This window comes from Antechinus flavipes, chromosome 1 (assembly GCF_016432865.1).
Source record: "Antechinus flavipes isolate AdamAnt ecotype Samford, QLD, Australia chromosome 1, AdamAnt_v2, whole genome shotgun sequence".
Classification (NCBI taxonomy): Eukaryota; Metazoa; Chordata; class Mammalia; order Dasyuromorphia; family Dasyuridae; genus Antechinus; species Antechinus flavipes.
In genome coordinates, this window is record NC_067398.1 from 283,429,315 (window position 1) to 283,562,618 (window position 133,304).

The window sequence follows — 133,304 nt, forward strand, 5'->3', positions numbered from 1 at the left end:
AAAACCAGAGCTGAACAGAAATTTGATCTTCATATACAGAACTCAAGAGAAGCATAAGAATGAAAAAAGGGAAGAAAAAAATGTTTTCTAAAGATTAAAATGTTTACAACCCTATATGGGAAGATAATATGGTGAAGTTTTGAAAACAGTAGCTATGTTAGAGATATATTTAAAAGGTGTAGGTATAATTTGATTTTATTGTGATAATGTAAAAAGCTTGATCAATATTATCTGCAATTTGAGCCAATCTACTTAACCCATAAGTCACATTTTCTAAACTTAATCCATGTAATTGAGCCCTAAAGAAACTAGAAGTGGAAAAGAGATTATACTGGAAGAAGAGGAAAGGGGAGGTAAAATGGGGCAAATTATATCACATGAAGAGTGAAAAGACCTATTACAATTGAGGGAAAGAAGGGAAAGGGATGAGCATTATGTAAACCTTATTTCATTGCATTTGGTTCAAAGAGAGAGTATCAGACATATTTAGTTTGATATAGAAACTTGTCTCATCCTCTAGGGAAGTAGGAGAGAAAGGAGAAAGGAAAGGAGGGAAGAAATAGAAAGGGAAAGGAATAAGAAAGGGGAAGGGATTGTAAAAGGGGAAGACAGAATGATGGAGGTAGCTGTCAAAAGAAACACTGGTTAGGAGGGAAAGGAAGAAAGGAAAGATAAAAGTATAACTTGGGGAAAATAAGATAGCAAGAAAATGGTCATGGTTATTAAAATGTGATAACTAGTGCATGACCTATTTTTAATGTTAGCTAGATGGACCCATTCTAAAATTCCTTCCTCTTAGTGAATAATCCCTGTGGCTTGATTCTCTGATTTTGATTTTTAATTTGAGCATAAGCTTCTGCCTTCACATTAGCCACGAATACTGTACTTCCTATGTCCTCACATCTTAGCATCATTTCATCTAAGCCTGCATCTTTTCTAAGCCCTATCATTGCTCTCTTACAATCATTATTGCAGCTATTTCTGAGTATGTTCTCTCATGACTATATGTATTCCTTCCACATCTCCCATGATACAGGATATAGTTTCCTGCACCCTATAACAGAAGTCCACAAATAGTTCATCATTTCTCTGTTTTAATGTGGTTAAAGAAACCTTTCCAGTTCCCTTTACTGGGATCTTTCCATAAACTGCTTCTATGCAGATAGATAATCTTTCATAAATTTCTATTGGAAAATGTATTTACTGTCCATCTGTGGCAAAATCCCCCAATCTGAATAATTGGTCATAATATTGGATCGAATTCTGGGCATTGTTAGGCTTGTGCTTAATTGCCATCTTCCTACATTCCTCAGATAACAGGCTTAGAAATGTAATGTACTATCCAGGTTTCAGGATAGCTTGAAAAACTAACTTCCAATCGTTTACAGTGAGTATAAAGGTTGCCAGATTGTTTAGGTGTAGTTTAACATAGGGTGAATTAAGGCTATATTCTGTAATTGACTTTTTCAATTCTTTAATAGCATTAAGTGATACTGAAGTATAACTACACTGTGGGGATTCCCCTATTGTGAGAAGTTTCTAAAACTGAGAAATAACCTAGCCCAATTTCTGCCAGCGTTTTGTAATCTCCATTGCTTTCTATATCCCTTATCATTCTTTGTAATGGGGACAACATTTCATTGCTCGGTGTCGCTTTCTCCCTATTCCTAGAGTCCTGGTTTATTCTGCCTATTTGTACAATCCTTTGTTCCTCATGTCCAGAAGTGGCACTCTCTCCTCACTTTTCCTGTCCTGACTTACAACCCTTTGTTTCTGATTTAGCAAACAATCCAACTCCTCTCTCCTAACTCCCTTATCTATTCCACTTGCTTCCCCTTGCTTATCTGCAGGAGTTAACCCGCTTGCTTCTCCTTTCTCCTCCTTTTTCTTCATTAGTGTCTTCCTGAAGTTTTTGCACTGCAGCTTTTCTCTCCTTAAACTTCTCAATTCCTTTTTCTGCAGACTCGTTAGCCAATAGTGCTAATTTTCTTTTGATCTTAACTATCTCTGATTCAATCTCCATTTATTTTTCTTTGGCTTTCCATTTCTCTAATTCCTTTTCTAAATTGAGGAAAAGTGTGTGTGTCTCTAACTCATCTATATTTTCCTCAGATTCCCCTATAGTTTGTATATCTTCTGGCCACTTTCTAGGCTAATTTACTACCTTCTCTTCTTCGGCCTGGAAGGCACTCTTTTTGTTGTTGTACAGAAAGAAAGTGCTGTCTCCCAGTATTCCCGGATTAGTTGATTGATATTCAATTAGTTGCTCCCCCACTAAAATCCAGGATTGTAGTGAGACTGCAGGTCTCTCTACAATCCATGGGCACACTTTCTGAATTATGTCAATAAACTCCTTAATATTTTTAATGTGCATCATTATTTCTAGATCCTTTGCTTTTGTATAGATTATTCTAGTGTAATCCTTCTGTTCTAACTTTTCTGATGAGATTTTTTTCCCCATGATAGAACTTTTTTTATCCCTCTGCTAAAGTGAATGATGCAAGGTTACTCACAGATGTTGATCTTCCTCCTGTTTCCTAGAGGTTGAAAGGTGCAGTCATCTCACTCAATTCAGCAAGGAGTCCTCTGGGGAGTTGTGAGCACGTTTCTCACTTCTGTGGCAAGCTTTACATGGGCCTCCCACATTGACCTTCACACAGGATGATTGTAGTGTCTCTCTACTAGGCATGGATTTGGGGGGGGATCCTAGCCACTTTGGGCACCAGACTGTTGGGGGCCACAACCTCAACTCCCAAGTGGAACAGGGCTTTATGTGATTAGCACTACCTGTCCACTTGAATAGCGAAGAGGGTGAGTAATGAGCGGCAAGAGCCAGGGTGGTATGAGACTCTGTTTTATTACAAAGACTGCAAGTCCTTTTATATCCTTGGTTCCTGCTTCTAGTTCCTACATCATACGTAAGCACATTTTAACCTATAGTAGATACATGATTCTCTACAGGAAGCTACATGTAGATATATTGTGTGCATTTCTTTCCTAATAGGGATATTCAAGGTACTCCAAGGTCCAGCATGCATCTTCTGGGAATTGCCACATTGCTTCTTCAGGTGGGATCCCTTCCTCTCAATGCCATCTTGTTCACCCTTACAAGGTTACCCTCAGTTTACCTGAGCCATGCCCTGTGCAATGTCCAAGGCTGGCAGGGGATTGGCAAGTCCTTTTATACTTGATTATCAATTTTATAGGACAATAATATTCCATTATCTTCATATACTACAACTTGTTCAAACATTTCCCACGTGATGGGCACTGACTCATTTTTCAACTCTTTATTACCACAAAAATAGCTACTACAAACATTTTTGCACATGTAGATCTTTTTCTCTCCTTTATGATTTCCTTGGGATATAGACCCAGTAATGACCTTTCTGAGTCAAAGGGTATGCACATTTTTATAGTTTTTTGAACATAGTTCCATATTGCTCTCCAGAATAGGTGGAACATTTTATAACTCCACCAACAATGCATCAGTATCCCATATTCCCATATCTTAGCCAATCTGAGAGGTGTGATGTGGTATCTTAGAGTTGTTTTAATTTGGATTTCTTTAATCAATAGTGATTTAGAGCATTTTTTCATATAACTATAGATGGTTTTAATTTCATCATCTGAAAATTATTTATATCCTTTGACCATTTATCAGTTGGGGAATGTTTTATATTCTTAAAAATTTGACACAATTCTTTATATATTTTAGAATGAGACCTTTATCAGAAATACTGGTTATATTTTTTTCCTCAGCTTTGTACTTTCCTTTTAATCTTGTTTCTGTTAATTTTGTTTGTGTAAAAGCTTTTTAATTTAATGTAATCAAAGTTGTCCATTTTACCTTTCACTATATTCTCTAGTTTTTCTTTGGTCATAAATTCTTCTTTTCTCCAAAGATCTGATAAGTAAATTATCTCTTATTCTCCTAATTTGTTTATGGTATCATCCTTTATGCCCATATCACGTATTCAATTTGACCTTATTTTGGTATGGGGTGTGAGAAGTAGGTCTATGCTGAGTTTCTGACAAATTATTTTCCATTTTTCCCAGCAATTTTTGTCAAATAATGAGTTCTTATTCCAGAAGCTAGAGTTTGGGGGTTTATCAAATACTAGATTGCTATAGGCCTTGATTATTGTATCATATATAACTAATCTATTTTACTGATCTGCCACTCTATTTCTTAGCCAGTACTAAATGATTTTGATGACTGATGCTTTTTAATAAAGTTTTAGTTTTGATACTGCTAAGCGATCATCCTTTGTGTCTTTTTTTCTTTAATTCCCTGACATTCTTGACTTTTTGTTTTTCTAGATGAATTTTGTTATTATTTTTTCTAGTTCTATAAAATAATGTTTTGGCAGTTTGCTTGGTATGGCACTGAACAAGTAGACCAATTTAGGCAGAATTATAATTTTTATTATATTAGCTCAGCCCAACAATGAACAATTGATATTTTCCAGGGGGGCAGGTAGACCCCCAAATATTTTATTTTGCCTATGGTAATTTTAAGTGGGTTTTCTTTTTCTAGCTCTTGTTGATGGACTTTGTCAGCAATATAAAGAAAGGCTGATGACTTGTATGGGTTTATTTTATATCTTGCAACTTTGCTAAAGCTGTGAATTGTTTCCAGTATATTTTTGGATGATTTTTCTAGGATTCTCTAAGTAGATTATCATATCATATGCAAAAAATGATAGTTTTATTTCCTCACTGCCTATTCTAATTCCTTTAATTTCTTTTTCTTTTCTTATTGCTAATGCCAATATTTCTACCACAATGTTGAATAACAGAGGGGAAAATAGGCAGCCTTGTTTCATCCCTGATCTTATTGGGAATTCCTCCAGTTTCTCTCCCTTTCAAATAAAATGCTTGCTATAGCTTTTAGATAGATACTACTTATTATTTTAAGGAAATCTCCCTTTATTCCTATATTCTCTCTATACTCTCTCATGTTTTTAATAGGAATGGATGCTATATTTTGCCAAAAGCTTTTCCTACATCTATTGAGATTATCATATAATTTCTGTTGATTTTGTAATTGATATGATCGATTACAGTAATAGTTTTCCTGATATTGAACCAGTTCTGCATTCCTGATATAAATACCACTTGATCATAGTGTATTATCCTGCTAATAAGTTGCTATAATTCTTTTGTTAATATTTTATTTAAAATTTTTGTATCAATATTCATTAGGGATATTGTTCTGTAATTTTCTTTCTCTCTTTTGGCTCTTCCTGGTTTGGTATTAATGCCATTTTTGTGTCATAAAAGGAATTTGGCAATACTCCTTCTTTACCTATTTTTCCAAATAGTTTACATATTATTGGAATTAATTGTTTTTAAATGTTTGGTAGAATTCATTTGTGAATCCATCTGTGTCTGGAGATTTTTTTCTTAAGGAGCTCATTAAAGACTTATTCAAATTTTTTTTTTCTAAAATGGGAATTAAATAGTCCTCTTCTGTTAACCTGGGCAGTTTATATTTTTGTAAATATTCATCCATTTCAGACAGATTGTTAGATTTGCTGTCATACAGTCGGATAAAATAGCTCCTAATTATTTCTTTAATTTCTTTTACATTGGTGATAATTTCACTTTTTTCATTTTTGATGCTGATGATTTGTTTTTTTCCTTTCCTTTTTTCTGATCAAATTAGCAAAAGGGTTATGCATTTTTTCCCCATGAAACCAACACTTACTTTTATTTATTAGTTCAATAGCTTTCTTAGTTTCTATTTTATTAATCTCTCCTTTGAGTTTCAGAATTTCTAATTTGGTATTTAATTGGGGGTTTTAAATTTGTTTTTTCCTAGTGTTTTATGTTTCATGCCTAATTCATTGATCTCCTCTTTCTTTATTTTATTCGTGTAGCTTTTTAGAGATATGCAATTTCCCCTAAGAATTGCTTTGGCTGCATCCCCTACAAGAAACACATTTAAAGGAGAGTGATACAAGCAGAGTAAAGGTAAAGGGCTGGGAAAGAATCTATTATGCTTCAGCTAAAGTGAAAAAATCAGGGTGGTGATCATAATCTCCAATCAAGCAAAAGCAAAAATAGATCTGATGAAAAGAGGTAAGAAAGGAAACTACATCTTGCTAAAGGATACCATAGATAATGGAGTAATATTAATACGAAACATATGCATCAAGTGGTAGAACATCCAAATACCTGGAGAAGTTAAGTGAGCTGCAAAAAGAAAAGAAATAGACAGCAAAATCATACTAGTGGAGGAATCTCAACCTCGTTCTATCAGAACTAGATAAATTAAACCACAAAATAAACAAAAAAGAAGTTAAGGTAAATAGAATTTTAGAAAAGTTAGTTATTATAGACCTTTGGAGAAAACTGAATGGGGACAGAAGAGAATATACTTTTTTTCTTGGCACTACATGGAACCTACATAAAAATTGACCATTGAGGACATAACCTCAAAATCAAATGCAGAAAGACTGAAACAGTAAATGCATCATTTTCAGATCATGATGTAATAAAAATTATGTGTAATAAAGGGCCAGGGAAAAATAGATCATACATTAATTGGATACTAAGTAATCTAATCCTAAAGAAGGAGTGGGTGAAATAACAAATCATAGAAACAATTGTTAATTTCATTCAAGAGAATAACAATAATGAAATAGCATGCTAAAATTTATTGAATGCAGTCAAAGTAGTTCTTAGGGGAAATTATATATCTCTAGATGCTTAGTTGAATAAAATAGAGAAAAAAAAAGATCAATGAATTGGGCATGCAACTAAAAAGAGCAAATTAAAAATCTCCAAATACCAAATTTGAAATTCTGAAAACAAAAGGGGAAATTAATAAAACTGAAAGTAAGAAAATGATTGAATTAATAAATAAAACTAAAAGTTGATTTCATGAAAAACCAACAAAATAGAGAAACTTTTAGTTAATTTGATTATGAGTATAATGGGAAACTGAAGATTTCCCGAGAATAGTCATTTGAAGAGAACCCCAAAACTTAAACCTCTCACTTGATAATTCCAGACCCAATTCAAGGGTCTGTTAATCATTAAGGCTCTGGTAAAGAGAACAAAAGACCTGCTCCTTTAGTAGAAATATCTGATCTCCTGGACCTTTACTTAACTTCTTAGAAGAAATTAACTAATTAATGAACTGGAGACATTCTAAGGGATCTGTAAACTGGGTAATCTGTATTTATTGAGGAAGCCTGAAATAAACCAAACCTTCTTGATTATACTAGTTTAATGTATTACTTACCTCTAAACAAATCTCTTTGTGAGGGGATTATATGGTTTCTTACTAAAATCATTAACTAAAGTAAATTGAGATTTAATTTATCTGGGGAGATGAAATTAGATAAATAGTCATAAGCAGTTGCAAAACTGACCATCATAAAATTCAGGTCAAAATTTAACAAGTTCATGTTACTTCCAAGCATTATTCTTATGGTCACAACTATATAACTCATTGCAATCTCTGTGGAAATTAACCTCTCTAGACTGGTTTGTAGTCCAGTCTGGAGATGGTTGCTTCTTGCAAGATTCTAAGAATAAATATTTCTGTTCTGCATTTGAGATATATCTGAGTATTTGTAAATTGGATTTGCTCTCCAACACAGTTTGGGGGTCATTTTTTTGGGATAAATGCCTGGTAAGGAAACAATCATTGCTTGGCTCTGGAAACCAAAAGGTGCCTAGGGACCTTTTGTCCCCAAGTCTCTGGGGTCTGGCGGTGTTCTCTTCCCTGCTAGGCAGAAGCCCAAGGCAAAGAGACTCAGTGAAGAAAAAAGAATAGAACCTGGTGTTTTGTATGAGATGTGTATGAGCTTGTGGTCTGGAAGGAATTGTATGTATAAGTCAAGGAAGGTCTTTGGGAATCTGGGGATCAATTGGCTGGGTTGGGGGAGACCTGAGAGATTAAATTAAAGTGTGTATGTTATCAGGCTGCAGGGATCCCAAGGGAAGGACTCACCAAAGCAGCTCTTGGTTGACCACTGGCAAAGAGTGATCTTTGCCAAGAGATTGGAGCAGGAGTACCGTCCTCTCCAATCATGGGGAAAGTGCAGTCAAAGTCCCCAACAGGACCAGGTAAGGAAGTACCAGTCAATAGTCCATTAGGGAATTGGTTGCAGAACTGGAAAAAATTGCCAAGGTATAGAAAGAAAAAGAAAATTATAAAGTATTATTGTTTTGTTTGGGGTGGATAAGATTTGGGTGGAGGAATAATTTGGCCAAAATACAGTTCCTGAATTATCATTGGACATGTCAACAACTAAATTTATATGCTAATGGGAAAAATCCCTTCAATCCAGAGGAATCAATATATGCAAGGTTCTGGCTTTCAAGGATAAAAGACTGGCTGTTTCTAAGCCAGGCAAAAGAAGTGGAAAAAGGGCCAGAGACAGAGGTGATCCCATCTCACTCCTGAGATCCTTTAGTTGCAGTCCCTCCATTGTATATGCCCTCTCTTCAGCAAATGGCCTCCCAAGCACCCCCAGCTGTGGAGGCGGAACCAGAAAGGCAGCCACCCTTGATTAAACTGGAGAACCAAAGGGCAGCAGGAGCCTACAGAGAACTAGTATATAGACATTTAGAAAGAGAATTAGAACAGCTGAGGAGAGAATTGTATATCTTAGCTACTCTCTTTACTTCAGAAGAAAAATCAGCTATTAGAAAGACAGCAATGGAAGAGTAGGGAGGGACATCATGCCTCTTCAGAAGGAGTGATGGCTGCAGAACAAAAATACCCATTAGTGAATCCAGAATGGGATAATAATAAAGCATGCAGGCAGAATATATATGATTTAAAGGACCTAATTATTACTGGGACTAAGAATTCCTTTCCCAAAAGACAAAATATTAACAAGGCCTTAGAGGTTAGACAGGGAAAGGATGAATCACCTTTCAGATTCCTAGAATGTCTCAAAGATGAGATTCAAAAATATTTGAGATTAAATTTAGAAGATCCAGCCATAGAAAGTGTGTTGAAGCTATATTTTGTCTTCAATTCATGGCCAGACATAAATAAGAAACTGGAAGGCTGAAATAATAAATCAGTTGGGGAATTACTGAAAGAAGCAATGAAGGTATATATAAGGAGAGAAAATGGGTAAGAAAAAAGAAAGACTCAAAGAATCAAATTGCTAATTCAGACTTTACAAGCTGCCCAAGGGAAAAGGGTGGAGTAAAATAGTGCAAGAGGGGTAAATAGTTGAACACAAAGCCCTCTGACCTGTTGGATCTGTGGGAAAACTAGGCATGTTTCTAAAATTGTCCCAGGAGAAGAAAGAAAAATTATTAGCAAGTTTGCTCTCATGGAATTAGAGAACAGAAAAGTTTAAGAGGGCTAAACTTGGTCGGGAGAATTGGTAATTGTCTGCAACATTTGATTAAGAATTTTGGGAATTTTATTTTATAGAGGTACTATAATTTTGAAATTGGAGGATACTGTTGCCTCGCATATGCTAGATTTATTCTAAGTATAAAATCTTAAAATTGTTTGAATATTGAGGCCTTTTACAACTGAAGAAAAAAAATTTTTAAAATTTGGTTGGACTTCAAATTAAAATATAGGTTATTAAACAAAATGCTGGTAGCTTACCTTAGGGGAGTTTGTGTTTATAGCTTAGGTGTTATGTTACTTCCTAGAAGTATTGGGTAATCTGTAAAAATTCTGTCAGCTCTGCTGAACATGTATATGGGTTATAGAGTTATTTAGCTATTCATTGTGCTGTGAATCTTAAAAGTTTTGGAAAAAAGAGAATGAAGGTGATTTAAGAAGGATTGATTAATAGGAGCAAATTGAAAGCTTGAATGATTTCAAAAAGGAATCAGTTGGAAAAAGAAAGAACGAACTGGTTGGGAAGAGCATCTATTTGTTAGATTTGTGTGTTTTTTGTTTATTTGTTTTTGTTGTTGTTATTCTAGATTTTGGTCAAATTATAAATTATTGAATCGCTTCTGAGACATGGATCAGCCCATCCGAAGCTTTAGTAGCAGGCAGCATCTGTTGCCTCCCTGGAGGCATCCCCTCCCTGGACTGCGCTTCTTAGCCCATCCTCAGCATGAAGCAGTTTTTGAGAGACCACCATCCCCATCCTCGTGTACTTTGAACAGATATGGGGAATTTGGGAACCCTGATTGGGTCATCTATTACCGTGTGTTTAAGATTTAGGATGGAACTATTGCTGTATATTTGACAGATTTTTAGGAAACTTACTGTACTAGTCTGTTATGTATAGGAACTTTGATTCACTCTTGGGATTTATATGTGGTATAGTTATTTGATAATTCCTTTCTGTGAGAAAAAAAAAGGAAGGAAAAGATAGGAAAATTGGGGAAACTGGTATATTTTTCTAGAAATCCTTTAAATAGTCCTTTTCATTTTTTATTCCTTGCTTAAAATTTACTGGACTATGATTTGCTGGTTATGTTTTAACTTTGAAATCCTTTATTCTGTTGGAAATTGCCCTGGCAGACTCAGTTTTAGGGATTATTTTTTTTTTAGATACAACCAGAAATCAGACACCTGTCTGGGGACTGGTAGTCTCTCTGATCTGTTTCTCCACTTCTGTTACCCCAATTCCTTAATTAGTATTTCAGCAGTTTGATATCAGGCCTCTAATAATTTGGGTTGCCTGCCTTGGTCTAACTGCATAATTTACTCAGAAATCTGGATCCTAATAGCAGCTTCTGTTCTATCGAGAGGGGACAGGTGGAGCTACTCCAGGCCCACTTTTTACCCCCTTTGAAGTCCCTGACAGACTTGGGGTGCCCCTCTTAGGATGGGCAGCAGGACTGTCTTGAGTATTGCTACTCTCTCTGTAAGCAGAGGCTGAGTTAAATGCACAAATGACCACAGACCTAACTCACAGTGAACTGTCCATCTCAAACTGAATTCTCTGGCTGAGATGCTCCCCAACTGCAGAAGACTGCTATTTCTGCAACAGGGAGGCCTGTGTGCCTCCCTAAATGAGGAATGCTGTTTTTATGCTAATAACTTGGGGTTATCAGGGAGAGACTTGTCCTTGCCATAAATCCTTGCATTTTTCTAGTTTTATTTTGGTTTATTTGTTTACATAGAGTTGGTCAAAATTATGGTGCTAAAACCTTCTAGAGGAAGATAATTCAATGATTTGAATATTCAGAAGAGAGACAGTGTGGAATGTTATGCCACAGTTCTCCTTTATTATCCTGACTCAGTTTCCCTAAATTGTCCTGCCTCATTTCCCCTAGATTGTCATCTTTATTTATTTTTGTATTTTTATGTCTGCAAAATGTCAATCTGTTCTATAATAACTGATTCCAAGACAAATGTTGGGAATTGGTGAGTGGGAAGTCCTCATATGTTAAAAAAAAAAAAAAAAAAAAAAAAAAAAAAAGTAGGGATTTGAGTATAATGGGAAACTGAGGACTTCCCAAGAATAGTCATTTGAAGAGAACCCCAAAACTTAAACCTCTCACTTGATGATTCCAGACCCAATTTAAGGGTCTGTTAATCATTAAGGCTCTAGGAAAGAGAACAGAAGACCTGCTCCTTTAGTAGAAATATCTGATTTCCTGGACCTTTACTTAATTTCTTCAAAGATTAACTAATTAATGAACTGGAGACATTCTAAGCCGCAGGGGTCCTCAAATTTTTTAAATAGGGGGCCAGTTCACTGTCCCTCAGACTGTTGGAGGGCTGAACTATAGTAAAAACAAAAACTTTGTTTTGTGGGCCTTTAAATAAAGAAACTTCATAGCCCTGGGTGAGGGGCATAAACGTCCTTAGCTGCTGCATCTGGCCTGCAGGCCATAGTTTGAGGACCCCTGTTCTAAGGGATCTGTAAACTGGGTAATCTCTATTTGTTGAGAAAGCCTGAAGTAACCCAAGCCTCTTGGTTATCCTAGTTTAATGGATTATTTACCTCTAAATAAATCTCTTTGTGAGGGGATTATATGATTTCTTATAAAATCATTAACTAAGGTAGAGTAAATAGTTGTAAGCAGTTGCAAAACTGACCATCCTAAAATTAAGGTCAATATTTAACAAAATTTAAGTTCATGTTATTTCCAAGCATTATTCTTATGATCACAACTATATAACTCATTTCAATCTCTGTGGAAATTAACCTCTCTAGACTGGTTTGGAGTCCAGTCTGGAGATGGTTGCTTCTTGCAAGATTCTAAGAATAAATATTCATTTGAAATATCTTTGAGTATTTGTAAATTGGATTTGCCATACCACACAGTTAGAAAAAGAAAGAAAATCAAATTGCTAGCACCAAAAATAAAAAGAGTAAACTTTATACCAATGAAGAGGAAATTAGAGCAATAATTAGGAGCTATTAGTAAAATAGTATGTATGCCAATAAATCTGATAATCTAAGTGAAATGGAACAATACTTACAAAAATATAGATTGCCCAAATTAAGAAGAGGAAATAAATTACTTAAATAGTTACATTTTTGAAAAAGATATTGCACAAGCTATTAATCAACTCCCTAAGAATTAATTACCAGTACCAGATGGATTTACAAGTGAATTCTACCAAACATTTAAAGAACAATTAATTGAATTACCTCTCTATTTGGAAAAATAGAGAAAGAAAGAGGCCCACCAAATTCCTTTTATGACACAGATATGGTGCTGTTATGTAAATCAGGTAGGGTCAAACCAGATAAAGAAAATTGTTGACCAATTTCCCTAGTGAATATTGATGCAAAAATCTTAAATAAAATATTAGCAAAGAGATTACAGCAAAATATCACAGGATAATATATTCATTTGACAATAATATTCATCTGAATATATATGTATATATATTCAGATGAATATATTCAAATATATAAAGAACTGTGTCAAATTTTTAAGAATATAGTCATTGTCCAATTGATAAATGGTCAAAAAGTATGAACAGGCAATTTTCAGATGAAGAAATTAAAACCATTTCTAGTCATATGAAAAGGTGCTCTAAATTACTATTGATCAAAGAAATGCAAATTAAGACAATTCTGAGGTAGCACCACACACTTGTCAGATTGGCTAAGATGACAGGAAAAGATAATGATGAATGTTGGAGGGAATGTGGGAAAATTGGGACACTAATACATTATTGGTGGAGTTGTAGACTGATCCAACCATTCTGGAGAATAATTTGGAACTATGCCCAAAGGACTATCAAATTGTGCATGCCCTTTGATCCAGCAGTGTCTCTATTGGGTCTGTATCTCAAAGAGATCATAAAGGAAGAAAAGGGACCCACACGTTCAAAAATGTTTGTGGCAGCCACTACAAAAAGTAGTGGCAACGTACTGGAAACTGAGTGGATGCCCATCAGTTGGAGAATGGCTGAATAAATTATGGTATATAAATGTTATGGAATATTATTGTTCTATAAGCAATGATAAGGAGGATGATCTTAGAAAGTCCTGGAGAGACTTATGAATTGATGCTAAGTGAAATGAACAGAAACAGGAGATTATTGTACATGACAACATCAATATTATATGACAATCAACTCTGATGAATGTGACTCTTTCCAGCAATGAGATGACTGAATGTGGATCACAACATAACATTCTCACTCTTTTTGTTGTTGTTTGCTTGCATTTTGTTTTCTTACTCATTTACTTTCTTTTTTTTGATCTGATTTCACTTGTGCAGCAAGAGAATTGTATAAATATGTTTATACCTATTGGATTTGACACATATTTTAACATGCTTAACATATATTGAATTGTTTGCGATCTAGGGGAGGGGATGGGGGAAAGGAGGAGAAAATCTGAAACACAAGGCTATGCAAAAGTCAATGTTGTCAAATTATCCATGCATATGTTTTGAAAATAAAAAGCTTTATATATGTATGAAAAAAAGAGCTTATATTCTTATGTTTAAAGACTTGTTCCATATATAGCCTGGGTTCTTTTCCAAGTTTGGGACATTTAAAAAAATTTTTTTTTTACTTAGCAGGTGTTTATTTTCTTTTCTTCCCACATTCTTTCTCACTCCCTAGATGAGAAAATAAAAGAAAAAAAAACTGTAACAAATATATAGTCAAGCAAAACAATTTCCTACAAATGTCATGTCCAAAAAAATTATTCTAATATTTAGCATATTGCCTCTCTTTCAAGAGAAGAGTAGCATTCTTCACCATCAGTCAAAAATGTGTTTGGTCATTGCACTGATCAGGGTTCTAAAGACTTTCATTTTTTTTTTTTTTTACAATATTACTGTTATTATATAGATTGTTCTCTGCTTCTGTTCACTTCACTGTGCATTAATTTTTCTCAAGTGATTCTAAAACCATCCATTTCATCATTTTTTATATCATAGTATTATATCATATTGATATATAACATAATTTGTATAGTTATTCTCCAGTTCGGGTACCTCATCAGTTTCCAATTCTTTGTCACTGAAAAAAAATCTGTTATATTTTTTAATATATTAATACTTTTTCCATTTTAATTTAATATCTTTGGGGTTTAAGGCCACTACTGGTATCTCTGGCACAAAGGAGATATAACTTGAAGATTCTGCACGAGGCCCTCCTATTTGGTGGAGAAAATGGTGGAGAAAACTAAATAGAAGGAGTTTTCTGAAAGAATCTTGATGCATTTGTAACCTCTCTTAAAGAAGAAAAGTCTTTTCTCTTTAAAGGAATTGTACTAATTCCTCCCCTTCCACAGGCAGTCTCATTGGCATTTTCTACACCATTTAGGAGAATCTGATGTAAGATATTCCAAGTTTGACTATCATTCCATTTTACATTTATTTCATCAACAAAATACTAACAAAACATGAGAGAAATTGTTTAATGAGGAGAAAATGACAATGGAAAGTTTCCTTAGCAAAAATAAAAATGAATCAAATACTTCAAATGTGCTGTGACCACCAATAAAAATGAAGTAAAGCATGACTATCTCTCTGGGAAAAAAAAAAAAAAAAGAATGACATTTTATCCAGCAAGTATTAAGCTGATTATTTAAAAACTAAATTTGTTGTCTAGCCTAAGTCAGAAAATTACTCAGCAAGACTGCAGTTGAGCTGCTTTATTAAACCAAACTCCTAAGTCAGTAAAACTTTCCTGACATGAAAAGACAAAACATTTAAAATGAGAATGTCAGTGGATCAATCTTTTAAAAATCTAAAATCTCTTTAAAATGAATTGCTGTAGAGGGCTGAAACTCAATCAGACAAGAGAGCACTTAAGGCTACCTATTTGATGTGAGACAATGGTTCTGTTAGCATATATTTGGATGATGGCTCTCCTTCACCATTGGTGCTAGGCAAGGATTGGAGGGTGGAGGGAGAGGCACTTGGAGGCAGGACAAGGAGGCTGAAGACTCCAGACTTCAGAATCCAGGATATATCTTTGGCAAGCCACTTGGCAGTTTGCCTGCCTCCTTTACTTCTCCCCCTAAAGACCAAGGATTTTGATTTATCCTAACTCTGGCTGACTCTGAGGCCCTCCAGGGAGCAGGCCCATACTTTACAAATTGCCAAAGGAATTCTTTTTTATTTTTTTTTCTTTCTTTTCTTTTCTTTTCTTTTTTTTCTTTCTTTTTTCTTTCTTTCTTTTTTTTTTTTTTTTTTTTTGCAGAGGCAATTGGGGTTAAGTGACTTATTCAGGATCACACAACTAGTAACTATTAAATGTCTCAGGCTGGATTTGAACTCAGGTCCTCCTGACTTCAGGGCCAGTTTTCTATCCACTGAGCCATTTAGCTGCCCCCAAAGAAATTCTTTTAACTAGAGTTTATTAGTTGGAAATACCACACATAAAGGCTTTGCATTTAATTATTCTCTGAATTTCTACCAGCAAGTAACCATTATGATGTTTTCATATGCTTTATATTTTATATATGACATTTTTCTAAGGGCAGAAAAATTAGGGAGAAAGAACTAAACATAAATAGATCTGGTTGTTTTTTTCATTATTCTATATTATTGCATGTAATTTTTACCTAACAGTTATGTAGCTACATTAAATATAATTTCGTAATGTGGATTTGCTTTCTTTTGATGATAAAAGAAATCAATGTCAAAAATTAAAATTAAAAAAAAATTATTCTGTTTAAGAATTAGACATGATGGATTTTCAATAGGTTCTTGCCAATTATTAATCCTATCTCAATTCTACCTTGCTCTGAGGATTTTCCCTCACTGAACCTGTCATTTTCCTAACTATGGAACAAGTTAAGTAGCAATGACTTTATTGTCACTTGTCTTTTCTCATAAACCAGCTATATGAAGTAGGATCTACTATATTCAGTGATAATTTTTGGAGAAAGAAAGACTTATTTCTAACTTTCCTCTTTCCATTCAGGATAGGAAGTTAGGGTAAATAACACTGTATATTGTAATTTCAACTGATAAAGTGGTTTATAATTCCTTGAACAATGGATATTCACTTGGGTTTTTTATGAGTGAAAGTTATATTGTTGCGCAGAACCTTCTTTCCTATACTTCTTGTCCCTCACATGAAATTCAATTTTCCATCTCTGTGTATTTGGACTGGCCATCCTGATATTTGGAACATATTTTCCCTTCACCTCTGCTTTTTAGAATTCCTAATTTCCTTCAAAACTCATCTCATATATAATATAAAGTCCTTCCCCAAATATAGTGGTGCCTTTTCTTCCAAAATTATCATGTATTTATTTTGTATGTACTTTTGTTTATATATGACACTTCTCCTAATAGAATTCAAATTCCTAAAGGCCTGAGAAGTCTTTTTTTTTTTTTTTGGTAGCCTCAATGTCCAGTCCACTGCCTGATACCTCATAGATCTTTAAAAAACTGTCAAGTTAAAATATCGTTAATTACCTACTAAATGTCATGCTCTGTGCTAAGAAATGGGAATACAAAGAGAGGCAAAACCGGTCTCTTCTTTCAAAGTGCTCACAGTCTAATGGAGGAGACATCATACAAAGATGTCTTGTGAGATTTCAGAGATCAAAATTTACATTTCTTTGGGCAGAGTACCCATAGATAAGAGCATGACACTCTATGAGGATAGAGAAAAAGGACAGGAAAGAAAGGAAAGAAAATCACTGGGTTCCCCAACTGGCCAACTCCAGTTGGGTCCTCAGTGAGGCAGCTTTTATTCCTAAAGAGAGAGGTTGTTGCTTGTCATTTTCTAAGAGGACCATGATATCAGCAAGGTGATGCCATGACTTGCAAGTAAATTGGATATTAGTTGAGGGAGGCCTGTGTAAAGTCACCATACTCATTGTCTTCTCCAAAGCCATCTGGGTCCAGAGGCAAGATTCAGATCAGAAGGACAGAAGATGACTGTACAAATAACAACATATAAACAAAACAAGATAAATTGGAGCTAGGAAGTACTAGCGTTAAGAGAAATAGGAAAGGCTTCTTGAAGAAAGTTGGATTTTTGTTGGGATTTATAAGAAGCCAGAAAAGCCAGGGGAGGCCAGAAGGCAGAGATGAAGAGGGACAGAGAAATTCAAGAATGGTGAACAGAACCACAAGACGACCAGTGTTATTATGTCGCAGAGCACCTAGAAAAGAGTAAGGAATAAAAAAGATTGGAAACACAGAAGGAAGCCAGGTTATGGAGGGATATGGTTGCCAACTAGGGGATTTTATATTTGATACTCAAAGTAATAGGGAGTCATTGGAGTTTATTGAATGGTTGGGGGAAGGAGAAGGGCATACAAGGCCTGCATATTGGGAAATTCAATTTGACAGTTGAGTGGAAGATGGTTTTGTTTGATTAACTACATTTTTTGTTCAAGGCCCTGGAATATAAGTAATATTACTTTGAAAATGACGGGATAGAGGTGTACAGTTAATAAGGCTCAAACAGCTAACAAATGACAGAGCAAGGATGTGAATTCACGTGCAAATCCAAAATTCTCATCATACCCTTCAATACACACACACACACACATACACACACACACACACGTATGTATTTTTATACACACACATATGTTAGTTGTTCATGGAAATAGTGTTCATTTCCATTTCTACACTTCCATGAGTTTTCCCTGAGGAATAGACATTACTTAAAAGATAAAAAAGTAGTTCAGGGATTTTTATTTTCTCCCACATTATCAAGCACTTAATAATCTAAAAAAAAAATTTAGTCTTCAGGGGAAAGACAATCTTTACCCATTTCCTGAATTCTGAGCTAAATACAAAACTAAAATTGTCATAAATGCTCCCAACTGATCACTTCAAATGTCTGCTAAAAGTTAAATCATAGAACAGTGCTAATGACATGTTGCTTCACAAATAACATTTTTAAAAAACACTGTCTAAAATGTTCAGTTTTGGTGAAGCAAATATGTTTAAATTGTTTATTCCGTCACATACTGGGAATGAATGGCAGACAAACAGAAGAATCATTCCAATTAGGATGCAAAATCTTCTTTCAAGAAGATGCTATCTAAATCCAGAGAAAGAATTAATAAATAGAAAATATGTATGTAATGATTTCTCTCTCTCTCTCTCTCTCACTCACACACACACACACACACACACACACATTTGTGTCTAATAATAGCCATCTAGAGTGAGGGGTGGGGTGGGCAAAGAGGAAGAAAAAAATTATATAATAACCTTATTATATATTTAAAAGGAATAGCAAGTTATAATAGATTCACAATTTCATGTACAATTAGCTTTTTTTCCCGTCCTATTTTATGTTATTTATTTTATTTCTTAAGTTCAGGATAAAATACAATTTTAAAAAGAACTATCCTCTTTAGCAGTGCATTCAAATTGGACATTTTTTGAAAAAATCATTTGTTTATATGAAACTCCTACCACCTTTACAGATGACTGTTCACAGAAGAATACTCTTCTGTGACTTAGAAGATACATTTCATACAGTTCTTGAGTTACATTCCCATCAGTGGAATGATTTCAGGAGCTCTATGAATTTGGATGGGAAAAGATTGATGAGATAGATCCTGAATAAGTAGGTGGGGTCACAGAGATAGATCCTGAATAAGTAGGTGGGGTCACAGAGAAAGACTGAAGTGTTGATAGAATTACTCCCTGAAGTAAAGCAGGGAAGGGCATTCATAGGGATCAGTTTAGCTTTATGAAGCTTTTATGTTCCACTCTTTCTGGAGGTCTTGGGCAGTCCCACCTTGCTATGTATGTCTGGTCAGAATTCTGAGTTATGTCAAATCTTTGAGGTTAAATTTCCCCTATAAATCTATCCATGGTTATAACTGCCTTGGCACTCTGCCTTGTGGAGTCTTTCTCCTCATCCCTCCCACATGATACACAATGTCTCTTTCCTAGAATCCTTGTTATACCACGCCCCTATTCTTTCTCCTTATGACTAACTTGTTTAGGATCTTAAATCCCTTTTTAGGATTTAGTCTGCCAGCTAAGAGCATACTCCAACCTCATGGGGTGTTCCTTTCTCCTAGTTAACTGAATTCTACTAGGGAACTTGTCTTTTTCATCATTAATTGTTAAAATCCTTTTTCTTGCTAACTATATGCCCTCCTAACTCTCATATTTACCATTTTTGGGTTTTTTTGAATTTCTTCTTTTTGTCTGTAACTTCTTCTCCTAAATAAACCTTCCTTTTGCCAAAGAAGATGGCTATTGTGGAATGCTTCACATGATTGAACCCCAATATTTGGTGCTGAACCTCAAACACATTATTTGGCTCCTAAATCACATAAGATGATATTTTATTTTCACTAACCTTTAGTTTTCTTTACAATTCTATGTATATTCTTTTATGCATTTTAAAAACATTATTCTCAATCCCCAGGCTTTACCAGATTGCCAAAGAAGTATATGAAAAAAAAAAAAAGTTTAAGAACTAGTTGCTGCCTGAGAACACAGAGGTTCACCATGTGTCACACCGCTAGTAAATGTCAGAAGTCAGGTTTGAACCTAAGGTTTTCTGAATCCAAGACCAGAATATATCTACTAAGCTGATCTATTTCCATATTTTGAAAAAGAAAAAAAAATCGACATTTTTCTTCAGTCTACATTTGTGAAACAATTTCTTTTCTACAATTTTTTTTTTTTTTTTTACAAATTAGATATCCAGATCAAAAAATGACTCCTTCCCTAGTTTTCTCCAGGATTCAAGATCAAAACAAATATAAGCAGTATGATGAAAGCATTTAGGTTCAGAAGCCTCATGAAAATACATTTGGTTTGATTAAAGTTCAATGCATTTCAATTCAACAAGCATTTATTCAGGAACACAATAGCTCCTGCTAAAGTGTTTACATTTAACTATATTACTCTAATTATAGGTTTCATTTGTTTAAAATTTGATTATGATAGCTTATAGTTAATAGTTAACATTTCTACAGCTCAGATCCTACTTCCTGTGCGAGGGCTCTTCCAATTCCTTTTACTGTTTGTAATTTCCCTTTGAGATTATATCCTATTTACACTATACATATCTTTTATGTATAGTAATTTACATGATGTCTCTACTGGAAGATGAGCTCTTGAGGATAGATACCATGTTTTTGCTTTTCATTGTATCCCCAGAACTTGGTGCAGATCCTGATCCATAGTTTTAACAAGTGTGTCTTGAATTGCACATGTCTAACCTATAGGAAAGGGAGGTAGAGCGAAGGGAAGGAGAAAAATTTGCAACACAAGGTTTTGCAAGAGCGAATGTTGAAAACTATCTTTGCATGTATTTTGAAAATAAAAATCTATTCAAAAAAACAAAAACAAAACACCACACAAATGACAATTTCAGTAATGTATTTTTAGAAGATTACCCTTAGTGTTAATTATACATAATACATGCATTCTAATTTATATTGTTTGGTAAAAGGTGATGTAACCCACATAGGAAAAATTAAATGTGTGAAAAAGACAGCATTCAAAACAAGCACTTCATGTGGATACTAAGTTGGCTCCAGAATTGACCAGGAGCAAGAAAGCAGGCTGGAGATGCACTTGGGAAAATATATAATACTTCCTGGCAATCTCTTCAATAAAAATCTTCTCCCAACAACTCTTCATGTTGAACTTGAATGTACCATGATTTTCAGAGTCAAAATTACAGGTAACCCAAAGTGGGTTAAAGTGAACTTCAGTGTGTTTCATGGGAAGACCTTTGTTCAAATTGTGGGAGGGAAGGTTCAATGGCAAAAGCAAATGTGAAATAGGACTTCATTCCTACTAGGTAGAGCTTCCACAGAGGATTTAGGCTAGAAAGCGAACAAGAATCACAGGATGAGAAGATAGGAGTGGCTTTTGATTTATACTATTTTTAGGGGAAATTCTACCCTTGATATGATCACAGAGCTGCTGATGGTCATTACTATACAGTTGAGACAAAATTGCTGACAGCTATTAGTTCATACTCAAATGTGGTTCTGACTTGATTTAGAAATTCCTTCCAATAGTGCAATTTAAAAAATCTATTTTTTCCAATTACAGGTAAAGAATATTTTAAATTTTTTTTTTAACAAAATTTTGAGTTCCAAATTTTTCTCCGTCTCCTCTTCCCTTCCTAAAATGCTCAAATAATTTGATGCTATTATGTGCAATCATGTAAAACATTTTCATATTGGTTATTTATTAAAGAAGAAACAGACCAAAAAGTGGAAAAAATTGATGTAAAATGAAAAAATGGATGTGGATATCATTTTTCATCATGAAATCCTTTAGAAATGTCTTGGATCATTGTTTTCCTGAGATCATTGCCCAATGTTGCTATTACTGTGAATAATGTTCTCTGGTTTTGTTTATTTCATTTGGTATCAGTTCATGTAAATTTTTCCAGATTTTTCTGAAACCAACCTGCTCATCATTTCTTATAGCACAATAGCACTGTTATATTTATACACCACAACTTGTTTGAACATTCCCCAATTAATGGACATCCCCTCAATTTCCAATTTTTTGCCACCACTAATAGAGGTGCTATAAATGTTTTTTGTATATGTAGGCCCTTTTCCCTTTATTATGATCTCTTTGGGATATAGACCTAGAAGTAACATTGGTGAATCAAAGGGTATGCACATGACTGCCTTTTGGGCATAGTTCCAAATTGTTCTACAGAATGGTTGATCAATTCACAACTCCACCAACAGAGCATTAGTGTCCCAATTTTCCCATATCCTCTCCAAATTTATCATTTTCCTTTCCTGTCATATTGTCCAATCTGATAGCTATGAGATAGTACCTTAAGAGTTTTAATTTGCATTTCTCCCATCAAATAACTTAGAGCAATTTTTTTCATATGACTAGAGATCACTTTGATCTCTTCATATGAAAACTTCATATCCATTAATCATTTATCAATTGGGAAATTATTTACATTCTTACAAATATGACTCAGATCTCTGTAGATTTGAATGAGACTTTTATCAGAGACATTTGGTATAAAAATTGTTTTCCAGCTTTTTGCTTTCCTTCTAATCTTGGTTGCATTGATTTTGTTTGTGTAAATACTTTAAAATTTACTATAACACAAACTGTCACTTCTATATCACAATGCTCTCTTATCTCTAGTTGGGTCAAAAATTCTTCCTTTCTCCAAAAATCTGACAGATTAAACTATTCCTTGATCTCCTTTTGTTTAAATCATGTGCCCATTTTGACCTTATTTTGGTATGTGGTATAAAATAATTGCCTATACCTAGCTTCTGCCATACTGTTTTCCAGTTTTCTCAGCAGTTTTTGTCAAATAAGTGAGTTCTTATCCCAGAAGCTGGAGTTTTTGGGTTTATCAAACATTAAAATACTAGGATCACTTACTATCAATCTTGTGTACTACTGATCCATCCCTCTATTTTTTATAGTTATAGTTAACAGTTTTGATGATTGCCACTTCATAATATAGTTTGAGACCTGATATGGCCAGGCAACTAGTGGTACAGGTTGTGACCCATATATATCTGCCATTTTACATGACTCTGGACCATTTTCTCTCACAAGTTCATCATGGAGAGTATAACCAATGTGCTGATGAGTTAATTACCATCTTGGCCACTTGCCTTCCCTGCCCTCCAAACATTGGAGTTTCCTACTAGGAGCTCCATTATAACTTCCCTCCCTTTCTCTTGACATCAAGAGGAAGAGGTGAGCATTTCAGGCATGAGAGATAGCCACTGCAAAGACAGTGAGAAAGGTGATGAGAGATGTCAGATTTGACAAGCATTCCAACAGAATACATACAAGGGTATAAAGTACAAGAAAGCAACTATTCTTTGTAAGGAAATTTAAGAACATAAGTTGTTTTTATAAAACTTGAAGTGACTTGACTTTAAAACTTAAAGATTACTTATTTCAATTTCCTTATTTTATAGATGAGGAGATGGAAGCCCAGAAAAATTAAGTGACTTAAATAAAATTTATAGAGATAGTTAAATGGGAAGTTGACATTTTAGCATAATTCCTCAGATGGAGGGAAGGAAGGAAGATAAGGAAAGAAGAAAGGGAGGGAGAAAGAGGACAAAGAAAAGAAGGAATGGAAGGAGGATGGAGGGAAGGAAAAGGAAAGGAGGGAGGGAAGGCCAAAGGAAGGAAGAAAAGGAGGAAAAGAAGGAAAGGAAGGGAGGAGGGAAAAGAAAATAAGAAAAAACATTCAAGGATCACATGTAAGTCAAAACTGACAGATATTTTTTTTTTTTGAGGGAGAGGGAAGAAGAGGAGGTGAAGAGGAACTGTTTAATTTATTCTTCCTCCAACTTTAAAAATTAAGCGAACACAAAACTTCATCTAATATAGAGAATTGAATATACAATTTCATTTTCTAGTCAGGAATGAGAAGAGAGTCGTAAAAAATGTTAAAGAAAGCCTTACAGAAAAGACAAAAAACTTCCTCCATTTACAAATCCTGCTCTATATAATTTAGCCATCCAATCTCTGCTCTTTTTCTAAATGCACATCTAGTTCTTGAAACCTTTATTCTATCACAAGTTCTAGTAGGTAAAATTTGGAACATGCCCCATAGTGCTGAAAAAAGCAGTTCTCATCTCATTCTCTTTTGATAATCAATAACCATATCTTTCACTTACCTAAACCTATTTCCTACAATTCCTAATGCAAAGACAGGCCTACCAGCAAAGGTTATATAGTCAATCTCTTTCTTACCCTTTCACCCCAAATCTCTAGACAATGCCTTCTAATATTATCTCACATTTGTTTAATGCCTTGGAACTTACAAAGTGCTTTCCTCACAAAGACACATTAAAATTGTACAAGTAGTATAACTTTTATTTCACAAAGGAGGAAATTGAGGTGTATTGAGATTAAGCCAGTTTCCCAGGCATACAACCAGCAAGATGAAGAGATTACAAATGATGGCTTGAGCTGCTTTGCTTCTTTAGGCATTTTTTTGGGCTTGTTTAGACTAAAGTTACAAGATGAAAACTACCTTTCTACAGAAATCAAGATGATTGTTTCAGTTTTTTATTTTAAGTGAAAATGTTAGGTAAACTTTTATTTCAAAACTCACTTTATGAACAAGATGTCATTAAATTACAGATGGAATGCAGTGGAGTATTCTAAAGCTCACAAAATTAACCATTAAATTAAGCCTGAATTACACAGGCTGAAAAGACATCATCACTGGAAAGGGTGCCTCAAAGGTAGAAACATTATCTATAAAACATGGGCAACCTATGTTGCAACACTTACTCCTTGATACTTTAGGGTTCCCTTCAAAGAAGTATGCCAAAATTTCTGGTAAGTCAGGAATCATTGTGCAAGAAAAGAGAAAAACTGCCCAGGGATAGAGATTCCCTACGTTTGTCCTCAGAGAGCTAGATTCTTTCACCAATTTAAATATCTATTTCTTTTCCAATATTTACCATATGCTTCCTGTAACTTTCTGATCTATGGAAAGCAAATGATGTAACTTTCTGGGCCAATAGGCAGTTCCAATCATTGGAAAGGGAATGGCAGGAAAGGCAAGTGGCCAGGGTGATAACTCTGAACTCATCAAAGATGTCATTGATAAATGTGTTCCTCATACCTAGGTTTCTCTGTCTCCTCTCCTGTCAAAAAAAGTTCTCTACACTACAAAGTATAGTGACTACACTGCTGTGCAAAATGAAACAGCAATTATTAATTTCCCAAAATCAAAAACTAGAAATTTCTTATTTTAAATAAGGATAGTAAACACTGTAATTTTTATGTTCTGATAGCCATGAAGAATGGGTCTTATATTTTTAAAACATTTTCCCCCCCATTTAATAAGGACTTTATATGTCCTTAAATTACTTATTTCAGCTTCTAACATAAGCCAAATGTAACACTGTAAAAATGAAGACCCATGTACATGTCATATTTATTTAATAAGTGTGACTTGTTAGTACCACCATTCTGCACCTAATATCATTGTTTGCCTTTTATTTCAAGCAACATCCTATTAGGCGAAGCAATTTCCCAGAGAAGCACTTTGCTAATCTCAATTGTACATGCAAATTATTAATGCTGTGAAATCCCCTTTCTGCTTTCCTCTTCCAAAGTGAAAGATCATTTTCACTCAGCAATTTTCATTCCTTAGTTCTTCCAAGGTGGTAAACAATATCATCCTAGCTTAAAACATCAGCCATGGTATTTTAATATAATTAAGAATAAACTGTTTCTAATGTAAAATAGTCACTAATAAATGATGGGATAGTGTTTAAAAAATGATTTTATAGTCAAGAAAATACCAACCATTAGGAAGATTAAACATCCAAATAGTTTACATGTAACCTATTTTCCCAGTGCCTAACATTGTAATGCCAGAGAAACTGAGGCAGGAGAGAGATTAGAGAGTTTTTAATATTTTATTAATGGGAGAGTAAAATGGACTGGACAGGACTCTAGTCTCAAATTATCCAGTCAGACAGAGATAAAGAGAAACTGGGATCAAGGAATCCATGTTGGTCCCAGGGCTGGAGCAGACTGTCATCTCAAAGAATCCAGCCACCAGCCTCCAGCGATGAATGGAGGAACCCCAACTTCTTAAATACCTCTTCCTCTAAACAAAGGAAGGGGTAAGAAGCGCGGGAAAACTTCTGTCAGGATAGGGGAGGCCATAAATCCTAAAAACCCAGAGATAGGATGTCTGAATACACAGAAATAAAGATATCAGTGAGGTATCTTGGAATATTTTAGAGGGATATTATAAATTCTTGAGGACAGAAAAGAGTCAAGAGGTCTACTCTCTTGTTTATCTTGCTAACAATTTATAACCTTAGAGCAAATAGTCCTCAGACAGACCAAAGGAGGAGTTTAACAGCTTAGGGGATTGAGATAAAAAAGTTAAGAAAACTGAGACAAGGGAAACTCATACAGGGAAACTGAGTCAGGACAGTTAAAGAAAACTGTGGCATAACATCATAATAGGAGCACAATAAATATTTGGTGGCTGATTTATCATTTATCATTCTATAGCACTGTATATTGTAATAAAACTCAGGATTTAGAAAAAAAAAAGATTTAGAAAACATTGGGAAGGAAACCTGGACCTATCTTTATCTCTGCCATGATATTTTTTACTATAATTGTTTGAAAAATGTTTCATTACCACGGTAGTTGATATATAAATCTATTTAACTATAGAGAATATATTTTTTAAAAGTCTTGGGATTTTGTCTTAGGACTGCATCTATGAACTACTTCAGGCAAGTCTTGGGTGAATTGACATTTTTCTTTTATTCCTCCCATGCAGTATATAATAAATTACTGGTATGACTATGAGAACTATTTTCTTCTATAAGCTGCAGTTAAAGTGGGCAATAAACTAATATCAACGTAAAAAAATACACACCAACTCCATTACATTTTTTTAGATGAAAAGTTTATTTTTAAAACTGACAACATTTAGCAAAGAAAAAAGATACACTATTTTCCATTTCTTACAGAAATACAGTAATTTATGGCTGTGCTTAGTATACTTTGCTGCTAAAACGTGTAAAACCCAAATTAAGTGGAAAAAAAAGATAGCCCATTCTATGTTTCTGCCACTCATAATCACTGAAATTGTACCATTAAGTATTGGAAGACAGTTGAATAGGAAGATTAGAACTCTAGGGCTGATTGTTAATACATATTATTCTATTATTAGAATAAAAGGAAAATAAAACATGTATACATACATAATTAACATGCAACATTATTATTTATGGAAGCAGTATAATTTAGTGTATATAATTTAAAAACAATGGTAGGGTCAATTAATCTAATCAGATATCAGAGTATCATAATATTTCACACGGCATGGAATTTCCTTTTCTTTATAAAATAAAGCTTGTCAAAATCTGGCCAGTTGCTCTAAAATGTATATGTAAAAGGATGGAACTGAAGGAAAAATGAAAAAAAATTTTAAGTTTGCCTCCATCATTGATTTCTCTCAATATTAAAAAAAAATTATCATGACTAATACACTATAAACAAAAATCATTACATTAGCCTTGGAATTTAGCCTCTGTTGTTAGGGGTTTGGGGGTTATATGAAATATAGACAACACAAACTTTTAACATTCAATTTGTTTTTATCTTATTATGATGTCTGTAATATGAGTGAATTACCATCTATATAATTTGAAATTGCTAGTTACTAAAATAACTTTTGAAATGAATAATGAAAAATAATTTGTGCAGTTTTTTTTTTTAATGGGGAAAAATCAACAATGCAATTTAAGAAAATATTAGTGCAGCAAATGAACTTAATATCATTCTTTAAGAAAAACTAGTCAAGCTTATCTTTAAGGCCCAAGATTACACCTTGTACCACAGGTATTCTATCCATTTGAACATGAGCTTTTTAATGCCATCTTAAAACAATCTCAAATTTACTGAACTTTATATACCTGGATGCTCTTCAGGCAGCATATAATCAATAAAGGTAGTAAATTCTAGTAACAGAAACATTTGTGAGGAATATTAACACTAAGAAGGTTCCAAATTCCAGGTGACTACAAACCTGAAAAGATGTATTTACTTATTTATTTTTAGTGTCTTAATTTGATTTTCTCTTTTGTTAATTTTAGGAGCAATCATTTGTCTTTCTTCCCCTCTCTCCTAAAGGAAGAATACAATTCAAGTATGCATTACAATCTAACAATTTTATAATTTTTAGTTTGTCAACTCAAGAGGATTAATCTTAAACTTGAATATTCTATTCTTTTAGATGACAGTACATACATAAATGACTTATAATGATTTTGTTGCTTAGAAAACCTGAATTAAAAAACAAAACAAAAAACAACAAAGGAAACCTGAATTATAGCCATGCTGCACAATCAACTGCCATCTTTTATATTGCTTTTGCCTATTTACTAGGAGCCTAGGAAAATTCTCTAAAAATCTTTTGAAAGGTTTGTAATTCTCAATATTATTCATAAATTTTCAGGTTCTTGGCACCTCCATCTTTATTATTTCTGAAAAGTATTCACAACCTAAAAACCATCACACAAATAGATAAATATTTATGTAATACATTAAGAAAAATATATTGGGAAGCAACAGCAATTTAGGAGGAAACAGATGGCACTTAAACTAAATAATACCTGACATCAAAATAAGATTTTAAGACTATAATAGTTCTCTCAAAAACAGTGATAAATCTAATGAAAAATTATGTGCTGGAGAATATAACCTAATTTTTTCAATTTCTATTTCCTTGACCATATTTTAAGTAAATATTATTATTTTGAATACACTTTAAAATTAAAATAACAAAGTCAAAATAATTCATCTTACTATAACTTTAAAATGTCAAAATGTAAAGTGATTTCACTAAACTCTATTCAAAGAATGGGTGACAATATTCACCTTCATTATTTAAGGTTTATTGTCAATTTAACTGACACAGTGATTTTGCCAGTAAGTATTATATTGAACATTGATTATGTGCATTTGCATTTTGCCTGCACTTGACGTTTTATTAAATGAGAACATATCTGTACCAAATGCAACATAATGAGATCTGAGGGAAATAACTGAATACTTTATAAATATGAATGTGCATAATAATGATTTAAAATTGTTCATATGTTCATTTGTCTTTTTCAAGATATGAAAAATTTTATCTGATATAAATTACTTTATATAATGTAAAAAGTAAACATTTATGCACAATACTGCATAGTATTTAGAGAAAGTGATTGCCATGCCCCACATTAAGGCTGACTCTAATGGTAGTTATGTAAAGTTCCAGAGTATCCTGGTTACCCATTCCCCTGAAAGGGAATGATGTCTAAAGCAGAATTAGAAGGCTGACACAACTTTCTGATTAATTCAGGCACATGTGAGCTGGGTCAACCTTTCATCTCAGGTTTTAAAATCAGAAAGTCTGTATGTAGCAACACTGCATGAAGAAAGGTTTTGTCAAAATTTGGGTATGAGAATGTAAAACAAAATGCTTTGGAAACCCATCAAATAAATCTAAATTCCAAGTTTCATTTCATTTTGTATTTATGTTCTATGGAGCAGAATAATCTAAATTTTACTTATGTTTATGTAGTTGGAGAAGCACAATGTTCATTTACAACCGTCTTCCTCACCCCAAGAGATAATTTGTTCTTTATAATAATGTTCTATCAAAACTCTCTTGCATAAAATATTTCTTCCAATTCTTACATATCTGAAGAACCAAATAACAGAATAACTCAATTTAATAATTTAGTTCTTCATAGTGAACTACAACATGGCATGGACAAAAAGATTGTCTAGACAATCTTATGAGACAAAACATTTATTAATTCTTTGTACCTCTAGTGTTCATTCTTGTCAAATTTTCAAACTTGTTAATTCTATAGCAACTGATAGTATAAAACAGATACATTCTCTCCTGCCTTTCCTAAAACACAGAAAAGATGGAAATATAGAAATAATTTTCATACATGATACATAGTAAAATATGCTCATAGTATGTACTATGGAGATGGGAGCAGCATTGATGTACAACAAGGCAGTCTCAAAACAGGTTACCAGCTCCTATATTAGCTAGTTATTTATATAAAATACTATCTAGTCTAAAAATGTTGAGAGCTAGTAATACTAGGCAATTATGCTTCTTCTTTTTTTTTTGCTTTTTGCCACTGACTATAAAAAGCTTACCCTAAATTTACTAAGTATCCTATACCCTGAGAAGTAATTACACACTAATAAAAGAAATGTCAGGGCTAGCATCACTGACTATACTATTTGGGAAGCATAAACTGTCTACACTTAATATTCTTGGAAGCACAGGATTCCTTGAGTAGACTATGCTACCTCATTATTGTAATTTGTGTTTCTGAGTAAAGAGTTTGGTTTCTGAGAGTGCTAAGAACAAAGTAAGCCTGAGCCTGCTTAATTAATAGTACCAAAGGTTGGTATAGGAGGCAAGCTCAAAGGACTAAATTCCCAGAATCACAATTTGTTCACTGTTTGCTTAGCCTACAAAACATATGGTATGTTGATGGCTCTAACACTTCCCTGTAAAGCACTTTTGGATTTTAGGTAAGAAAAGTGTTATTAAGCCACAAAGTATTACTTAAAATTATTTTTTCTTTTACTACTTGTACCTCTTTAACAATCACATTTAAAATTTTCCCTTTTGTATAATTTTATATTTTTTCAGTTGTTTTGTGTCAAAAGCCTGAAATTCTGAATGCACTAAGGCTTTGAATAAACCAATACAGCAAGGATTAATTTAAAATAATGCTGTTCTTTCTTTTAGAATTCAATACCACAGCTCCTTTTGTAAAAAGGTTGCATGGTAACCCTTAAAAATATAGATAGTTGTTTAAGTGGATTACCTCAAACAGGAGGAAAAAAAATTGGTTTTAAGGAAATAACTAATTCTTGGTAAAGGGCTTAGAAACCTTAATTACTACATACATAAAATATCCTCTCTGTTCAAGTCAACAACCTATAACACAAGAAATGACAATCCCTTCACTAAAAAGTCTACTGAAATCAAGAATTATTAATATCTAGCAATTTATATCTTTCCTCCTTGGATACTTTAGCTGTCAATATTCTTTAAATTGTTATTGGCTTCTGCCTCTAAAATTAGATTTAAATCATTACATTCCTGCTTCAAAAAATACAGGCATTCTGATAAACAAAATTATATGTTTTATGTTAAAAGTTATGTTTTAAATCCTAAAAAACAAAGGAGAACTGATAGGCTGTAAAGAAAGGAGCAATTTAAGAGTCAACCATTTAGTTCAAGTCTTTTATTTAAGAGATAAGAAAAATGAGGCCCAGAAGTTAAGTGACTTGCACAAGTCACACAGGTAGTAAAAAACTAGCAAAACTAATAGGGCTTTTTTTTTTTTTTTTTTTTTTTTTTACTATATCTTTCCATAGCTCTGATTATGGCTTTCTTTTTTACATCTTATATGTTGACTAAATTTTTCCACTGATTTCTATAGCTCAACTCCCTCTTCCATAAAATAGGACTCTAGAGCACATTGTACATTGGGGATGAGGCACTCTAAGGTACTAATAGGTGTAAAGTAAATTTATCTAAGAATCTCGTATGAAAATAAAAAGATGCAACTATCAAAAATTATTTTAATTCTCTTGCAAAATTTGCTTCTTGGAATTTTTTTTTTTTTAATTTAAGGACAACATGTTTAACACAGTTGATTTGAAATATCTTTTTTGGGAAAAGATCATATAAATGATTATACTTATCTTGGTAAAACTTTACCACTTTCCTCTAGAAAATAAAGAAACTGAGGCACAGGGGACAATGACTATTATCCAAAAAGTTTAGCATTAGATCACATACATTACTGGGTGGGAAAAAAAAAAGATGGGAATTAGAAATTATTTTTCTTGAGTCACAATGCATCTTAAAAATAAATCAAAAGCATGTATGTATTTGTATATATGTAAATAGTATACATATAAGTATATATGTGTGTCTATCTCTGGTCAACTGCAAGTGACCTAAACACATCACATGACCTGAACTCAAGGAACAGTACAGACATGCTACATGGGCACTTCTTTGAGAAGCACACACAAAAAGCCACTGTAGAAAAGATGCCATTTCTTATATGTTAATGAATTTTGGAATAGATCATTATGAACAAAAATTCTCATTTTATAACACTAAGGCAGCAATCCAAATCAGTTATTTTATTTTTTCTTTTTCTGATTTTAATTTCATGGAACCTTAAATTAAATTTCCAAAGCAGGAATGAGAAAAGAAGACTTTTAAAGTCTAGATTAGCTTCCCTAATGACACAGTAGTAAGTTTAAGAAATATTTGAAAAGATAGATTTTGTTGTTCACAAATTGAGAAAAAAAGCAAACGGATATATCCAATATATATCTTAACAGGTAAACCTCACAGATACAAAAATATTGCCCTCTTAAGGTCTGATTCTGAAACATTAAAATAATCAAAGGAGTGATCTCAATGTAGTAAAACTAGCTTTAGAACTTTTTAACAACTGTGCCTGGAAGAATACTTAACCAATGTTCATATCACCTTTCCCAAATGGGATGTTAAACCAGAATCTAAATAAAAACTTCCAGTTGTGATACTTTTCAAATACGTAGATTTACACACACATATATACACCTACATATATATTGCTGAAATTAATCATTTCATTATCATCTTTGAGAGGCAAAGCAGATAGAGCTGACCTCAAAACGAGTTAAACCAGAATTTATGTCTTGCCTCAGGCTTGTGATCCTTAGCAAATCACCTAAATTCTCAATGCTCTAGGCAACTATCTAAAGTTGCAAATTGAACTTGAATTGGAAGAGGGTATCTTCACTATCTCTTATACTGAGTATTTCATGAGCAAAACACACAGTATAATTTGTTAATAATGCATCTGAAAAACAGAAAACCTTCAGGGGAAAAAAAAACCCCTAAGATTTACAAGGCTAGTTTAATTTCATTTAGGGTCATTCTGAATTCCTGACTGTGGGTGCTACTTGGCTGCATTTTTTGCCATGAGGATGGGGTGGCCTTTTTATGTAGAGAATAGCCACTTTGCTTATAAACTTTCCCCCCTTTTACTTTTATAAAAAAAAAGGGCCTATTTTAATATACAACCTTCTATCACAAAGGACCTTGCTTATTCCTATTTCTCTATTACTGTTTCCTGTTAAAGAGTTATTTGTACTATACTACTAGAGTTCGTTAAGAATCAATGCCATTTACAATAAAATTTGTAGAGGGCTGAAACTCTTGAGTTGATGCACTGAGGTCAGGACAGCCAAGCACCAGGCTAACTACCGATTAGACAATACTTTATGGGCATATGCTTGGAAAATGGCCCTTCACACTATCCTGTGCTGGCTCGATGATTGGTGTATACAGAAGATTGTAGGAGGGACTAGAGGGTGGAGTAAGACTAGCCAGGGTCACTTTTTGTGATGGACAAGGAAGAAGGACGTTGGGGAGATCCTACTTCCATCCCCTTCACTCCTATCCCTAAAGACCAAGAACAAAGACTAAGGACTTTTGCTTATCCTGACTCTGGCTGATTCTAAGGTGTCCTGGGTGCTAGTGCGATCATCACAAAAATTGTTGGGGGTTTTTGGCAGGGGAACCCCTTGGGCTCACAGGTATCCTTACTTTTTTTTTAAGTGAACATAACACATGCTGATTATAGAAAAAAATTAGCACAGAAATTTCTGACCCCAAGCACTTCCTTCTCTCTATCAATAATCACTCATTGCTCTAAACTTGCTAAGAAGACAGGAGACCAATGCAGATTTAAGAATGGAATTATTTCAATTAGGGTTATGACAGAGCCTTGAAATATCTGAAGGCTATCCATACTAAAATGGAAGTTGTTCTAGAGAAGGTATAAGAAAGTTCTGAATTCATAAGAACATTGTTAAGGGTGGAAAAACTAGACCAAAAAGTTTGTTTGCTACTGAAAAATTCCAATAATTTTTCTCAAATAGAAAAATCATGAAAATGCGTTGTCTATTATTGAGGACATTCAAAATTAAACTTAGAAAATAAACTGAGATTAATACTATATGGAGTCAATAGTTGGCTATGTACACTAGCAGGATGAATTGGACCTGTTATATCTTTTCCACCTCTATGTAACCACTAAGAAAGAATCTGAAGCTATGATTAATCATAGAAGTCCAGACTCTGAGGTATTAGATTCAGGAACTTCTGCTGAAAAGGGCTTTATGTATTAGGGGGTAGGAATATACTCAAAAAGATAAGGATATACATTGAAAGGTCTGAAAAACAGCCACTATTGCCCCAAGAAAGAAGCCCAGCAGCAAGTGGTCACACATTTAAGGTCTCTAGGTCTACTAAGGCCAGGCTGGCCAATATTTCCTGGGACCTTGTTAAGGCTCACTGTCTGATTGTCACTAAACAGAGATATGATGCCAAAATAAAAAGTAAATGTCATAACCCCTGAAAAGAAATTTATCTTAATTACAAGATCACAGGCTTTACAATTGGAAAGAACCAATGATTTCATTTACAGATTAAAAAACAACAACAAAAAAAAAAAACTGAGATCTAGGAGCTAAAGTGATTTGCCCAAAGTTACCAGGTAGTAAGTAGTAGAGATGGGAACTCATGATCTGAAATTCAAAATCCAGGATTTTTTCCACTATCCTATAGTGCCTTAAAGTTAATCTGAGATTTTCATAAGAGTGAAATAACAGGAATCTATCTTTCTCCTGGATCCTTTTCTCCCCACAATGAGAAAGTGAAACTTGGAAACATAGGAGGTAGGGTAAGGTTGCATCTCTTGTTCTACTGCTCACATCCTTCCCCAAGAGCCAGGGGTTTGAAAGTATTCTCATCTTGGTCAGCAACTTCTGTCAATTTGGTACTAATAGAACTTATCTTACACGTATATCCTTCCTGGTTCTTTTTCTGTGAGACAAGAAAGAATGTGAAGGAATACAGAAAGGAAAACAACATATAAACAAAAAAGAGAGTAAAAGACAAGAAATAACAAAGGGATATGACAAGAAGGGACAAATAATGAAGAGGGAGAAAAAAATTAACTATAGATGGACACTTAAAATTAGCAAAATAAAACACAGGGAGAGTAGAATTTCTCTGTATTTTCAACCCTTGAGGTTCAAGGAAAGCAAGAAAGATATCCTTGGACTGAATCCTTGCTTTTAAAATATCTATAAATAGAGTGTTTGACAATGGATATAAGTAAATGTTTTAACTTATTTCTGAAAATGCCCCTACATTTATTTTTTCCCAGAATATTTAATATTTACCTCATTAGAATTTTCAAAAATAAAATAATGGTTTGTTGATTTGGTAAATCAATAAAGTAAATTTAAGGTTAACTTTTTACAAACAAATATCCCTGTTTATTTATTTATTTTTGCTGAGGGAATTGGGGTTAAGTGACTTTCCCAGGGTCACACAGCTAGGAAGTATTAAGTATCTGAGGCCGCATTTGAACTCAGGTCCTCCTGACTTTAAGGCTGGTGCTCTATCCATTGCGCCATCTAGCTCCCCCTAAATTTCCCTGTTTGTTTAATCTGATTTCCCGAGTCAACAAATCTATGAAGGAAGATAGTAAGAATTAAATACAACAAAAACAAAAACTTAACTTGGTACAAAAGTTTGGGTTTAAGTTGGGTGTTCATAGCCTATGCCAATTAAAAGGAAAAATAATCAGAATGAATAATAAAAAAAAAAACTTTCTACTACTACAGTAATAAAATTTTTAAAGTTAGAGTATAAAATTAATAATCCTTTGATAAATTGGTTATCTCTGAAGAGGGTCTTATGCTTAAAACCCAACTCTACTGACTTCAGTTAGTTTAGTCTACAACTAGAACATATTAGAGTCAGAATTTTATTTTCACATATCCATATTTGTTTCCCAAACCAAAAACTGTTAGTCATTAGAAACTATTATGTTTTAAAGGCCTTTCTTTAATAATTGCAAATTAATAAACTTCCCAACAAAAAAAAAGAAAGAAAAAAAATCACTACAATAGAATATGAAGTTGTCCAAAGTAGAAATGCAAAGGATATAATTTTTTTTCTCTCAAAACTTTAATCTCATTATTCACTAGGAAAATGTTTTTGGTTTTTTCCCACAAAAGAATAGCCTGTTCCTAAGAGTCTTCCAACAAACCTTAAAATTGGTCATAAAAGGTGAGGAACCAATACCAGAACCAGTATGTGCAAATGTGTAAGAAAAAAAAAAGAAAGTAAATTTTACTAAAAGTAAAACTTTGCAGGACCTTCATTTCTTTCACTGACTCAAGGTAACCAGCCATTTCCTATATGCATTAGCAAATCTGGCTTGCTCTACATTTCGGCAGGTGGATAAAATTTGTTCAATAAACCTATGTTCCATTTCTATACCAAGGAAGTCCTGAGTTGGTGTCCGTTTTAATCGCTTAGTTTCTTGGGAATAGCCTTGCTTGTTAGAGTCATTTAAGCCATCCACATCCATGGCTTGAGTCATATGAGAAACTGCTGGGCTGAGATGTAAGTCATTTAAAGTCCCACCACTGCTGTCCACAGGTGATAGTCGCATTAGGTTGTGAGGAAGCTTATTGTTTAAATGGTGCTGAAGGTAGAACACATGCCGCCTTTGTAAAAGAAGAGACCAAGGAATTGAAAAGAAAAAATAAAATATAGTCAAAGTTAGGTCTGGCAATATTGAAAAAAGCATCAAGATGGTGCATTCAAACACAGAGTCCAAGTTCAAATCAATATGCTTATTTCTTTGCAACAGATTTTTATTTGTGGGGAAGAATATGATGCCTAACAACTGTGCAAGACTGTATAGTCTTGTAGCCCTTAAATTACTTAAACCGTTACAATATTTTCTTCGTTGTGGGGGGATAGAGAAGGGGAGGTTATAAAATTATGAAACAGATGATGATAATTTAAGGTTTGTTACAAAATGAAAATCAGAATGGCATATTTAAACAAAGAAGGTTGATTTCAGCTAAAAAGTTCCATGCAGCATTAAAAAAAAAAAAATCAATCTAACCAGCATGACCAAAAATCAAGAATTCAGGAATCAGAGGAATTAAAACACCTTCCCTTTGAACTCAGATCATGAATTCTAGCAAGGTCTTCCTCTAGAAATACAACTTTGTAAGTACAATTATTGTAGTTTGCCTTATAATCCAGAAATCATATGTACATTTTCCCTGAATCTAATCACCAATTCAACCTTAAAGTTTTGTCTGCTATGATTGAGAAACACAAATTTTAAAGAAAGCTTTAAGTCCAAGATGTATATCTGTTATCTGAGTACCACCCTCATAAAGTGTAAAGAGGTTCATCACCAAAAGGTTCCCTTTCAAGTGATAGATTATTTTTGGTGACAGAAATAAATAAATTAGTAGGTTACTATGATGGGTGCTGGGAAAAACAAACAAACAAAAAAACAAGTTAAATGGATGCAGTCCCTTCCCCATCTCTTAAAGTTTATACTACAAAATACTTCATGGTCATCTCTTCTCATGTGATCACATTGAGTACCTAATACACATTATATGTTAAAAAAAAGTTCTCCTTTATCCTCCAAGCCTCCAAAACAAACCTGAAGTTATATCACTGTAATGGTTCATATAAGAATGTTATTTGCTTTAGAAAAAAATGATGGACTGGAGTATTTTTTAAAATAACAAAATAATCCAAGAGTTATTTCAAATTAAATTGAACTTCTTAAGAACGCATTTATGGCCGAAAATCACATGCCCTTCCAAAACCATCAATTTCTACTGCAATTATTCTAAGTCCTTTAGAGTTTATTTCATTTATCTTTCTAATACATCTCAAGAGTCTTAAGAGAGTTTAAGTAGAATGTATCACAACATAAACATTGTTGAAGCAACCATATCTCCATGTCAAGATAAAGCAGTGGAATAGGATTTTTTGGGAAATGTAATACATTATCTAATCTACTATGTAATATATCTTCTCATATTAAATATAAACTTTAAAGGAAAGGGAGTTTAAAGGACAAAAGGCCTGTCTATGATTTGGAAGGTTTCTGACTCCTATTTTAAAAGTATTATTTACTTTCTTTCTTCATTATAACAATTTTCCTGATAACTCAAAAGCTTAATTTTGTTTTCTCCCTTAATGTATCCTTGGTTAAGAAAAAAGTCATTATTAATGAAAGTACTGTGTGAACAGCCCCAAGGGGAGATAAATCTCCTATTAATTCTCTAACTTTATCTAACAATGGAATATCAGCAGAGGAAATATTCCAATAATATGAAAACTTACGCAAACTAGGAAAGAAAAAACTTTCAATAATTTAAAAACATATAAATAAAAATTGTTTTAATTTATTTTACTGCCTGAGGAAGTTATTCAAATAGAGTCAGCTTTGTTAATTACCATCTTTATAAGGTGCTACGGGTGAAAAAACAAAGTCTCTGCCACAGAAGCACTTCCATTCTATTGACAGGAAATCATCATGAAGACAAAGTTAACTTTGTCATCAAATCATGAAGACAAAGTTAAAACACATACAAAACAATTATGAGGGTAATGTACTCTTATTGTTTATAATGACAAAATACTGTTCCCGTTAAGAATGAGAAAATCATGTGAGATACAGAATTCTGAGGGATGTAGTTCAACCATAGTGCATAATCTACTTCAAAAGAAAATGCCCTCTTATACAAAATTTACACTAAGTCAGATTTGAAAAAAACAAAGACAAAAGAGATAATACATAAAAATGCTTTGCACACTCTTGAATGTTACATAAATATTAGCTATTATTATCTGCGATTATTATCAAGTTATTTCCTCTTCTGAAAAGTCATTAATTTAATAACTATTAAGTGCCTATTACGCTAAGTGCTAGTAATTAAAAAAAAAAAAAAGCAAACAAACTTCCAAGAAAAGCAGATAAGGTAATTTAGTTTATGGGCATAAAATCTGAGGAGCTACAGAAGATGAGAATTCTCAATGGCAAAGATTCTGTATTTTGTCTTAGTATGTGGTCTGAAGCAGAAAATTATTAATGCTTGGTGAATTGAATTGATAAAATAAATTACCCACAAATTCTATTTGGTAAAAATCATTATAGAACAAAATGACTAACATGGCTATATTTTATGTAACTGCACATGTATAATCTATATCAGACTGTTCTCAGGGAGTGGGGAAAGGAAGAAAGGAAGGAATTCAAAACTAAAACAAAAAACAATGAATGTTAAAAAATGGTTTTTGCATGTAACTCAAGAAAAATGAAAAAAAAAAACTGATACTAAATATTATAAAAACCTCTTTAAAAAACCACAGGCAAAGATTAGCAGAATCTTGTGACTACTAACAAAAGTACTAACCATCACCTGGCTACTATTGGGGCTTTTAAAATTCTTCATAGGAATGTATCTGGCAATTGTCAGTTAAGTCAAAAGCTCGATTACAACATCCACCCCAAATGCAGGTGAACTCTTTAACAGTTAATATAAGACTACTACTGGAATCAGGCTCACTCTGCTGCTCCAGAGTAGCAGCCCTGGAGCATCAGGCTTTGGAAATAGATTTCTCTTACCTATGACACCAGAGTGTTTCATGTCCTGGGTAGTTATCAATGAGATCTGTGCTGAGTTCAACTTCTTCCTCTAGAAGACGGGAAAGATCCACTACTCTGTGGTGCTCTGTTGCCGTTTCTTCTTCATCATCATCTTTTGGAAGATCTGGGATTTGCTTACTTACTAAAGGGCTCTGTTCCAATATAGCACAGTCAATCCCAGTTTGGCTTATCAAAGACTTTAACAAGAACTGGCGATAGTGAAATCCACTGTGATCTGAAACATGCATGGATGCCCAATGTTTGGTGGAAGAAAGTTCATCAAGAAGAATCTTAGGGAGTGATAAAAGGCAGAAGGGATAAAGAATAAAGAAAAACAAGTAAGAACACGTTTCTACATATTTTCTTTTTCTTCAGTTGGCTTCAGATTTATCTATGACCGATTTTCTTTTCTTTCTTTTTTTTTTAATATTATCACCAATAAGACTACCAAATTTCTCTATAAACAAAAAGTATATTAAAAAAAAAGTCCATTCAATTAATTACCTCCCAGGAGTTTAACTAATATTGTTTAAAACAGCACTCCCAAAGAAAAGACAAATTTAAAATAATGCCCAAGACTTGGCAAAACATGTATAAATATTGAGTTTTAAATAGATCTTAGAAATTTAACATAACTTAGAAATATTTAAAAATTTAACTAATTATTAAACTTTCTCTCCCAATTTTCTCAATATATAAAAACGATCACTTTAAAAAAAGGAAATACTTTACATAGTTTCACTTTTATTAAGGTAAATAAAAGCAATAATTCTAGGAGAGGTCATATGTGTATATGAGTACGTATTAAGAGAGAGAGACTACATGAGCCACAGTACAAATAATAATGAGAACTATGGCTCCCAATTATACTGAAGATGGGGGGAAAATTAGATGGGACAAAATAAAAACTTCTATAGGTTTTTCTAGCAATTTTTCAGGCATTTACCTACATATGGACATAAATTAAAAAAATCCACTGAGTATCTATACTATGAATATAAAACTGAGCTAAGAGCTGTGGGGAACGTAGTATGTATGTGTAAGACATGGATCCTGCCCTGAAAGAGATAAGACATAAACAAATGAACAGTTAACAAATGACACAAAAACATTAGTAAGGGCCAAATGACTAGTACAGAGAAAAAAAATCCCATAGGAATTCAGAGTATAGTTTTACCTGGAGAAAACATGACATAGATTTTTTAAAAAATGCTTTCTTCTACAGAGGAATTATTATCTTCATGCCACAGATGGACATTGGAAAATAAGACCATTCCTGCAATCAATCAACTTGCTGAAATTAAGTAAACAAAAGAATACTTGCTCCTAAAGAAAGTCAATTTTAAAATCATATATTTGTGGAATAACTAATTCAAAGAACAGTTTTGCTGTAACCTATTAGCTTTTGTCTGGTTTTGTCTGGTTATTTAAGTTGAATACTTTTGTGTTAAAGAAATTTATTCAATAAGAAAAATTCTTAGATAACTAATTTTCTGGAATATGTTTAAATGAGGTGGAAAAATATGAAATCTTCATTAGTATTTTCTCCTCCAAAACAACTAACAAATGAAAATAAAAAGGTTTATGACAATTTCAATTTAATAGGCTTTCTCAGACTGAAAACAGAATCACCACAAGTACAGCCAGGGATTAAAGTCCAAATCCTTTATTGTCTCTTTCCAAGTTTTGTCTGCTTTCCTGCGGCCCATTAGCTTTCTTATAGTCCAGATTCTTTATTATCTCCTTCCTAGAACTGGGCAGCTTTCTGGAGAGCCTTTCAGTCTGGCCTTGGTTCTGAGAGCTTGAGCTCCCGCCTGCCTTCTCTGGCTTCTGAATCTCCCCAACTTCCAAGGGTTTCTGCTTCAGCCTCCAGCCATAACAAAGATGGAATGCATCTGTCTCAGCCTCCAAGAGCTTCTAGTGCACTTGCCTTTCTGGCCCTGACAGCTTTTCACTTATATGCTCCACACTGAGTATACACCAATCATTATATCACTAGGAAACCATTATTTATTGTAGGATTAAATCAATGCTAAACTAGATTTAACTATTGTCTCCTCAATTCCACTTAGGACCTTGTTTTAAGTTCTGGTCCATAACATCTCCTTGTAAGATTAAATAGTCAATCATATTGAACCATGCTAAATTAGATAACTATTGTCTCTATCAATTCCACTGACTTAGTACCTTGCAAGAATCCTTTGTTTCAAGTTCAGAGTTCTGGGGCATAACACTTTCTTTTATAAAGGAAGAAAATGAAGAAAGGCAGGGGAAAAAACTGAACAGACAGGGAAAAGATGGAAAGTAAGGGTTTAAGGCACAACCTGGATAATATTTGTCTTTAAATAAGGTGAATGTTAAGAATGTATTTTGTGGGTATAAATATAGCTTCTACCAACACAGATGGCAACTCTACCACACTAATTAGTTGTTATGGCCAAAAGAATTCATCACCTCATAGCTAATCATTTTGTCATGAGTCTTCAAACTAAGCCCAGTCCCCAGACAAAAGACATATCATTAGATTCATACTTGAAATTCCAGAGTAGTTGCATTTGTCAGGGCTCACACTATACTTGAATGGTTATTATTAGGAATGGTGGGTCATTTCTACACCACAGTGAGAAGTTGGAAGAGGGCAATACTATAAACTCAATTTTTTACTTCAACATGTAAATATACTTTATCTTAATATGTATGTGTGTGTGTGTGTGTGTGTGTGTGTGTATCTCAAAAAAGTATTTTTACTAGAGATCAGCTAGTAAAATTTCTAATATATATAAAATGCTTTATTCTCCCAGAATTTTTATTTTCTAGCTTTGTAGATGTCTTCTAAAAGTATAGACAGATCATGCAGTTTATTATTAGCACCCATTTTTAGTGTGTTTTTAAAAATAAAGCTAGCCATTCTAGTAGCGGGTCAACAATATGAAGAACTATTCTGGTTTTCTGGAATGTATTCATTCAAACTTAACAGGAATGTGTCAAATGTCTACAATTTGCAAGGCACTGTGCTAAGATTGAAAGACACAAAGACAGAATTCCAACCCACCCCCTGCCCACCTCCCAAAAAAGAGGCCCTGATCTCAAAAAACTTACTTTCTACTGAAGTTACAATTGACCCCAATACAACATAGAGGAAGTATGATGTAAAGGAAAGGATGCTGCACTTGGAAGCAGCAAGACCTGGATTCAAGTCTTGCTCCAAATATTAGCTGTGTGAACTACATTTACTATGAAATATTTCTAATTTTTCTTCTATTTTTTTTCAGTCTTTTCACTTAAAAAAAATTCTTGATGTTCATGGAATCATTAGCTTGCATTTGATCAGTTCTAATTTTCATGGAGCTTTCAGTAAAATTTTGTACCTTTTTTTCCAAGTTGTCAATTTTTTTTTCATAGCTTTTTTTATTTGTCCTCTCTTCTTTTTCCATTTCCTCCCTCCCATTTTCAACCGATTTCTAAAATATTTTTTAGTTCTTTTTTTAAACTTTTGATTTAACTCTTTTAGAAATTCTTACTGAATTTGTGTAAAAACCACAAACAGCAGCATGATTTTTTTTGCTTATTTTTACAGCCTAATGCTTAATTTTACACTAGTGTGATACTCTACACACTTCAGAGGAAGGGGTGGAGTGGGAGAAGGAATATTTGATTTAATTTTTTGTCCTCATATCCTGTGGCTCTTTTCACAGCTTAGGCTAGAGCCCTGAAAGCTTCCGAATCCTTTCAAAATAAGAGTGATCCAAGTCAAAGTCTACTTATTGTTCTCCTGGTCTGAGCTCTGCAAATTTTTGACTCAGGTTTGTATCTCTTAGCTTATCCTTGCTTGCTGGTAAGTTATACAAGTTCAGAGTGAACAAAGTGCTGGATCCTCTTTGGTCTGGCACTCCTGTCCTTATTACTGCACCATAGGCCTTACACTTTGGGCTAAAGATTTGAGCTGAATTGTTGTTCTGCTCTCAAGTCAGATTCACACAGCTGTTTCTGGAGCCATGCTCATGACCATTCCTTTCCACCATGATTGTGTAACCTAAGACAGGTAGCTGACAACAGAGATGCCAGATAACACCTGTGCCTGTACAAAGTGGAGGGAATCCTTGAGATCTTTCTCAGCACTAATGCTAACGGAGGTATAATGCTCCATGCTGTTCATGCTTATGGCCAAGTCTTACACCCAATGCTGCAGACTTCTTTTCTGTCTCCCTAAGTTAGCTTTGGGCTAAAAAATGACTTTTCTTTGTTTTCTAATCAGAATTCAGTCAAATACAATTTTTCTTTCAAATAATAGTTTTTTTTATTTTTCAAAATACATGCAAAGATAGTTTTCAACATTTACCCTTGCAAAACCTTGTGTTCCATCTTTATTTTTCCCTTCCTCCCCTAGACAGCAAAGTAATCCAGTAGAGGTTAAACATTTTGTGATTCTTCTAAACATATTTCCACATTTATCTGATGCAATTTCTAGATAATTGTAGAGAAGGGACAGTGGGGAGCTAAGGTGACTGCTTCCTTTCCCTTTGCCATTTTGACTTCATCTACCCTGAACTAATCATTAATTTCTATATGCCTCAGTTTTCTCATCTGTCAAATAAGAGGGTTGTATGTGACCGGCTTTGAATCCTTTCCAATTCTAAATCTATCATCCAATGAATGATTATTAATAGCTTATGCTGTTATATGAAATTATGTAATCTAAAGTAATTGCCCTCTCACACAACTTAAATGGCTGTAGTGATATTTTTGGAAGAAGCATTATGAAAAGACTCAAATGTCTGCTCTGGTACATTTTATGCATGGGACTTTGGACTAGTCACTCCACATCTGAACTTGCTAAGGTCTCTTCTGGCTCCAAATCTGTGATCCTTAATCTACAGAACATCAAAATTGTGGGAACACAACGCTACTACATCTTAAAGTTGTGATCTATGCAAGTAATCTAGCACAGTGAGCTCTATCTCATTCACCTAAATGTGTATACTTATTTAAGTAGTGCTTCCTTTGAATTACAGCAAGGCAGGGAAAATTCAAATGGAACCGTGCTTTGATTTGGTAAGAGTTTTAGATTAATTTTGGAGAGAAAACTAACAGCTGATTCTTGGCCTCCAAAGCCTGAAAAACAGAAATTCTAAAACAAGTCTAAACTAAAAGATTCTGCTAAATTCACCTTAGTGAATTGTTATTATTTATGTATATGATGCTCAAAATAACAATCTATAGAGTCCTCTGAATTTAACAAAAAAACTATGCTTAGTATAGTTTTAATATTCAGTATATACCTTATTTTCTAATCCTATGAAATTTGATAATTCATTTATGGCATATATAACAATTATCTACTAACTACCAAGTTTCATCAACCAGAGAATATTATTTCCTAACCCTATGAGACAAGAGGAAATACACTTTATACTATGTAAACATTATTAAAATGTAATTTGAAGGCAAATCATCTCCAAAAGAATAATAGACAACAAAAGCTTCTACATACTCTAATTCAATTCTCATTCTTTTTATCTGTTGGAGTGCTCCATTGTTATCTAGATGAGGACCTGAAGAGTTTAAGAGGGAGGTAATGTGGAATAGTTGAAAGAGTAGTGGATTTTAGACAGATTTGTATTGAAACCCAAATCCAGATACTGAACTTAGCCAAGTCCCTTGGCCTTTCTTTTTCTACGTGTAAAATGCTTTCACCTTGCATTTATCTATAAAGAGTCTCTTGTGAATAAGGAACTTTTTCTAATCCATAAAATACTACATAAATGTGAGATGCATACAGACACATATGCTTAATTAGCAGAGTGCCTGGCACAGAGCAGGTGTTTAATACAATTTATTGTTTTGTCTTCATCTCCTACACCCCCAGAAAAATGAAGAACTGAGGTCTTAAAAGAAACTTAATTATAAATTACTGATCCTGATATTTCTCACAATAGCACTGAGGAGATTTGATTTACTCTGAATGTGTATACATAGAATTGGCACTAATTCACGGTCATAATCTTTATTAACGTTCAGACACCATCTTACATATATCTTTCTTGGTGGTGAGGTAGGTAAACTATGTTTATGTGACATTAAATGTTTTGCTAAACATGGCCATTACGTGGGCTCTAGTCTATGGGTCATTGGTACATAACTTTGGTGTCAAAATAAAACCATACCACTAAAAGATTACAAATAAGTAAATAAATAAATAGAAAAATAATGTTACTATGGTTTTAGTTTCTGATTAAAATAGTCAATCTTACTATTTTACTGAAAGAGACAATATTTTTGAAAAAGAACAGCTAACTAACCTCAAATGATACTTAAAAAAACAAAGAAACTCACAACATACTAATGTGAAAAAGGCAATAAAGGCAATGTAGCTTTTGATCCATGATGCTTCCAAAGTGAAATAAAGCAGAGCAAGGGCTTATTAGGACAGCAGGGGGATTGCAAATCCAACTTTTCCTTTCTCATATCAGTTTTATCTCTTTGAGTTTGGTGATGTGTTTTAAAAATATATATATACAGGTATTTTATTTTGCAACATGGCTAATATGAAAAATAGTTCTGCATAGCTTCACATGTATAATTGATATTATACTGCTTGCCTTCTCAAGGAGTAGAATTTAGAAATCAAAAAAAATTTCAAATGAATGTTAAAAATGTCTTTACATGTAATTGGAAAATATTTAATGAAATAAAAATTGACTTAAAAATAAAAAAGATATATAAGATATATAGCATCAATATGGAACTACTGGTGGAAAGAGCTTGCTCGATGTTTGTGGTATTTCCTTTCAGTTTTATTTTTATATTGCTATAATTTTTGCTGTGCTTAGGGTAGCATTCTAAAATGGGTAAAATAGTAAAAAAGTGTTCCATAGACCTCTTAGCTGACAATAAGAGGTCCCTTCTTTGAAAATAAAATTAAAGGACAACTATGATGCTAGAAATGATGAAATAATGTAGGAATTATGAATAATAGCTGGGAAAGGTCAATATTTCACTACATCAAAGAAGCTGAGACTACTTAATAGCTGAGAAAACATATCTTTCAAAAATGTCAGGAACCCACTTCCTCTTACATGCAATGTAGATACACTCTATTTCTTTTCTTATTTTGCCCCATAAATCCTAGTCATGACAGGAAAAATTTCCCAACAATTCAAAATAATTAAAAGGGCAGAATGGTTAGCTTAATCTATCCCCAAATTTCTATAATACATCTAACTAATGCTTACTGCTTATGGAGGTCACAATCTCCTTGGGTCCCTATTTCCTCTTTCCAAAGTGAGTGGGTTGGACTAGGTAGTCTTTGAGATTCTTCTAGTTTGCATAACCCAGAAACTTCCCCTCAGATCTTCATCTCCTCTTGAATTATTCACTGTACTCTTTCTGTAGGGATGTTGTCAATTCTTTTTCTTTACACAAGTGGGAAAAGTTTTCCTACTTTAGTTGCTAACTCATCATCTGGATAAATTATATATCCAGATATACAATCTCATATAGAATTTATATCAGGGAGAGGTTTAGATGAAAGAGGAAGAAAACTGGGCTTCCAAAAGAAACATCCACAGTGTTCCCCCATTCCTCACTACTCCCTTTCCTCCTGCCCCAATCTGGAGAATGAAAAAGATTATAGGGATACTTTGATCTTTGTCTTGTTGGCCCTCATTTCTGTGGATGGAGCCCCCATCTATATATATACCACCTCCTCTACTCCCATTTATAATTATGTAAGATTCCTCAAAAGAAGTATATGTTCTCTCTAACTTTATCATACAAAGCATTTTTATGTAACAGTGTCATAATGCATAGGGAATATTTTATTATAGAATTGGTAGAGGTAAACACTTAAGATGGGGTTGACAATAAGCTAAGCACACATAGAAAACGTCAAGCTATTAGAATGTTTGATTCTATAGAGATTTATAGAGGTCATTATTATTTATGGCCAAAAAGAACATGCACAGATTTCTATCTCCCACCAAAAGATCAATTAAACCTGACTTTTCTTTACCGATATATTCATCTAATAGGACAAAAACTATGTGCCAAAGAACACAGGAGAACCTTGTAAGATCACTGCTTTACTAATCCTTGGAAGAGAGCAACTCTCTCAAGGCTGCTGGACCAGTAGCTCCTTTACTGTTTGAAAGCTAGTACTAGCTAATAGTGTAAGATTTAATAATGCATAAACATTCTGGCCAAAATGAATGACATACCTTGATATCCAGCTTTGCCAAGTGTTGCAATACCCAGATGCGATGAGACCAGGCATTGTAGTTACTTGGATATCTCCCAGCAGCTTCATTACAGACCTCTATCTCCTCTTGCACTATTTGTTGTACTCTATCTGTGGGAAATGTTGCCAAGTTCTCTTTCTTCACAAAAGTGGGTAAGGAGCTTTCCTGAATTAGCTGTTGTAGTACCCATCGCCTGGATTAATAGTATATGGGAGTAAAGTTTGGAAAAAATTAAGCCAGAGGTTGGGGGTGGGACAGAGGTAGAAAATTAAAAAAAAAAAAAAACCAAAAAAACAACTTTTTGGATACTAATTTATCAAGAGAGCAGAAAGAGAAACGAAACGCTTTTTACTTCAATGCTTAAAGAACATATGATATTAACAGCAATACTGCTTTTCTGCTGAGGCTTTAATGTCTTTGTGAGTTGCTATGGGTGGAGAAAAAAAAATTCATCACCAGATGACTAACCTTTTGCTGATTAGTCTATCTGTACTTAGCAAGATTTGCACAACAAACATACAAACTCATTACTGTTTCTTCATTCAAAACCTTTTCAGATGAATAGAAATCCAACTACTGTTTGTATTACATGACGGTATGTACCTTTCAAGAATTCATAAAATGTTATTAAGCCCATAAAAACTAAATATTTTTCAGAGTGTGATTAAAAACAATTAGGAAAATGGGAGGAGAGAGATATTGAGAAGACTTTATATTTGCCTACATGTCACACACTATCCACTCTCTTTGGTTCTACTTAGAATATTCTGTTACATATTTTCAAAAGAAGAGACATCTAAGTCCATAACTGACCACATTAAACATGATGCCTAGTCTATCTTACCTTATTACATATAAATAATCAGGAAGACGAATTGAAATAATTCAAAGGATTTAAAATATTTTCTTTTGATTTTATATCCAAAGATTTTTCTTTTCTACTTAAAATTTATGTTAAGAAGTTCTTCTTGTTAAGGTTTATTCAATTAGTTGATATTTTAAATATTTACTAAAATGAACTGTTCTCTCAGGCTAAAATTTCCCATCCTTAGGTACACGAATAGAGAATTTAGCAAGGAATTACATTTTGCTGCGTTTAAACCAAGAAACTTGTCAGTATTTATCTAGCATTAAAAATATGGCCTTTTAAAACTAATAAATGGATTGTAACCTTAGTTTTAGTGGCATTATTTCATGCTTGCACTGTTATTCAAACACCATATGCTGACTGCACATACTAGATATGCATACTAGATGTATCTCTGGGTTCAGAGAATCAAATGAACTAAAGCTGGAAGGGGTCCTGAGACACCATCTAGAACAGTTACTCCTTTTACTAATGAGGAAAAAAAGAGGCCCAGAGAGGTTAAGCAACTCTTTGCTTCTAACAGGAAAGAATATAAATATCTACATGAATAAAATTTGCAAAATATATTTGCAAAGTATAATTAAAAACTGGGACAGAATAGCAACAATACAAATTAGGATAGGTCTCCTCCAAAGTATTTTCTTATGGACGCATCTTAACCAAGAGGTAAAAAGGAATAGGATATCTGAAACAAGAAAAATATGCAGATGCCCAGGATTTTAAGACCTAAGAATGTGCAGGCTCTGTGCCCTCTAGCTGCATGCCTTTATTCTGGAAATACTCCTATCTCTTCAATTATAGCATTCTCGGTCTGCCCTTTCACTCCCAAATCCATTATTTCACTTATCATTACACTGAGATGAATTTAGTCTTGACTCTCATTATCAAATTCAACATTAAAGCCTTCTTATCATATTCATATTATGGACCCCTGAAGTAGAACATTATGAAAACACATGTTCCTAAGACTCCATATGTATGACAGACTAAATAAGAAAGTGTTTGCTATGTATAAAATACTATGGCAAAACCTGGGGATACACATTAAAAGTAAAAGAGATCCTGCTTAAAGAATGTTTACATGCTATTAAGACAACACATATACAAGATTGCTTAGCATATCAGAAGGAAAAGCTCTATGGTACTTAGGGGTATAATGGCAAAGTAATTAAAAATATATCTTTTTTAATGTCATTTCCAAGGCAGAGAAAACTTTCTTTTTCAGGTTTTCAGCAGGTTGAAGGCAGGGAATGCAATGCTTTGTAGGGAAGTTGTCAGATTTTATTTCCACAGGGGCTAACACACTCTGTAGTGACTTTGATGGCTGAGTTAGATATAGAGTCAGTAGTCTGAAGGTATACCACTTTTCCCAGTATTAAGAGACTAGGAATACCTGCCCTAATGAAAAAAAAAATGAACCTGATGGCTATTTCTGAATAGGTCTCAATAACCCTAATAAAATTTTCTACTGTGGGAAAGCTGCATTTCTTTTAGTGCCCAAATCCTTGTTACATAAACTCACTTTATTTGAAATACATTTCAGCCAGATGTATTTAATAGCCTGAATTGCTAAGCCTAATAGCAGCTGAGTGTCTCTACTATTTCTCTTACACAGCAAGAATAAAAGTATTTGGATTTTAACGTGGTCAGACCTGTGAATCCATGTTTCTGGGCTCTTCGGAAATTTAGTTAAAGCCAGTTTTCCCAGATGCAAATCCTTAATTGGATTTAAAGTGCCAGATAGGATTAGTTCTTTCCTATAACAAAACAAAACAACAAAACCATTACTGCAACTCTCCAGCTGAAAAACTGTAATGGCTATAATGCAAGCTCAGAGTGAAGTAAACTACCTCATTAAAAAAAAAAAATATATATATATATTTACAATACTAGAACTCTCTCAACATCACAATGATCAAAAGAACATTCTAATGCCTTTAAAAATAGCTCACATTTAGTACAGTTTGCAAAGTTCTTTCTTCTTATCTTATTTTTCTTTTTTCCCCACCTGAAATTTTTTCTCTTCACAAAAGCCAAGGCCAAACTGTGGTGTAAAGGTAATTTAGAGTTTTCAAAGTTTATACTAGTAAGTTCTGTGAAGTCTTACTAAGTTGGAAAGACTTCAAATACCAGCCTAGTGATGGATTGTTATCCAAGAAAAAGGTTAAGTTCAAAGAGGCACATTAACAGAAGGTGAATTGACCAGCTGAAATCGTTTTTAGGGGGAGGAGAGGAGGGAGCCACAAAACTCATGAAACCAAATCCTAAGGTGAAGAAAAACTGTGGACTGTGCCAATGAAGAAGCTATCCACATTAAGGAAATAATGGATTTTTAAAAAAGTATTGAAGTTACTTTCTAGATACAGAAGATGGAATAACAATAGTAATGGAAAAATTATTCCCAGATCACAGATAAGATACATGGTTTCTATATGGATGAGCTAACATAAAGTCCAATGCTCTTTCTAATCTACCACAATGCCTTTCAAACAGACTACTGCTTATAAATAGAATATTTTCACCACAATTAAAAAAAATTTTTTTTTCCTCAGACAATTAGAGTTAAGTGACTTGCCCAGGGTCACTCAGCTCGGAAATGTTTAGTGTCTGAGACCAGATTTGAACTCAGGCTCTCCTGACTTCAGGGCTGGTACCATCTAGCTGCCCCCTCCCCCAATAAATTTATTATAAAACCTCAGTTAACTAGAATATAATGTGTGTGCATTTGATATAGCCAGTCAATTACAGATGATAGCTATGGGAGATCTCATGAGAACATTAGATAGATTTCGGATGGGACTTACTACATTTGAATATAATATAAAATACACTACATAATATAAATACAATATAAAATGCATATTTACCCCCAGGGAAACAATGAGCTGCAAACTAAAATCACCATCTAACAAGATATCTATCATTAGCCAGATGCCATACTAATGCTGTTTGAACTTCAGGGTTTACTTCTCATTGGTTCCTTTTATACTCATTATTATTCCTAGGTTTTGAGCCTGCATAAGCTTCATAGTCCTCTTACCACTTCAGATTCTTTGGGTTCTTTTTGATTTGTTCACAATGAAGGTCTGACCCCTATCTATACTGTAACTTCTCTATTACAACTTTCTGTTCTATTCTCAAGCTAAGGAGGATTCATTCAGAATCATGGTTCACTTTGATGGAGAGAGAAAGCAGGGATCTAGGGATCCCTAGGAATTTTAGTCAGTCAGGCATTCCATAGTTATCTTTATAATTTTAATAACTATTTAATAACTATTAACATTTTACTAACTATCTTTACTTTACTAATATAAAATATCTAAATACTCTCAAATACAAGCATTTTACCCTGCAAAATATATAAACATTTCTAAAATTCTACTGATAAGTGGAGAAAAACTTTCTTTTTTAGAGAAATACATTAAAGCTAAGTTCATACAAAAAAAAGTTTCATTTTTAAAAATCAGTAGCTGCCCTGCACAAAACTATTTAAAAAAACAAAAAACTATAACACTAGTGAATAGGATTCACTGGCTATTTTCCTTTCAAGAACACTTTGTTTTTACAGACTACATACATCTAGAATGACAATTCTTGCTATCTTTTCTTCTTATATAATATATCATGATCAAATTTAATGATTTACATCATATGGTAAGGAAAAAAAAGATAATAGGGATTTAAAACTACAAGGGATTTTAGAAAATCACCGAGTCCAATTTTAGAAAATCACCTAGTCCAATTTCCTGACTTTACAAGTGAAGAAAATGAGGTTCAAAAAGATGAAGTGATCTACTCAAAACTACTGATAGCATAAAAATATACATATACATACACAGATGTCTTTTAGACATCTCAATGCAAAACAGGCAATCCTATTTCAAGAATAGTTTTGCAAAATAATATAAGGTATTATACTGTAAATAAATTCTGTATGCCAGTATCCTCTGGTGCTTTGTGACTACTAAAGATAGTGGCCAGAAGGGGGAAATTTATGAAAAACACTATGGCTAACTTAGTTAGAATTTAAGAAAATAAGATAATATTGGAAAAAATCCTGGGGCTCACGTGACTTTGGAAATCTGGTCAAACTCTTGATGCAGGTGCCATACCTCACGTTCCATGCAGTAGTAAAATCTGGGTTTAGAAGTAGCAGGGTACATGTGACATCTACCAATTCTAAAAGAAAGAAGAATCCCATTAAAAATCTACAATGCTATTATCTGACTTCTCTTTATTTTAATGCCCTGTAGTTCCCTGAAAAAGGGAATGACAATAGTCAGACCTTATTAACACTTTAGAAGCTCTGTGGAGGATGAAGCAGGAAAATCTATTAGGAAGATTTTTTTTTTTTGAACAATAATTTACTTTTCCCAATTGCATGTAAAAACACTTTTAACATTCATTTGAGATTTTGAGGTTTTTAACAAATCTTTCAATATTATTTTATTTTTCCAAGTTCATATATAGTTTCTAACATTCATTTTTTAAGACTTTGTATTCCAAGTTTTTCTTCCTTTCTGCATTACTACATCTCTCCCCAAGACAAGTGATTTGATATAAGTTAATTAAATATGTGTAATTCTTTTAAAAATATTTCTATATTTGTAATGTTATACAAGAAAAAATAGACCAAAAGAGGAAAAACTATGAGAAAAAAAACAAACAAAAAAGGTTAAAATACTATGCTTCAATCCATATTCAGTTTTCATAGTTGTCTCTCTGGATGTGATTGGCATTTCCTGTCCCAAATCTAGATTGTCTTGAATCACTGAATTGTTAAGAATCAAGTCCATCACAGTTGATCATCACATGATCTTGTTGTTACTGTATCCAATGTTCTCTTGATTGTGCTCCTTCACTTGGCTTTAGTTCATCTAAGTCTACAGGCTTTTCTGAAATCAGCCTGCTCATCATTTCTTTTTGTTGTTGTTGTTGTTCTCTTTTTTCTAATTATTATTATAGCTTTTTATTTACAAGATATATGCATGGATAATTTTTCAGCATTGACAATTGTAAAACTTTTTGTTCCAATTTTTCCTCTCCTTCCCCCTCCACCCCTCAGATTGCAGGTAGACCAATACATGTTAAATATGTTAAAGTATATGTTAAATACAATATATGTATACATATACATACAGTTATTTTGCCGTACAAAAAGAATCAGACTTTGAAATAGTGTACAATTAACCTGTGAAAGAAATAAAAAATGCAGGCAGACAAAAATAGAGGGATTGGGAATTCTATGTAGTGGTTCATACTCATTTCCCAGAGTTCTTTTACTGGGTGTAGCTGGTTCAATTCATTACTGCTATATTGGAACTGATTTGGTTCATCTCATTGTTGAAGAGGGCCAAGTCCATCAAAATTGATCATCATAACAGTATTGTTGAAGCATATAATGATCTCCTGGTCCTGCTCATTTCACTCAGCATCAGTTCATTTAAGTCTCTCCAGGCCTTTCTGAAATCATCCTGCTGGTCATTTCTTACAGAACAATAATATTCCATAACATTCATATACCACAATTTATTCAGCCATTCTCCAACTGATAGGCATCTACGCAGTTTCCAGTTTCTGGTCACTTCAAAGAGGGCTGCCATAAACATTCTTGCACATACAGGTCCCTTTCCCTTCTTTAAAATCTCTTTGGGATATAAGCCCAGTAGTAACACTGCTGGATCAAAGGTATGCACAGTTTGATAACTTTCTGCTGCTCCTCATTTCTTATAAAACAATAATATTTCATTACATTCATATACCATAATTTATTCAGACATCCCCCAATTAATGGCCCTCCCCTCATTTCCAGTTTCTTGCCACTACAAAAAGGACTGCTACAAACATTTTTGTACATGTGAGTCCTTTCTCCGTTTTTGATCTCTTCAAAACACAGACTCAGTGGTGACACTGCTGGGTCAAAAGAGTACACCCAGAAATGGACAATTTTGATTACATTAAATTAAGAAATTAAAAAAGAGAACAAAAAAAAAAGATGGACAAAACTAACAGAAACAAGATTAAAAGAGAACAACAAAGGTAGGAAAAAATCTTTACAGGCAGTATTTCTGATAAAGGTCTCATTTCTAAAATATATAAGAACTGTGTCAAATGTATAAGAATACAAATCTTTCCGCAATTGATAAATGGTCAAAGGATATGAACAGACAGTTTTCAGATGATGAAATTAAAGCCATTTACAGTTATATGAAAAAATGCTCTAAATCATTATTGGTTAGAGAAATGCAAATTAAAACAACGCTGAGATAACATCTCATCCTATCAGATTGGCTAAAGATAAGAAAAATAATGATAAATGTTGGATGGGATGTGGGAAAATTGAAACACTAATGCATTGTTGGTGGAGTTGTGAACTGATCCAAACATTCTGGAGAGCAATCTGGAACTATGCCCAAAGGAGTATAAAACTGTGCATACCCTTTCACTCAGAAGTGCCATTACTGGGTCTATATATACCAAGGAAATCACAAAGGAGGGTAAAAGATCCCCATGTGCAAAAATATTTGTAGCAGCTCTTTTTGTGATAGCAAAGAACTGGAAAAGGAGTGAATGCTGATCAAATGGGAACAAGTTGTGGTACATGAAGATAATGGAATATTATTGTTCTATAAAAAATTATGAACAAGCTGATTTTAGAAACGCCTGGAAAGACTTACATGAACTGATGCTGAGCAAAACAAGCAGAACCAGGAATACATTGTACACAATAACAGCAAGAATGTGTGATGAGCAACTATGAAAGACTTGGTTCTTCTCAGTAGTTCAGTGATTCAGAGTTTGGACAGAATACATCCAGAAAAAGAAGTAAGGAGATTGAATATAAATCAACACATGCTTTGTTCACTTTTTTTTTTTTTTTTAATTTCTCCCATGGTTTTTCCCTTTTGCTCTGATTTTTCTCTCCCAACATGATTCATGAAGCAATGTGTATTAAAAATAAACATACTACAATTTAAAAAAAAAAAAGTATGTCCAGTTTGATAGCTTTTTGGGCATAGTTCCAAATTGCTCTCCAGAATGGTTGGATTTCACAACTCCACCAACAATTCATTAGTGTCCCAGTTTTCCCACACCAGCCCTCCATTTTTTCCTATGACTACATATGGCTTTAATTTCTTCATCTGAAAACTATCTGTTCATATCCTTTGACTACTTATCAATTGGGGAATGACTTGATTTCTATAAATGCCTCAGTTCTCTATACATTTTAGAAATGAGCTTTTTATGAAAAACACTGGTTATAAAAATTTCCCCCAGCTTTCTACTTTTCTTTCATCTTGGCTACATTGACTTTTTTTCCACAAAATCTTTTAATTCAATGTAATCAAAATTATCTATTTTAAATTCATAATGTTCTCTAATTCTTCTTGGATCATAAATTCCTCCCTTCTCCACGATATAACAGAAAGACTATCCCTTGCTCTTGTAATTAGCTTAAAGCTTATAGCATCACCATTTATGTCTAATCATGAACCCATTTTAATCTTATCTTAATAGGGTATTAGATAATGGTCAATGCTACACTATTTCTGCCATACATAATCATTTCACTTAGATTGTCAGATTCAATAGCACACACTGCAGTAGTTCCTAATTATTGCTTCAATTATAAGTTCACCTTTTTTATTTGTGATTCTGGTAATTTTTTTCTTCTTTCCTTTTTCTAATCATATTAGCCAAAAGCTTATCTCTTTGATGTTTTTATTCATAAAATCAACTTACAGTTTTATTTATTAGTTCAATAGTTTTCTTTCAATTTTATTAACCAGTTTAATTTTCAGAATTTCTAATTTGGTATTTAATTGGAGGCTTTTTTTCCCCCTAGCTGCCCAATTGACTGATCTCATCTTTCTCTACTTCATTCATTTAGAGATATAAAATTTCCCTTAAGAACTGCTATGGCTATATCCCTTAAGTTTTGGTATGTTGTCTCATCATTTTATCATTTTCTTGGATGAAATTACTGCTTCTATGATTTATTGTTAGAACCAATCATTCTTTTTTTTAGCTAAGGCAATTGGGGTTAAGTGACTTGCCAAGGGTCACAAGGTTAGGAAGTGTTAAAGTGTCTGAGACCAAATTTGAACTCAGATCCTCCAGACTTCAGGGCTGGTGCTCTATCCACTGCACCACCTAGCTTCCCCGACTCACTCATTCTTTAGGAATTACATTTTTAGTTTCCAATAACTTTTATTCTATTTTTCTATAGCTCTTTATTACACATAATCTTTATTGTATCACGATCTGAAAAAGATGTATTTAATATTTCTGCCTTTCTGTATTTGATTGTGAGATTTTTATCCTTTGATACATGGTAAATTTTTGTGTACATGCCATATACCACTAAGAAAAAGATATATTCCTTCTTATCTCTATTCAATTTTCTCCAAAGTCCTTATCATAACTTTTCTAAATTTCTTTTCTAAAATTCTATTTACCTTCTTAATTTCTTGTTTATTTTGTGGTTATATTTATCTGGCTCTGAAAGAGGGAGGTTGAAGTCCCTTACTAGTATAATTTTGCTGTCTTGCAAACTCACTCACTACTCTTCTTGCAACTCACTCAATTTCTCTAAGAATATGGATATTATACTATTTGGTGCATTTTATATTTAATATTGATATTACTTCATTATCTATGGTATCCTTTAGCAAGATATAGTTCCCTTCCTTACTTCTTTTAATTAGATTTATTTTTTCTTTTGCTTGATATGAGATCAGGATTGCTACTACCATTTTTCATTTATTTATGAAAAAAATAAAAAAATAAATAAATATATTTTGCGTCAGCTGAAGCATAATATATTCTGCTCCAGCCTTTTATTTTTTTACTCTGTATGTATCTCTCTACTTCAAATGTGTTTCTTATAAACAGCATATTGCAGGATTCTGGCTTTTAACCTACTCTGCTATCCATTCACAGTTAAGATTTTTTATTTCCCAACATCCTTATTTTCCCAGATTATACTTTTCTTTCTCTTTTCATCCTTTTTCTTCTCATCAGTGTTTTGCTTCTGACCCTCACCTTCCTGAATCTGTTCTCCCTTTTGTCAACTTTTTTTTCTTCCCCCTTCTACTTCTACCATCCCTTCTATTTCTTTTTCCCTTTCCCCTCCTACTTCTTTAAAGAATGAGAAAAATTTCTATACCAAACTAAGTAGGCATGCAATTCCCTCTCTGAGTCAAATCATGAGATTAAGGTTCAAACAATGATCATCTTCTTTACTTTTTGCCCTCTACTGTGGTAAGTTTTTTGTAACTCTTCTTGTGATGTAATTTACCCCATTTTATCTCCCCTTTCCCCTTCTACCAGTGTCATCCATTTCCACTCCTAATTTCTCTTTTACATTGTCACACTAAAGTCAACTTAGAGAGCCTTGACAGAGATACAGTTTTCAAGAGCTACGAGTATTATCTTCTCATGTAGGGATGAAAATATTTTAACCTTTAAAACCATAGTTTCTTTTTTTCCTTTTCTGTTTAATTTTTTATGCTTCTCTTGAGTCTTTTATTTGAAGATCAACTTTTCTGTTCAATTCTGGTTTTTTAATAAGAAATATTGAAAATCTCCAATTTCATTGACTATCCATCTTTTCTCCCAATATTATGCTTAATTTTGCTAGGTAATTGATTCTTGGTTATAGTCTAAGCTCCTTTGGTTCTGTAGTATCATATTCTAGTTTCCCAGGTCCTTTAACATGGAAGCTACTAGGTCCTGGATAATTCTATGATTCCTCAAAATCTGAATTGTTGCTTTCTAGCTGCTTGCAGTATTTTTTCCTTGACTTGCTAATTCTGAAATTTAGCTACAATATTCCTTGGAATTTTCATTTTGGAGTCTCTTTTAGGAGGCAATAGATGGATTCTTTCAATGACTACTTGACCCTCTGTTTCTATGCTATCAGGGAAGTTTTCCTGGATGATTTCTCGAAAGATGCTGTCCAAGTTCTTTTTTAGATAAAGGCTTTCTAATAGTCCAATAATTCTTAGGTTGTGTCTCCTGAATCTATTGTCCTCATCAATTGTTTTTCCAATGAAGTATTTTACATTGTCTTCTGTTTTTACATTTTTAAAAAATTTTGTTTGATTCTTAATGTCTCATTGAGTCATTCTCTTCCATTTGTCTAATTCTAAGTTCTAGTGAATTATTTTCTTCAATTAGGTTTAAAAAAAAAAAAACAAAAAACCTTCTATTGTATTTGATCATGTTACTTTTAAAGGAATTGTTTTGTCTGGTGAATTTTTTTTTTCCCACTTTACTAATTCTGTTTTTCAAAGTAGTTCATTCTCCACCCCCACCCCCTATTACGCCAATTCTATTTTTTAAGGAATTGTTTTCTTCAGTTTAATTTTTTTTCCCATTTCACCAAATTTATTTTTAAGGAGTTTTCTTCAATTAATTCCTGTTTTTCTTTTTCCAAGATGTTGGCTTCCCCCCAATACTTTCATAATTCTACTTCATAGCTCTCATTTCTTTTCCCCATTTTCCTTCTCTCTTTTAAAATCCTTTTTGAGCACTTCCAAGAAAGCCTTTTGAGCTTCAGACCAGTTTATATTCTTTTGAGGCTTCACATGTGGACATTTTGCCACTGTTGTCCTCTTTCAGGTTTGTGTTCTGATGTTCCCTATCTTCACAGTAGCTTTTTATGCTCAAAGCTTTTTTGCTCATTTTAAAAAGTTGAACTCTGCTTCTAGGATACAAGGAACATTGTCCCAAGTTTTGTTAGTTTTTTTCCCTGCAGGGGAACAAGGGCCTCTCAGTGATTTTCTGCTACATGGAGGATAGCTGTTCTGGGTTGGTCTGGCCTAGTGACACTTGGGATTTGAGGATTCATAATTTGCCTTTTGTAGTTGTGCTGCAGGTCTCACCGCTGTCTGATAGCTCTCTAAACCCATGCTGCTTTTCTTTGGCTAAGAGCCTCCTGCTAGATTCCTCACTGCACTTCCATTCCCACTGTACACTTGTACTGGGCTGTGTCCTCCTTCACCCCCCCATGCTGAACCTGCACTGGACTGCACTGGACTGTACCGAATTCTCACAGATCTTTCCTGAAATTCTTTCAAGGTATCTTAAACTGGAAAATTATTACGTTCTGAATGTTTGTGGATTCCAAACTACATTCAGGATTGATTCCAAGGGAAGCTGGAGAGAGCTCAGGCAATATTCTTTCTGGCTTCTCGTGGCCATTTTGGCTCCACCCCTCCCATTAAGAAAGATAATGTAACCCCCAGGCAAAAGAGATAAGGAGGGTCTGAAAAACTACAATTAAGAATAAAGAAGATGGATCTGAGATGCTATGGAGACAAAATTCACCAAGATTTGGTGACAGAATGGATATGGCAGGTTTAAAGGAGAGTAATGAGTCAAAGGTAACATCAAAGTTACAAATTTGGGTGACTGGAAAGATTATGGTGTTCTTAACATTTCAAAGCAGGGAAATTTGGGAGAAAATATAATGAATTCTGTTTAGGATATGTCCAGCTGTCCTTTTCATTATACTTTCCTGGAAGAAGAGTAGACAAGTTTTTCTGTAAAACCAAGTATGTCTGATATTCTCTCTTAGAACCAAATCTGATGAGAATAAGATTCACATAATGCTCATCTCCCTCCCTTTTTTTCCCTCAATTATAATAGGTCTTCTCTGCCTCTTTGATAAATGTAATTTCCCTTATTTTACCTCCTTTTCCCAATATGATCCCCTTTCCACTGCTAGTTTCTTTTTCATATTATCATAATAAAATCAAATTATACCCACACTCTCTAAGTATGCCCATAACAGAAATATAAGTCTCAAGAGTTCTTTCCTTTTTACCTTTTTATATTTCTCTTGAGTTCTGTGTTTGGAGATCAAATTTTTTGTTCAGTTCTGGTCTTTTCATTAGAAATAGATGAAATTCACCTATATTATTGAATGTCCATCTTCTTTCCTGAAAGATAATGCTAATTTTAGCTGAATAGCTTATTCTTGGCTATAATCCAAGTTCCCTTGCCTTTAGAATATCGGATTCCAGGCTCTTTAATCCTTTAAAGTGGAAGCTGCTAGGTCCTGGGTAATCCTAATTGTGGCTCCTAAATTACCTTTTTTTTTTTTTTTTTTAATTTAAGTTAAATTAAAATACCTAAATTGTGGTATTTCAATTGTTTCTTTCTGGCTGCTTGCCATATCTTTTCCTTGGTGTGATAGTTTTGAAATTTAGCCACGATATTCCTTGGGGATTTAGTTTTGCGGTCTCTTTCAGGAGGTGATCTGTGAATTCTTTCAATGGCTATTTTACCTTCTGATTCTAATATATCAGGGCAGTTTTCCTTTATGATTTCCTGTAAGATAATGTCTAGGTTCTTTTTTTCATCATGGCTTTCAGGAAGTCCAATAATCCTTAGATTGTCTCTCCTAGATCTATTTTCCAGGTCAGTTGGTTTTCCTAAGAGGTATTTCATATTTTCTTCTATTTTCTTCTTTTTTTGTTGTTTTTGTTTGACTGATTCTTAAAGTCTTATTGAGTCATTTACTTCCATTTATTCAATTTTAATTACCCCCCCCATCATTTATTTTATTTTGTTAAAACTTTTACTTACAAAACATATGCATGGATTTTTCAACAATAACCCTTGCAGAGCTTCTGTTCCAAATTACGTCCTCCTTCCCTTCACCTCCTCCCCTAAATGGCAGGTAATCCAATATATATCAAATATGTTAAATCCAATATATGTAAACATATTTATACAGCTATCTTGCTGCACAAGAAAAATTGGATCAAGAAGAAAAAAAAAATTAAGAAAGAAAACAAAATGCAAGCAAACAACAACAGAAAGAATGAGAATGCTATGTTGTGGTCCACACTCAGTTCCCTCAGTCTTCTTTCTGGGTGTAGATGGAACTCTTCATCACTGAACAACTGGAACTGGTTTGAATCATTTCATTGTTGAAGAGAGCCATGTCTTATCATATCAATTCTAATTGTTAGTGTGTTATTTTCTTCAGTTACTTTTTAAAGCTCCTTTTGCAATTGGCTAATTGAATTGTTTTGCTCATTGCAATTTTTTTTCCATTTCACAAATTTTGTTTTTCAGTGAATTGGTGTTTTTTTTCATATCTATTTCATAGGGCATTATATGCTTTTTCCATTCCTTCTTGCAATGATCTCATTTCCTTTGTCCATTTTTCTTTTAACTCTCTTTTAAGATCCCTTATGCAATCTTCCAAGAACTCCTTGTGAAATGAGGACTAGCTCAAATCTTCCTTTGGGGCTTCATCTGGAGTTGCTTTGTTTTTAGCAACCTAAAGATTTAAGATCTATTCTCTCTCTTTAAAAGTTGTCTATGGTGACAATTCTTTTTGATTTTTTACTCATTTTTTTTTTTTTTTTTTTTTTTTTAAGGCTTGAGGTCTGCTCAATGCAAAGGCACAACAGCTGCTTTAATTTGCCCTGGAGTAGTTCACTGATTGATTTCTGATGCTAAGTAATCAAGGCTGGATTTGGCATTCTTCCAGGGCTCAGTCATTTACAATTTGCCTTTTGTAACAAATCTGCCAAGGTACCTGCTTGCAATCAGAATAGAGTAGCCTAAGAGGCTCATAGAAGATTCCCAGGCATAGCTGACTGGCTCTGACTTCTCGCCCTAGCTCCTTGCCCCAGTTTCCCTGTGTTGCCGTCTGGTCTCAGCAGACTGTCCCCCTACTCCTTTAAAAGAAACCTCTTCTGAAGGTATCTTCTTCTGGGAATGTGTTATACTCCAAATATTTGTGGGTTCTTTGATTCTAAAACCAGTTTAGAGGCTTAATCTGCTGTTGGTTTTAGAGAAGGTCAGAGGAAGGTCACAGAAATCATGTCTGTTGTCTGCCATCTTGGCCCCCAGGAGAAGAGTAGACAAGGACTCTAGTAGCCAAAGATTGAATTGGGATACCATCAATACAACAAACTATTTATTTATAGCAAAAGTGATTAGAAGCTGCCACAAATATCTGAGGATTTCAAATTCAGAACAAAGGAACTATTTCAAGGACTCTGGAGAGAGTATGTGTACCAAGTACATATTTCCCTCTAGTTAGATGTTTCTATTCTGTAGTATACTAGGGAACATGAAGTACCATCATGAAAGGAAAAAAAAAAGAATGAAAACAAGAAAAAAAATCAAAGGAAATAGAAAACATATCTGAAAAGCCTTCTCAATCTAGAATTATGAAATTTTAGGCAGGAATCTGAATGGCTTAGGGTCACAAATATTATTTTCATTCCTGCTGCTGATTAAGGATACCAAACTCAGAATAAAAGATATAGGAAAAAAAAAAGCAGTTAGCAAATAAAATGGAGAATGGAAAGAACTTTCTGGACCACAGTTTATTAACATTATAACCCTTGAATAGAGTCTATCTAATGAAAACAGAAGAGTGTATTTCTCTAGAGGCTGACTGATTTGATTAACAAGGATTTTAATTTTTAAAAAGAGGAAATGGAAGGTGAAAACTATATATATGAAGATATACTAAATCAGAAACCACAGAGGTCAGAACAAGAAATGGAAGAATTTAAATGGAAGAAAAGTATCTGCTGTCTCAGTAGTCCACTAGACACAAGAATAAGATGGAAGAAACAATTCTTAAAGGTTCAGATTCCATATATCAATACATTACAGCATTATGAACTTTGTTTTTTACTACAAAGTTTCTTAATTTACTCACAAGTTTCAATTCATCTGTGATTTCACTATCTTCTTATTTTTATTCTTTTTTCTAATTTGGTATTGATTTTGATCTTTGTAGAATTTCTCTATCTTCTCAGCTTCTGTAACAAATGTTGGTGGATAAACTGCAATTATCTTCATTATAGACGTTTTAAATGGGGAGCTGGGTGGCACAGTGAATAGAATATAGCCTGGAGTCAGGAAGACTCATCATCAGACCTCAAACACTTACCATAAATCACTTATCCCTGTTTGTCTCAGCTTACTCATCTGTAAAATAAACTGGAGAAGCTCCACTATTTTGCCAAGAAAACCACAAATGGAGTCATAAAGAGTCAGAAATAATGGAAAGGAATTTTTTGTAAACAAAATAAATACTAGAAGTAAAGGAACAAAAAATGTTCAAATAAAATAGTATCTGTATTTGCTTTTTCAGAAAGGATAAAACCAAACTCTACTAACGCCTATCTTTTTCTCCAAGGAGAATGTGTAAACCATAATGCATTTAACTTTTGTCTTCTAGTTTCATTTATGGTGAGAATATTAGAATCCAAAAGATTCAAATCTTCTACTAGTATTTTGTTTAGAACTTCATGTTTAATGATAGCAACTCTAAGCTAATGTTTCCAGTCTGGAATCTGGATCTTTTATTCTTTTCCTACTATTGTCACTGAAGAGGAAGGGGTGGAAGGTTGCAAAAAACAGTCATTTTGTACTGTTATTATGAAGTGAACTGCCACAGCTAAAAAAAAAAAAAAAAAAAAAAAGCAATCACTAAGTGGTCAGCCTACTGATGATGAGCAGAACTATACTTAGTTTTACAGGTCCTTTACAGGTTTCAGTATAGTAGAGTCTATCAAAGATATTATTTTACTAGCATAGCTTTTGAGAGGCCAAGATTACCTCCACCACATAATGAGGCATTGAAGTCTGATTATTTAAAAACACTTAGAAATAGAATGAAAGATCATTAATGGACAGCATGGGTGCGTTAAGAACAAATTACAAATACTAGCCTGATTTTCTTTCTTTTTTTTTGGACAGTTATTTGTGGTGATTTTCTTCTTTTAAAATAATATGATTTTCTCTGGGGAAGAAGAGCAGGTTTCTCGGGGAGGTTTTCTGGAGGCAGCCTTAGTTGCAGTTGAAAGTAATAATCACCTCAAAACGCAGCCAGGTGATAAAAGTTCAGATCTTTTATTGCCTCCAATAATAACCCAGTTAGCTTAGAGGCCTATCTCTCTGCTTGGTTCTAAGAGCTCTTGCAGCTTTGTCCTTTGCTTCTGCCTCTGCTTTCTTCAGCCTCCAGAGTAAGCACCAAGTTGAATCTGTCTTGCCTCTGAGAGAGGGCTTCTGGCTCTCAATCTCCCAGAGTAATCCTTTCCAACCCTAGTCAATGTTCCAAAGTAAAACTCCTCACTCAGAGAGAGCTTCTGGATGAACTCACTTGATGCTCCCCTCTCAATCTAAAATCAACTGAAGTCTCTTCTGCTACCAGCCAGCCAATTGGAAAATGGAATGAATCTCTCTCTAATTGGGCCTCTGCTTTCTTCTTATATACCAGAGAGCGGGATTATGGGTTTTCTCCCAGAGTGCTCTCTGGCCCTAAGAGCTTCAAGGGAGGTGTGAATTCACAAAGTTACAAAGTTTACTTTGTGAATCTCCCGTACTTGTGAATTCCAATGAGTAAAGGTGTAAACACAAGCATTGTATCAATTAGTTCTACTTAGTACCTTGTTTCAGGCTCTGGCCCAAAACATCAACTCTAATGAGTTAGCAGTTTGTAAAGATTCCAACAGTTATTATACTCGTGTATCAAGGAAATGTCATAGATACAATATATCTGACTTTCAGCAAAGCATATGACAGTCTCTCATGACAATCATATTGACAAAATGAAGAGATGCTGACTAGACAGTAGTTAAGCAGGTAGAAAATGGCCTCAATACTTTTCAAGTAGACTATTGTGATGGCCTCCTTCATGGCTCCCAAGTCAACCCACCTTCCACATTATTACTAAAGTGATTTTGACAATAGTGATTCAAGGTATTTTCTATCCCAAGTCTATTAGAATTACATCTGCATCCAGAGAGAAAACTATGAAGACTGAATATGGATCAAAGCATAAGCTTTTCACCTTTTTTTGTTTTATTGTTTTTCTTTCTTGTTTTTTTTCCCTTTTGGTATGATTTTTCTTGCAAAACATGACAAAGATGGAAATATATTTAAAAGGCCTCATTTATTTAACATATCAGATTGCTTGCTGTCTTAGAGAGGGGGGAAGTAAAAGAGAGAGAAAAAAATTGGAACACAAAATCTTACAAAAATGAATGTTGAAAACTATTTTTACTGTATTGGAAAAATAAAGTAAGGGGAAAAAAATAAAGTGAAGATCAGACCATGTAATTCCCCTACCCAATAAATTCCAAGTCTTTTTTGTCTCTAGGATAAAATGTAAACTCTGGAGTTTTAAAACCCTTTATAAGTTGGCCCCAACTTAACTTTCCAGATTTCATTATACACACACACACACACACACACACACACACATTATTCTCCTTCCCAAACTTTACAGTTCATGACAATTAGCCTTCTCTGTTCCTGATACATAGAATCCATCTCTCATCTTGATGCCATTCTCCTACCCTAGGAAGCACTCCAATCTCACCTCAACCTCAAAGAATTCCTTCCTTTTTTCATGAACAACAGCTCAAGATCTCTTTTTATACATAACTTTTTCAGATTGTACTCAACTAATAATGCTCTCTCCCCTTAATCACTCTGGATTTATTCTGTATTATCTTATATGAGAATTCCAGGCAAATCTGATTTGAGGTCAAGAGATGGAATGTCTTGTGCAAGAAACAGTAAGGTAGCCAGTGTCATACACTGATCATACACGATTCTATAATAATATGTACAAAAAAATTCTTGTATCCAAAATAGCATTTTTGACACTATAAAAATAACAAGTGAACCTGACTAGTAACCTAATACTAATTACAAAAATATTTTTGATATGAATGGCTTTTTATATCTTAAGAATCCTCTCTTTCAATAATGATAAGGGTTCCCAGATGATTGTTGAATTTTGCCTTATAAACAAAGGAAAACAGAGAAACTGGAATTTGGTGAATAATTATCTAATTTCCAGGTTACTCTGATCCCTTTTCTTCCTTTTAGATCAAGACACCTAATTTAAAAATCAACGTTAATATTTTAAAATCATGAACAAAGGAGAATTTTGAGGAGTATAGTGGGTTAAAAAAAAAAAAGAAAGCTATAGCAATTGGATGATAGGAAATTTATGTAGTAGCTGTTCAAATTTTTTGTTTCTGCTACTTTTTTATCTTATTGGCATGAAAGACTGTAAATGAAAACAATAACACTACTTACTGAAGACATTTTAGAGATTAATCAAACTTTATGGTTAAAAGCATAATGCCCTTAATACAAGACCAATTCAACATGGGATTATGAGAAATAAAGAGGCATAAAAGAGAAGGAAAAGAGTTAAGTTACTACCCAATGGGAAAGAAATGATAACTAATAAACAGCAGAAATTAACAATTTTTATAAATACTAGTTTGATAAACAGCTGTATTTAGAGACTATGGATATACCAAAAAAAAAAAAAAAGGAGGAAATCAATATTCTTTCTTTGAAAAGTGAACAGCAGGCATGTTGAACTGAACAATAACAAGGGCTTGAGGTTAGAGATCATACTGGGTCTGACAGCTGTTTCTGGAAGAGAATTTTTTCAAAGGTGATTTTTTGCTCCCTAGTTGTCATATTCTTGTAACATATTTAGATTAAGATAGGAAAAAAATTGAGAATCTTCCCAGGAACAATGAAATTGAACACTGAAATGCTTAATTAATTTGCATTAATCTAATGAAAGAACTCTCTTAATTTCTAAAGCATTCCTATATCCTCAATAATAAACAACATTTTATGGCTAACATATAGGTTACCTTTATACAAAATTTTAAGGAGAAAAAGATTTTCCAACAAATACTGTGATAAAAAAGTTGTTGAATTTCAAATATAGAAACATAGTTCAAGTTATCATTCTCATTTCAAAGAAGTTAGATGACGTGCCCTGCCCACGATCATAGGGCTAATAAGTAGTATTTGGGATTCAAACCTAAATTTCTCTACCCTAAATCTAGCATGCTTCTCATTATGCCATAGCATCAGACCTTTAACAAACAAGGTTTTGTTATTTAGCTTGCCATGATGTTTCTTACAAATATCATACTTTTAATTTCTCTCTTTTGTACCTGGTTCTGCAGGATCTTGGATTTAGAATAGAATTCTTCACATAGTGGGCACAAAATATTGTGGGTTAATTTACTATAATGTAGTAGGCTCAATTATTACTTGCCAATTCTACTCTGCCAAGAGATGGGTCATCGGTCTCAACTTGCTTTAGTTGGGTTTTATAGGTTTCCCTTTACAATAAGCATCAAAATTTTGTGAATTAGAATAGAGTTGTATCTCCTTTGGCAAGAGCTAAGAAAGAAAACTTAATGTGATTTTAAAACAATAGATATTTTCTAAAATAAGTCCTTCACAAAGTAATTTAATATGCCTATTTTCAGACTTTAGGAATGTTGAGATTAACACCTATAATCATGGGTCTAAAATTAAAAAAAATATGACAGGTATAAATGGCAACTGAAGATGTTGATAAAACTATGTTAGCATCACAAAATCTCAAGAGTTGAGAGAAACTTCAGAGACCTATAATCTGTTGAGTTATTCCTTCTGACAACAACCCAAACAAATTATTATCTATCCTCAGAGATGCCACCAAATTATTATCTATCTTGGATTGTTGCAGATATTCTTTAACTATATAACCTATAGTTTGTTTTTCCTTAATGATTATAAAAAGTTATGTTAATAGTACAAACATAATTTTTGAATAATTATTGATTTTTCTACTTCTGCTTCATTGACTAGTCTAAAGCCTTTAATTGTGTGGACCACAACAAAATGTGGCAAGTTCTTAAAAGAAATTCAAGTACCAGATCACCTTATTTGTCTCCTAAGGAATCTATATGCAATAGCCAACAAGCAACAATCAGAACAGAACATGGAAGAACAGATTAGATTTAGATTGGAGAAGGAGTACATATATTGCCACCTTATTTATTTAACTTACATGCACAATACATCATGCAAAATGACAGGCTGGAAGAATCAAATGCCAGAATTAAGGCTATTCAGAAGAAAATATAAATAATCTCAGATACACAGACACCACCACTCTAATGGCAGAAAGTAAATTAAGTAGCTCCTTGATAAGGGCAAAAAAGTGTGTAAGAGCTAGCTTGAATTTAAAACAACAACAACAACAAATACTAAGATCATGGCAACTGATCCCATTACTTTCTGAGAAACAGAAGGAAAAGAAATGGAAAAACTCACATTTTATATTCTTGGGCTCAAATACTATTGCAGACAGTGACTACAGTTATGGAATTAAAGGATACTTGCTCCTTGGAAGAAAAAGACATGGCATATTTGGCCAACATACTAAAAAGTAGAGACAGTATTTTGCCAACAAAGGTTTGCATAGTCAAAGTTATGGTTTTTCCAGTAGTAATGTATGGCTGTAAGAGTTGGATTATAAAGAAAGTTGAGCACTGCAGAACCATCAATTTTGAATTGTGGTACTAGAGAAAACTTTTGTGCTAAAGACGACTAAGAATAAAGAAAAGGAATATATATATATATATATATATACACACACACACACACACACACATTTATACATGTGTGTCCTATATATATTTATACACACACGTGTGTGTGTGTATTTACATATACACATATGTAATATATATAAAGGACTTTGAAAACTTCAATATGCTGTAGAAATGCTATTATTATTATAAATATGCCAGTTATGATGATGACAAATCCCTCAAATAAAAGAAGTGTTTTTCAGATGTTACAGTGTTTATTACCAAGAACACTTAAGAAAACTTGCATAGGGAAAAAAGAAGCTATTTCAAGTAAAATCATCCAAAGTAGACTATTTCCAAATGCTCCATAGTTAGAAATAAAAAAATAACAAATACACACACACACACACACAGAGTTAATGTAAATGAGAGGAATCTAAGGACAGCACAATGTTTCTCTTGCCCTAAGAAAATGGTTCTTAATTCACTGGGGATTATAATTTATAATAAAATCTGAGTTCAAATTTAACCTCTTTAATAAACCTTGTTCTGTAAAATGGTGCTGATAAATACCACCTACCTCATAGGATTTGAAGTTCAACTGATTGTCAGGTACCTTGCTATGGCAAACCTTAAACCACTACTTGCTGGGTTGTTTTTTTTTTTTTTTTTTTTTTAAACAATGAATAGGTATAGCTAATTACCACATGCTTAGTACTGAGAAATATAAAATTAGTTTTTGAAAAGTTTCATGAAAGATGAGAGAAATGACCCAAATCTTGAAAAAGGTGTAGAATTTGTGCATAGAGTGGAAAGGAAGTAGGGTGTTTTAGACTAAGGAAACGACAAAAAAATATGAGCTCTTTAACGGCAGGAACACTTGCTTGTTTTTGTATTCCCTTGCATACAATAAGCATTTCATGAATGCTTATTAAAATTAACTAAGGGAAAAAAAGCAAAGAGCAGAGAGCAACTGGCATGACAAGAATGGAAAATTAATGTGAGGAAATAATGGATCTTAGCTGAAATTTGCATCTTCCTCACCATTGTACTAAAGAAATAATAAGTGTTTTATATTTCTAAAATCTCAATTCTTTTTGGCACTTAAACAGGTGAAGGACATTAACCTACAGATCATAAACTAGATCATAAATGGTCATAAACTAGTAGTGGCACCTTCATGAATTTGGGTCATTCCTGAAATCCTTTCTTATATTACTTATTATGTACTTATTATGGCTTGTTAATCATTTGTATAATGCTCATTCATTACATATTATCAAAAAAAAGATGCTGTTCAGACTTACCATCTTTGTTTAGTCGCTGCTTTCTTTGCCTGTAGAGCAGAAGTTTGTTGTGGACATATGGCAAAAGAAACTTGACACACCAACTCTCCACACCAAGTTTATTCTCAACCAAGACTATTGGACTCCGGTTGTACCGAGCTTCAGGACAGGGAATTAGTCCTATTTCATCTCTTAACACGAAAAATACATAAGAGAGTTAATGATAAGCTATAATTTTATAAGTGATTATGTAGAAATACTTTCCTCACCCAAAAATAGCTTATTAATAATATAAATATTAATTATATATTTGATGTAACAGCAACATATTAATAATTTTTAACTTTATCTTACAAATATAGAGAACAGAAAAGATTGTATATAAGACTGATTCTTATTATGTACCTAAATAATGAGGAATACTAAGTTCTTACTGTTTTTCCCTTATTTCTCCCTTAGTGTATTCTTTATTTCCTTTTCTTTTCATTTCCCTTTAAAACCATTAAATGGAACAAAGCCTGGATGCTGTATTTGTTTCTGAAATCTCACTATGATACCCAAATATAGTAAGATTCCAAATGGATACTTCTTCTCTTCTCCCCCATTAGGAGATAGCATATTATTATTATTATTTAGTCCTGTCTGATTACTCAAATGTGTTTTACTTTCCTAGACTTCTCATCTTTTCTGTTTGTACTTCAAAATCTACCAAATTCTAGTCTTTACATCAAGAATGCTTGAAAGTCTTCAATCCTACTAAAGATCTTTCCCCTTCTTCCCCATTTTTTTTTTTTTTTACTGTGCCATAAGAAATGATGAGCAGAAAGCTCTAAGAAAAATCTGGAAAGACTTCCATAAGCTTTCAGGCAAAGTGAAATGTACTAAGGACAAAGTAACAGCAATATTGTAAGATAATCAGCTATGAATGACTTTGCTATTCTCCGCAGAACAATGATATAACTCTGAAGGATGTATGAAAAATGGTATCCATACCCAGAGAAAGAGCTGATTATGTCTGAATACAGATCAAAGCATACTTATTTTTAGTTCTTATTTTTTTAATTTTGGCCAGACAATTGGGATTAAGTGACTTTCCTAGAGTCACACAGCTAGTAAATGTTAAGTGTCTGAGGCTGGATTTGAACTAAGGTCTTTCTGATTCCTGGACCCTCTATTCTATTCACTGTGTCTTCCAGCTGAATCAGTATATTTATTTTTACTTTATTTGGGGGGGAGGAGGAATGGAGGGGAAGTTTGAGAAGAGCAGGAGTCTATGTTTTCTTTCACAACATGACTTCTATGGAAATGTTCTGCATAACTTCACTTGTGCCCTCTCAATGAGGGGGATGGAGAGAATCAAACTCAAAAGTTTTAAAAACAAATGTTAAAAATTGTTTTACATGAAACTGGGAAAAATAAAATACTAAATAATGGGGGGGGAGGATTATGCTAGTTTTGCTGGGAAAGTTATTCTTGATCCTAAGTCTTATTCTTTTGTAATATCTTTCTCTCTTTTAAAATATTCTTTGTTGGCTCCTTTATGTATTTTTTTCTTTGACTTGAAAACTCTGGATTTTAGCCATGCATTCCTGAATATTTTCAGTTGGGGGTTTCTTTCTTCTTTTTGCTGTGGCAATTGGGGATAAGTGACTTGCCCAGGATCACACAGCTAAGAAGTGTTAAGTGTCTGAGATCACATTTGCACTCAGGTCCTTCTGAATTCAGGGCTGGTGCTCTATCCACTGCACCACCTAGTTGCCCCATGGGAATTTCTTTCAAAGAAACTGGTAGATTTTTTTTTTCTATTTCTTATAGTAATTCTGGGAAGTTTTTATTTCATGAAATATGGCAAGCAGATTTTTGTTGGTTCTGTTTTATGGGAATCTGATAATTCTCAAATTATCTCTACCTAACATGTTTTTCAGTTCATTTTTGTTCTTAATAATAAATAATTTCACATTATTTTTTCAATCGTTTGACTTCTCTGATATCTGTAGTTCTCTTATGGAAGTACTAAATTCTATGTGCTCTACAATATTTTTTCCTAGGAGTCTACTTCTTCAATTGGGATCTCTACTTTTTGTTCTAAGCTATTCCCTTCCAATTTTTTTTCCTCAGGAGTTCTAATTTCATTTTTTAAAAAATCTCTTGCTTTGTTTCTTCCAACAGCTTCTGGAGTTCTTGTGGCTGTCCTTCTTTTCTGTGAAGTTCTATTTTTACATGTTAAATTGCTTTCCACTTTAAGATTTACCTTATGAGCTTCTCTTACTGCACAGCATTTGCATTTTCTTATTTATTATTTCTAGTCTCACTTGCTGAATTGGGATTTTGTGCTAGAGTCAAGTTTTAACCTTAAGCTCTCACCCTGACCTCATATTCTTGAATGGGAAGGAAAGGTCCTATTTGACCTACTAGACACTACTGACACTGGTGTTCTGAATTGGTATTGCATTCACACTGCCCTATACTGCAATCTTAGCTGCTTGTTTTGTCTTCTGGTTAGTCTAAGGCAGGAATTGGCTTCAACCATCTCGATCTCTTTTCCCTTACACAATTCCTGGCTGAGATTTGCTCTGTATCCTACTGCAGTCCTGATTTGCACCACATAGGCAGCTGCAAGCTCCCATCAACCCTCTGCCACCAAACTGGTCAAGATGAAAGAGGCTACTGATTTTTTTTTTTTTGGGGGGGGTCATCTTGATCACTATTTGACTTTTATCCTATATAGTAAAATTAACAACCATAAAAATATTTTGCCTAATCTAGAGACAAATAAACATTTTATAACAAATAAAAATTTAATCTTACTGCATGCAGTAATGAGTGAAGATGTTGCTTATTGACTTTAAGAATAAAGAAATTTCTTTACTTTTACCACCATCCACAATCTAGTAATCTTTTCCTTCTCAAATATATTCTAATAAAGAACACTATAAAGAATTTTAATTTTTTTTTAAAGGGGGAGAAGGAAAAAGAAACTTGAAAAAATATAACCATAAACAAAGATATTATAGGCCTCAACCCAATCTTTCTTTTAAACTATCTATTCCTGACTATTTTTTAAAAATTTAATTTACCTACATAAAATTTTGTCTTATTATTATTCCCTGGTTAAATAAATGAAATACCGTAGTAATAATTACACAGTTAAAACTTAGAACAGGATTGTCTGCACAAATGTTCAAATACAATGGCTTTATTTGGCTTTTTACCTTTTTGTACATTCTTATAATCCCTGCTGCCAATAGATCTGAGGTTTCCAGATCTTTCAAGCCTAGATATTCTGTGCTGCAGTGAACTAAGACAATTGGTGTACACACTAAGTTGGGCATTAATATAGGGGATAGGGGTGAGGGAAGAGGACTCGGTTTTCTAAAGAGGGATAAACAAATTATTGTTCAGTTTTTTTTTGTTCAATCATTTTTAGTCATGTCCAATTCTTTGTGACCCCATTTAGAGCTTTATTGGCAAAAATACTGGAGTGATTTGCCATTTCTTTCTCTAGCTCAACTGACTTGCCCTGGATCACACAGAACTATAATGTCTGAAGCCAGATTTGAACTTGAAAAAAGTCTTCCTAATTCCAGGCCCAGCATTCTATCCACTGTGGCACCTGGCTGTCCAAATTTAAATAGAGCAGATCAAAACTCCCATGCCCACCAGACTAAGACTGGGATGTTGACACAGTCTTAAAGAAATAAAAATAGACTTTAAAAACCAGTTTCAAGCTAAAATATTTCTACTTTCCAGTACAATGAATAAATACACAAAGTATCTTTTAGCAGATTGAGTCATAGGATGTTACTTGAGGCATACAGAACTTAACTGACTTGTCTAGAGTCAAAAAACTAACAAGAAATTCTAAGTTCAGCACTCTCCACGATGACATTCTATGTCTTCTAGCTTAATTATTATCTACAGTAATGCGTACATTTTTTATGCAGAATTTCAGTGTTTTTAAAACATTTTGCTTAAATTCCAAATCCAAAATATATTAGCTGTGTGACACTGGATCACTCTGGGATCTAGCTTCCTCAATTGTAAAAGGAAATAACGATATGTAGAATACTAACACAGGGTTTTTATAAGGTTCAAATGAAAACTGCTTTGCAAACCATTATTATGTGATCTGACCCTCCCAGAAATCCTCAAAGGATTCTTGTGTTCTTATGTTCATGAGATCACAGATTTAGAGCTATTTAGACTTTAAAAGGCCATCATCTTATCATATATGTGGAGGAAGAAAATGAAGTTCAGAAACATCAAGTGATATGTCCAGAACCACAGAGCTATTTGCTGACAGGGCTGGATCTACACACTGGCCTATAAGACAATGATCTTTTCTCTACAGTTAATAATATTGTGTTGTTTAAAAGGATATTCCATAAATTACATTTATTCTAAATTTTTGGCAATTTTAATCATGTGATTTTGGAAATGCAAAGGACCTAAGAGATTGACTAATCCAATTCTTTCGTTTTTCTATATGAGAAAACAGCAAAGGGAAGTAATTTGTTATGATCAAGAAATAACAAAGCCTACTTTTGAATTAAAGTCTTCTGACTCCAATTCACAGTACTCACTCTCTTAGCTAACACTGAAATGACATGAGTAAGGATTTTCTTTTTCCTAGATATAATCCTTTAACAGGAACAGAGATATATATCCTTTTTGTTACCCATAAAGAAAACTGAAAAAATTTCTCCTCCCATCAGGGGACACTCTTGACTTATGTTTTTTATATTATAGCTCTTTTAAGAAATGTGCTACTACATGAATTCCTTGAGTATTAAGAAATGTAATTCACAAAGGCATTCTTGGAGATACCACATACCTAAAATGTAATGCCCTAAAGAAGAGAAACAGGACATAGAATTATTACTGCATTCAGGTCATGGTGTAAACCTACTCTAATAATTTTTCCTAATTAGGGATTTCCCTAATTCTTACCCAGTATGATAAAATTATGTTTAAAAAAATAATTCCTGTGTATTGGTGACTTAAATCAAAAACATTAAGAATAGATGGACTATCTGAAATCTGTAAAACATGTTTTCCTTTGTATGCCACTGTATTTTCTCACATATAACATAAATTTAAATCTCTTATTCTATCTTATTGCACTTTGCCAGTAATTGTAATAAATTAAAGAAATAATTTTTAAGGTTACTTTCCCAGTCCATATTCTTATTATAATTTGCTCAGACTAATTGGTTTCTGAGTTTCTAATACCATCCATTATATTCATTATCCATACTGCCTACAAACAACCTTTTATATGACTCTCCCTCTTAATTTTCAGTAGTTTCTCATTAACTAAAGGACAAAAAAAATTCAAACTACTCAGTCTAACTCTATGAATTGGCCTCAAATTTAGCTTTAGTCATATTTTGCACTATTTCCTCATAAAAATTGTAAGTGAATGAAAGCTAGTCTATTCACTGTCCCATAGATTTCTCAATCAACAAGTATTTATTAAAAAATTACTATGTGCCAGACATTATACTAAGCATGGGAGGGAATACAGACAAAAATCTAATAGTCCCTGCACTCACAAAGCTTACATTCTAACGAGGAAGACTTCATGTAAATAACTAGATATATATAAACTAACAAGTGATAATATATATGAGACTTAATGGCAAAGGGGAAGACCCTAGCAAGTAGAGAGAACAGAAAAGGTTCTGCAAAAGGTGATATTGAACTAAGTTCCAAAAGAAGCCAGGAAAACTCAGAAGTAGAGGATATGAGAGAAGATTCCAGTCATGGTAGACAGTCAGTAGAAAGGCACAGAGATAGAGTATGGATTGTTATGAGCAAGAACAACAAATAGGCTTATGGTTAGACTGTAGAATATATGGAGGGTAGTGATGTATAAAAAACTAGAAAGGTAGGCTTGTGTAAAATTCTGAAGCGTTTTCATTGCCAAATACAAGAATTTATATTGGATCCTAAGGACAATAGTAAACTATTAGAATTTAATTAGTAAGAGAATGACATGGTCAGATTTGTGTTTTAGGAATATCAATTTGATAGCTGTCTGGATGACGAGGAAAAGAGGGAGGAGACAGACTCGAGGGCATGGAAATCATTGCAATAGTCTAGACAAGAGCTGATAAAAACCTGAATGACATGGTAGCTATGTGAATAGAGAAAGTGACAGAGATATGGTAGAGTTATAATCAACAAGACTGAAGAATTTAACAGTGAAGAAGAGAGAAAAGTAGAGGCAGTGAACCTAGTCAGTAAGTTAGCATTTATTAAGTATTTACTAAGGGTCAGGTATAATTTGAACCTAAGGGTCTACTAAGAAGGACAAAACAGAAAATAGTATTGAAGGATCTTCAAGGGACAAAACAAAAAGAAATCAAAAGGAATTCCTCTAAATTTCCTTTCACAATTAGAAAACAACTGCTGAACAAATTGGGATATATGATAATTTCAGAGAATCCTGAATGATATGAACTGATGTAGAGTAGAGTGAGCTGAACCAGGAGAACAAGAACACAAGGCCATGATATAAAGAACTCTGAAAGATTTCATAACTTTAATCAATTCAATGATTAACCATATCTCCAGAAAACCTATGAAGCACTTTATCCCCTAAAAGAGATGATGGACACAAGGTGTAGAAAGAGACAAGCATTTGGGGGCATGGCCACTATATGAATGGCTTTTTCATAATTATGTTTCTTAAATTTTTTCCCTCTGCTTTTCTCTTGGTTTTCATTTGGGGCATGGGGAAGTTAGCAATAGTGATGGGGAGGGAGGGAGAGAGAAAGAAAAAGTGATCACTATTCATCATTGAAACATTTTTAAAATGCATGAAACATTTTAAAAAGTTCCAAAAGGAAATAGACTAGATAATTTTGGAAGAAACGTTAAATATATGTGTGTATGCATATATACACATCTATAAGCAAACAGCATGAAATGGAAAGTTGTTTTCTCCTGTTTTTGTGTTCTGCTGCATTTATAGAAATGCTCTTTTTGGTGTTTAAGGTTAGGATAAAAAAATAAAAAAGACTAGAGAAAGGTAGGAAGGAGCCAAGTTGTGAGGTACTCTGAATATCAAACTGTCAAGAAGATTTTAAATTTAACTATAATTTATTAAGAATGGGGTGACCTAGTCATAGCTACACTTTATGAAATTTAAATGATTGTTTAAATGACAACCCAAAGGCTATTCTAGTAGTACAGACATGATGTAATGAAGGCCTACAACAAATAAGAACTAAAGTGATCTTCCAGTCTCACCAATGCCAACCCCTCCCCCCTTCAAAAAACTGCCTACTTCTTTCATAATCAAAATATAAGATCCTTTGTTTGGCTTTTAAATCTCTGACCCACTCCTACCTCTCCAATCTTCTTATACTTCCCTATGATGCAGTGACACTGGCCTCCTTGCTCATCCTCACAGAAGACATTCCATCTCCTGCTACAGGAAATGGCTATCCCGCACATGTGGAATTCATTCCCCCATCTCTTCCTTCTGGCTTTCCTGACCTTCTAAAAGTGCCAGCTAAAATATCTTCTCTTTCAAGAAGTTCTTAGGGTCTTTTTTATGCTAGTGCCTTTTCTTTGTCATTAATTCCAGTATTACCTGTATATGCCTTGCTTATACATAGCTATTAATGTTTCCTTTCCCTTGTGAGTTCTTTGAGGGCACAAACTATTTTGGCCTTGCATAGTATACCCAATGCTTAACAAAGTAGTACAGAGTGCTTAATAAATAAAATATTTGCTAATTTCATTGTTTTGGTCATTTTTTGAAGAGGATCTGGCGACTTTACTTAAGTAAAGAAAGACTTTAATATAAGATATGTTGTGGTAGAAATAAGAAGACTTGGTAAATAGATTGTGCAGTTAAGAGCAAGTAAGAAATCAATGAAATATGGTTGACTGAGAGGATAGTGGTACCTCAATAGTGAGAGAAGTTCAACAATAGGAAAGTTTTTTTGGTGAGAAAGTTATATTTTGGGTATGTTGAGATAAAATAATTTTTGATCTGGTAGATTTTTAGCAATTATCCATATCCATCTTTAGGGATTTGGAGATTTTGACCAAAAAAAAAAAAAAAAAAGATAAAGAGATTTGCCCAAGGTCATAAATAATAAATTTATATGGCATCCTAAAGGTTACATTACCTCATTTGATTCAAAAAATAATCATATTTATTATATTATCTATATAAGGTACTATTGGACCTACTTTATAGGAGAAAAAACTGAGTTCAAATTATCTCTTCCACATGGTGGGGGAGGAATTAGGAACAGGGAAAATCTATGTAAATTTTTTTGGCCTTCCCTTAGTACCAGAGAAGTCTGAATTATCATGATAGTAAGAGATAAAATATTGACATTATACAATACTATACAGATGTTATTGCATTTCTGAATTTCTAAACTTTTTTCTGTCATCTGCAACTTCCACAGAACTAACCCAATTACCAATTTTTGGTTTTTTTCGTTTGGCAAGGGTCACACAGAAGAGTCACCTCATGTCCTACTGACTCCAGGAGCAGTGCTCTAGTAGCTTACCACTCAGCTGACTCTCCTTCCATTTAATTTCTTCTATCAACTTGCAATATGTTGAAACTGCAATAGGAAAAGCAGCAATGTAGATGGGATAATTTTACACAATTTGTCAAAGGACATGCTATAAGTTGTTATAATAATTTAGGTCTTCTTGCCTTCACATTCTGTATCCTCCATCCATTATACTAAGAGCACTGGAGACAGTCTAGACAGAAATAAGATCTTTTAACTCCTAGTCCAATGCACTTTCCTAAGAGATGCCTTATACACTCCCACTTATGTGCCTTCTATACCCTGAGATCAAGCTCAACTAATTGCTTCCACAAAGCTTGCCTTAACTCATCTTTAACTGTTTCAGAGTACTTTTTATCTATGCTATTTGTCTAACATCTTATATGACATCTGTTGTTAGTGTGCTTTTTTTAATCTCACTACATAGATTTTAGAGGGAGCTAGGTGGCTCAATAGATAGAATGCTGGGCTTGGAAATGTCAGGATGATCTGAGTTCAAATCCTGTTGCAGACATTTCCTGGTTGTGTGATCCTGGCCAAGTCACTTAACTTGTTTATTTAATTCACTAAAGAAGGAAATGACAAAACATTATGGTATCTTTGCCAAGAAAACCACAATGGACAACACTGGTGCTGTATGTTCCATGGGGACATTAAGAATCAGATGTGACTGAATAACAAATTATAAATTTCCTGAGGGGAAGGCTCATAATTTATATTTTTTGTATACTTCATTCTGGCCAAGCAAGCTGCCCTGAACATAAATGACTCAATGAAGTTGATTTATTTTATTTATTTATTTTTATTATATAGCTTTTTATTGACAAAACATATGCATGGGTAATTTTTCAACATTGACCCTTGCAAAAACTTCTGTTCCAACTTTTCCCCTCCTTCCCTCCACCCCCACCCCAAGTCCCATACATGTTAAATACAATGTATGTATACATATTTATACAGTTAGAAGTTGATTTTTTTTTAAAGATAAATCCCTTGATATAAGAATAATTGTGATCCAATTTTGTTCAGAGCTGTCTCCTGTTTATTTAATAGTAACTGACAATGTGGTTCAGCAGGTTAAGTTTTGAACTGACTTTCAAATAAAAGGAATGGGTTTCTCTGCAATAACCTACCTTCTTCATGGCTAAGTCTACTATCATGACTAAACATGGACAATTTAACAATTTGTTTATAAACATAAGAATGTTTATAAACATAAACAGCACAATTAATGAAGGAGTAGAATTTCATTAATAAAAACCAGCTATCTTTCTAAGTGTAGGAAAATTACAAAAGCAAAAGACAAAGGATGAAAAATTTCTTGTGGTAAATATCAAAGACATAGCTTTCAAGGAAAGCATTCACCTTTTATTTGTAAATCTAAAAGAATTTATTTGAAAGAACAGAACCTAAGAGTTCTATCTGAATTATTAAAAAGCCCAAATGTACAGAAAAAGTTTAGTGCTATTAATAGTATAAATGACAATTTAATACTCATTATTACAAAACATTAGTTAAAAGAATCAAATCACAATAGACCTAAATTATATAATTACTTAAGAATGAAACAATTTAGTATTTATTTTAAAAGAGTCTATTTTTCTTTATGCTGCTTCTAAATTACCACTAAGTTTGAGCAAGAAGATTTTAAATTAAAGACGTTTTACATTAATAACTTTCCTAAGGGATGTTTTAACAAATTCAGACTTGCTCTACCAAGTGATGTCATCTCAGTCCATCTCAAACTCTGCAACCTGAAAAGGTAGTTGGATGATTGATTTGCTTTTACCTTGTCATTTCTTCAAAGAAACTGTCATTTAATATACTAAAAAAAATGTGCCCTTCTCTTATACAGTTATTTCTGAGAATTTACATGTCTAATGAAGCTCCCAATTTTAGGATTCAGTAATTGCAATGGTTACTCTTAGACACTGGTCTGACTAATTTTGAAGAATCAAAAGACAGTTGGAATAATGGGGAAAGAAAAAAAGGAAACACTTTGTCTGGATCTCTCCTTTGTCCCTGCTCTTTAGCTTTTATTAAATTTACTTGTATAAATATCCTAACCCCTAAGATAACAGGTTCAGTAGGTACTTGAGATTATCAGTACCCATATGCAGCCATTCCCCTTGAAAACTTTTCTTTATGGAGCGACCAAACCATTCTTATATGTTTTACAATTCTCTTTTGACCAGAGTAAAGTAAAAATCCAGAACTTTCATTAAATAGTAGGGACAGCACAGCATATGAACAGAACAAGCCTCCCAGCCAGGAGCATGTATTCAAGGATAATTAAATGGTTGAGACACCCAGTAGACCTGACAACTTCTTAGTGCCCAGAACAACTCTCAGGGCTTCAGGGCAGATGCAGATCTGTGATTGGGAAAGGGAATTCCTCTAGTCTAAAACAGCCAGATGTAGTAGAAAAAACAAATGGGCTTGAAATCAGAAAATCTGAGTCTGAGGGGCCCAGTAGTTGTTGGCTATGGGCTAATTGGTCACTTCAACTCTCTAAGCCTCAGTTTTTTGTCTGTAAAATGAAATTTAAGAAGGCAGTGATATATGCTGGATGGAGCAACGGCTCCGATTTGGTGGATCAGAATTCAAATAGCATCTCTAAGGTTTACTACACCTACATGTCCTTGAGCAAGTCCCTTCACTTCTGATTTTAGTTTCCCCACTTGTCAAAGGGAGTTGGACTGGATGACCTCAGAAGTCCCTTGGCAGTTCTAGATCCACCTTCCAAGCCTGACCTCACAGTCTGGAAGGAAAGCCCTAAGATAAAGTGACCAAAAAAAGTAATTTGTTTGGGTTTGAGGGTGGGAAGGAGAGGGAGAAAGGGTGAAATGGTGGAGAACAACAAAGAAAGAAAACCCTTTCACATTAAAAAAAAGAAAAAACTCCCTTTGCAAAAGCAAAATTAAAAGGTCGAATTAACCTCCTGGACCTTAACATAGGAGGAAATGGGGAAAAGGAAGGAGGGAAGAAAAAAAAAAAAAAAAAAGGAAGAGAAGGAAAAATTAAAGAAGAAGAGTTATTAGAAAAGGAAGAGAAAGAAGGGGGAGAAGAAAAAGGGAAGAGAAGGAAGATGAGAAGATAGGAGTACGAAAGAGGGAAGGAGGAGGGAAGAGAAGGAAGAAGCGAGAGGATGGAGTCACCCGTACTCGGGGTAGGTAACTGTGGCCGGTGCAGAGAGGACCAAGCCTTCTCTCCGGGTGATGAGAGAGAAGAGGGACGGACCTTCATCCCTCAGTTCGTCCACTCCCTCCCCAGAGTTGGGGCTCGAACCCAAATTCGAGACTGTTCCCGGCCCCTCCGGCCCCCGTCGGCTCTGGACTCACATGTGTGGATTCCTCTTGAAGGCGTTGTTGATGTCCTTCACCACCCGCTGCACCAGCACCGCCACCTCCTCTGTTGACTCTGCCATTTTTTTTTTTTTTTAATTAAAAAATATTGGTGGGGAGGGGAGAGTAGTGGTACAGCAGCAGCGGCCGAAAGTAAGTCGGAAGGCTGACTCCGTTAGAGCTAGATATTCCCTGAAGGAAGAAAGGTTACGTGTCCGTGTCCGTGCCCGTGTCCGTGTCCGTGTCCGTGTCCGTGTCCGTGTGTGTATAGTGTATGCGTATGTCTACGTGTGTATGCGCGCACGCCAGCGACTTTCTCCGCCGAGGCGCTGAGGAAGAGTAGAAGCTCTTCCGGGTCAGCATTGGGATGGAAGGTATTGGAGCATTGAAATTGTGAGGTTCAGTCTTTCTCTCTCCCTCTCCGCCCCTTTCACGTGCGGTTCTGCGCACTAGGCCAACCCGACGCCGGGGAGTCCCCGGGCAAGACTCCGGTTAAAGGGATAGGAGACGAGGAACACTTCCTGTGCTTGCGCTCCCCTTAGGGGCGAGGATGAGAACGAGGTTAATCCTACCCTTGCTCTGCAAGCCTCTTGGTGCCCAGTTCCATGCCTCTCGCTTCCTTCTTTGCCTTTTTTCCTTCTTCCCTTCTTCCTTCCAACCTCGCGTTTTTCCTTTTTCCTTCCTGGTCTCTATATTTACATCTTCCTGACTTCCTGTTCCCAGTCGAGCCTAGTTGTGAGTGTGCCAGTATTTTCTTTTGTTTGGTTTGCCAAATACTTTTACCGACGTCATCTCCTCCTCCCAACCCCCCCCCCTTTTTTTTTTAAACTAAAGCCCTGTAATTTTGCAGACTCAGCGCTAAGGATCTTTTAGATTCCTAGGTTCTCCTATGGCTTACGATGTGTAGAATGTAAACTCTTCGAAGGCAAGGATTTTTTTTTTTTTTTTTTTAACTTCTAGTGCCAGATACAATCGAATAAATAAAACCCAACCACTGTCGGAAAGACCTGAATTCAAATCCAGTCTCAGACCTATTATTACCCTGGTCAAATCACTTTACATCTGTCTGACTCAGTTTTCTGTAAAATGGAGGTAATAATAGCATCTATTTCTCCTTCTTAGATTTAGGATAAAATTTTGTGCAAACCTTATAATGTTGTATAAAACAGCTGTTACATTAGGGGTTTAAGAATTTTTTTTTTTAATTGACTGCTTGAGGCCTTGTTTGATTTAATCTTCTGGGGAATTTGAGATTCAGGAAATCTAGATACTTTTTGCCCTCTCTTGTAGCTTCTTGGTACATATGAAGTGTTGTCTTTACTCCTAGAATACTATCCTTTGTGCAAAGATAAGGGGAGGGGAGGAGTTTAAAAGCAATTGCAAGGACATTTGAAGAGTTAGTCCATAAGATAGGGAAAATAATTTCCTCCTTTTCCTCACTCACAGAACCAGGGTTCTGGTTGAGGTTTGGTTTTGGTTTTTTTGCCTGCGGTTGGTGACCTCATTTTGTGTCTTCACTGTACCTTTTGGCTATCTTTTTTGAGAGGCTGACATTGATAACTGCTTTCATATTACTGAGATGAATGTTTAGAATCAGATGATGCCCAATTAAGGAGACATTGATTTCCCAGCCCTTAGCACAGAATAGGTGCTTAATAAATACTTATTAATATTGGTCGATTCCCCTGATTTATAGAAATCCAACTCTAGAAAAAACTTTCTGCACAATAGAAATATCCCTAAAATACTAATATAAAGTGAATTTTTGTGAGCAGATTCATATTCCAAATGCATAATGCAAATCATATATCATAGGTTGTTTTCTCACTTCTAGGTTAAGTGGAAGGAAGCCAATATATCTGTAATATGATATAGACAAATAATCATTTAAATTGTATAATTCTAACGTTCTAAATTGAGATCAATCAAGTCTAAAAAACATCTAAGTGCCTGCTATGTTCCAGGACATTGCGCTAAATGCTGGGGGGAAAGAGCTACCAAAAAAAAAAAAAATAAGAAAGAAAGAAAAGATAAGAAAAAACAGCCCATTTCCTTAAAAAGATTACTGGTAATTTGACAACTAAGAAGAATAGTATATGTGATAATTGAAATAGGGGTTGAAGCTTTTTTATTGTCTTTTTTCTTATTGTAAAAACTAAGGAAATTAGAAAAAGTTTTCCAAAGGTGGTAGCACATGAACTACAGTAGGGATTCTAGGAAGCAGTTGAAGAAAGGGTATCCCCCAGAGTTGGAGGGGGATAGCCTAAGCAAATGTATAAAATTGAGTTACAAATTAAGATAATAATAAAGAAGAATAGCCGGGTCCAGATGTAGGATGCCTTAAAAAAAAAAAAAAGTAATGTGTAGATTTTCATATCACAGTATTTTCATCCTGCTATCAGATGAAGTATGTATTGTCAATAAGGTTCTTTCTTGAGAGATAGTTTGGTACAATAAAAATAATGCTTAATGTAGTCATAGATCTTGGCTTCCAGATCCAATCCTGCCATTTAATACCTGTGTGGTTTGAAGCAAATAACTTACTCTCTTTGGGTCTCAGTTTCCTTATTTGTAATAAGAGAGGATGGTAGTGATGGATGATATTCAAGGTCTTGTCCAACCCTAAATCTATGGAGTAAGTGAGCATTTTTAAATGCCTTTTTTTCTGCTGTGTACTGGGGAAACAAAGAAAGACAAAAAACAAAAACAACAATAATAAAGAAACCTCCTCCAATCCTTTCTTTCAAAATGCTCATAGTGTACTGAGGAAGACAACATAGAATAAACTCTTTATAAATAAGATATAGTCAGATAAATTGGTGATAATCTCAGAGAGAGAGTACTAAGATTAAGAAAAACTGTGAAAGGTTTCTCAAGAAAGATGAGACTTTAACCAAGATTTGAAGGAAGCCAAGAGCTAGAAATGAGAAAGGAGAGAGTTTTAAATTAATCAATGCACAATCAGGAGACAGTGTCTTGTGTGAGGAACATCTAGGAGACCAATGATGCCGAGTATGTGGGGCAAGTAAGGTGTAAGAAGACTGGGAAAGAGGAAGCCAGGTTATATAAATAGGTAATTTTGTTTGATCCTGGAGGTAGAGAGTCACTGGATTTTTTGAATAAGAGGGTGATATAATCAAAGACCTATACTTTCTTTCTTTCTTTTTTTATAGCTTTTTATTTACAAGTTATATGCATGGGTAATTTTATAGCATTGACAATTGACAAACCCTCCGTCCCCCCACTCCCTCCCCTAGATGGCAGGATGACCAATACATGTTAAAGATATTAAAGTATAAATTAAATACAAAATAAGTATACATGTCCAAACCGTTATTTTGCTGTACCAAAAGAATCGGACTTTGAAATATTATACAATTAGCCTGTGAAGGAAATCAAAAATGCAGGTGGGCAAAAATATAGGGATTGGGAATTCAATGTAATGGTTCTTAGTCATCTCCCAGAGTTCTTTGGCTGGGTGTAGCTGGTTCAGTTCATTACTGCTCCATTGGAACTGATTTGGTTCATCTCATTGCTGAAGATGGCCAGGTCCATAAGAATTGATCATCATATAGTATTGTTGTTGAAGAATATAATGATCTCCTGGTCCTGCTCATTTCACTCAACACCAGTTCCTGTAAGTCTCTCCAAGCCTTTCTGAAATCCTGCTGGTCATTTCTTACCGAACAATAATATTCCATAATATGCATATACCACAATTTATTCAGCCATTCTCCAATTGAGGGGCATCCATTCAGTTTCCAGTTTCTGGCCACTACAAAGAGGGCTGCCACAAACATTCATGCACATACAGGTCCCTTTCCCTTCTTTAAGATTTCTTTGGGATATAAGCCCTGTAGTAACACTGCTGGATCAAAGGGTATACAGAGTTTGATAACTTTTTGAGCATAGTTCCAAATTGCTCTCCAGAATGACTGGATGCATTCACAATTCCACCAAAAATGTATTAGTGTCTCTGTTTTCCAACATCCTCTCCAACATTCCGCATTATCTTTCCCTGTCATTCTAGCCCATCTGACAGGTGTGTAGTGGTATCTCAGAGTTGAAAGACATATACTTTCAAAAGATCAGTTTGACAGATAAGTGGAGAATAGACTGGAATAGGGAAAGATGAAGCAGAAAGACTGACCCCATTCTATTATGATTACTTAAACTTTCCTTTTCCTCTTTTTCTGTTTTTGATTGCTATCTTTGATTTGATGCTCATCAGATAGAAGTATCTTGGATTTCTTGGCAGCTCACCATTCCATACTGATCCTAAAAACAGGAGTTTCTGTTACTAATACTGTTAGTGAATCTAGTTTGGGAATGTGGCATTTAAGTGACTATATGTTACTTTGCCTTTTCATTATTGTTATACTTTTTAACCTATATTTATACTATTGTTATACCTATATTTCATTGTTTTATTTATGCATATATAGTTATACGCAGTAAAAATATTCCTGAATATTTTTGTATGTAAATTGCATTTTCATGAGTCTCATATTTTATATTCTATTAGGATAGTAAATTCATTTTATAACTATATATACTATAACTATAAAATAGTTAATATGTCTTCTCTCTCGACTATTGAGATTGGCTAGAAATTCCTTGCACCATATAAATTGGAATTCTAAAAGGACCAGAATTTAATAATGACCAAAAGAAAATTATGGTAGGAATTATGATCGTAGAAAGATATTCCCCTGTAAAATGGGAATATTCTTTCTTGAGTCCTTCCTGTGCTTCACAGTATTTCATCATCTGTAATTACAGACCTGAAAGAGAATATTGTAATGAAGCGTGCTCTCTCTCTCTTTATATCTATCTATTTATCTACATATATACCATGTTTCCCCGATAATAAGACACTGTCTTATTAATTTTTTTGGACAGAAAAACATCAGAGGGCTTATTTTCAGGGGAGGGCTTATTTTAATGAACATTGACAGCAATTTTAATAAACAGGTAAATGTGAACAAAAAAAATTCAATAATGAATTTTATTCATTCTTTATTCAATAATGATCATGTCATCTTCTTCAACAACATCGTCATAAGTGTCCATACCCTGAATTCCGTCCTGGATGTCTTGCGCCTCTATTTCCTTCAGAAGAAGTGGACCCAATCTGTCATGTCCAGCAATATAGCTCTCTTTAAATGAACATGTCTTGTCCAGGTAACCTGCTCCTAGTGCCTTGGCGACACAGCTGTCAGTAATTTTATCCCATGACTTCTTCACCCAAGTCACGACTTCTTGCAGACAGGGCTTCACAAAGTTTCCACGCTGATTTCTTTCCATTCTATTTTCAATGTAGTCATTGACTTCCATGTGCAAATGGTCCTTGAATGGCTTGTTTATTGCAATAGCAAGGGTCTGGAGATAAGCAGTCATTCCTGCAGGAATCATTACTTGATCTATTCTTCTCTCTGCAAGGAAGTTCTTCATTTCTTTAGCGCGATGAGTGCTGGCTGAATTCTTTTTTTATCCTCCATCATGCCCCCTGAGTTCTTCTTTTATCCTCCATTATGCCCCTTTTATCCTCCATCATGCCCCCTCACTCCCACTTACATATCAGGTTTTTATGTTGTCCTGCCTCAGCTCTCCTCTGAGGCACTGCTCTCAATGGCTCCAGCAAGCAAATCACTGGGGAAGAACAGGATGACGGGCTCACTGCTGCAGCTCTGATTGGATGCAGCTCGGAGCGAGGCATGCGTTTCACCTGGGGCGGGGGGGAGGACGGTGCATACAGAGGGTACCATAATGTAGTGTGTAGCACAGGGGATCACCTTATTTCCAAGTGCCATGCTCTGTAGTTGGAAGCACTAGTAGTTGGTTATCACGAATCTAAAATCTATGTGGTTCAAGTAGGCATCAGTCTTAGAGAATATGCATTTTGGAAGGGAAGAAAATCAGATGTTAAAGTTAGAAGGAGTCTTGGTGATCAAGTAATTACACACTCCTTCCAATTTCACAAGAGGAAATCAAGGTATAGTGAAAGGAAATTACTTCCCCAGATTACAGTTCTAGTAATTAGAGAGCTGAGATTCACACTGTCTTAAGAGCTCAAAGCATATGAGCTCTTTGATCTCAGAGGCAAGATGAATGAGGAGGGAGATTCATAGAGTGTGAAAAGAGCTCCAGTTTATTATGCCATACAGCCTTGTTGATAAACATTTTTGCAAGCATGATCTGCGCATGAATAGTAGGCAATCCCCAATCACCATTCAGAGAAGCAGCTGATGGGCTTTGCATATGTATGGTATCTGCCAATGGGAGGAAAGCCAATCCAGCAATTTAGCAACTTGCTTATAGGCAAGGGCCCTATAAAACATCCCTGCTCACGAGCCACTAGCTGTGACCCTCAGGCTCACCTATTCCCATGCTGTGTATCAGTGCTCCTTGGTCAACAAGAGCGTTTCTGCAAGATGGCAGAAAACTTGTTGTGCACCAAAGGTTGAGGTGGCCTCTGTACTCATCTTGGTAGAGTCACATAGCCTAGCAATTCCCCCTTTTTATCTTTTAGATTAAAAAGTCCTTTCTTGAGCTGCAATCTCTGAAAGGATGTTGTAGAAAGATCTATAAAAGCATCCTAATATTACAGGGCAATAACAATATAGCACTACACAGGGCAATCCATGATTCTAATCTACCACCATGAAGAGGTATTATCAAACCAATGTATGATTTTTTCAGCAGTTTTATCTGGATTTAAATCTTCATGAGAAACTTTCTCTATGTCAGATGCTAATTTATATAAACTTTCTATGTCACCTTCAATTGTATTATTGAGAAATAAACCATTCAAATGCCTCTAGATACTATCCCAATCATAATTTTGTCCTGATGATTATACAGCAAAGGTGTTATACAAACTTTTGTATATCTGTAATCACATTATAATTGAGCCTGGAGTTTCAGTCATTCTATTTCTACTATTTCCAATGATACTTCCTTTAAATCTTTTATCATCTGATACAATTGTTCATCTGTCTTAGCTTGTTGGGCAAAACCCACGGAGATATTCCTAGCTAATTCCTTTATATATTTAGCTTGTACTATACTATTTTGTACCTTAAATATGTATATTCCAAGAAAGACTGATGAAACTGTTATGCCACAGTTCTCTTTTATAGTCCTGATTCAGTTTCCCTAATTATCCTGACTCAGTTTCCCTAAATTGTCCTACCTTGGTTTCTCTAATTGTTCTGCTCAATCCTGCAAAACCACCCCTCCCTCTTAATCAGAATATTTGATAAGGATAAAAGAATTTATATTTTAGAATATCAAAATGCCTCTCCCCATCTCAAGCTATCAGAATATCAGATACTGTCTTATCAAGATACTTCTTCCCATCTCCAGGGTGCCTCCCCCCATTATGTCATTCCCCATCTCCAGTGGCTTGCCCCATCCTGTCAGAGTCCTGTTCTGCTTTCAGCACCCTGACTCCAACCCTGCCTCAGTCTAACTCCTGTGTCTGAGCCATATATATATGTCATTGAGAACTCACAGTGTTTGCTGGATTCTTGGAGACGATAGTCTCATTCAATCCTGGGACCAAACCATGAATCCATTTGGTCCCAGTAAATCTCTCCTTTTTGAATAAAATATTAAATACTCTCTAATCTCTATCTTGCCTCAGTTTCTCCGGCATTACATTTTGGAGGCTTCCCACTGAAATATTGGAAAATGAGGGCAGGATTAGAGAATAGAGACATTCAGGTCTCTGCCTTAGGCCTCAGGGAAGCTTGAGATCTGGGTTCTTTGCTTGGAGAGGATGGCCCTCTGGATTTTTTTCCCAGAGCCTCTGGGAAAGAGCAGTTTTCAGTCACAACTGTGCCTGATGCTTGATAGTAGTCACCTCCATTTGGCCTACGGAGAATCTGGTTTCATATCCCTGCAGGGTAAGTTTTCTGCCTGGTCTGATTGCTAGCAAATCTGGTCCCCAGAAAAAGTTGGGCTGATGAGCCATACAACTCAGGGAAGCACCAATAGGATGCTATGTAGTACTATCTTTTTCTGAGTACCTTTTGGTACTACCTGGTTTTAATCTAGGCATTCTCTGGGAAGGCAGAGAAATGTACCAAACTGGGGCTTGGAAAAAAAATCCTATTTGGATTCTGGGAGGAAAATTCTTGAGCTGACAACTTTCCTCAGAGCTATTCTAGCTCTGTGTTATGAGCCCTGGTCTCTGTGTTAAATGTTTTATTTGATGTTGTAGCTTCACAGTCTGTGTCTGTGTGTTCTGTGTGACTTGTTTGTCTGTCCTGTTGGTTAAGAGCTCTGCTAAAATTTTAAGAACAATGATTAAGAAATTTGAGAATTGGTTATTTCAATGTTGCAACTGTACTTTGTATAAAATTTGCTTGTGATAATTTGTAAGTATTTTGAAACTGGCAATTGGCTTTTTCTTTGAAGTAGTTTAAAATTCAAGCTTGATTTGGGTTGGGCTAACTTAGATAAAGCCTCTGGAGAAAAAGGAGTTTATGCTAATTGCTTTGAACTCTAGCTGGAGAAAACATTTGATTTGAAATTTTAGGGTGATTTTGAAGTGGGAAATAATTTTACTATTGCCTTTGCATGCCAGATTTGTTCTGAGTATTCTTTTGGGAAGCTTTAAAATTGTGGGAAATAATTTTACTGTTGCCTATGCAGGCTAGATTTAGTTATCTTTGAGTATAAGATCTTAAAAGAACAATAGCTTGTTCTGTTAACTTGCCTGAAAGGCGTCACATGCCTCTAATTAGGTAAAGAAAGGTATGACTTTTCTAAAGGCTCGAACTCTGGCCAAAAGTGGAGCTTAGGAAAAGTCCATTGGGAATAATGGCCACATGTGGCAGATGCTGTTTAGTAAAATTAATTATTTGAAATATGATAGGAAAAGAAGTTTTATGTTATTGGGAATTTAAAGCTGTATTTGATTGGATTTTAAGTTAAAATATAGATCATTAAAACAAAATGCCAGTAGCTTACCTTGGGAGGTCCCTACTTAGATGGTATATTGCTTTCTAGAAATATTGGGTGATTTGTAAACTATGAGTTATGCCTTAAAAATTTGTCAGCTCTGTTGGGTATATGTATAAGTTTTATGAAATTTGGTTCAAAGTTATTTGTGAATCTTGAAGTTTAAAAGTTAAAAAAAGTGATTTAAAGACAAGAGACAAGAAAGATTGATTTGCAAAAGTAATTAATGGAGCATCTAGTATTGGTTTGGGAATATTTAAAGTATGATGGAAAAGGTTTGAGCAAGTAGGCATTGGGAGGAGAGAGGCAGAGATGGGACAAGAAGAGATGGTGTGAGAGAAGGAGGAAGAGAGAGGAAAATGGCTTTCTAGAAATAAGGAACAAAAAGGACAAACCCCTACTGAATTTGCCATTTGCCATGGGGAAAGCAATACCCCATGAGGTTGGGGCCTGTCTTTAGCTGGCAGATTGGATCCTGGGGAAAATGGCACCCTAAAAAGGTTAGCTGTGAGAAGTTGGGGTCAGGAAGCATGGTGGAATGGGGGAAGGGCAACCATGTGGAAAAGGACAACCTAATTTCCTCCTCCCCCTATTAAGGTGATTTTTTAAAAAACAAACTGCAGCTCCTTGCTGATTCAAATATTAATTGCTTTTACTGTTTAAAGGATATTTTTAAGAATCTTTAAGATTCTTTTATATGGAATTGTGTATTCTGTATAAGTTTAATTAATTGTATTCTGAGATTATGCCCATCATTTAAAGGGCTTCTGAAAATAATAGTTTTTCCTTGTCCTTTTGAAAATGTTTCTGTTAAATATGAAAGATAACTTGTGAACTTACTGAAACAAATTTATTACTGTTATCAATATGAGGTTATAGTATTTCTAAAAGTTTAATAGTTTTAAGAACCTCTTGGATTCTTTTATGTGATATTAGGATATTCTAAGTTTTAATTGATTGTATTGAGTCATACTGAGGTCATTTAAAGAGTCTCTGGAAGTAATTTTTTTTTTTGTTCTTTTGAAAATGTTTCTGTTATGGACAATATGCAATTTGGAATATTTGTCTATGTATTGGGTATTATAAAGCAAAATGATTTGTATGTATAATGTTCACTTATGAAACTGTCTCCTTAGATATGAAAGAAGTGAACTTACTGAGAAATTCTTACTGTTATAAATATAAAGTTATGGTAAATATTTGTTTAGGATTTATCTGAAACTTTAATTAATGGGATTTGTTATTGGAAGTAAAATTCCTTGGGCTTATAGTGAATGCTATTTGGGAGTTTTTAAAGCAGTTAGTAAGACAATTAACTGGAGTAAAAATGAATTAAGCTATTTTATTCTTTTTTGCTGAAAGTTAAGTTTTAACTGCTTATATTATGGTTGTGTCCCTGCATTTTTTTTCCTCCTGTGACTGATTTCTATGATCAGAGCAATGGTCAATAGAAACTGTTAATGCAATTCAATTAGGTCATACCTTGCTATTTCCAACCTGATTATATCTAATCATTATATCCTAAGTAGTTGACAAATAAGTATTCAGTCTGATCATCTATCTGTTATTGGATAGTGTGTCTGGATATTTTTTTTTTAAAGGTTCCTAACTAATGAAAGGACAAAAGCCTAACTGCCATTTTATCTATTGGGACTGTAGCTGACAATTAATTGTTTGCCTGTCCTGTGAAGAAAACCTATTAAGCTGCTGGCCAATTCATACTGGCATCTTCACATTTTGTATCAGTCTGTTCTAATCTTTATTTGTATTTTTTGTTCTAGATTTTGGTCAGCTTACAGGTATTGATTTGCTTTTGAAACATGTGTCAGTCCATCTGAAGCTTTAGTAGCAGGCAGCACGGCCACACCCATCCCCTCCCTGAACTAAGCATCTAGACCCATCCTCAGCATGAAGCAGTTTTTGAGAGACCACTGTTTCTGATGTAATTTGGATTGATACAGGGGAGTGGGAAAGTGGTTGAATTATTGTTAAAATTTTAACTGTATTACTGTGTTTAAGATTTATTAAAACTGGGATTTGTTAAAATTGTGTAACTATTGCTGTATGTTTGAGGGATTTTTAGGAAACTTACTGTACTAGTCTGTTACATATAGGAATTTTGATTCACTCTTGGGATTTATATGTGGAGTGGTTATTTGATAATTCCTTTCCGTGAAAAAAAAAAAAAGGGGGGGGGGAGGAAGAAACTGGTTAGGAAATTGGGGACATGGATGTATTTTTCTTAGGTACTTCTGCCCTACCCTTTATCTCAGAAGTTCAGATTGAGTTGGAAATCCTTTAAACAATCCTTTTCGTTTTTACTCCTTGTTTACTATTTACTGGACTATGATTTGCTGATTATGTTTTAACTTTGAAATTCCTTATTCTGCTGGAGTTGCCCTGGCAGACTCAGTTTTTCGGATTATTTTTTAGAAACAACTAGAAATCAGACACCTATCTGAGGACTGGCAGTCTCTCTGATCTTTTCTCCACTCCTGTTACCCCAGTTCCTTAATTAGGATTTCAGCATTCTCAAGTTTGGTATTAAGCCTCTAATACTTCGGGGTTGCCTGCCTTGGTCTAACTGCATAATTTACTCAGAAATCTGGATCCTAGTAGCAGCTCCTGTTTTATTGAGAAAGGACAGGTGGAGCTACTCCAGGCCCCACTTTTTCTCCCCTTTGGAGTCCCTGTCAGACTTGGGGTACCCCTCTTAGAATGGGCAACAGAACTGTCTTGATCACTGCTACTCTCTATATAAGCAGAGGCTGAGTTAAATGCACAAATGACCACAGACCTAACTCACAGTGAACTGTCCATCTCAAATTGGATTCTCTGGCTGAGATGGTCCCCAACTGCAGAAGATCTGCTATTTCTGCAACAGGGAGGCCTGTATGCCTCCCTAAATGAGGAATGCTGTTTTTATGCTAATAACTTTGGGGTTATCGGGGAGAGACTTGTTCTTGCCATAAGTCCTTGAATTTTTCTAGTTTTATTTTGATTTATTTGTTTTACATAAGGTTGGTCAAAATTATGGTGCTAAGACCTTCTAGAAGAAGGTAATGCAATGATTTGAATATTCAGAAGAGAGAGAGTGGGGAATGTTATGCCACAGTTCTCTTTTATTATCCTGACTCAGTTTCCCTAATTATCCTGACTCAGTTTCCCTAAATTGTCCTGCCTTGGTTTCCCTAATTGTTCTGCCTCAGTTTATAATTGTTCTGCAAAACCACCCCTCCCTCTTAATCAGAATATTTGATAAGGATAAAAGATCTTATATTTTGGAATATCAGAATGATTCTCCCCGTCCCAAACTATCAGAATATCTGATATCGTTTTTCAAGATACCTCTCCCCATTTCCAGAGTGCCTCTCCCCATTATGTTATTTCCATTTCTGGGGGCTTGCCCCACCCTGTCAGAGTCCGTTCCCACTCTCAGCACCCTGATTCTATCCCTGCCTCAGTTTACCCCCTGTGTCTGAGCCACATGTATGTATGTGTGTGTGTGTATATATGTGTATGTATGTGTGTGTGTGTGTGTGTGTGTGTGTGTGTGTATATATATATATATATATATATATATATATGTCATTGAGAACTTACATTGTTTGCTAGATTCTTGGAGACGACAGTCTCATTCAGCCCTGGGACCAAATCATGAATCCATTTGGGCCCAGTAAATCTCTCCCTTTTAAATAAAATATTAAATACTCTCTAATCTCTGTCTTGCCTCAGTTTCTCTGGCATTATAAAACTATAAATGAAACCAACATAGTGATACCTAATATGACACAACTGATATCTCTTTTTTTCTAATGGGACTGTGGTCTGTTTCCTTCTTTTCTGTTGTGGTATTGAACATATGATCAGTCTTAGTACAATACTATTTCTCACTTTTTACAGAAAAGCACTGATACATGAGCTCTAGTGACCACAAATAGTCTCATTTTCAATTTCAGTATCCAAGCAATCACTAATTGTACAATTCCACCAAGTAACATTGTAAAAATCTAATATTTCTTTGGTAATAGTTACAGTCTCCCCGCATGAACGCATATTTCCTTCCCAGACAGGCTTTAGTATAGAACTAGTATTCAATTCCCATGCCATTTGTCCAAGAACCAGGGCCCAAAATGTTTTTCCATGTGCCAGGCTGCTGGCCCAATTCTTAAGTATGTCCCATGGAGATTTGTGCTTTCCATAAACCTTTCCAGGCATTGCCTTTGTAACGTACTCAAACAGATACTGGAAGACTGTCATAAGTCATCTTTTTAACCTCATGCCACAATTGTAATATACAATTTGCAATTGTCTAACAAGTACGAGTATGGACACAGCACGAAGCTATGGGGGCCAACCTGATGACACCTTTATGTAGAGACACTACTGCAATCCTCCTACACAGATGAGGCTGTTACTATGACAGGGCATCCCCTGCATGCCCAGCATGTGTATCACATGATACCTCATACCCGAAATGGGCACTTGTAAAGTCACTTTCTTCACTTGTGCACAATAGCTATTCCTTCATAACAGCCTAGGCTCCCTCCACATACTAACCATATCACTAATCTCGCCAACCCTAGATACCTCTATATCAACATCTGCTGTGATATTCCTGCATAACAGCATTTATAGTAAAAATGCCACTATATGGCCTCCACCTCTGACTGCCTATTCACAAGTCCAGCAAAGTTACTTTACTTTTGCCATAATTCCATTGTATTTCTCAAGGTGAAATTCATCCTCCATTATTCGGGATGTATTTCCTGTTAACACTACATCCGATATGCGTTCCTGCCAAGAAACAAAATAAAACAAAACACTGTCATGTATCTAGCAGAACATCTGGGAGGATTTAAAATATGTAACAATAAATTTGTAACAATAAATTTCAAGAAACATTAATGATATAAAATATTATATTCATAACTGTCCTTTTCTTCCTTGGAAGTTATTCTTTTGTTCTCTGCTTTTTTACTTTTTGTCTTTTTTCCCTTTTCGTCCTCCTTACCTCCCAAGCAGGCTACAGTAAAGCATACACATACACAAACATATATACATACATACATTCATATCTACTCACACATATACATGTATTTATATACATACACATATATATCCATATATTTTTACACATATGTAAACATGCATCTAAAACAATTAATATGGCTGACAGATAATGTAGATTTCTCTCTTGTTTGAATCTTTTAAGTTTGATTTTGTTTGAGATCAATGATTACTGGCCCTACTTTTTTTTTCCTCTAATAAATTCTATTCCTGATTCTTGTAGTGTTTTGTACATAGCTCTTATTACCTATCCCTGCTAACTCTTCGACTTTAGTTCTACTTCTTAACTCCCAGTAACTTTAACTTGATTCTGGCCTTGTTATTAATTAGTCTCCACCTACCCATGGATCCCACCCATATCTTCTCTTCACCCTTTCCTTCCTTCTTTATCCTTTTCCCATTATCCCACTACCATAAATCTACACAACCTTTCATACCCCGACTTATCCCATTCCCTTTCCCTTATTTCTTTATAGATTTTGGTGGGTTTTCTTTGTACTCTTGTTTCATTTTTGTGACTAATTTAACAAAGTTTCTTTTCTATTTTTGTACTCACCCTAATTTTTATGTTATTACTTCTATGTTATTGTCTTTGCTATCTTGAGGTTAACTTGGTCGACACAAGGCACGAATTCGCTGTTTTCCCATTGTTTCTTGGGACTTTAATGACTTAAGTTATTTATGTTGATTCTATCCTATTTGAGTTAAACAGACCCTTCCTGCGCACAGATATTCTATATATATTTAAGGCTAAATCAAGGGTTTTTGCAAAGGATCCTTTTCACATGTTATCAATGCAGGTTCCGCTTTCTAAATAGAGATTCTTCTTGTTGCGTTTTCATGTATAATTGCTATTCAATTGAATTTAGTTTTACTCATTTCCAATGTTTCTTGTGAACAGTTTTTTTGTGAAAAATACCAAAACCAGTAGACTTATTCTTGGATTTTCAAAAAAGAAAGAATGGTTGGCATTAAATATTAAGCATTATTTCCTGTTATATCATGAGGGCCTTGGAAAGAATACATCAATTTATGCAAGATTTTGATGCATACAATTGGTGTTTTGGAGCATAATTTAATCTTTTTCCTTGCAAACAATTATCGAATGGAATGCCACCATGATTGGAAAACCTATATGCAAACTTGTGTAGACACATATCTAAACCATTAAGTGGTTTTACCCAGTTATATGTTATTACATCTATCATCGTCATGGCTATCTTGTGTTTTAACTTGGTAGACACAAATCACTAATTAGCTGTTTTCCCATTTTTTCTTGGGCCTTTAGCGAATTGTTATTTTTGTTGATTCTATCCTATTTGAGTAAAACTTACTCTCCTTGCCCAAAGCTTTATATGTATGTTTAAGGCTAGATAAAGGTTTTTTTGAAGAACTCTTTTCTCAGGAATCAATGCAGTTTTCCCCTAAGTATTGATTCCTCTTCTTGCGTTTTCATCTCTAATTTCCATTCCTTTGAGTTTAGTCTTAACTCATGTTCAGTGTTTCTTGTGATCAGGTTTTCTTTTTGAAAAATACTAAACTTATCGTTAGATTTTCAAAAAAAAAATAATGGTTGGCATTACATTTTAAGCATTATTTCCTGTTATATCATGACAGCTATTGAAAGAATAAACCGAGTTCTGCAAGATTTTGATGGAAAACCTAACTACAAAGCAGATGTTGCACAATTTCTGGACACACATATCTAAAGCATCAAGTGGTTTTTCCCTTTTTTATGTTATTGCTTCTATGTTATTGTCTTTGCTATCTTGAGGTTAACTTGGTCGACACAAGGCACGAATTTGCTGTTTTCCCATTGTTTCTTGGGACTTTGATGACTTAAGTTATTTATGTTGATTCTATCCTATTTGAGTTAAACTGACCTTTCCTGCGCACAGATATTCTATATATATTTAAAGCTAAATCAAGTGTTTTTGAAAAGGATCCTTTTCACATGTTATCAAGGCAAGTTCCGCTTTCTAGATAGAGATTCCTCTCGTTGCGTTTTCATCTATAATTGCTATTCAATTGAGTTTAGTGTTACTCATTTCCAATGTTTCTTGTGAACAGGTTTTTTGTGAAAAATACCAAAACCAGCAGACTTATTCTTGGATTTTCAAAAAAGAAAGAATGTTTGGCATTAAATTTTAAGCATTATTTCCTGTTATATCATGAAGGCCTTGGAAAGAATACATCAATTTATGCAAGATTTTGTGCATACCATTGGTGTTTTGGAGCATAATTTAATATTTTCCTTGCAAACAATGATCGAATGGAATGCCACCATGATTGGAAAACCTATGCAAACTTGTGTACACACATATCTAAACCATCAAGTGGTTTTTCCCAGTTATATGTTATTAGATCTATCATCGTCATGGCTATCTTGTGTTTTAACTTGTAGACACAAATCACTAATTAGCTGTTTTCCCATTGTTTCTTGGGCATTTTGCGAATTGTTATTTTTGTTGATTCTATCCTATTTGAGAAAAACTTACCCTCCTTGCCCAAAGCTTTATATGTATGTTTAAGGCTAGATAAAGGTTTTTTTGAAGAACTCTTTTCTCAGGAATCAATGCAGTTTTCCCCTAAGTATTGATTCCTCTTCTTGCGTTTTCATCTCTAATTTCCATTCCTTTGAGTTTAGTCTTAACTCATGTTCAGTGTTTCTTGTGATCAGGTTTTCTTTTTGAAAAATACTAAACTTATCGTTAGATTTTCAAAAAAAAAAGAATGGTTGGCATTAAATTTAAAGCATTATTTCCTGTTATATCATGACAGCTATTGAAAGAATAAACCGATTTCTGCAAGATTTTGATGGAAAACCTAACTACAAAGCAGATGTTGCACAATTTCTGGACACACATATCTAAAGCATCAAGTGGTTTTTCCCTTTTTTATGTTATTGCTTCTATGTTATTGTCTTTGCTATCTTGAGGTTAACTTGGTCGACACAAGGCACGAATTTGCTGTTTTCCCATTGTTTCTTGGGACTTTGATGACTTAAGTTATTTATGTTGATTCTATCCTATTTGAGTTAAACTGACCTTTCCTGCGCACAGATATTCTATATATATTTAAAGCTAAATCAAGTGTTTTTGAAAAGGATCCTTTTCACATGTTATCAAGGCAAGTTCCGCTTTCTAGATAGAGATTCCTCTCGTTGCGTTTTCATCTATAATTGCTATTCAATTGAGTTTAGTGTTACTCATTTCCAATGTTTCTTGTGAACAGGTTTTTTGTGAAAAATACCAAAACCAGCAGACTTATTCTTGGATTTTCAAAAAAGAAAGAATGTTTGGCATTAAATTTTAAGCATTATTTCCTGTTATATCATGAAGGCCTTGGAAAGAATACATCAATTTATGCAAGATTTTGTGCATACCATTGGTGTTTTGGAGCATAATTTAATATTTTCCTTGCAAACAATGATCGAATGGAATGCCACCATGATTGGAAAACCTATGCAAACTTGTGTACACACATATCTAAACCATCAAGTGGTTTTTCCCAGTTATATGTTATTAGATCTATCATCGTCATGGCTATCTTGTGTTTTAACTTGGTAGACACAAATCACTAATTAGCTGTTTTCCCATTGTTTCTTGGGCATTTTGCGAATTGTTATTTTTGTTGATTCTATCCTATTTGAGAAAAACTTACCCTCCTTGCCCAAAGCTTTATATGTATGTTTAAGGCTAGATAAAGGTTTTTTTGAAGAACTCTTTTCTCAGGAATCAATGCAGTTTTCCCCTAAGTATTGATTCCTCTTCTTGCGTTTTCATCTCTAATTTCCATTCCTTTGAGTTTAGTCTTAACTCATGTTCAGTGTTTCTTGTGATCAGGTTTTCTTTTTGAAAAATACTAAACTTATCGTTAGATTTTCAAAAAAAAAAGAATGGTTGGCATTACATTTTAAGCATTATTTCCTGTTATATCATGACAGCTATTGAAAGAATAAACCGATTTCTGCAAGATTTTGATGGAAAACCTAACTACAAAGCAGATGTTGCACAATTTCTGGACACACATATCTAAAGCATCAAGTGGTTTTTCCCTTTTTTATGTTATTGCTTCTATGTTATTGTCTTTGCTATCTTGAGGTTAACTTGGTCGACACAAGGCACGAATTTGCTGTTTTCCCATTGTTTCTTGGGACTTTGATGACTTAAGTTATTTATGTTGATTCTATCCTATTTGAGTTAAACTGACCTTTCCTGCGCACAGATATTCTATATATATTTAAAGCTAAATCAAGTGTTTTTGAAAAGGATCCTTTTCACATGTTATCAAGGCAGGTTCCGCTTTCTAGATAGAGATTCCTCTTGTTGCGTTTTCATCTATAATTGCTATTCAATTGAGTTTAGTGTTACTCATTTCCAATGTTTCTTGTGAACAGGTTTTTTGTGAAAAATACCAAAACCAGCAGACTTATTCTTGGATTTTCAAAAAAGAAAGAATGTTTGGCATTAAATTTTAAGCATTATTTCCTGTTATATCATGAAGGCCTTGGAAAGAATACATCAATTTATGCAAGATTTTGTGCATACCATTGGTGTTTTGGAGCATAATTTAATATTTTCCTTGCAAACAATGATCGAATGGAATGCCACCATGATTGGAAAACCTATGCAAACTTGTGTACACACATATCTAAACCATCAAGTGGTTTTTCCCAGTTATTTGTTATTAGATGTATCATCGTCATGGCTATCTTGTGTTTTAACTTGGTAGACACAAATCACTAATTAGCTGTTTTCCCATTGTTTCTTGGGCATTTTGCGAATTGTTATTTTTGTTGATTCTATCCTATTTGAGAAAAACTTACCCTCCTTGCCCAAAGCTTTATATGTATGTTTAAGGCTAGATAAAGGTTTTTTTGAAGAACTCTTTTCTCAGGAATCAATGCAGTTTTCCCCTAAGTATTGATTCCTCTTCTTGCGTTTTCATCTCTAATTTCCATTCCTTTGAGTTTAGTCTTAACTCATGTTCAGTGTTTCTTGTGATCAGGTTTTCTTTTTGAAAAATACTAAACTTATTGTTAGATTTTCAAAAGAGAAAGAATGGTTGGCATTAAATTTAAAGCATTATTTCCTGTTATATCATGACAGCTATTGAAAGAATAAACCGATTTCTGCAAGATTTTGATGGAAAACCTAACTACAAAGCAGATGTTGCACAATTTCTGGACACACATATCTAAAGCATCAAGTGGTTTTTCCCTTTTTTATGTTATTGCTTCTATGTTATTGTCTTTGCTATCTTGAGGTTAACTTGGTCGACACAAGGCACGAATTTGCAGTTTTCCCATTGTTTCTTGGGACTTTGATGACTTAAGTTATTTATGTTGATTCTATCCTATTTGAGTTAAACTGACCTTTCCTGCGCACAGATATTCTATATATATTTAAAGCTAAATCAAGTGTTTTTGAAAAGGATCCTTTTCACATGTTATCAAGGCAGGTTCCGCTTTCTAGATAGAGATTCCTCTTGTTGCGTTTTCATCTATAATTGCTATTCAATTGAGTTTAGTGTTACTCATTTCCAATGTTTCTTGTGAACAGGTTTTTTGTGAAAAATACCAAAACCAGCAGACTTATTCTTGGATTTTCAAAAAAGAAAGAATGGTTGGCATTAAATTTTAAGCATTATTTCCTGTTATATCATGACAGCTATTGAAAGAATAAACCGATTTCTGCAAGATTTTGATGCACACAATTGGTGCTTTAGAGCATAATTAATTATTTTTCCTTGCCTAAGAATGATCGAATTGAATGCAAAAATGATTGGAAAACCTAACTACAAAGCAGGTGTTGCAAAATTTCTGGACACACATATCTGAAGCATCAAGTGGTTTTTCTCTTTTTTATGTTATTGCTTCTAGGTTATTATCTTTGCTATCTTGTGGTTAACTTGGTCGACACAAGGCACGAATTCGCTGTTTTCCCATTGTTTCTTGGGACGTTGATGACTTAAGTTATTTATGTTGATTCTATCCTATTTGAGTTAAACTGACCCTTCCTGCGCACAGATATTCTATATATATTTAAGGATAAATCAAGGGTTTTTGAAAGGATCCTTTTCACATGTTATCAAGGCAGGTTCTGCTTTCTAGATAGAGATTCCTCTCGTTGCGTTTTCATCTCTAATTGCTATTCATTTGAGTTTAGTGTTACTCATTTCCAATGCTTTTTGTGAAAAATACCAAAACCAGCAGACTTATTCTTGGATTTTCAAAAAAGAAAGAATGTTTGGCATTAAATTTTAAGCATTATTTCCTGTTATATCATGAAGGCCTTGGAAAGAATACATCAATTTATGCAAGATTTTGTGCATACCATTGGTGTTTTGGAGCATAATTTAATATTTTCCTTGCAAACAATGATCGAATGGAATGCCACCATGATTGGAAAACCTATATGCAAACTTGTGTACACACATATCTAAACCATCAAGTGGTTTTTCCCAGTTATATGTTATTAGATGTATCATCGTCATGGCTATCTTGTGTTTTAACTTGGTAGACACAAATCACTAATTAGCTGTTTTCCCATTGTTTCTTGGGCATTTTGCGAATTGTTATTTTTGTTGATTCTATCCTATTTGAGAAAAACTTACCCTCCTTGCCCAAAGCTTTATATGTATGTTTAAGGCTAGATAAAGGTTTTTTTGAAGAACTCTTTTCTCAGGAATCAATGCAGTTTTCCCCTAAGTATTGATTCCTCTTCTTGCGTTTTCATCTCTAATTTCCATTCCTTTGAGTTTAGTCTTAACTCATGTTCAGTGTTTCTTGTGATCAGGTTTTCTTTTTGAAAAATACTAAACTTATCGTTAGATTTTCAAAAAAAAAAGAATGGTTGGCATTACATTTTAAGCATTATTTCCTGTTATATCATGACAGCTATTGAAAGAATAAACCGAGTTCTGCAAGATTTTGATGGAAAACCTAACTACAAAGCAGATGTTGCACAATTTCTGGACACACATATCTAAAGCATCAAGTGGTTTTTCCCTTTTTTATGTTATTGCTTCTATGTTATTGTCTTTGCTATCTTGAGGTTAACTTGGTCGACACAAGGCACGAATTTGCTGTTTTCCCATTGTTTCTTGGGACTTTGATGACTTAAGTTATTTATGTTGATTCTATCCTATTTGAGTTAAACTGACCTTTCCTGCGCACAGATATTCTATATATATTTAAAGCTAAATCAAGTGTTTTTGAAAAGGATCCTTTTCACATGTTATCAAGGCAAGTTCCGCTTTCTAGATAGAGATTCCTCTCGTTGCGTTTTCATCTATAATTGCTATTCAATTGAGTTTAGTGTTACTCATTTCCAATGTTTCTTGTGAACAGGTTTTTTGTGAAAAATACCAAAACCAGCAGACTTATTCTTGGATTTTCAAAAAAGAAAGAATGTTTGGCATTAAATTTTAAGCATTATTTCCTGTTATATCATGAAGGCCTTGGAAAGAATACATCAATTTATGCAAGATTTTGTGCATACCATTGGTGTTTTGGAGCATAATTTAATATTTTCCTTGCAAACAATGATCGAATGGAATGCCACCATGATTGGAAAACCTATGCAAACTTGTGTACACACATATCTAAACCATCAAGTGGTTTTTCCCAGTTATATGTTATTAGATCTATCATCGTCATGGCTATCTTGTGTTTTAACTTGGTAGACACAAATCACTAATTAGCTGTTTTCCCATTGTTTCTTGGGCATTTTGCGAATTGTTATTTTTGTTGATTCTATCCTATTTGAGAAAAACTTACCCTCCTTGCCCAAAGCTTTATATGTATGTTTAAGGCTAGATAAAGGTTTTTTTGAAGAACTCTTTTCTCAGGAATCAATGCAGTTTTCCCCTAAGTATTGATTCCTCTTCTTGCGTTTTCATCTCTAATTTCCATTCCTTTGAGTTTAGTCTTAACTCATGTTCAGTGTTTCTTGTGATCAGGTTTTCTTTTTGAAAAATACTAAACTTATTGTTAGATTTTCAAAAGAGAAAGAATGGTTGGCATTAAATTTAAAGCATTATTTCCTGTTATATCATGACAGCTATTGAAAGAATAAACCGATTTCTGCAAGATTTTGATGGAAAACCTAACTACAAAGCAGATGTTGCACAATTTCTGGACACACATATCTAAAGCATCAAGTGGTTTTTCCCTTTTTTATGTTATTGCTTCTATGTTATTGTCTTTGCTATCTTGAGGTTAACTTGGTCGACACAAGGCACGAATTTGCAGTTTTCCCATTGTTTCTTGGGACTTTGATGACTTAAGTTATTTATGTTGATTCTATCCTATTTGAGTTAAACTGACCTTTCCTGCGCACAGATATTCTATATATATTTAAAGCTAAATCAAGTGTTTTTGAAAAGGATCCTTTTCACATGTTATCAAGGCAGGTTCCGCTTTCTAGATAGAGATTCCTCTTGTTGCGTTTTCATCTATAATTGCTATTCAATTGAGTTTAGTGTTACTCATTTCCAATGTTTCTTGTGAACAGGTTTTTTGTGAAAAATACCAAAACCAGCAGACTTATTCTTGGATTTTCAAAAAAGAAAGAATGGTTGGCATTAAATTTTAAGCATTATTTCCTGTTATATCATGACAGCTATTGAAAGAATAAACCGATTTCTGCAAGATTTTGATGCACACAATTGGTGCTTTAGAGCATAATTAATTATTTTTCCTTGCCTAAGAATGATCGAATTGAATGCAAAAATGATTGGAAAACCTAACTACAAAGCAGGTGTTGCAAAATTTCTGGACACACATATCTGAAGCATCAAGTGGTTTTTCTCTTTTTTATGTTATTGCTTCTAGGTTATTATCTTTGCTATCTTGTGGTTAACTTGGTCGACACAAGGCACGAATTCGCTGTTTTCCCATTGTTTCTTGGGACGTTGATGACTTAAGTTATTTATGTTGATTCTATCCTATTTGAGTTAAACTGACCCTTCCTGCGCACAGATATTCTATATATATTTAAGGATAAATCAAGGGTTTTTGAAAGGATCCTTTTCACATGTTATCAAGGCAGGTTCTGCTTTCTAGATAGAGATTCCTCTCGTTGCGTTTTCATCTCTAATTGCTATTCATTTGAGTTTAGTGTTACTCATTTCCAATGCTTTTTGTGAAAAATACCAAAACCAGCAGACTTATTCTTGGATTTTCAAAAAAGAAAGAATGTTTGGCATTAAATTTTAAGCATTATTTCCTGTTATATCATGAAGGCCTTGGAAAGAATACATCAATTTATGCAAGATTTTGTGCATACCATTGGTGTTTTGGAGCATAATTTAATATTTTCCTTGCAAACAATGATCGAATGGAATGCCACCATGATTGGAAAACCTATATGCAAACTTGTGTACACACATATCTAAACCATCAAGTGGTTTTTCCCAGTTATATGTTATTAGATGTATCATCGTCATGGCTATCTTGTGTTTTAACTTGGTAGACACAAATCACTAATTAGCTGTTTTCCCATTGTTTCTTGGGCATTTTGCGAATTGTTATTTTTGTTGATTCTATCCTATTTGAGAAAAACTTACCCTCCTTGCCCAAAGCTTTATATGTATGTTTAAGGCTAGATAAAGGTTTTTTTGAAGAACTCTTTTCTCAGGAATCAATGCAGTTTTCCCCTAAGTATTGATTCCTCTTCTTGCGTTTTCATCTCTAATTTCCATTCCTTTGAGTTTAGTCTTAACTCATGTTCAGTGTTTCTTGTGATCAGGTTTTCTTTTTGAAAAATACTAAACTTATCGTTAGATTTTCAAAAAAAAAAGAATGGTTGGCATTACATTTTAAGCATTATTTCCTGTTATATCATGACAGCTATTGAAAGAATAAACCGAGTTCTGCAAGATTTTGATGGAAAACCTAACTACAAAGCAGATGTTGCACAATTTCTGGACACACATATCTAAAGCATCAAGTGGTTTTTCCCTTTTTTATGTTATTGCTTCTATGTTATTGTCTTTGCTATCTTGAGGTTAACTTGGTCGACACAAGGCACGAATTTGCTGTTTTCCCATTGTTTCTTGGGACTTTGATGACTTAAGTTATTTATGTTGATTCTATCCTATTTGAGTTAAACTGACCTTTCCTGCGCACAGATATTCTATATATATTTAAAGCTAAATCAAGTGTTTTTGAAAAGGATCCTTTTCACATGTTATCAAGGCAAGTTCCGCTTTCTAGATAGAGATTCCTCTCGTTGCGTTTTCATCTATAATTGCTATTCAATTGAGTTTAGTGTTACTCATTTCCAATGTTTCTTGTGAACAGGTTTTTTGTGAAAAATACCAAAACCAGCAGACTTATTCTTGGATTTTCAAAAAAGAAAGAATGTTTGGCATTAAATTTTAAGCATTATTTCCTGTTATATCATGAAGGCCTTGGAAAGAATACATCAATTTATGCAAGATTTTGTGCATACCATTGGTGTTTTGGAGCATAATTTAATATTTTCCTTGCAAACAATGATCGAATGGAATGCCACCATGATTGGAAAACCTATGCAAACTTGTGTACACACATATCTAAACCATCAAGTGGTTTTTCCCAGTTATATGTTATTAGATCTATCATCGTCATGGCTATCTTGTGTTTTAACTTGGTAGACACAAATCACTAATTAGCTGTTTTCCCATTGTTTCTTGGGCATTTTGCGAATTGTTATTTTTGTTGATTCTATCCTATTTGAGAAAAACTTACCCTCCTTGCCCAAAGCTTTATATGTATGTTTAAGGCTAGATAAAGGTTTTTTTGAAGAACTCTTTTCTCAGGAATCAATGCAGTTTTCCCCTAAGTATTGATTCCTCTTCTTGCGTTTTCATCTCTAATTTCCATTCCTTTGAGTTTAGTCTTAACTCATGTTCAGTGTTTCTTGTGATCAGGTTTTCTTTTTGAAAAATACTAAACTTATCGTTAGATTTTCAAAAAAAAAAGAATGGTTGGCATTACATTTTAAGCATTATTTCCTGTTATATCATGACAGCTATTGAAAGAATAAACCGAGTTCTGCAAGATTTTGATGGAAAACCTAACTACAAAGCAGATGTTGCACAATTTCTGGACACACATATCTAAAGCATCAAGTGGTTTTTCCCTTTTTTATGTTATTGCTTCTATGTTATTGTCTTTGCTATCTTGAGGTTAACTTGGTCGACACAAGGCACGAATTTGCTGTTTTCCCATTGTTTCTTGGGACTTTGATGACTTAAGTTATTTATGTTGATTCTATCCTATTTGAGTTAAACTGACCTTTCCTGCGCACAGATATTCTATATATATTTAAAGCTAAATCAAGTGTTTTTGAAAAGGATCCTTTTCACATGTTATCAAGGCAAGTTCCGCTTTCTAGATAGAGATTCCTCTCGTTGCGTTTTCATCTATAATTGCTATTCAATTGAGTTTAGTGTTACTCATTTCCAATGTTTCTTGTGAACAGGTTTTTTGTGAAAAATACCAAAACCAGCAGACTTATTCTTGGATTTTCAAAAAAGAAAGAATGTTTGGCATTAAATTTTAAGCATTATTTCCTGTTATATCATGAAGGCCTTGGAAAGAATACATCAATTTATGCAAGATTTTGTGCATACCATTGGTGTTTTGGAGCATAATTTAATATTTTCCTTGCAAACAATGATCGAATGGAATGCCACCATGATTGGAAAACCTATGCAAACTTGTGTACACACATATCTAAACCATCAAGTGGTTTTTCCCAGTTATATGTTATTAGATCTATCATCGTCATGGCTATCTTGTGTTTTAACTTGGTAGACACAAATCACTAATTAGCTGTTTTCCCATTGTTTCTTGGGCATTTTGCGAATTGTTATTTTTGTTGATTCTATCCTATTTGAGAAAAACTTACCCTCCTTGCCCAAAGCTTTATATGTATGTTTAAGGCTAGATAAAGGTTTTTTTGAAGAACTCTTTTCTCAGGAATCAATGCAGTTTTCCCCTAAGTATTGATTCCTCTTCTTGCGTTTTCATCTCTAATTTCCATTCCTTTGAGTTTAGTCTTAACTCATGTTCAGTGTTTCTTGTGATCAGGTTTTCTTTTTGAAAAATACTAAACTTATTGTTAGATTTTCAAAAAAGAAAGAATGGTTGGCATTAAATTTTAAGCATTATTTCCTGTTATATCATGACAGCTATTGAAAGAATAAACCGATTTCTGCAAGATTTTGATGCACACAATTGGTGCTTTAGAGCATAATTAATTATTTTTCCTTGCCTAAGAATGATCGAATTGAATGCAAAAATGATTGGAAAACCTAACTACAAAGCAGGTGTTGCAAAATTTCTGGACACACATATCTAAAGCATCAAGTGGTTTTTCTCTTTTTTATGTTATTGCTTCTAGGTTATTGTCTTTGCTATCTTGAGGTTAACTTGGTCGACACAAGGCACGAATTTGCTGTTTTCCCATTGTTTCTTGGGACGTTGATGACTTAAGTTATTTATGTTGATTCTATCCTATTTGAGTTAAACTGACCCTTCCTGCGCACAGATATTCTATATATATTTAAGGATAAATCAAGGGTTTTTGAAAGGATCCTTTTCACATGTTATCAAGGCAGGTTCTGCTTTCTAGATAGAGATTCCTCTCGTTGCGTTTTCATCTATAATTGCTATTCAATTGAGTTTAGTGTTACTCATTTCCAATGCTTTTTGTGAAAAATACCAAAACCAGCAGACTTATTCTTGGATTTTCAAAAAAGAAAGAATGTTTGGCATTAAATTTTAAGCATTATTTCCTGTTATATCATGAAGGCCTTGGAAAGAATACATCAATTTATGCAAGATTTTGTGCATACCATTGGTGTTTTGGAGCATAATTTAATATTTTCCTTGCAAACAATGATCGAATGGAATGCCACCATGATTGGAAAACCTATATGCAAACTTGTGTACACACATATCTAAACCATCAAGTGGTTTTTCCCAGTTATATGTTATTAGATGTATCATCGTCATGGCTATCTTGTGTTTTAACTTGGTAGACACAAATCACTAATTAGCTGTTTTCCCATTGTTTCTTGGGCATTTTGCGAATTGTTATTTTTGTTGATTCTATCCTATTTGAGAAAAACTTACCCTCCTTGCCCAAAGCTTTATATGTATGTTTAAGGCTAGATAAAGGTTTTTTTGAAGAACTCTTTTCTCAGGAATCAATGCAGTTTTCCCCTAAGTATTGATTCCTCTTCTTGCGTTTTCATCTCTAATTTCCATTCCTTTGAGTTTAGTCTTAACTCATGTTCAGTGTTTCTTGTGATCAGGTTTTCTTTTTGAAAAATACTAAACTTATTGTTAGATTTTCAAAAAAGAAAGAATGGTTGGCATTAAATTTTAAGCATTATTTCCTGTTATATCATGACAGCTATTGAAAGAATAAACCGATTTCTGCAAGATTTTGATGGAAAACCTAACTACAAAGCAGATGTTGCACAATTTCTGGACACACATATCTAAAGCATCAAGTGGTTTTTCCCTTTTTTATGTTATTGCTTCTATGTTATTGTCTTTGCTATCTTGAGGTTAACTTGGTCGACACAAGGCACGAATTTGCAGTTTTCCCATTGTTTCTTGGACTTTGATGACTTAAGTTATTTATGTTGATTCTATCCTATTTGAGTTAAACTGACCTTTCCTGCGCACAGATATTCTATATATATTTAAAGCTAAATCAAGTGTTTTTGAAAAGGATCCTTTTCACATGTTATCAAGGCAGGTTCCGCTTTCTAGATAGAGATTCCTCTTGTTGCGTTTTCATCTATAATTGCTATTCAATTGAGTTTAGTGTTACTCATTTCCAATGTTTCTTGTGAACAGGTTTTTTGTGAAAAATACCAAAACCAGCAGACTTATTCTTGGATTTTCAAAAAAGAAAGAATGGTTGGCATTAAATTTTAAGCATTATTTCCTGTTATATCATGACAGCTATTGAAAGAATAAACCGATTTCTGCAAGATTTTGATGCACACAATTGGTGCTTTAGAGCATAATTAATTATTTTTCCTTGCCTAAGAATGATCGAATTGAATGCAAAAATGATTGGAAAACCTAACTACAAAGCAGGTGTTGCAAAATTTCTGGACACACATATCTGAAGCATCAAGTGGTTTTTCTCTTTTTTATGTTATTGCTTCTAGGTTATTATCTTTGCTATCTTGTGGTTAACTTGGTCGACACAAGGCACGAATTCGCTGTTTTCCCATTGTTTCTTGGGACGTTGATGACTTAAGTTATTTATGTTGATTCTATCCTATTTGAGTTAAACTGACCCTTCCTGCGCACAGATATTCTATATATATTTAAGGATAAATCAAGGGTTTTTGAAAGGATCCTTTTCACATGTTATCAAGGCAGGTTCTGCTTTCTAGATAGAGATTCCTCTCGTTGCGTTTTCATCTCTAATTGCTATTCATTTGAGTTTAGTGTTACTCATTTCCAATGCTTTTTGTGAAAAATACCAAAACCAGCAGACTTATTCTTGGATTTTCAAAAAAGAAAGAATGTTTGGCATTAAATTTTAAGCATTATTTCCTGTTATATCATGAAGGCCTTGGAAAGAATACATCAATTTATGCAAGATTTTGTGCATACCATTGGTGTTTTGGAGCATAATTTAATATTTTCCTTGCAAACAATGATCGAATGGAATGCCACCATGATTGGAAAACCTATATGCAAACTTGTGTACACACATATCTAAACCATCAAGTGGTTTTTCCCAGTTATATGTTATTAGATCTATCATCGTCATGGCTATCTTGTGTTTTAACTTGGTAGACACAAATCACTAATTAGCTGTTTTCCCATTGTTTCTTGGGCATTTTGCGAATTGTTATTTTTGTTGATTCTATCCTATTTGAGAAAAACTTACCCTCCTTGCCCAAAGCTTTATATGTATGTTTAAGGCTAGATAAAGGTTTTTTTGAAGAACTCTTTTCTCAGGAATCAATGCAGTTTTCCCCTAAGTATTGATTCCTCTTCTTGCGTTTTCATCTCTAATTTCCATTCCTTTGAGTTTAGTCTTAACTCATGTTCAGTGTTTCTTGTGATCAGGTTTTCTTTTTGAAAAATACTAAACTTATCGTTAGATTTTCAAAAAAAAAAGAATGGTTGGCATTACATTTTAAGCATTATTTCCTGTTATATCATGACAGCTATTGAAAGAATAAACCGATTTCTGCAAGATTTTGATGGAAAACCTAACTACAAAGCAGATGTTGCACAATTTCTGGACACACATATCTAAAGCATCAAGTGGTTTTTCCCTTTTTTATGTTATTGCTTCTATGTTATTGTCTTTGCTATCTTGAGGTTAACTTGGTCGACACAAGGCACGAATTTGCTGTTTTCCCATTGTTTCTTGGGACTTTGATGACTTAAGTTATTTATGTTGATTCTATCCTATTTGAGTTAAACTGACCTTTCCTGCGCACAGATATTCTATATATATTTAAAGCTAAATCAAGTGTTTTTGAAAAGGATCCTTTTCACATGTTATCAAGGCAAGTTCCGCTTTCTAGATAGAGATTCCTCTCGTTGCGTTTTCATCTATAATTGCTATTCAATTGAGTTTAGTGTTACTCATTTCCAATGTTTCTTGTGAACAGGTTTTTTGTGAAAAATACCAAAACCAGCAGACTTATTCTTGGATTTTCAAAAAAGAAAGAATGTTTGGCATTAAATTTTAAGCATTATTTCCTGTTATATCATGAAGGCCTTGGAAAGAATACATCAATTTATGCAAGATTTTGTGCATACCATTGGTGTTTTGGAGCATAATTTAATATTTTCCTTGCAAACAATGATCGAATGGAATGCCACCATGATTGGAAAACCTATATGCAAACTTGTGTACACACATATCTAAACCATCAAGTGGTTTTTCCCAGTTATTTGTTATTAGATCTATCATCGTCATGGCTATCTTGTGTTTTAACTTGGTAGACACAAATCACTAATTAGCTGTTTTCCCATTGTTTCTTGGGCATTTTGCGAATTGTTATTTTTGTTGATTCTATCCTATTTGAGAAAAACTTACCCTCCTTGCCCAAAGCTTTATATGTATGTTTAAGGCTAGATAAAGGTTTTTTTGAAGAACTCTTTTCTCAGGAATCAATGCAGTTTTCCCCTAAGTATTGATTCCTCTTCTTGCGTTTTCATCTCTAATTTCCATTCCTTTGAGTTTAGTCTTAACTCATGTTCAGTGTTTCTTGTGATCAGGTTTTCTTTTTGAAAAATACTAAACTTATCGTTAGATTTTCAAAAAAAAAAGAATGGTTGGCATTACATTTTAAGCATTATTTCCTGTTATATCATGACAGCTATTGAAAGAATAAACCGATTTCTGCAAGATTTTGATGGAAAACCTAACTACAAAGCAGATGTTGCACAATTTCTGGACACACATATCTAAAGCATCAAGTGGTTTTTCCCTTTTTTATGTTATTGCTTCTATGTTATTGTCTTTGCTATCTTGAGGTTAACTTGGTCGACACAAGGCACGAATTTGCTGTTTTCCCATTGTTTCTTGGGACTTTGATGACTTAAGTTATTTATGTTGATTCTATCCTATTTGAGTTAAACTGACCTTTCCTGCGCACAGATATTCTATATATATTTAAAGCTAAATCAAGTGTTTTTGAAAAGGATCCTTTTCACATGTTATCAAGGCAAGTTCCGCTTTCTAGATAGAGATTCCTCTCGTTGCGTTTTCATCTATAATTGCTATTCAATTGAGTTTAGTGTTACTCATTTCCAATGTTTCTTGTGAACAGGTTTTTTGTGAAAAATACCAAAACCAGCAGACTTATTCTTGGATTTTCAAAAAAGAAAGAATGTTTGGCATTAAATTTTAAGCATTATTTCCTGTTATATCATGAAGGCCTTGGAAAGAATACATCAATTTATGCAAGATTTTGTGCATACCATTGGTGTTTTGGAGCATAATTTAATATTTTCCTTGCAAACAATGATCGAATGGAATGCCACCATGATTGGAAAACCTATATGCAAACTTGTGTACACACATATCTAAACCATCAAGTGGTTTTTCCCAGTTATATGTTATTAGATCTATCATCGTCATGGCTATCTTGTGTTTTAACTTGGTAGACACAAATCACTAATTAGCTGTTTTCCCATTGTTTCTTGGGCATTTTGCGAATTGTTATTTTTGTTGATTCTATCCTATTTGAGAAAAACTTACCCTCCTTGCCCAAAGCTTTATATGTATGTTTAAGGCTAGATAAAGGTTTTTTTGAAGAACTCTTTTCTCAGGAATCAATGCAGTTTTCCCCTAAGTATTGATTCCTCTTCTTGCGTTTTCATCTCTAATTTCCATTCCTTTGAGTTTAGTCTTAACTCATGTTCAGTGTTTCTTGTGATCAGGTTTTCTTTTTGAAAAATACTAAACTTATCGTTAGATTTTCAAAAAAAAAAGAATGGTTGGCATTACATTTTAAGCATTATTTCCTGTTATATCATGACAGCTATTGAAAGAATAAACCGATTTCTGCAAGATTTTGATGGAAAACCTAACTACAAAGCAGATGTTGCACAATTTCTGGACACACATATCTAAAGCATCAAGTGGTTTTTCCCTTTTTTATGTTATTGCTTCTATGTTATTGTCTTTGCTATCTTGAGGTTAACTTGGTCGACACAAGGCACGAATTTGCAGTTTTCCCATTGTTTCTTGGGACTTTGATGACTTAAGTTATTTATGTTGATTCTATCCTATTTGAGTTAAACTGACCTTTCCTGCGCACAGATATTCTATATATATTTAAAGCTAAATCAAGTGTTTTTGAAAAGGATCCTTTTCACATGTTATCAAGGCAAGTTCCGCTTTCTAGATAGAGATTCCTCTTGTTGCGTTTTCATCTATAATTGCTATTCAATTGAGTTTAGTGTTACTCATTTCCAATGTTTCTTGTGAACAGGTTTTTTGTGAAAAATACCAAAACCAGCAGACTTATTCTTGGATTTTCAAAAAAGAAAGAATGGTTGGCATTAAATTTTAAGCATTATTTCCTGTTATATCATGACAGCTATTGAAAGAATAAACCGATTTCTGCAAGATTTTGATGCACACAATTGGTGCTTTAGAGCATAATTAATTATTTTTCCTTGCCTAAGAATGATCGAATTGAATGCAAAAATGATTGGAAAACCTAACTACAAAGCAGGTGTTGCAAAATTTCTGGACACACATATCTGAAGCATCAAGTGGTTTTTCTCTTTTTTATGTTATTGCTTCTAGGTTATTATCTTTGCTATCTTGTGGTTAACTTGGTCGACACAAGGCACGAATTCGCTGTTTTCCCATTGTTTCTTGGGACGTTGATGACTTAAGTTATTTATGTTGATTCTATCCTATTTGAGTTAAACTGACCCTTCCTGCGCACAGATATTCTATATATATTTAAGGATAAATCAAGGGTTTTTGAAAGGATCCTTTTCACATGTTATCAAGGCAGGTTCTGCTTTCTAGATAGAGATTCCTCTCGTTGCGTTTTCATCTCTAATTGCTATTCATTTGAGTTTAGTGTTACTCATTTCCAATGCTTTTTGTGAAAAATACCAAAACCAGCAGACTTATTCTTGGATTTTCAAAAAAGAAAGAATGTTTGGCATTAAATTTTAAGCATTATTTCCTGTTATATCATGAAGGCCTTGGAAAGAATACATCAATTTATGCAAGATTTTGTGCATACCATTGGTGTTTTGGAGCATAATTTAATATTTTCCTTGCAAACAATGATCGAATGGAATGCCACCATGATTGGAAAACCTATATGCAAACTTGTGTACACACATATCTAAACCATCAAGTGGTTTTTCCCAGTTATATGTTATTAGATGTATCATCGTCATGGCTATCTTGTGTTTTAACTTGGTAGACACAAATCACTAATTAGCTGTTTTCCCATTGTTTCTTGGGCATTTTGCGAATTGTTATTTTTGTTGATTCTATCCTATTTGAGAAAAACTTACCCTCCTTGCCCAAAGCTTTATATGTATGTTTAAGGCTAGATAAAGGTTTTTTTGAAGAACTCTTTTCTCAGGAATCAATGCAGTTTTCCCCTAAGTATTGATTCCTCTTCTTGCGTTTTCATCTCTAATTTCCATTCCTTTGAGTTTAGTCTTAACTCATGTTCAGTGTTTCTTGTGATCAGGTTTTCTTTTTGAAAAATACTAAACTTATCGTTAGATTTTCAAAAAAGAAAGAATGGTTGGCATTAAATTTTAAGCATTATTTCCTGTTATATCATGACAGCTATTGAAAGAATAAACCGATTTCTGCAAGATTTTGATGCACACAATTGGTGCTTTAGAGCATAATTAATTATTTTTCCTTGCCTAAGAATGATCGAATTGAATGCAAAAATGATTGGAAAACCTAACTACAAAGCAGGTGTTGCAAAATTTCTGGACACACATATCTGAAGCATCAAGTGGTTTTTCTCTTTTTTATGTTATTGCTTCTATGTTATTGTCTTTGCTATCTTGAGGTTAACTTGGTCGACACAAGGCACGAATTTGCTGTTTTCCCATTGTTTCTTGGGACGTTGATGACTTAAGTTATTTATGTTGATTCTATCCTATTTGAGTTAAACTGACCCTTCCTGCGCACAGATATTCTATATATATTTAAGGATAAATCAAGGGTTTTTGAAAGGATCCTTTTCACATGTTATCAAGGCAGGTTCTGCTTTCTAGATAGAGATTCCTCTCGTTGCGTTTTCATCTCTAATTGCTATTCATTTGAGTTTAGTGTTACTCATTTCCAATGCTTTTTGTGAAAAATACCAAAACCAGCAGACTTATTCTTGGATTTTCAAAAAAGAAAGAATGTTTGGCATTAAATTTTAAGCATTATTTCCTGTTATATCATGAAGGCCTTGGAAAGAATACATCAATTTATGCAAGATTTTGTGCATACCATTGGTGTTTTGGAGCATAATTTAATATTTTCCTTGCAAACAATGATCGAATGGAATGCCACCATGATTGGAAAACCTATATGCAAACTTGTGTACACACATATCTAAACCATCAAGTGGTTTTTCCCAGTTATATGTTATTAGATGTATCATCGTCATGGCTATCTTGTGTTTTAACTTGGTAGACACAAATCACTAATTAGCTGTTTTCCCATTGTTTCTTGGGCATTTTGCGAATTGTTATTTTTGTTGATTCTATCCTATTTGAGAAAAACTTACCCTCCTTGCCCAAAGCTTTATATGTATGTTTAAGGCTAGATAAAGGTTTTTTTGAAGAACTCTTTTCTCAGGAATCAATGCAGTTTTCCCCTAAGTATTGATTCCTCTTCTTGCGTTTTCATCTCTAATTTCCATTCCTTTGAGTTTAGTCTTAACTCATGTTCAGTGTTTCTTGTGATCAGGTTTTCTTTTTGAAAAATACTAAACTTATCGTTAGATTTTCAAAAAAAAAAGAATGGTTGGCATTACATTTTAAGCATTATTTCCTGTTATATCATGACAGCTATTGAAAGAATAAACCGAGTTCTGCAAGATTTTGATGGAAAACCTAACTACAAAGCAGATGTTGCACAATTTCTGGACACACATATCTAAAGCATCAAGTGGTTTTTCCCTTTTTTATGTTATTGCTTCTATGTTATTGTCTTTGCTATCTTGAGGTTAACTTGGTCGACACAAGGCACGAATTTGCTGTTTTCCCATTGTTTCTTGGGACTTTGATGACTTAAGTTATTTATGTTGATTCTATCCTATTTGAGTTAAACTGACCTTTCCTGCGCACAGATATTCTATATATATTTAAAGCTAAATCAAGTGTTTTTGAAAAGGATCCTTTTCACATGTTATCAAGGCAAGTTCCGCTTTCTAGATAGAGATTCCTCTCGTTGCGTTTTCATCTATAATTGCTATTCAATTGAGTTTAGTGTTACTCATTTCCAATGTTTCTTGTGAACAGGTTTTTTGTGAAAAATACCAAAACCAGCAGACTTATTCTTGGATTTTCAAAAAAGAAAGAATGTTTGGCATTAAATTTTAAGCATTATTTCCTGTTATATCATGAAGGCCTTGGAAAGAATACATCAATTTATGCAAGATTTTGTGCATACCATTGGTGTTTTGGAGCATAATTTAATATTTTCCTTGCAAACAATGATGGAATGGAATGCCACCATGATTGGAAAACCTATATGCAAACTTGTGTACACACATATCTAAACCATCAAGTGGTTTTTCCCAGTTATATGTTATTAGATGTATCATCGTCATGGCTATCTTGTGTTTTAACTTGGTAGACACAAATCACTAATTAGCTGTTTTCCCATTGTTTCTTGGGCATTTTGCGAATTGTTATTTTTGTTGATTCTATCCTATTTGAGAAAAACTTACCCTCCTTGCCCAAAGCTTTATATGTATGTTTAAGGCTAGATAAAGGTTTTTTTGAAGAACTCTTTTCTCAGGAATCAATGCAGTTTTCCCCTAAGTATTGATTCCTCTTCTTGCGTTTTCATCTCTAATTTCCATTCCTTTGAGTTTAGTCTTAACTCATGTTCAGTGTTTCTTGTGATCAGGTTTTCTTTTTGAAAAATACTAAACTTATCGTTAGATTTTCAAAAAAAAAAGAATGGTTGGCATTAAATTTTAAGCATTATTTCCTGTTATATCATGACAGCTATTGAAAGAATAAACCGAGTTCTGCAAGATTTTGATGGAAAACCTAACTACAAAGCAGATGTTGCACAATTTCTGGACACACATATCTAAAGCATCAAGTGGTTTTTCCCTTTTTTATGTTATTGCTTCTATGTTATTGTCTTTGCTATCTTGAGGTTAACTTGGTCGACACAAGGCACGAATTTGCTGTTTTCCCATTGTTTCTTGGGACTTTGATGACTTAAGTTATTTATGTTGATTCTATCCTATTTGAGTTAAACTGACCTTTCCTGCGCACAGATATTCTATATATATTTAAAGCTAAATCAAGTGTTTTTGAAAAGGATCCTTTTCACATGTTATCAAGGCAAGTTCCGCTTTCTAGATAGAGATTCCTCTCGTTGCGTTTTCATCTATAATTGCTATTCAATTGAGTTTAGTGTTACTCATTTCCAATGTTTCTTGTGAACAGGTTTTTTGTGAAAAATACCAAAACCAGCAGACTTATTCTTGGATTTTCAAAAAAGAAAGAATGTTTGGCATTAAATTTTAAGCATTATTTCCTGTTATATCATGAAGGCCTTGGAAAGAATACATCAATTTATGCAAGATTTTGTGCATACCATTGGTGTTTTGGAGCATAATTTAATATTTTCCTTGCAAACAATGATGGAATGGAATGCCACCATGATTGGAAAACCTATATGCAAACTTGTGTACACACATATCTAAACCATCAAGTGGTTTTTCCCAGTTATATGTTATTAGATGTATCATCGTCATGGCTATCTTGTGTTTTAACTTGGTAGACACAAATCACTAATTAGCTGTTTTCCCATTGTTTCTTGGGCATTTTGCGAATTGTTATTTTTGTTGATTTTATCCTATTCGAGAAAAACTTACCCTCCTTGCCCAAAGCTTTATATGTATGTTTAAGGCTAGATAAAGGTTTTTTTGAAGAACTCTTTCTCAGGAATCAATGCAGTTTTCCCCTAAGTATTGATTCCTCTTCTTGCGTTTTCATCTCTAATTTCCATTCCTTTGAGTTTAGTCTTAACTCATGTTCAGTGTTTCTTGTGATCAGGTTTTCTTTTTGAAAAATACTAAACTTATCGTTAGATTTTCAAAAGAGAAAGAATGGTTGGCATTAAATTTTAAGCATTATTTCCTGTTATATCATGACAGCTATTGAAAGAATAAACCGATTTCTGCAAGATTTTGATGCACACAATTGGTGCTTTAGAGCATAATTAATTATTTTTCCTTGCCTAAGAATGATCGAATTGAATGCAAAAATGATTGGAAAACCTAACTACAAAGCAGGTGTTGCAAAATTTCTGGACACACATATCTGAAGCATCAAGTGGTTTTTCTCTTTTTTATGTTATTGCTTCTAGGTTATTATCTTTGCTATCTTGTGGTTAACTTGGTCGACACAAGGCACGAATTCGCTGTTTTCCCATTGTTTCTTGGGACGTTGATGACTTAAGTTATTTATGTTGATTCTATCCTATTTGAGTTAAACTGACCCTTCCTGCGCACAGATATTCTATATATATTTAAGGATAAATCAAGGGTTTTTGAAAGGATCCTTTTCACATGTTATCAAGGCAGGTTCTGCTTTCTAGATAGAGATTCCTCTCGTTGCGTTTTCATCTCTAATTGCTATTCATTTGAGTTTAGTGTTACTCATTTCCAATGCTTTTTGTGAAAAATACCAAAACCAGCAGACTTATTCTTGGATTTTCAAAAAAGAAAGAATGTTTGGCATTAAATTTTAAGCATTATTTCCTGTTATATCATGAAGGCCTTGGAAAGAATACATCAATTTATGCAAGATTTTGTGCATACCATTGGTGTTTTGGAGCATAATTTAATATTTTCCTTGCAAACAATGATGGAATGGAATGCCACCATGATTGGAAAACCTATATGCAAACTTGTGTACACACATATCTAAACCATCAAGTGGTTTTTCCCAGTTATATGTTATTAGATGTATCATCGTCATGGCTATCTTGTGTTTTAACTTGGTAGACACAAATCACTAATTAGCTGTTTTCCCATTGTTTCTTGGGCATTTTGCGAATTGTTATTTTTGTTGATTCTATCCTATTTGAGAAAAACTTACCCTCCTTGCCCAAAGCTTTATATGTATGTTTAAGGCTAGATAAAGGTTTTTTTGAAGAACTCTTTTCTCAGGAATCAATGCAGTTTTCCCCTAAGTATTGATTCCTCTTCTTGCGTTTTCATCTCTAATTTCCATTCCTTTGAGTTTAGTCTTAACTCATGTTCAGTGTTTCTTGTGATCAGGTTTTCTTTTTGAAAAATACTAAACTTATCGTTAGATTTTCAAAAAAAAAAGAATGGTTGGCATTACATTTTAAGCATTATTTCCTGTTATATCATGACAGCTATTGAAAGAATAAACCGAGTTCTGCAAGATTTTGATGGAAAACCTAACTACAAAGCAGATGTTGCACAATTTCTGGACACACATATCTAAAGCATCAAGTGGTTTTTCCCTTTTTTATGTTATTGCTTCTATGTTATTGTCTTTGCTATCTTGAGGTTAACTTGGTCGACACAAGGCACGAATTTGCTGTTTTCCCATTGTTTCTTGGGACTTTGATGACTTAAGTTATTTATGTTGATTCTATCCTATTTGAGTTAAACTGACCTTTCCTGCGCACAGATATTCTATATATATTTAAAGCTAAATCAAGTGTTTTTGAAAAGGATCCTTTTCACATGTTATCAAGGCAAGTTCCGCTTTCTAGATAGAGATTCCTCTCGTTGCGTTTTCATCTATAATTGCTATTCAATTGAGTTTAGTGTTACTCATTTCCAATGTTTCTTGTGAACAGGTTTTTTGTGAAAAATACCAAAACCAGCAGACTTATTCTTGGATTTTCAAAAAAGAAAGAATGTTTGGCATTAAATTTTAAGCATTATTTCCTGTTATATCATGAAGGCCTTGGAAAGAATACATCAATTTATGCAAGATTTTGTGCATACCATTGGTGTTTTGGAGCATAATTTAATATTTTCCTTGCAAACAATGATGGAATGGAATGCCACCATGATTGGAAAACCTATATGCAAACTTGTGTACACACATATCTAAACCATCAAGTGGTTTTTCCCAGTTATATGTTATTAGATGTATCATCGTCATGGCTATCTTGTGTTTTAACTTGGTAGACACAAATCACTAATTAGCTGTTTTCCCATTGTTTCTTGGGCATTTTGCGAATTGTTATTTTTGTTGATTCTATCCTATTTGAGAAAAACTTACCCTCCTTGCCCAAAGCTTTATATGTATGTTTAAGGCTAGATAAAGGTTTTTTTGAAGAACTCTTTTCTCAGGAATCAATGCAGTTTTCCCCTAAGTATTGATTCCTCTTCTTGCGTTTTCATCTCTAATTTCCATTCCTTTGAGTTTAGTCTTAACTCATGTTCAGTGTTTCTTGTGATCAGGTTTTCTTTTTGAAAAATACTAAACTTATCGTTAGATTTTCAAAAGAGAAAGAATGGTTGGCATTAAATTTTAAGCATTATTTCCTGTTATATCATGACAGCTATTGAAAGAATAAACCGAGTTCTGCAAGATTTTGATGGAAAACCTAACTACAAAGCAGATGTTGCACAATTTCTGGACACACATATCTAAAGCATCAAGTGGTTTTTCCCTTTTTTATGTTATTGCTTCTATGTTATTGTCTTTGCTATCTTGAGGTTAACTTGGTCGACACAAGGCACGAATTTGCTGTTTTCCCATTGTTTCTTGGGACTTTGATGACTTAAGTTATTTATGTTGATTCTATCCTATTTGAGTTAAACTGACCTTTCCTGCGCACAGATATTCTATATATATTTAAGGCTAAATCAAGGGTTTTTGAAAAGGATCCTTTTCACATGTTATCAAGGCAAGTTCCGCTTTCTAGATAGAGATTCCTCTCGTTGCGTTTTCATCTATAATTGCTATTCAATTGAGTTTAGTGTTACTCATTTCCAATGTTTCTTGTGAACAGGTTTTTTGTGAAAAATACCAAAACCAGCAGACTTATTCTTGGATTTTCAAAAAAGAAAGAATGTTTGGCATTAAATTTTAAGCATTATTTCCTGTTATATCATGAAGGCCTTGGAAAGAATACATCAATTTATGCAAGATTTTGTGCATACCATTGGTGTTTTGGAGCATAATTTAATATTTTCCTTGCAAACAATGATCGAATGGAATGCCACCATGATTGGAAAACCTATATGCAAACTTGTGTACACACATATCTAAACCATCAAGTGGTTTTTCCCAGTTATATGTTATTAGATGTATCATCGTCATGGCTATCTTGTGTTTTAACTTGGTAGACACAAATCACTAATTAGCTGTTTTCCCATTGTTTCTTGGGCATTTTGCGAATTGTTATTTTTGTTGATTCTATCCTATTTGAGAAAAACTTACCCTCCTTGCCCAAAGCTTTATATGTATGTTTAAGGCTAGATAAAGGTTTTTTTGAAGAACTCTTTTCTCAGGAATCAATGCAGTTTTCCCCTAAGTATTGATTCCTCTTCTTGCGTTTTCATCTCTAATTTCCATTCCTTTGAGTTTAGTCTTAACTCATGTTCAGTGTTTCTTGTGATCAGGTTTTCTTTTTGAAAAATACTAAACTTATCGTTAGATTTTCAAAAAAGAAAGAATGGTTGGCATTAAATTTTAAGCATTATTTCCTGTTATATCATGACAGCTATTGAAAGAATAAACCGATTTCTGCAAGATTTTGATGCACACAATTGGTGCTTTAGAGCATAATTAATTATTTTTCCTTGCCTAAGAATGATCGAATTGAATGCAAAAATGATTGGAAAACCTAACTACAAAGCAGGTGTTGCAAAATTTCTGGACACACATATCTGAAGCATCAAGTGGTTTTTCTCTTTTTTATGTTATTGCTTCTAGGTTATTATCTTTGCTATCTTGTGGTTAACTTGGTCGACACAAGGCACGAATTCGCTGTTTTCCCATTGTTTCTTGGGACGTTGATGACTTAAGTTATTTATGTTGATTCTATCCTATTTGAGTTAAACTGACCCTTCCTGCGCACAGATATTCTATATATATTTAAGGATAAATCAAGGGTTTTTGAAAGGATCCTTTTCACATGTTATCAAGGCAGGTTCTGCTTTCTAGATAGAGATTCCTCTCGTTGCGTTTTCATCTCTAATTGCTATTCATTTGAGTTTAGTGTTACTCATTTCCAATGCTTTTTGTGAAAAATACCAAAACCAGCAGACTTATTCTTGGATTTTCAAAAAAGAAAGAATGTTTGGCATTAAATTTTAAGCATTATTTCCTGTTATATCATGAAGGCCTTGGAAAGAATACATCAATTTATGCAAGATTTTGTGCATACCATTGGTGTTTTGGAGCATAATTTAATATTTTCCTTGCAAACAATGATCGAATGGAATGCCACCATGATTGGAAAACCTATATGCAAACTTGTGTACACACATATCTAAACCATCAAGTGGTTTTTCCCAGTTATATGTTATTAGATGTATCATCGTCATGGCTATCTTGTGTTTTAACTTGGTAGACACAAATCACTAATTAGCTGTTTTCCCATTGTTTCTTGGGCTTTTAGCGAATTGTTATTTTTGTTGATTCTATCCTATTTGAGTAAAACTTACCCTCCTTGCCCAAAGCTTTATATGTATGTTTAAGGCTAGATAAAGGTTTTTTTGAAGAACTCTTTTCTCAGAAATCAATGCAGTTTTCCCTTATCAAGTATTGATTCCTCTTCTTGCGTTTTCATCTCTAATTTCCATTCCTTTGAGTTTAGTCTTAACTCATGTTCAGTGTTTCTTGTGATCAGGTTTTCTTTTTGAAAAATACTAAACTTATCGTTAGATTTTCAAAAAAAAAAGAATGGTTGGCATTAAATTTTAAGCATTATTTCCTGTTATATCATGACAGCTATTGAAAGAATAAACCGATTTCTGCAAGATTTTGATGCACACAATTGGTGCTTTAGAGCATAATTAATTATTTTTCCTTGCCTAAGAATGATCGAATTGAATGCAAAAATGATTGGAAAACCTAACTACAAAGCAGGTGTTGCACAATTTCTGGACACACATATCTAAAGCATCAAGTGGTTTTTCCCTTTTTTATGTTATTGCTTCTAGGTTATTGTCTTTGCTATCTTGTGGTTAACTTGGTCGACACAAGGCACGAATTCACTGTTTTCCCATTGTTTCTTGGGACGTTGATGACTTAAGTTATTTATGTTGATTCTATCCTATTTGAGTTAAACTGACCCTTCCTGCGCACAGATATTCTATATATATTTAAGGCTAAATCAAGGGTTTTTGAAAAGGATCCTTTTCACATGTTATCAAGGCTGGTTCTGCTTTCTAGATAGAGATTCCTCTTGTTCGTTTTCATCTATAATTGCTATTCAATTGAGTTTAGTGTTACTCATTTCCAATGTTTCTTGTGAACAGGTTTTTTGTGAAAAATACCAAAACCAGCAGACTTATTCTTGGATTTTCAAAAAAGAAAGAATGTTTGGCATTAAATTTTAAGCATTATTTCCTGTTATATCATGAAGGCCTTGGAAAGAATACATCAATTTATGCAAGATTTTGTGCATACCATTGGTGTTTTGGAGCATAATTTAATATTTTCCTTGCAAACAATGATCGAATGGAATGCCACCATGATTGGAAAACCTATATGCAAACTTGTGTACACACATATCTAAACCATCAAGTGGTTTTTCCCTTTTTTATGTTATTACTTCTATCATTGTCTGTGCTATCTTGTGGTTAACTTGGTCGACACAAGTCACTAATTCGCTGTTTTCCCATTGTTTCTTGGGCTTTTAACGACTTGAGTTATTTTTGTTGATTCTATCCTATTTGAGTAAAACTTACCCTCCTTGCCCAAAGCTTTATATGTATGTTTAAGGCTAGATAAAGGTTTTTTTGAAGAACTCTTTTCTCAGGAATCAATGCAGTTTTCCCCTAAGTATTGATTCCTCTTCTTGCGTTTTCATCTCTAATTTCCATTCCTTTGAGTTTAGTCTTAACTCATGTTCAGTGTTTCTTGTGATCAGGTTTTCTTTTTGAAAAATACTAAACTTATTGTTAGATTTTCAAAAAAGAAAGAATGGTTGGCATTAAATTTTAAGCATTATTTCCTGTTATATCATGACAGCTATTGAAAGAATAAACCGATTTCTGCAAGATTTTGATGCACACAATTGGTGCTTTAGAGCATAATTAATTATTTTTCCTTGCCTAAGAATGATCGAATTGAATGCAAAAATGATTGGAAAACCTAACTACAAAGCAGGTGTTGCAAAATTTCTGGACACACATATCTAAAGCATCAAGTGGTTTTTCCCTTTTTTATGTTATTGCTTCTATGTTATTGTCTTTGCTATCTTGTGGTTAACTTGGTCGACACAAGGCACGAATTCGCTGTTTTCCCATTGTTTCTTGGGACGTTGATGACTTAAGTTATTTATGTTGATTCTATCCTATTTGAGTTAAACTGACCCTTCCTGCGCACAGATATTCTATATATATTTAAAGCTAATTCAAGGGTTTTTGAAAAGGATCCTTTTCACATGTTATCAATGCAGGTTCCGCTTTCTAAATAGAGATTCCTCTTGTTGCGTTTTCATCTATAATTGCTATTCAATTGAGTTTAGTGTTACTCATTTCCAATGTTTCTTGTGAACAGGTTTTTTTGTGAAAAATACCAAAACCAGCAGACTTATTCTTGGATTTTCAAAAAAGAAAGAATGGTTGGCATTAAAGTTTAATCATTATTTCCTGTTATATCATGAGGGCCTTGGAAAGAATAAATGAATTTATTCAAGATTTTGATGCACACAATTGGTGTTTTGGAGCATAATTTAATGTTTTTCCTTGCATAAAAATGATCGAATGAAATGCAACCATGATTTGAAAACCTATATGCAAAGCTTCTGTACACACATATCAAAACCATCAAGTTGTTTTTCCCAGTTACATGTTATTACAACTATCATTGTCTTTGCTATCTGGTGTTTTCACTTGGTAGACACGTCACTAATTAGCTGTTTTCCCATTGTTTCTTGGGCCTGTATCAACTTGAGTTATTTTTGTTGATTCTATCCTATTTGAGTAAAACTTACCCTCCTTGCTTACAGCTTTATATTTATATTTAAGGCTAGATAAAGGTTTTTTAAAAAAACTCTTTTCTCAGGAATCAATGCAGTTTCTCCCTTTCTAAGTATTGATTCCTCTTCTTGCGTTTTCATCTCTAATTTCCATTCCTTTGAGTTTAGTCTTAACTCAGGTTCAGTGTTTCTTGTGATCAGGTTTTTTTTGAAAAATACCAAAACTTATCCTTGGATTTTCAAAAAAGAATGGTTGTCATTTAAGTATATCATTTGTATAGTATTTGTGTATATATATATATGTATAGAAATATACATATATATATATATACACATAAGTGTGTGTGTTTATATATATCTATTTCAAAAAAGAAAGAATGTTTTTCATTTAATTATAAGCATTATTTCCTGTTATATCATGAGGGCCATGGAAAGAATAAACCAATTTATGCAAAACTTTAATGCTCACTATTGAAGTTTTGGAGCATAAGTAAGCATTTGTCCTTCCCCAAAAATGATAGAATTGAATCCAACCATGATTGGAAAATATGAATACCAAGCCATTTGTGCAAAATTTCTGGACACATATATCTGAAGCATCAAGTGGTTTTTTTTTCCCCATTTTTATGTTTTTACATCTATCATTATCTGTGCTATCATTTGGGTTAACTTGGTGGACAAAAGACACTAATTGACTGTTTTACCAACGTTTCTTGTTCCTTTAATGACTTCAGTCATTTATCTTGATTTTGTCCTATTTGAGTAAAATTTACCCTCCTGTTATAGCATGAGGGCCATAGAAGGAATAAGCGAATTTATGCATGACTTTGATGCAAACCATTGAAATTTTAGATCCTAAGCAAGCATTTCTCCTTGCACAAGAATGATCGAAATGAATCCAACTAAAAAAGTAAAAGATGAATACCAAGTATTTGATGCAAAATGTTTGGACACATATATCTGAAGCATTTGTTTTTTCCCATTTCTTACATCTATCATTGTCTTTGCTTGTTAACTTGATAGAAACAAATAACTAATTGTCTGTTTTCCAATGGTTTCTTGGGCCTTTAACCACTTGACATATTTATGTTGATTCTATCTTATTTGAGTAAAATTTAATTTCCTTAGGCACAGCATTATATTTCTATTAAAGCCTAGATAAGTGTTTTTCAAAGGGCTCTTTTCTCATGGAATCAGTGCTTTTTTTGGCCTAAGTATTGATTCCTCTTCATGCGTTTTCCTCTGTAATTGCCATTCTATCGAGTTTAGTCTTACCCTTTTTCAACGTTTTTTTTTTTTTTTTGATCAGGTTTTTTTGAAAAATGTAAATGCCAGCTAACTTATTCTAGGATTTTTCAAAAATAAAGAATGGTTGTCATTAAAGTTTTGTCACTACTTCCTGTTACAGCATGAGGGCCATGGAAGAAATAAGCCAATTTATGCAAGACTTTGATGCACACCATTGAGGTTTTGGAGCCTAAGTAAGTATTTTTCCTTGCATAAGAATGATTGAATTGAATGCAACCAGGATTAGAAAACCTGAATACCAAGCCGTTTATGCAAAATTTCTTGACACATATATCTGCAGCATCAAGTGGTTTTTCCCCATTTTTATGTTTTTACATCTCTCATTGTCTGTGCTATCATTTGGGTTAACTTGGTGGACAAAAGACACTAATTGACTGTTTTACCAAAGTTTCTTGTTCCTTTAAGGACTTCAGTCATTTATGTTGATTCTGTCCTATTTGAGTAAAATTTACCCTCCTTGGGCACAGCATTATATTTATATTAACGTCTAGATAAGGGTTTTCAGAGGATTCTTTACTCAAGGAATCAATACTTCTTTTGCCTTTCTAAGTATTGATTCCTTTTCTCACGTTTTTCCTCTCTACTTTCCATTCTATTAAATTTTGTCTGACTCTTTCTCAATATTTCTTTAGATTAGGTATTTTTTGAAAATTTCAAATGCTAGCAAACATATATTTCTATATTCAAAAAAGAAAGAATGGTTGCCATTAAATTTTTATTATTACCTCCTGTTATAGCATGAGGGCCATAGAAGGAATAAGCCAATTTATGCAAGACTTTGATGCAAATCGTTGAAATTTTAGATCCTAAGTAAGCATTTCTCCTTGCACAAGAATGATCGAAATGAATCCAACTATGATTGTAAAAGATGAATACCAAGCATTTGATGCAAAATTTCTGGACACATATATCTGAAGTACTTGCTTTTTCCCATTTTTATGTTCTTACATCTCTCATTGTCTTTGCTTGTTAACTTGGTAGACTCAAATAACTAATTGTCTGTTTTCCCATGGTTTCTTGGGCCTTTAACCACTTGACATATTTATGTTGATTCTATCCTATTTGAGCAAAATTTACTTTCCTTAGGCACAGCATTATATTTATATTTAAGGCTAGATAAGTGGTTTTCAAAAGAATTCTTTTCTTATGGAATCAATTCAGTTTTTCCCTTATCAAGTATTGATTCCTCTTGTGTTTTCCTCTGTAATTGCCTTTCTATTGAGTGTAGTCTTACTGTTTTTCAGAGTTTTTGTGATCAGGGTTTTTTTTGGAAAAATGCAAATGCCAGCAAACTTATTTTTGGAATTTCCAAAAAGAAAGAATGGTTGTCATTTACTTATAAGCATTATTTCCTGTTATATCATGAGGGCCATGGAAGGAATCAACCAATTTATGCAAAACTTTAATGCTCACCATTGAGGTTTTGGAGCATTAGTAAACATTTGTTGTTGCATAAAAATGATAGAATGGGATGCAACAATGATGGGAAAACCGAATACCAAGCATTTGATGCAAAATTTCTGGACGCATATATCTGAAGCATCAAGTGGTTTTTACATCTCTCATTGTCTTTGCTATTTTTTGGGTTCACTTGGTAGACACAAGTCTCACAAACAAGGCAGAGCTGAGTTGCAGGTTGACAAGGCTCTCACAGAGGCACAACCTGATTCATCTTCATCTCACACCACTGCAGTGGCTGGGCTCCTGCACTTCACCCACTGAGACCCAGCTGGTCTCAAAGACTGGCTAATAAGCTTGCCGAGCCTCCAGTAGAAAAAAGACATTCATTCCATGATTGTGCAGGCTGGAAGCTGAAGAAAGCAGAGGCAGGGGCTTGAAGGACAGAACCTTTGGATTTGGAGACATTGGGAGGGAACTGTTGGAAGCAAGCAGAGAGATAGGCCCCTCAACCAACCGGGCTATTTTGGAAGGAGAACCTAAACACCTGTCTGCGTTTTGGGTGATTATTTCTTTCAACTTCAACTAAGGCTGCCACCAGAAAACCTCCCCCAAAAACCTGCCCCTCCCCCAGAAAGAACCATGGTTATTATATATTTAAAAGAAGGAAAAAGAACACCACAATGTGGTGATCTTTTTTCTTCAGTAGAATCATATAAAGCTTCTTTCTGGGAGAGAGAGCAGGTTTCATGGGGGAGGATTTCTGGAGGCAGCCTTAGTATCAGTTCAGATCAATAATTACCCCAAATACAGACAGCTGGTAAAAATACAAATGTTTATTTCTCCTTCCAAGGGTTCTCTCTTTCCTTGGGCCTGGATAGCTAGATTCTCAGGGGCCTACCTGTCTGCTTGGTTCCAAGAGCTCCTTCTGAATGTCTCCAAATGCAAAGGTTAGTCCTTCAGCCTCTGCATCTGCTTTCTTCAGCCTTCAATCCAGCTCCACTCTTCATGTAAGTTCACTGAATTGGCTGTTTTCCCATTGTTTCTTGGGCCTTTAATGACTTTGCAGATTTATTTGGATTCTATTCTATTTGAGTAAAATTTACCCCCCTTGGGCACAGCTTTGTATTTATATTTAAGGCTAGATAAGTGTGTTTCATAAAGACCCTTTTCTCATGGAATCAATTCAGTTTTTCCCTTTCTACGGATTGATTCCTCTTCTTGTGTTTTCCTCTGTAATTGCCATTCAATTGAGTGGAGTCTTACTCTTTTTCAGTGTGCCTTGTGATCAGGTTTTTTTGGAAAAATGAAAATGCCAGCAAACTTACTCTTAGAATTTCAAAAAAGAAAGAATGGTTGTCATTTAAGTATATCATTTGTATAGTATATGTGTGTATATATATATATACATATACATATATATATATAATATATGTGTTTATATATATATATATATATTATATCATGTTATATCAATTTCAAAAAAGAAAGAATGGTTGTCATTTAATTATAAGCATTATTTCCTGTTTTATCATGAGGGCCATGGAAAGAATAAACCAATTTATGCAAAACTTTAATGCTCACCATTGAAGTTTTGGAGCATAAGTAAGCATTTGTCCTTGCATAAAAATGATAGAATTGAATCCAACCATGATTGGAAAACCTGAATACCAAGCCATTTGTGTAAAATTTCTGGACACATATATCTGAAGGATCAAGTGTTTTTTTTTTTTTCCCATTTTTATGTTTTTACATCTCTCATTGTCTTTGCTATCAAAAGACACTAATTGAATGTTTTACCAAAGTTTCTTGTTCCTTTAAGTACTTCAGTCATTTATCTTGATTCTGTCCTATTTGAGTAAAATTTACCCTCCTTGGGCACAGCATTATATTTATATTAACGTCTAGATAAGGGTTTTTCATAAGGACCCTTTTCTCATGGAATCAATTCAGTTTTTCCCTTTCTAAGTATTGATTCCTCTTCTTGTGTTTTCCTCTGTAATTGCCATTCTATTGAGTGTAGTCTTACTCTTTTTCAGTGTGTCTTGTGATCAGGTTTTTTTTGAAAAATGAAAATGCCAGCAAACTTATTCTTAGAATTTCAAAAAAGAAAGTATGGTTGTCATTTAAGTATATCATTTGTATAGTATATATATATATAATATCATGTTATATCAATTTCAAAAAAGAAAGAATGGTTGTCATTTAATTATAAGCATTATTTCCAGTTATATCATGAGGGCCATAGAAGGAATAAGCCAATTTATGCATGACTTTGATGCAAACCATTGAAATTTTAGATCCTAAGTAAGCATTTCTCCTTGCACAAGAAGGATCGAAATGAATCCAACTATGATAGTAAAAGATGAATACCAAGCATTTGATGCAAAATTTCTGGACACATATATCTGAAGCATCAAGTGGTTTTTCCCATTTTTATGTTCTTACACCTATCATTGTTTTTGCAATCCTTTGGGTTGGTAGACATAAATAACTAATTGGCTGTTTTCCCATGGTTTTTTGGGCCCTTAATCACTTGACATATTTATGTTGATTCTATCCTATTTGAGTAAAATTGACTTTTCTTGGGTACAGCATTGTATTTATATTAAAGCCTAGATAAGGGTTTTTCAAAGGACTCTTTTCTCATGGAATCAGTGCTTTTTTTGGCCTAATTATTGATTCCTCTTCATGCGTTTTCCTCTGTAATTGCCATTCTATTGAGTTTAGTCTTACTCTTTTTCAATGTTTCTTTTGATCAGGTTTTTTTGAAAAATGTAAATGCCACCAAACTTATTCTAGGATTTTAAAAAAAATAAAGAATGGTTGTCATTAAAGTTTTGTCATTACTTCCTGTTATAGCATGAGGACCATGGAAGAAATAAGCCAATTTATGCAAGACTTTGATGCACACCATTGAGGTTTTGGAGCCTAAGTAAGTATTTTTCCTTGCATAAGAATGATTGAATTGAATGCAACCAGGATTAGAAAACCTGAATAACAAGCCGTTTGTGCAAAATTTCTGGACACCTATATCTGAAGCATCAAGTGGTTTTTTTTTCCAATTTTTATGTTTTTACATCTCTCATTGTGCTATCCTTTGGGTGAACTTGGTGGACAAAAGACACTAATTGACTGTTTTACCAAAGTTTCTTGTTCCTTTAAGGACTTCTGTCATTTATGTTGATTCTGTCCTATTTGAGTAAAATTTACCCTCCTTGGGCACAGCATTATATTTATATTTAAGGCTAGATAAGTGTTTTTCAAAAAATTCGTTTCTTTATAGAATCAATTCAGTTTTTCCCTTATCAAGTATTGATTCCTCTTCTTGTGTTTTCCTCTGTAATTGCCTTTCTATTGACTGTAGTATTACTGTTTTTCAGGGTTTTTATGATCAAGGTTTTTTTTTTTTTTGAAAAATGCAAAGGCCACGCAAATTATTCTTGGAATTTCCCAAAAGAAAAATGGTTGTCACTTAATTATAAGCATTATTTCCTGTTATATCATGAGGGCCATGGAGAGAATCAACCAATTTATGCAAAACTTTAATGCTCACCATTGAGGTTTTGGAACATAAGTAAGCATTTGTCCTTGCATAAAAATGATAGAATTGAATCCAACCATGATTGGAAAACCTGAATACCAAGCCATTTGTGCAAAATTTCTGGACACATATATCTGAAGTGTCAAGTGGTTTTTTCCCCCCATTTTTATGTTTTTACATCTCTCATTGTCTTTGCTATCCTTTGGGTTAACTTGGTGGACAAAAGACACTAATTGACTGTTTTACTAAAGTTTCTTGTTCCTTTAAGGACTTCAGTCATTTATCTTGATTCTGTCTTATTTGAGTAAAATTTACCCTCCTTGGGCACAGCATTTTATTTATATCAAAGTCTAGATAAGGGTTTTTCAGAGGACTCTTTGCTCAAGGAATCAATTCTTCTTTTGCCTTTCTAAGTATGGATTCCTCTTCTCACGTTTTTCCTCTCTACTTTCCATTCTATTAAGTTTTGTCTGACTCTTTCTCAATATATCTTTAGATCAGGTATTTTTTGAAAATTTCAAATGCTAGCAAACATATATTTCGATATTCAAAAATGAAAGAATGGTTGCCATTAAATTTTTATTATTACCTCCTGTTATAGCATGAGGGCCATAGAAGGAATAAGCCAATTTATGCATGACTTTGATGCAAACCATTGAAATTTTAGATCCTAAGTAAGCATTTCTCCTTGCACAAGAATGATCGAAATGAATGCAACTATGATTGTAAAAGATGAATACCAAGCATTTGATGCAAAATTTCTGGACACATATATCTGAAGCATCAAGTGGTTTTTCCCATTTTTATGTTCTTACATCTATCATTGTCTTTGCTTGTTAACTTGGTCGACACAAGTCACTAATTCGCTGTTTTCCCATTGTTTCTTGGGCCTTTAACGACTTGAGTTATTTTTGTTTATTCTATCCTATTTGAGTAAAACTTACCCTCCTTGCCCACAGCTTTATATTTATATTTAAGGCTAGATAAAGGTTTTTTTAAGAACTCTTTT

At 33.9% G+C, this 133,304-nt stretch overlaps 1 protein-coding gene across 1 annotated transcript; it reads right to left on the reverse strand.

Moving 5' to 3' along the window:
* Nucleotides 1–31,214: 31,214 nt before the first annotated feature.
* PTAR1 (protein prenyltransferase alpha subunit repeat containing 1) lies at nt 31,215–82,953 on the reverse strand. Its single transcript, XM_051961997.1, has 7 exons — nt 82,121–82,953; nt 70,252–70,421; nt 52,658–52,724; nt 50,198–50,302; nt 47,657–47,870; nt 39,420–39,730; nt 31,215–36,477 (listed from the first exon to the last, which is right to left on the reverse strand). The coding sequence occupies exons 1-7, from the start codon at nt 82,204–82,206 to the stop codon at nt 36,135–36,137; spliced, it is 1,296 nt and encodes a 431-aa protein (XP_051817957.1). The 5' UTR covers nt 82,207–82,953; the 3' UTR covers nt 31,215–36,134.
* Between the last annotated feature and the right edge of the window lie 50,351 nt (nt 82,954–133,304).

Bases quoted from the DNA above. Each gene is read 5' to 3' on its own strand.
- PTAR1 (XM_051961997.1), bottom strand. From the start codon at position 82,206: ATGGCAGAGTCAACAGAGGAGGTGGCGGTGCTGGTGCAGCGGGTGGTG. The intron at 50,303-52,657 runs GTATGGCACCTG...GTTTTGTTATAG, and splicing joins ACTACTGCATGGAACGTGAG to GAAAGAACTAATCCTATCTG. The intron at 36,478-39,419 runs GTAAGAGAAATC...TCTTTTACAAAG, and splicing joins GAAACACTCTGGTGTCATAG to GCGGCATGTGTTCTACCTTC.